This window comes from Oncorhynchus gorbuscha, linkage group LG19, assembly GCF_021184085.1.
Source record: "Oncorhynchus gorbuscha isolate QuinsamMale2020 ecotype Even-year linkage group LG19, OgorEven_v1.0, whole genome shotgun sequence".
NCBI classification, from domain to species: Eukaryota; Metazoa; Chordata; class Actinopteri; order Salmoniformes; family Salmonidae; genus Oncorhynchus; species Oncorhynchus gorbuscha.
In genome coordinates, this window is record NC_060191.1 from 50,255,955 (window position 1) to 50,400,133 (window position 144,179).

General features: G+C 43.3%; 3 protein-coding genes and 1 pseudogene across 16 annotated transcripts; 2 read left to right on the forward strand and 2 right to left on the reverse strand.

Annotated features, from left to right (window-relative positions):
• The first annotated feature begins 4,076 nt into the window (after positions 1-4,076).
• On the forward strand, positions 4,077-15,439 carry LOC124006386 (annotated as a pseudogene).
• Positions 15,440-27,400: 11,961 nt separating this feature from the next.
• On the forward strand, positions 27,401-36,504 carry dusp14 (dual specificity phosphatase 14). Of its 3 annotated transcripts, XM_046316603.1 has the most exons (4): positions 27,401-28,108; positions 31,314-31,517; positions 33,617-33,735; positions 34,536-36,504. In XM_046316603.1, exon 4 carries the CDS (start codon positions 34,647-34,649, stop codon positions 35,274-35,276), a length of 630 nt encoding a protein of 209 aa, XP_046172559.1. In that variant the 5' UTR covers positions 27,401-28,108; positions 31,314-31,517; positions 33,617-33,735; positions 34,536-34,646; the 3' UTR covers positions 35,277-36,504. The 3 variants fall into 3 exon arrangements, with proteins under 3 accessions (XP_046172559.1, XP_046172558.1, XP_046172556.1); XM_046316602.1 differs by lacking the exon at positions 31,314-31,517; XM_046316600.1 differs by lacking the exons at positions 31,314-31,517; positions 33,617-33,735.
• Positions 36,505-41,494: 4,990 nt separating this feature from the next.
• Positions 41,495-83,820, reverse strand: LOC124006292 (synergin gamma-like). Of its 10 annotated transcripts, none has more exons than XM_046316213.1 (25): positions 83,717-83,820; positions 76,290-76,330; positions 74,147-74,283; positions 73,300-73,427; positions 73,093-73,198; positions 72,827-72,941; positions 71,850-72,188; positions 68,575-68,853; positions 66,956-67,018; positions 66,586-66,782; positions 64,873-65,139; positions 64,553-64,689; positions 63,549-63,664; positions 63,266-63,331; positions 61,094-62,098; positions 53,118-53,693; positions 51,713-51,879; positions 51,421-51,474; positions 51,222-51,318; positions 49,176-49,324; positions 47,461-47,571; positions 47,127-47,165; positions 44,654-44,686; positions 43,060-43,226; positions 41,495-42,898 (listed from the first exon to the last, which is right to left on the reverse strand). In XM_046316213.1, the coding sequence occupies exons 1-24, from the start codon at positions 83,749-83,751 to the stop codon at positions 43,095-43,097; spliced, it is 4,389 nt and encodes a 1,462-aa protein (XP_046172169.1). In that variant the 5' UTR covers positions 83,752-83,820; the 3' UTR covers positions 41,495-42,898; positions 43,060-43,094. The 10 variants fall into 10 exon arrangements, with proteins under 10 accessions (XP_046172169.1, XP_046172168.1, XP_046172174.1 ...); XM_046316212.1 differs by having other exon boundaries at positions 66,956-67,021; XM_046316218.1 differs by lacking the exon at positions 68,575-68,853.
• Positions 83,821-92,678: 8,858 nt separating this feature from the next.
• Positions 92,679-112,323, reverse strand: LOC124006050 (hepatocyte nuclear factor 1-beta-A-like). 3 transcript variants are annotated; one of them, XM_046315709.1, is made up of 10 exons: positions 111,766-112,323; positions 108,921-109,120; positions 108,301-108,571; positions 107,668-107,915; positions 101,622-101,773; positions 98,505-98,631; positions 98,091-98,282; positions 97,658-97,776; positions 96,970-97,014; positions 92,679-95,047 (listed from the first exon to the last, which is right to left on the reverse strand). In XM_046315709.1, exons 1-10 carry the CDS (start codon positions 112,134-112,136, stop codon positions 95,027-95,029), a joined length of 1,746 nt encoding a protein of 581 aa, XP_046171665.1. In that variant the 5' UTR covers positions 112,137-112,323; the 3' UTR covers positions 92,679-95,026. The 3 variants fall into 3 exon arrangements, with proteins under 3 accessions (XP_046171665.1, XP_046171666.1, XP_046171668.1); XM_046315710.1 differs by having other exon boundaries at positions 107,680-107,915; positions 111,766-112,322; XM_046315712.1 differs by having other exon boundaries at positions 98,109-98,282; positions 111,766-112,322.
• Positions 112,324-144,179: the final 31,856 nt, after the last annotated feature.

The window sequence follows — 144,179 nt, forward strand, 5'->3', positions numbered from 1 at the left end:
CTTTTCATGTTCCAGTCAAAATCATAAAAACACCAAGAGTGTTTTGGTGATTCCACTCTGATTGCAGATAATATTTTTTTCTGATTAGTTAGCTTTCAAAATTCTTTACATATGAGCATGAACTAGCCATAATATTATCGCCTTGATCACACTGACAGCATCATTGTGCATTGTCTAGATATGTGTGCAACAAAAGTTCACCTTCTGCAACCATTTTTGTCAAGCCGTCTACACATACAGTTTGACTCATATGTACGTATGCACCACACAGAACGCACTGCAACTGCCTCTGCAACGCAATGCTGTAAGTCAAATACAACATTCCATTGGAAATGAATGTACTTCTGGTGTTGTACTAAAACGCAATGAAGCTGTTGGTGTGACTGAGGCATTTTAAGTTGGATTTATCGAAGATATGCGTCAAACTGTATGCATAGAGGGCTTGACAGAAAGGGCAGCAGAAGGTGAATGTTGAAGTTTTGTAGCACACATTTCAAGATGATGATGCGTACCATTTTGCTCAATAACACTGCAGGTGTGATCAAGGCATTATCCATCGAACTAGCTTACGGCTCAGCTCGTCTCACTACTTTAGCTAATTAACATAGATGCATAGCTAGCTAATGTTAGCTACCTGGGTCAATCTTACAATTTTCTGTCCCCAGGAAATATCAGTTCTTATTTAGTGTAAAATGTGGATTACAAAAAGGCATTAAATATAAGGTCATGTGTCCTTTACCGTAAAAACACCAGAATGTGGATCCTGAAAGGGATTTTTTTAAACACTTTTTGTCAGTGGATGTAGGTGTTGTTTGGAATGTCCTCAGGTGTTATTTATCAACCACGACAAGAAATATAAGCCATAAAATAATATAATCTTTAAAATCTTTCTTCACTATTTCATAGTCCTAGTTAAAGTATTTTGTTTTACTTTAGAAGGTGCCTATTCTGCTTAATGGACCCTGTATCACCTGATGTGTCTCCAGTATGATTATGTATACACATGGTTTTATCAAGGCTTCATGCCCAAAATGCAGTAAGCTCCACTGAAAAATGGAGGGTGGTACATCTAGGCATAGTAGTAACGAATTCTATGAGACTCTGCATTACTATAAATTATAAAGGTACCTGTATCCGGCTGTTAAGGGAGCTCCAAATTACGTAAGGCCTGGCCATTTGTTTGTTCTTGCACATGGTTTTACCAAACACACATCTGCATACACACACCACCCCTCTAACAAAAATATTTGTTTGTGGTGTTAAAACCGTGTCTTGTTTATTGTGAGTGTTTCTACTTTGTTTTAGTAGGTTCTTCACAGGTTAAAAAGGATGTACCTTAAAGTATCTATTGTCTGAATTTTGGATGAACACATGTAAGTTCTCCTGATGAGAAATGTACTGAAAAACCCAATGTAAACCTGCTATAGAGAATCTTTGAAATGTTTTACAATAATGAGTCTGAAGTAAAGGGAAAGAAAAGTTAAAGAACAGACTCAAAGAACAGGTTTTGAATGACCTCTGTTCTGACTTTCTGATCTGTTCACCCTCGCTAGAAAGATCAGGGACATTGGTTGAAATTTAAATGTATTATGTAAACACTGAGAATTATGAAGAAGTTTATAATTGATCAGTAGTTCTAATTGTGATTTGGATTGTGAGAAGGAGAGAGCGAGGGACCGCTGTCCCGAATGAGGGAAACCTGTCTCTAGTCTATTTGACTATTCCTTGAATTCCTGTATTATATAAAAGTATTCCCTTATGAGTTATCAAGGGTTGTAATTCAAATGTCATTTGTTGCTCAGATTTGTTTATTTTTATTTAACTGGCACTGTTGTGTTACCTTGGATGCATGAATCACAGTGTGGCTTGAAGCCTTCCCCACATTAAATAAGGAAGCAAAGACTGTGGCTTAATGCCTGCTACATGATATTGTTCCACGATTCAGTATACCACAAAGTCTAGTATACCCCCCCCCCCCCCCCCCCCCCTCCGTTTCAACCGGAAAATTCTGGACTTGTAGAACACAACAATGGCGTTCGGAAAAATAAACTGGCAAAAATATGTGCTCACCCAGGACTACCTGGGTGGATACACTACCCATAGCCTTGTTTTCAATGCGTTCCACCCCAGTCAGTAAAACTGGACTTAGTCCACATGCGGACCACAGCACCCAAATCTCCCTCACAAGCCCAACGGTGGTAAAGTGCTTAGGGAAAGACACCTGGATCCACGCCTCCCACTGTAAGCAGGTAGCAGAGCCAGAAGATGTTACTCCTGTTACTCCTACACCCCAGTAGAGGCACTCTGCTTACCCTGGGACCTCCTACAACCCAGTAGAGGCACTCTGCTTACCCTGGGACCTCCTACAACCCAGTAGAGGCACTTTGCTTACCCTGGGACCTCCTACAACCCTACAACCCAGTAGGGGCAGTAGCCCAGGAGTAGATGACCCCGCTGACCTGAACCTGGACTCTGATGACCCCACTGACCTGAAAAGAAGAAAAAGAGGACATGGACATTCCACAGGTCAAACACTTTCTTATAGTTAAGCTAGTAATGTCTCTGTACTCCAGAATGAATCAGATTGTTGCAGATTGTTGGGTTTGTTACCAGACAGTGCTAAGACTATGCCATTACTAGCTATACAGTGGGGCAAAAAAGTATTTAGTCAGCCACCAATTGTGCAAGTTCTCCCACTTAAAAAGATGAGAGGCCTGTAATTTTCATCATATGTACACTTCAACTATGACAGAAAAAAATGAGAAGAAAAAAAATCCAGAAAATCACATTGTAGGATTTTTAATGAATTTATTTGCAAATGATGGTGGAAAATAAGTATTTGGTCACCTACAAACAAGCAAGATTTCTGGCTCTCACAGACCTGTAACTTCTTCTTTAAGAGGCTCCTCTGTCCTCCAGTCGTTACATGTATTAATGGCACCTGTTTGAACTTGTTAACAGTATAAAAGACACCTGTCCACAACCTTAAACAGTCACACTCCAAACTCCACTATGGCCAAGACCAAAGAGCTGTCAAAGGACACCAGAAAAAAATTTGTAGACCTGCACCAGGCTGGGAAGACTGAATCTGCAATAGGTAAGCAGCTTGGTTTGAAGAAATCAACTGTGGGAGCAATTATTAGGAAATGGAAGACATACAAGACCACTGGTAATCTCCCTCGATCTGGGGCTCCACGCAAGATCTCACCCCGTGGGGTCAAAATGATCACAAGAACGGTGAGCAAAAATCCCAGAACCACACGGGGGGACCTAGTGAATGACCTGCAGAGAGCTGGGACCAAAGTAACAAAGCCTACCATCAGTAACACACTACGCTGCCAGGGACTCAAATCCTTTGGAGTGTGTATCAATACACCTAATCACTACAAAGGTATAGGCGTCCTTCCTAACTCAGTTGCTGGAGAGGAGGGAAAATGTTCAGGGATTTTTCTATGAGGCCAATGGTGACTTTAAAACAGTTAAGAGTTTAATGGCTGTGATAGGAGAACTGACATTTTAGTTACTCCACAATACTAACCTAAATGACAGAGTGAAAAGGAAGCCTGTACAGTATAAAATATTCCAAAAACATGTATCCTGTTTACAACAAGGCACTAAAGTAATACTGAAAAATGTGTTCATTAGTTTACTCCAATTAGAGGAGGGGTGGTAGAGTTAGAAGAAAAAGAATGTATATACATATAGTACCAGTCAAAAGTTTGACTATTTTCTACATTGTAGAATAATATTGAATACATCAAAACTATGAAAGAACATATATGGAATCATTCAGTAACTACAAAAAGTGTTAAACCAATCAAAAGATATGTTATATTCCAGATTCTTCAAAGTAGCCACCCATTGCTTTGATGAGAGCTTTGCACACTCTTGGCATTCTCTCAATGGGATGGTATTTTCATGTTCCACTCAAAATCATAAAAAACACATATTGCTGTCCAACTCTGGTTGCAGATAATCGGTGTTTTCCAATAGATTAGTTAACCTTAAAAAAATGCTTTACTTTTGAGCATGAACGGTGCAGCGTTTGCGCGAATGCATTGCATCCATCCAGCCTGAGGAAATCAACAAAGTTGCGCAAATGCTGCCTTTTCAGACACGCTGAATCGAACGCGAAGCAATACATTGGCAACAAACAACATATTCTGGCTTCAGCTGATTGGCTGACCTTATGGACCGCTTGGCATGTTTTGGAAGTAAGTGTTGACTAAATTGCACAGATAGAAACAGCGCACAAACACGGCTGAAAACGAGTTTGCACGAGATATGGTTTTCCATCTAACTATCTGCTCAGCTCGTCGCACTAACGCAACATTAGCTACATATAGCTAGATAGAAGGCTAGCCCAGCTAGCGAACAATTATCCATTTTAGCTAACTATGTATTTGCCCTCGGGTAGCTAATCGATTCAACCAGCTATTGTAGCTAGCTAACCAATGCATCTCTGTTAGCTACATAATTGTCAGCTAGCTTCCTACTTGAAGGGCCTACGCTAGCTTGCTAGTTAGTGTATTCAGACCCCTTGACTTTTCCCATATTTTGTTACGTTACAGCCTTATTCTAAAATTAAATTGTTTTCCTTCATCAATCAACACAAACAAATGAAATTGAGGTCTGGTGCATCCTGTCGAACTTGATCATCCTTGAGATGTTGCTACAGCTTGATTGGAGTCCACCTGCGGTAAATTGATTTGGAAAGGAACACACCTGTCTATATAATGTCCCACCGTTGACAGTGCATGTCAGGGCAAAAACCAAGCCGTGAGGTCGAAAATTGCTGTGTAGCGACGCGCCATCTTAACGGAGCTTGAGAGGATCTGCAGAGGAGAATGGGAGAAACTCCCCAAATTCAGGTGCGCCAAGCTTGTAGCATCATACCCAAGAAGACTTGAGGCTGTAATTGCTGCTATAGGTGCTTCAACTGAGTAAAGGGTCTGAATACTTGTAAATGTGATATTTCAGTTTATTGTTGATACATTTGCTAAAAATTCTAGACCTGTTTTTGCTTTGTCAATATGGTATATTGTGAGTAGATTGATGAAGGGGGGAAAAACAATTTAATGAATTTTACAATGGTGCTGTAACGTAACAATGTGGAAAAAGTCACTGACTACTTTCTGATTGCACGTTCTGTTAGCCAACGTTAGCTACTGCTAAACCTGTGATGCTTGCGTTAAATCTGACCAATAATACAGATTTTACCAGAAGATTTCTAGTTGCTAACGTCTGCATATAGTTACCAGTAGAATTGGCCAGTTTTGGACATTACTCTTGACTTCTTTTCAGATGACCCTTCTGACAAGCACCCATGTCGAGGTTGCTCATCTAACCTGGTGGAACCCTACATAAAATGTGCTGAGTGTGGACCCTCACCTTACCTTCTATGTCTCCAGGTGAGGGGTGCACATCCTCTGGCATGCGCATAAGACTGTTAATACATTAACTAGAACTCCACTGACACTACCCCCCCCACCCCCCCAAAAAAAATATGTTTCAGTGTTTTACCAGAGGGTTTGAGTTAAAGAAACATGAGTGATCACAAGTATGAAATAATGGTAAGATATTGGTGTTAATTGTGCTGTCATCCATTCTGAGTAATGCATATTATTATAATATTGACTCTTAAGTTATCCATTAAGTTATCCATTATTTACCAAAATTATGTTTCTGGCTAAACAATAGTGATAGTGTTGATAGTGCTATATTTGAATTGAAAGTAAATTCCAACCCTGCTTTCAATAGAGATTGGAAGTGTATGTTTATTGTACAAAATATTCTCATTGCTTTGTCTGACATGTTTCTGGTTCAATCTAGCGTTGAAGATGGCTGTTGTTGACATATACCATTCAAGGTTAAAGGAGAGAGGTAGAAGTAAGTTGAAATGTTTTAACTCTGTTGTTAGGGGCTTATTCAGCCACTAGATGGCCTCAAATATCTTAGAATCTTTGCCCTTCATCATATACCTATAACACTCTGCAAATGTTTCCACAAGAACATTTAATTGCTTTCCAAAATTGGAAATGTGATAGTAACACAACAGTCTACTGACACTAGCCTATTATCCCTTATCTCACCTCGCTCATCAACTTATCCCTGACCGCTGGCTACGTCCCTTCCGTCTTCAAGAGAGCGAGAGTTGCACCCCTTCTGAAAAAACCTACACTCGATCCCTCCGATGTCAACAACTACAGACCAGTATCCCTTCTTTCTTTTCTCTCCAAAACTCTTGAACGTGCCGTCCTTGGTCAGCTCTCCCGCTATCTCTCTCAGAATGACCTTCTTGATCCAAATCAGTCAGGTTTCAAGACTAGTCATTCAACTGAGACTGTTCTTCTCTGTATCACGGAGGCGCTCCGCACCGCTAAAGCTAACTCTCTCTCCTCTGCTCTCATCCTTCTAGACCTATCGGCTGCCTTCGATACTGTGAACCATCAGATCCTCCTCTCCACCCTCTCCGAGTTGGGCATCTCCGGCGCGGCCCACGCTTGGATTGCGTCCTACCTGACAGGTCGCTCCTACCAGGTGGCGTGGCGAGAATCTGTCTCCTCACCACGCGCTCTCACCACTGGTGTCCCCCAGGGCTCTGTTCTAGGCCCTCTCCTATTCTCGCTATACACCAAGTCACTTGGCTCTGTCATAACCTCACATGGTCTCTCCTATCATTGCTATGCAGACGACACACAATTAATCTTCTCCTTTCCCCCTTCTGATGACCAGGTGGTGAATCGCATCTCTGCATGTCTGGCAGACATATCAGTGTGGATGACGGATCACCACCTCAAGCTGAACTTCGGCAAGACGGAGCTGCTCTTCCTCCCGGGGAAGGACTGCCCGTTCCATGATCTCGCCATCACGGTTGACAACTCCATTGTGTCCTCCTCCCAGAGCGCTAAGAACCTTGGCGTGATCCTGGACAACACCCTGTCGTTCTCAACTAACATCAAGGCGGTGGCCCGTTCCTGTAGGTTCATGCTCTACAACATCCGCAGAGTACGACCCTGCCTCACACAGGAAGCGGCGCAGGTCCTAATCCAGGCACTTGTCATCTCCCGTCTGGATTATTGCAACTCGCTGTTGGCTGGGCTCCCTGCCTGTGCCATTAAACCCCTACAACTCATCCAGAACGCCGCAGCCCGTCTAGTGTTCAACCTTCCCAAGTTCTCTCACGTCACCCCGCTCCTCCGCTCTCTCCACTGGCTTCCAGTTGAAGCTCGCATCCGCTACAAGACCATGGTGCTTGCCTACGGAGCTGTGAGGGGAACGGCACCTCAGTACCTCCAGGCTCTGATCAGGCCCTACACCCAAATAAGGGCACTGCGTTCATCCACCTCTGGCCTGCTCGCCTCCCTACCACTGAGGAAGTACAGTTCCCGCTCAGCCCAGTCAAAACTGTTCGCTGCTCTGGCTCCCCAATGGTGGAACAAACTCCCTCACGACGCCAGGACAGCGGAGTCAATCACCACCTTCCGGAGACACCTGAAACCCCACCTCTTTGAGGAATACCTAGGATAGGATAAAGTAATCCTTCTCACCCCCCCCTCCCCCCCTTAACATATTTAGATGCACTATTGTAAAGTGGCTGTTCCACTGGATGTCATAAGGTGAATGCACCAATTTGTAAGTCGCTCTGTTTTTATTTTTTAGATTTGAGACGTTGATGAATTGTCAAACTCCGTCCTCAGCCCCCTTCAGTATGTGTCGGTACTGGTCTTGGCCACGGTGGTCAGTCCATTCATGTGGTAATACATCCATCACTAAATCAAACATAATGAGTTGCTACTCCCCTAACTCTGTGGTATGGCATGTGGGGTGTGTATTGTATGTTAGCTGGCCAGAGCGCCCAGGACCGTGCATGTTTGTCTCCTCTCAAATGGCCCCCTATTCTCTACATAGTGCGCTAATTTTGCTGGACCCTGGTCAAAAGTAGTGCACTATGTAGGGACTAGGGGGGCCATTTGGGATGTAACACTGCTAGTCTGCCCAATGACCCCCACCCCGAGGTGGTGACATGGCAGAGGCCCAAAGCAGTGACTCTTGACTTGCAGGCCACATAGTTCAAACTCTGTAAGCCCCACTGTCAGGTCCTGTTTCACAGCATAGGAATCCTACTTGTTGCAAAGCTGTTCTCACAACCATACCTTCAAGCTATACTATATATACAAAAGTATGTGGACACCCCTTTTAAATTAGTGGTTTTGGCTATTTCATCCACCTGTTGCTGACAGGTGTATAGAATTGAGCACACAGCCATGCGGGGCAGCAGGGTAGCCTAGTGGTTAGAGCGTTGGACTGTTAACCCACTGTTCCAAGGCCGTCATTGAAAATAAGAATTTGTTCTTAACTGACTTGCCTAGTTAAATAAAGGTGTAAAAAAATAAAATCTCCATAGACAAACATTGGCAGTAGAATGGCCTTACTGAAGACAGTGACTTTCAATGTGTCACTGTCATAGGATGCCACCTTTCAACAAGTCAGTTCGTCAAATTTCTGCCCTGCTAGAGCTGCCTCGGTCACTTGTGTTATTGTGAAGTGGAAACGTCTAGGAGCAACAAAGGCTCAGCTGCGAAGTGGTAGGGCACACAAGCTCACAGAACACGACTGTTGAGTGCTGAATCGCTTAGTGCTTAAAAATCGTCTGTTCTTGGTTGCCACACTAACGAGTTCCAAGCAACCTCTGCACAAGAACTGTCTGTCGGGACTCAGGAGCTTCATGAAATTTGTTTCCAGCTGCACACAAGCCTAAGATCACCATGCGCAATGCCAAGCATCTGCTGAGTGGTGTAAAGCTCACCACCATTGGACTCTGGAGCAGTGGTAATGCGTTCTCTGGAGTGATGAATCCCACTTCACCATCTGGCAGTCCGACATTCGAATCTGTGTGGCGGATGCCAGGAGAATGCTACCTGTCCACATGCATAAAGCCAACTAAAGTTTTTGGTGGAGGAGGAATAATGGTTTGGGGCTGTTTTCATGGTTCGGGCTAGGCCCCTTGGTTCCAGTGAAGGGAAATCTTAACGCTACAGCATACAATGACATTCTAGACTATTCTGCGCTTCCAACTTGGTAGCAACAGTTTGGGGAAGGCCCTTTCCTGTGTCGGCATGACAATGCCCCCGTGCACAAATGCTCTTCTGCTGCGGGGATTTGCTACCTTTGAGGCCAATGTTTCAACATCTAGTGGAAAACCTTCCCAGAAGAGTGGAGTCTGCTTTTAGCAGAAAAGGGGGGTGGAACAAATCCATATTAATGCCAATGATTTTGGAATGAGACGGTTATCGAGCAGGTGGCCACATACTTTTGGTCATGTAGTGTATGTGGTTCAGGTTTAGCAGATATAAGGTACCATCACTCATTCAATAAATGTCAGTCTAAACTCTCTGCTGCTTTCACTCTCTCTACCGGCCTGAGAATTGGCTGGTATTCACAGATGAACGTATCCATATATTTGACTTGGGTGTCTTAATGTTGTCTTACAGGATCATCAGGGACCATGGACTGATAAATCTGTGGAAGTTCCAGAGTAAGTACTAACAGATTAGAACTGGGCTGCAGAACAACCAGGAGTCCAGGCATTACTATAACACCCAGACTGAGTATACAACCATGGATACATAATGTATGTAAACAACTGTTGCAATAATGATCAACAGTAACCCGAGGGACCCTGGAGGCACTGCCTGTGCTTTTATTTATGCTGGAAGCTGAGAATAGCCCAGTGCAATGTGTGCCAGAGCATGTCGCAGCATAATTATTGCTCCACTATGAATAGATGCCTATGAAATGAACACTGCAGGTCTAATGACCAACTGTATTGGAAATTTGTGAGCTCTTATTGATCCCCTCTCCATGGGCAGTTTTTCATCTAGCTTGGTAATATAATACATTTTTGTGTCCCGCTTTTTATTCATGGGAGATGGGACTGCAAGAGACTCCCTGAATAGATTTATACAATTGGTTCCTCTTTTTCCATTACTGCCCAGTGCAGTGTTATCTCCAGGTGATGCTCTGGGAAATTGGCTGTAGTTTTAGGGGTAGAAAAGGACACCCTTATGTTTTATTTACCAGTCTCCAGTCACTACGGCCCTCCTCCCCATCTCTCCTCCGATCTCGTTAGTCTTTCAAGACAAAAGAGAACCCAGAGTTGCGGTAGAGCTGCAGCGTGGTTGTCATGGAGACTGTCAAAGTGTGTGTGTGTGTGTGTGTGTGTGTTGTGTGTGTGTGTTAGTCATAAGGTAATGGAAGCCGTGTCCAAGCCTGGGAGGCTCACAGTGTCGTGCCTAGGCTGATCATGCTGTTGCTCCAGGCAGTTTGAACAAACCGTCTCACTCTTCTTATAGGCATCAGTACCTCAGGACCACCAATCCAGCCCATTCCTGTTATGGAGTGTCTCAAATATTTGACTCCGCAGGACATTGACTCTACCTGTGTGTGCATGTCAGACACGTTTTCATCACTGTACAGCCACTAAATCAATGAGGAACTCTTGCTGCCAGCTTGCAGATAGACAAAGCTGTGCCAGCCTTGAGCTTGCTGTCATACTACCCCCACATTCACTGTGTACAGAATATATCATGTAGAAATCACCATGTCTGCAAAGTCACGAGAGTTCACTCAATAAATATATATATCTCAGAAGAAGAAAAAAAAGTCCCTTTTTTCAGGACCCTGTCTTTCAAAGATAATTTGTAAAAATCCAAATAACTTCAGAGCTCTTAATTGTAAAGGGTTTAATCATGGTTTCCCATGCTTGTTCAATGAACCATAAACAATTAACGAACATGCACCTGTGGAGCGGTCATTAAGACACTAACAGCTTACAGATGGCAATTAAGGTCACAGTTATGAAAACTTAGGACACTAAAGAGGCCTTTCTACTGACTCTGGAAAAACACCAAAAGAAAGATGTCCAGGGTCCCTGCTCATCTGCGTGAACGTGCCTTAGGCATGCTTTAAGGAGGCATGAGGACTGCAGATGTGGTAAGGGCAATAAATTGCAATGTCTGTACTGTGAGATGCCTAAGACGGTGCTACAGGGAGACCGGATGGACAGCTGATCGTCCTCGCAGTGACAGACCACGTGTTACTCCTGCACAGGAACAATACATCCGAACAACACACCTGCGGGACAGGTATAGGATGGCAACAACTGCCCGAGTTACACCAGGAACGCACAATCTCTCCATCAGTGCTCAGACTGTTCGCAATAGGCTGAGAGGCTGGACTGGGGGCTTGTAGACCTGTTGTAAGGCAGGTCCTCACCAGACATCACCGGCAATAACGTCGCCTATGTGCACAAACCCACCATCGCTGGACCAGACAGGACTGGCAAAAAGTGCTCTTCACTGATGAGTCGCGGTTTTGTCTCACCTGGGGTGATTGTCGGATTCGCGTTTATCGTCGAAGGAATGAGCGTGTACTCTGGAGCGGGATCGATTTGGAGGTGGAAGGTCCGTCATGGTCTGGGGCGGTGTGTAATAGCGTCATTGGACTGAGCTTGTTGTCATTGCAGGCAATCTCAACGCTGTGTGTTACAGGGAAGACATCCTCATGTGGTACCCTTCCTGCAGGCTCATCCTGACATGACCCTCCAGCATGACAATGCCACCAGTGACACTGCTTGTTCTGTGCGTGATTTCCTGTAAGATAGGAATGTCAGTTTTCTGCTATGGCCAGCGACGAGCCTGGATCTCAATCCCATTGAGCACGTCTGGGACCTGTTGGATCCGAGGGTGAGGGCTAGGGCTATTCCCCCTCAGAAATGTCCGGGAACTTGCAGGTGCCTTTGTGGAAGAGTGGGGTAACATCTCACAGCAAGAACTGGCAAATCTGGTGCAGTCCATTAGGAGATGCACTGCAGTACTTAATGCAGCTGGTGGCCACACCAGATACTGACTGTTACTTTTGATTTTAACCCCCCCCCCCCTCCCCCTTGTTCAAGGACACATTCCATTTATGTTGGTCATATGTCTGTGGAACTTGTTGAGTTTGTCTCCAGTTGTTGAATCTTGTTATGTTCAAATGCCCATCGGGGGAGCTTTTAAACCATTCATGGCCACAGCAGGTTATCTCAGTGATGCAAGAGGGTCACTCAATGTGCAATGTCTGGACATGTTCTCCTCTGGTGTTCCTCAAAAGCCTCTAATCTACCAAGATTGAATGTGATACAGATCACTGCTGTCATATCCTCTACAACAGGGCTTCCAGACCCTCTTCCTGGAGATCTACCAGGTTTACAGTCCAACTCTAATTTACCACCTCATTCTACTTATTAGCTGCTCACCAAGACCTTAACTGGCTGAGTTGGGTATGTAGTGTTAGACTGAACCTACAGGACGGTAGATCTCCAGGAAGAGGTTTGGGCAGTCCTGCTCTACAATTACAGCTACATCTCGTGACCATTGTGTTTTTATCTTCCAGTCCTGGAGCATCGCTACCCTAAGGAGGTACAGGATCTGTATGATGCTATGAGATGTTTCGCCAGGGTGGTGGGCCCTATCGAACATGACAAGTTCATAGAGAGTCATGCATGTGAGTATGACATTATAATGTGCACACACAGTAGTCATTTGATGTTCACACCTACAGAATTCAGTTTCTTCCAACCCTTCTCCCTCCACAGTCACACATCCTATAATCCCTTGTCTTTAATAAACTTGGTAACACTAAGTTCATCGCTGTGGTAATGAGCCTATCAGATTACCTCCTGTCCTTAAGCAGCAGATCTCAGCGGCTGGCCTGCTGGAGGTCACATGACTGGGGCTGAGACATCTAGTTCTGATTAAAGGGCTTGGGCTTCAGGATAGCATGGCACTACTCCTTTGTGTCAGAGAGAGCAGCAGTAGAGGTAGAGCCTGCCTGGGTTACAACTCTGATCTGATGTTCACCTCTGATGTTGGTAGGCACAGGTCTGAGGGATAAAGAGTTTCTCTCTCTGTCTGTCTGTCTGTCTCCGCCTGTCTGTCCCTGTCTGCAGTATAGACCGGTGAGGTGAGTGGACAGGTCTTTCTGACCTCATGTCATCCTTGTCGTTTAGTGGAGTTTGAGCTGAGGAGAGAGATTGGCAGGCTGCAGGAGTACAGGAGAGCATGCATCCAGTCTTTCTGCAGTGAGTCCAGTCTACCCATATAACCCTGTCCCCCCTACTGCCAGACAGTCCACCTCAGAATCTGTGTCCCAAATGGCACCCTATTCCCTATTTAGTGCATTACTTTTGACCAGAGCACATACAGCGCTGGTCAAAAATAATGCACTTTGTAAGAAAAGGGTACAATTTTGGACAGAGGCAGAGCCTAATTAGTGACTTCCTTGTGTCAGCCAGGACCCAGGGCTGACTGCACCAGTAACCCCCTCCCTTCTCTGTGTCCCCCTGCAGGTGCCAGGGTGTATGAGCGTGTGAAGCACATACGGGAGGAAGAGGACCATGCTAGTTGATGTGCTGCAGTACATTCAGGATGGACGGGCCTGCCAGCAGTGGCTCAGCAAACAGGCTTCCATGTGAGCCCTGTCCTCTTACCCTTTTGTCCAGTGTTTCACAAACCATTCCTCTGGACCATGTGGTTGTACGTTCATGTTTAAGTCCAACACTAGCCCACCTGATTCTACTAATCAATGGCTTGATGATTAGTTGACTATTTGAATCAGGGGTACTAGTGCCTGGCTGTAACTGAGAAACCACCCACTTCTGCAGTTTATTACTGTGCTTGGCTCTAACTGCAACAAGCAGTGCTTGATTGTTGATTTTTGTTTTTAATGTAGAGCTGTTCTTGTCATTTTGTTTATCCTAAGCACAGCTCTTGGGTGTTCTGATAATTATTCTTAATGAAAAGAAACAGAACTGCTAGTGATGAATTATCTCTGTGGACAACGATCCCGGAGAGTGAAGTGTGTGCATTGCCTGTAGTGACACTTCTCTTTCCACAGTGATGCTGGTATCACTCCTGTTGTCATCACCACATCAGGTAAGGACTCTCTTCCTTTCCCACTCCCTCCCTTCCTCTCCTTCCCCCGCTACCTCTCTTCTTGTCAATGTCCCAGGTGCAGTCACATTAATGTATTCTCAGAGATGCTCATCCAGAAATCCAGTCAACGTACAGGACTGTTATGCTTATTTGTCTGTTAGCTTTATCTTCCCTGTTTCCGTTGTGCACTGGAGGTCACTGAATGACAAGTAGGACACATCTATGTACTCAGTCATTTCCACAGCTATATTTATACTAATTTGCCTGTCATAAATATTTGTCTTTATTTTCCTCACAAAACTGATTTTGTCAACCCATCAGTTTGTCATGTATAACAATAAGAGAATAGTCTTTTTTTTATCTGTTAAACAGTGTTATTGTTCCACAGCAACAGGCAGGAGAAGCGCCCCTCTCAACCTGACCGGCCTGCCAGGGACAGAGAAGCTCAACGACAGGGAGAAAGAGGTACACACAGAATCCATTCCATTACATATGAATTCTAGGATCTCTATGGATGTAAGGCTCTCAGCCCCACCAGAGCAGGAAATGGAGGGCTAAACAGAGAGTGTGTCCTAAATCGTACCCTATTCCTCATAGGCCCTGGTAAAAAAAAAAAAGTAGTATACTCTATAGCAGTGCTCCAACTCTGTTCCTGGAGAGCTGTCCTCCTGTAGGTTTTTGCTCCAAAACCAGTTTGTAACTAACCTGATTCAGCTTATCAACAAGCTAATTATCAGAATCTGGTGTTGTAGCGAAAACCTACATGACAGCACCTCTACAGAAAACGGCTTGGAGAGTGCTGCTCTATGGGGAATACAGTGGTATTTGGGATGCAGTCACGACTGGCATTTTGTTAATGTAACATGGCGTGTCTCTCGCTCTCTCCTGTGGCTGGCTGCAGCTGTGCCAGGTGGTGCGTCTGGTGCCAGGTGCCTACCTGGAGTACAAGCAGGCCCTGCTGAATGAGTGCAGGCGGCAGGGTGGTCTACGGCTGGCACAGGCCCGGGCACTCATCAAGATTGATGTCAACAAGACACGCAAGATCTACGACTTCCTGATCAAGGAGGGCTACATCAACAAGGCCTAGGCCAGCCTGAGACCAAGGTTGTGTCATAAATGGAACCCGATTCCCTAAATAGTGCACTACTTTTGACCAGAGCCGGGTGCTATTTGGGACGCATCCAGAGTCAGAACTGTTCCAGCAGAGGTCATGGCTGGACTGGACACTAACTGATATGTTTTATTCTCATGTTGTCTTGGTGAAATGATTCTGTCATGTGCTGTGAGAACTACATTTCAATGCCCTTCCTTTGAAAGAAAAACAATGAATTGTACACTATATTTACAAAAGTATTTGGACACCCCTTAAAATTAGTTGATTCTGCTATTTCAGCCACACCTGTTACTGACAGGTGTTTTAAAATCGAGCACACAGCCATGCAATCTCCATAGACAAACATTTGCAGTAGAATGGCTTTACTGAAGAGCTCAGTGACTTAAGTCAGTTTGTCAAATGTCTGCCCTGCTAGAGCTGTCCCAGTTAACTGTAAGTGCTGTTATTGTGAAGTGGAAACGTCTAGGAGCAACAACGGCTCAGTCGCGAAGTGGTAGGCCACACAAGCTCACAAGTCCGGGGAGTGCTGAAGAAAATAGCGCTTAAGCATCATCTGTTCTCGGTTGCAACACTCACTACCAAGTTCCAAACTGCCTCTGGAAGCAACGTCAGGACAATAATTGTTCATTGGGGGGTTAATGAAATGGGTTTCCATGGCTGAGCAGCAGCACTCAAGTCTTAAGATCACCATGCGCAATGTTAAGCGTTGGCCGGAGTGGTGTAAAGCTCAACGCCATTGGACTCTGGAGTGATGAATCACACTTTACAATCTGGCAGACCGACGGACGAATCTCCTGGCCGATGCCAGGAGAACACTACCTGCCCGAATGCATAGTACTGACTGTAAAGTTTGGAGGAGGAATAATGGGGTTGTTTTCAGTGAAGGGAAATCTTAATGCTACAGCATACAATAACATTCTATATGATCCTGTGCTTCCAACTTGGTGGTAACAGTTTGGGGAAGACCCTTTCCTGTTTCAGCATGACACTGCCCCCGTGCTCAAAAAGAGGTCCATACAGAAATGGTTTGTCGGGCTCCCGGGTGGTGCAGTGGTCTAGGGCACTGCATCGCAGCGCTAGCTGTGCCACCAGAGACTCTGGGTTCCCAGGCTCTGTTGCAGCCTGCCGCAACAGGGAGGTCCGTGGGGGCGACGCACAATTGTCCTGATGTCGTCCGAGTTAGAGAGGGTTTGGCCAGTATGGATATCCTTGTCTCATCTCGCACCAGTGACTCCTGTGGCGGGCCGGGCGCAGTGCACGCTAACCAAGGTCGCCAGGTGCACAGTGTTTCCTCCAACACATTGGTGTGGCTGGCTTCCGGGTTGGATGCGCGCTTGGTTGGGTTGTGTTTCGGAGGACGCATGGCTTTCGACCTTCATCTCTCCCGAGCCCGTACGGGAGTTGTAGCGATGAGACAAGATAGTAATTACTGACAATTGGATACCACGAAAAGGGGTAAAAAAAAAATGTAATGGTTTGTTGAGATTGGTGTGGAAGAACTTGACTGGCCTGCATAGAGCCCTGACATAAACCCCATCGAAAACCTTTGGGATCAAATGAAAAGCTGACTGTGAGCCAGGCCTAATCACCCAACATCAGTGCCCGACCTCACTAATGCTCTTGTGGCTGAATGGAAGCATGTCCCCGCGGCAATGTTCCAACCACTCCCAGAAGAGTGGAGGCTGTTATAGCAGCGAAGGGAGGACGTTGAGATGTGAGATCTCAACGATCTCGATGAGATGTTTGACGAGCACATACTTTTGGTCATGTAGTGTATCTCTGAATTTGTTATCAACTTCAGGTCCTACATTTTGCATCAGTCTTGCCTTGTATATGTTCTAACCAAACTGACACAGTACCAGTCAAAAGTTTGGACACACCTACTCATTCAAGGGTTTTTCTTCATTTTACTATTTTCTACATTGTAGAATAATAGAGAAGACATCAAAACTATGAAATAAAACATGGAATCATGTAGGCTTGAAAACAAGTGTTTTTCAAAATTCGAAAATATATTTTAGGTTCTTCAAAGTAGCCACCCTTTGCCTTGATGACAGCTTTGCACACTCTTGGCATTCTCTTAACCAGCTTCACCTAGAATGCGTTTCCAACAGTCTTGAAGGAGTTCCTACATATGCTGAGCACTTGTTGGCTACTTTTCCTTCACTCTGTGATCCAACTCATCCCAAACCATCTCAATTGGGTTGAGGTCGGGTGATTGTGGAGGCCAGGTCATCTGATACAGCACTCCATTACTCTCCTTATTGGTCAAATAGCCCTTACACAGCATGGAGGTGTGTTGGGTCATTGTCCTGTTGTAAAACAAATGATAGTCCCACTAAGTGCAAACCAGATGGGATGGAGTATCGCCGCAGAATGCTGTGGTAGCCATGTTGGTTAAGTGGGCCTTAAATTCTAAATAAATCACTGACAGTGTCACCTGCATGTACCATCACACCACCTCCATGCTTCACAGTAGGAGCTACACATGCGGAAATCAAGCGTTCACCTACTCTGTGTCTCACAAAGCACAATCATCTCCAATTTGGACTCATCAGTCCAAAGGACAGATTTCCACCGATCTAATGTCCATTGCTCATGTTTCTTGGCCCAAGCAAGTCTCTTCTTATTATTGGTGTGCTTTTAGTAGTGATTTCTTTGCAGCAATTTGACCACAAAGGCCTGATTCAGTCTCCTCTGAACAGTTGTGTCTGTTACTTGAACTCTGTGAAGCATTTATTTGGGCTGTAATTTCTAAGGCTGGTAACTCTATTTAACTTATCTTCTGCAGCAGAGGTAACTCTGGGTCTTCCTTTCCTGTGGCGGTCCTCATAAGAGACAGTTTCATCATAGCACGTGATGGTTTTTGTGACTCCACTTGAATACATTTTCAAAGTTCTTGAAATGTTCCCGGATTGACTTCATGTCTTAATGTAATGATGGACTGTTGTTTCTCTTTGCTTATTTGAGCTGTTCTTGCCATAATATGGACTTGGTCTTTTACCAAATAATCTATCTTCTGCATACTGAATGGGTTAGGAAGGAAAGAAATTCCATAAATTAACTTTTTAACAAGGCACACCTGTTAATTGAAATGTATTCCAGCTGACTACCTGATTAAACTGGTTGAGAGAATGCCAAGAGTGCAAAGCTGTCATCAAAGCAAAGGGTGGCTACTTTGAAGAATCTCAAATATAAAATATATTTTGATTTGTTTAACACTTTTATTGTGTTATTTCATAGTTTTGATGTCATCACTATTATTCTACAATGTAGAAAATAGTACAAATAAAGAAAAACCTTGGAATCAGTAGGTGTCAACTTTTGACTGGTACTGTACCTTCCTATTTGTACAGTACTTTAATTGTCAGTGACACAGGAGCAGATAAGAAAATTGTGTATTTATTTCTCCTTGTAATGAAATGTTTTATGTCAAATGTATAACAGTACATGGTGTATTTTACTTATCATCAATGTGTAATAGAAGTTACCTGATACATGATAACCAACTTTCCATCATAGCATCGGTGCTTTATCTAAGCAGGTTGGTTCTGTTAGCAACGCCTCTCCCAGTTTGATAATGGGCTCCATCTTTGAATTGATTCCTTCTCTGCCAGTGGAGTGAGTCTGGGGCTGTAAATGTAAATGTAATGTAAATGTCTGTATTTCTACAACTTTTCAGAGTAGGATTGCTGACCTAGGATCAGGACTTCTTCACCCACACACTATCTGTTCAGATGCACTCACCATCAAATCAAATGTATTTAAATAGCCCTTCGTACATCAGCTGATATCTCAAAGTGCTGTACAGAAACCCAGCCTAAAACCCCAAACAGCAAGCAATGCAGGTGTAGAAGCACGGTGGCTAGGAAAAACTCCCTAGAAAGGCCAAAGCCTAGGAAGAAACCTAGAGAGGAACCAGGCTATGTGGGGTGGCCAGTCCTCTTCTGGCTGTGCCAGGTGGAGATTATAACAGAACATGGCCAAGATGTTCAAATGTTCATAAATGACCAGCATGGTCGAATAATAATGAAGTTCAAGATGGCTTGTGAGGTTGTAGGTGTATTGGAGAGTTTGAAAAAGTTGTCAGCATTGTTGGTATAAGTTCTGCCTCCCAGGTACAATGACTGGACTCTCAATCAATGTGGCTCAGTGGGGCCACGTGAACCCCTTATCTACATTTCAAATGGGCCCTGGTCAAAAGTAGTGCACTATATAGGGAACAGGGTGCCATTTGGGATACACACACTGCTCCTCTTGGTGAGAAGATGGAGGAGTGTGAAATAGGAAAGAGAGACTGTCCCAAAAGGTACAGTATTCCCTATAAAGTGTACTACTTTTGACCAGAGCCCATAGACCCTGCTCAAACGTAGTGCACTATAAAGGTACTAGGGTGTTGTTTGGGACATAGACAGAGTGCAGCTGTCAGCAGGTGTCATGGGAGGACATCGGGATGAGGTTCTGTGGGCGAGAGAACGTTTATCAGGCAGTAAGAAGCTCTGGGACATTCATTATGACACCAGTGTCTCATGGCCAGGTAAACAAGTTAATTTGCTGGGTCGTCTTGGAATAAGCGTGACATGGCAATGATCAATAAAATAACGAATCAGTAAGGTTAGTTGTTCAAATTACAAGAGCTGTTGATAACAAGAGCTGTTGCTTGTTATGGGGGGAGTGTCAAATTAAGCAGGTTAGGTTTAGCTACAGTGTAAGTCCAAGCATGCTGGGCTCAGCTGCACTGTAAAACCAAGCAGGCTGGGTTTAGCTACAGTGTACCGTTTCTCTCTTCACCCACACACTATCTGTTCAGATGCACTCACCATCAAATCAAATGTATTTAAATAGCCCTTCGTACATCAGCTGATATCTCAAAGTGCTGTACAGAAACCCAGCCTAAAACCCCAAACAGCAAGCAATGTGTTATTGACTTGTTAATTGTTTACTCCATGTGTAACTCTGTGTTGTCTGCTCACACTGCTATGCTTTATCTTGGCCAGGTCACTGTTGCAAATGAGAACTTGTTCTCAACTAGCCTACCTGGTTAAATAAAGGTGAAATAAAAAATAAATAAAAGTAGAAGCACGGTGGCTAGGAAAAACTCCCTAGAAAGGCCAAAGCCTAGGAAGAAAACTAGAGAGGAACCAGGCTATGTGGGGTGGCCAGTCCTCTTCTGGCTGTGCCAGGTGGAGATTATAACAGAACATGGCCAAGATGTTCAAATGTTCATAAATGACCAGCATGGTCGAATAATAATAAGGCAGAACAGTTGAAACTGGAGCAGCAGCACGGCCAGGTGGACTGGGGACAGCAAGGAGTCATCATGTCAGGTAGTTCTGGGGCATGGTCCTAGGGCTCAGGTCCTCCGAGAGAGAGAAAGAAAGAGAGAAGGAGAGAATTAGAGAATGCACACTTAGATTCACACAGGACACCGAATAGGACTCCAGATATAACAAACTGACCCTAGCCCCCCGACACATAAACTACTGCAGCATAAATACTGGAGGCTGAGACAGGAGGGGTCAGGAGACACTGTGGCCCATCCGAGGACAGGGCCAAACAGGAAGGATATAACCCCACCCATTTGCCAAAGCACAGCCCCCACACCACTAGAGGGATATTATGTTATCAATGTTCATAAACTGACCTTCAATTAAACGGCTCAGTCTGCAACCCAGAATTTGTAAGATTATGGTTGAATGAAACAGAGTCCCAGCTACGATAGCCAAAATGTTTATTCACGAGGAGTAGAGTGTTGGATGCTATTTTGTAAATGACATCGCCGAAGTCAAGGATCGGTAGGATGGTCAGTTAATATATGAGATGCATTGGATGGCATCAGTACCCTTTTTCTAGTACTCTCTACTCTGTGCCAAATCTGAAGCATTTCTAATGCACAGCTACCAGATCAATCAGTTCAATTATGTAGGCCTATGTTCAGACACCGAGGAGGTATGATCAATCGATAACCTACAATACATCTGACAAACATGTATTTGGATGAATAGTACTCACAGCTCTGTTGTGTACGCATACACAGTAAGGACAAGACACTGTATAATAAGATAAATGACCCTTCAGGGATCATGAACAGGAAATAATGTTAATTTGCTGCTTATTTGAGAAGGCATTGTTAAGTGCCTGCCAAGTCCCCCCTCACATGATCTCGTTCTGTGCCGTTCTCAGTGTTGAAGTGAGGATACATTTTACAGAGCCCTAAGTACAGTATTGTGTAAACTCTGAAGAGACCTTGGTTAGAAACACAGCTCTCCTAAAGAAATGGACATCTTGATTTTAAAGCATCCCTCGTCTTCCTCAGTATCGATTTTGAACTGCAGTATTATTTTGTGAAAATGGAAGAGAGATGTTTCCTTCCAGTTGGTTAAATAAACAAGCAGTCTTGGCTTTTTTTCCTGGTCAGTGGAGTCTTGGGCTGTGTGCTAAATGACACACTATTCCCTATATAGTGCATTACTTTTTGCCATGACCAATAGAGTCCTAAACCTTGTATAGTATCCCACTATTTGGGAAAAAGGGTGCCATTTGGGACATAACCCTGCTCCTACTGAAAGGACAAGCTCTAGCCGTTGCCCCGCCGCCCTTCTGCCTGGCCCCTTTCAGCCATTATTGCTAGGCAGTGATTAACACAGAGTGGAACCTGTCTACCATTGTCAACACACTTGGTTCCCTTGGCAACCAGTTCTCAGGCACTCTAGAGCTGAAGTCTGAAAAGAGGATTGGCTGGTGGAAGGAGGAGCAATGGGGGGAGATGTGTCAATAGCCACACACTCGCGCACGCACACACAAGCACACACACACTTTCTCTTGCCCTGTTGCTCACGCTCATCACTGATTGAATCACTGTAACGAAAGCCGAGAGCAAGCAGCTGCATTCCATTTAACACATAAAATAGTGTTTTTACACTCAATGAGGTACAGGTATTACAGACATTTACTCCAAGTAGAATTTTAATTCTCAGTCAGTCAAATCCTTCTCCTATCAGGACACAGAGCAACAGCGAAGAGTGCAACCTCTTTGACGCTCTGTTATCACAGGTTCTACATGGTTTTCTTTGCAGGAGCTAGCAGCAGCTTAATGTGTTGTTTGATGTGGGAGTAGTCCTGGTCACTGTGACAAAGACACCATGCTAAGCCCAGCCTCTCCTGCTGACATGTTGCCACTGCAAACACTTACGATCCCAGGTCTATTTACTGCAGTCACAGCTGGAGCGATGCAGGGAGGGAGGCACCTACGGGATCAATGGCAGCAGCCAGGGCTTAATATAGACCGCCAGCCAGGGTTTAATTTAGACCGCCAGCCAGGCCTTAATTTAGACCGCCATCCAGGTCTTAATTTAGACCGCCAGCCAGGGCTTAATTTAGACCGCCAGCCAGGGCTTATTTTAGACCGCCAGCCAGGGCTTAATTTAGACCGCCAGCCAGGGCTTAATTTAGACCGCCAGCCAGGGCTTAATTTAGACCGCCAGCCAGGGCTTAATTTAGACCGCCAGCCAGGTCTTAATTTAGACCGCCAGCCAGGGCTTAATTTAGACCGCCAGCCAGGTCTTAATTTAGACCGCCAGCCAGGGCTTAATTTGGACCGCCAGCCAGGTCCAGCACATCTACTCTCCATCACTGACCACAAAACACTTTCCACACACCTCATCTTACCAGCTCCCTGCCTAGGGGGAGAATGCATCAATGGCAGTCCCAAAATGAATGGCAGAGCAATCTGCAATGTGGCTCTTCCCTTTAGGTTGCAATAGTGTTGCAGCAAGGCTATGTGACAGAGCAGAGCAGAGGATTAGGGTGGATCAGACTGTGCATCTGTTGATTTAGTTTATTTTCTCCGGCATCATCATTAATCGTATTATCAGAGGAGAGTATCAGGTCCTGTCTGAACTTTGTCCAACTTAGCCGTTTTTACACAGGCCTTTAATTCCACTATAGAGACTGTACTGTACCGATATATAATTCATATAATCTCTGCTGTCCAGAGACATGCCCACCTAAACCATTGAAGCTCCCTCTCCTCTCACTCTAACCCCCTGGAAGTGGCCTCCTGGCATGGAAGGTGTGGAGGGTCCTGGGAGAGAGCAGTACACTCTTAGAAAAAAAGGTGCTATCTAGAACCTAAAAGGATTCTTCGGCTGTCCCCATTTGAAGAACGCTTTTTATTCCCAGGTAGAACCTTTTCCATTGAGATGTATACATGGAACCCAAAAGGGTTCTACCTGGAAACAAAAAGGGTGCTCCAATGGGGATGACCTAAGAATCCTTTTGTAACCATTTTTTTCTAAGAGTATACTAACATCTCTTATGGGGCAGGTCTCTCTCAGCTCCTGCCAATGCTTCTGGCGCAGCACTTCTATTTCTGCTGTAGGGCTCTCTCTAACTGGGACGCTAAAATGGGTTAGCTGTCACGTCCAGCATTCTTCCTAAATGATTTAATTAGAATCTGGCTCTCGTGCCACGTTTTTATGTTCTTGATTTATTAGTGGGATTCAAGGTTTTAGGCCCCATTGACACGCGATAGTACTTATACCCCACCAGTCTTCATCATTTACAAACTACATACTACAATATTATGTGGAAAGATGCCTGCGTGTGAAATGTTTGATACTCCAGTGGTAGGTGTGACAGATATGTGTGACAGTCACTATGCTTGCTTAACAGCTTTGCTTCCACAAGTCTGCTACAAACAAACTCTGTTATATAGGAAGCCTCAGTCAAGTCATTGTGGCCCTAGTGCACCCTGCACCATCATCTGAGCACCTCTCTGAGTAACGGGAAGTGGTACCGCCAACCCATTCGGACCAGACAGCTCTACTGGAATGAGGCTGCAGGTGCTTGTTGTTTTTGGGTGACAATGAGTGAATATTTTCAGCCTCCATCGCAGGAGGCTCTGGAACAATATTAAACCACCTCACCATCTCAGCGGAATGCCTGTGACTCATCTGACATTTCCGTCTCCCTCTCCCTGCAGCCTCCAGCACTCAAACACACTCTCTTCTCTGTGACGCCCTGTGTCCCAAATGGCACCCTATTCCTGATATAGTGCACTACATAAGGAATAGGGTGCCATTAGGGATGTATACCCTGTCGCTCTCCCTCAATCTTTTTTCAGTTTTGCCCTCACCCTCTGTCCGAACACTCCTTATTACATCTTATTGCTGGCTTTAATCTCCTTCACTCTATTGGCAGACCACTATTTGCTCTGCTTTTACAATTTGCTCCCCTCCCCACGTATTTCTCCTGTGGTTCTTTGATAAGCACTGACATGTAGCATGAGCTAATATCTGTCTCCTACACCTTGTCCTGTCCTGTAAAATATGACATGCCAATATAGAAAGAGGAACAATGTGTGACTAGCTGTCTACTCCCTGTGTATGTCCCAAATTGCACCATATTCCCTATATAGTGCAATACTTTTGACCAGGGCCCATAGGAAATAGAGCGCCATTTTATTTTATTTATTTTATTTCACCTTTATTTAACCAGGTAGGCAAGTTGAGAACAAGTTCTCATTTACAATTGCGACCTGGCCAAGATAAAGCAAAGCAGTTCGACAGATACAACGACACAGAGTTACACATGGAGTAAAACAAACATACAGTCAATAATACAGTATAAACAAGTCTATATACAATGTGAGCAAATGAGGTGAGAAGGGAGGTAAAGGAAAAAAAGGCCATGGTGGCAAAGTAAATACAATATAGCAAGTAAAACACTGGAATGGTAGTTTTGCAATGGAAGAATGTGCAAAGTAGAAATAAAAATAATGGGGTGCAAAGGAGCAAAATAAATAAATTAATTAAATACAGTTGGGAAAGAGGTAGTTGTTTGGGCAGGTTGCAATGGTGGGTAGTATATGGGGCTTTGGTGACAAAACGGATTGCACTGTGATAGACTGCATCCAATTTGTTGAGTAGGGTATTGGAGGCTATTTTGTAAATGACATCGCCAAAGTCGAGGATTGGTAGGATGGTCAGTTTTACAAGGGTATGTTTGGCAGCATGAGTGAAGGATGCTTTGTTGCGAAATAGGAAGCCAATTCTAGATTTAACTTTGGATTGGAGATGTTTGATATGGGTCTGGAAGGAGAGTTTACAGTCTAACCAGACACCTAAGTATTTGTAGTTGTCCACGTATTCTAAGTCAGAGCCGTCCAGAGTAGTGATGTTGGACAGGCGGGACACACAAAGCTTTTTGGTTTTCATTTACCCCTGTTTCTTTGCCTTCCTGCCCATCCGGCCAGGCAGCCAGCTCTATATCACCAGTGTTGTGTTGTATTGTGGCTGCACAGCCAGGTAGACAGACCGCTGTTTATTTGCCTTCCTGCCCATCCGGCCAGGCAGCCAGCTCTATATCACCAGTGTTGTGTTGTATTGTGGCTGCACAGCCAGGTAGACAGACCACTGTTTATTTGCCTTCCTGCCCATCCGGCCAGGAAGCCAGCTCTATATCACCAGTGTTGTGTTGTATTGTGGCTGCACAGCCAGGTAGACAGACCACTGTTTCTTTGCCTTCCTGCCCATCCGGCCAGGCAGCCAGCTCTATATCACCAGTGTTGTGTTGTATTGTGGCTGCACAGCCAGGTAGACATACCACTGTTTCTTTGCCTTCCTGCCCATCCGGCCAGGCAGCCAGCTCTATATCACCAGTGTTGTGTTGTATTGTGGCTGCACAGCCAGGTAGACAGACCACTGTTTCTTTGCCTTCCTGCCCATCCGGCCAGGCAGCCAGCTCTATATCACCAGTGTTGTGTGGTATTGTGGCTGCACAGCCAGGTACAGACCACTGTTCCTTTGCCTTCCTGCCCATCCGGCCAGGCAGCCAGCTCTATATCACCAGTGTTGTGTTGTATTGTGGCTGCACAGCCAGGTAGACAGACCACTGTTTATTTGCCTTCCTGCCCATCCGGCCAGGCAGCCAGCTCTATATCACCAGTGTTGTGTTGTATTGTGGCTGCACAGCCAGGTAGACAGACCACTGTTTATTTGCCTTCCTGCCCATCCGGCCAGGCAGCCAGCTCTATATCACCAGTGTTGTGTGGTATTGTGGCTGCACAGCCAGGTAGACAGACCACTGTTCCTTTGCCTTCCTGCCCATCCAGCCAGGCAGCCAGCTCTATATCACCAGTGTTGTGTGGTATTGTGGCTGCACAGCCAGGTAGACAGACCACTGTTTCTTTGCCTTCCTGCCCATCCAGCCAGGCAGCCAGCTCTATATCACCAGTGTTGTGTTGTATTGTGGCTGCACAGCCAGGTAGACAGACCACTGTTTCTTTCACAGTTGATTGAGTTTGGTGATTATCATCATGGAACGTAATTAGGAATGACTCAGAGCGGGGACCACGCTTGGGTTTATGGGTAGGAAAATACCCCCCTCAGGATCTCTTCAAATAACATTGACTTTGCCTGCATCCCAAATGGCACCCTATTCCCTACATAGTGCACTATTTCACCAATAGGACTCTGGTCAAACGTAGTGCACTTTATTTGAATTACGGTGCCACATGGGATGCAGACTTTGGCATGCAGCAGCCTTGATAATGGCTGTGTATGGATGTAGTGGAGACATTGTATATCACAGTGGCTTTATGGAAAGCTCTACTGGGGCAGCTGTTCTGCCTGGTCTCAGAGCTGTGACATAGTTGCCATGGGTCATGTACGGTCATCTCACCCAGCCAGCAGACTGCTTCAACACATTCACAGCTTGGGCTGCCTCCGTCTGCTCTGCTCTACAAGGAAATCAAAGAGATTACTCACAGGATAGGGACATGTGTATTATTAAACACGTTGGCCTATAGCAACAGGCGTATGTAGTCCAGTCTTTGTGAAATAAATGTACCTCATTGTTTGCATTTCTTTTGTGTTTGTTGTTACATTTCCTGAATCACATAATTCAAATGTAATGTGAAGAATGCAAGGATACCCAAAGGCAGAAAACGTTCAACCGGTACACTGTAGTGCATGGAATTCTCCATCCTGTGTTCTATCTCTGAGCCTAATGAGACAAGCCAGACCTTCACAGGGGCTTGGTAACTGGCCAACAGCATTCATAGAACTGGGATGTCTATTGTTGTGTCAGTCCCAAATGGCACCTGATTCCTAATGTAGTGCAGTACTTTTGATCAGGGCCCATAGGGCTCGGTATAGGGAATAGGGTGCCATTTGTGCCCCTTAATTGACATTCCAGATCTGATTCCTGCTAAAGGTATCAGGTTTTCATCTGACCTTTTCTCTCGTTGTTTTCTTTGACTCCTTTAATCTCTGACCATGAGCGCAGCTGGCTGTTCTAACAAGCAACAAACACTGGCATTGTGTCTTGATTCAGGAAATTTCAAGTTCAAGTATGCTTCCTTGCAGTTCTATTAGTAGACATCGGTCATCTATGACAGCCATGCTCTTTGTGACCCTGTATGGCAGAACATTTGATTGCTTTCTGTTGCCCTTACCGCAAGACCCTACTTTGACCTATGGCTGTGACATTTTTGAAGCGATGCAGATGTTCATGTCTATGTTTTCAAAGTACTGCCTTTTGGAGAGATGTCCCCCTGACCAGCTTTGTGAGGCAATGTAGTTGAAGTTCTGTAGAATACCTAGTAGCAAGTCAGATTTCACCATAATTACACAGGGGCTTGGTACTAACCTATTGTACCCTACCCACAGCTACTTCTACTGCGTTGTTCAGAGGGGAGGCGCTTCAATATACCACCTAGGTTCTTGCTTCAGTACCGAATGTTTTCCTGCGCGACACCGTTGCTGCGCGAACGTTGGAGAGCTGGCTGAAAACATTTCATTCGCATGGAGTTCTCTCTCTGCTGACTTTGACATTTTTTTTATTGTTACATACTTATTCTTTAATATTGTATTTTATTTCCCACAAGACTACGACTGTGCGAATTATCTGCTTTACCTAATGTTCAGAGTTTGAATCATCTGCAACCGCATGCCTGGAATCGTGCGTTAGCAACTCGCTTGGAAAATCATCGACTAAGGCAAAGTGAAGTGGTTTGGTAAGTTGGTTTATCCTCTACTGTATGTAGCCTAAAGATCAAATATCTAGATTTAGTTTTATTCTTGTGATGATAATAGTTTGTGTAAAACTCACATATTAGGCATAGCATAGCCTATGCATGTCTTTCTGAATGATTTTCTACAATATCTTATAGTAGGCAGAGAAGGTAGGATTTTCAGCTGGCCAAAGAGTGACAGTAGCGTATCAGTCAAGAGACCAAAACATGTCTAGCCTATATCGCTCTATATATATTCACAGTTCGTTTGCATAATTCGTAGTTATTTTATCATACCCTGCTAATTTGGTGTGTGATCCAGATGGGATAAAGCTAAAAGGGGAATAATGTGTTTGCACTACAATCACATAGACTACCATGTGATTTACAAGACCTTACAGAAATCACAAGTCCTTGTATTCTTGTAGTCTACTGGAATTATGTTCAACACATGGCATACACGCACACCTATTCACTTTGTACACACACAGTGTAACAGGTTGAGGTTTCCATTCTCATATCTATGACAGAAGCAGGGATGAAAAGGAGATGACTACTCAATAAGCAACAACATGCATCTCCAACCTCTTTTTTAATACTGTACAATGCTATGGTCTGATCATCACAGGTAATGCTATACCTGTGACATAAAAATAGTTGTAGACTGTACAACACTCACTCACTCACTCACTCACTCACTCACTCACTCACTCACTCACTCACTCACTCACTCACTCACTCACTCACTCACTCACTCACTCACTCACTCACTCACTCACTCACTCACTCACCCTCATCGTGCCAGCTGGCCATAGGGCAGCAACAAAGGCTCTCCATGTTAGTAAATGCATTATAAATACAGTGATACTCATCATATAATTTATACTGTGTATTCTGCCACAACAACCAATGAATGTGTTCAGTCTTTGTGTCTGTATCGACTAGAGAGAGAGAGATCAAATTACATACATTGAACAAATCAAACCCTTCAGACAGGATATTCTCAAACAATTAAACATAGCCTTATCTTATGCTTACTCTACCGCAATGTTCTGTCATTAAATTAGCTGGTGCTGCAGGTGGCTTGGGTCCACTTCTCTAACTGATAGAGAGGGACTTTAAAAAGGGGGCGGCAGGACTGTGTAGAGGGTTACATGGCAGCTTCCACAGACAGGAGACAAATTGCTGGTGTGAATGGGCAGCACCCAGTCGCCGGTGTCACAGGGAGGTGGTACTCTGCTCAGACAGGTGTCAAGACAGCCTAACCCTGGCCTCGTGTGAGGTGTCATCCCTGATATACTGGAAAACATACCAGACCAGATTCTCATCTAGCACTTCAAGTTAGGCTGAAGAGGTTCCCTAATCTATGAATGGCCCTGTAAAACAACCCATTTCACATCACCTAGCTGGTGTACGGTGCGTTCTGAAAATATTCAGACCTCTTGACTTTTTCCACATTTAGTTACGTTACTGTCTGATTCTAAAATGGATTAAATTCATGTTTTTCCTCATCAATCTACACACAATACCCTATAATGACAAATCGAAAAAATACGTAAGTATTCAGACGTAAGTATTCTGACCGTTTGCTACGAGACTCTAAATTGAGCTCAGGTGCATTCTGTTTCCATTGATCATCCTTGAGATGTTTCTACAACTTGATTGGAGTCCACCTGTGGTACATTCAATTGTTTGGACATGATTTGGAAAGGTACACACCTGTCTATATAAGGTTCAATAGTTGATAGTGCATGTCAGAGCAAAAACCAAGCCATGAGGTTGAAGGAATTGTCCGTAGAGGTCCGAAATACTACTGTGTCAAGGCACCAAAAAATGTCTACAGCATTGAAGGTCCGGAAGAATACAGCAGCCTCCAGCATTCTTAAATGGAAGTAGTTTGGAACTCTTCCTAGAGCTGGCTGCCTGGCCAAACTGAGCAATTGGGGGAGAAGGGCCTTGGTCAGGGAGGTGACCAAGAATCCAATGGTCACTTTTACAGAGCTCCAGAGTTCCGCTGTGGAGATGGGAGAACCTTCCAGAAGGACAACCATCTCTGCAGTTCTCCACCAATCAGGCCCTTCATGGTAGAGTGGCCAGACGGAAGCCACTCCCCAGTAAAAGGCACATGACAGCCCGCTTGGAGTTTGACAAAAAGGCACCTAAAGGACTCTCAGACCATGAGAAACAAGATTCTCTGGTCTAAAGAAACCAAGATTGAATGTTTTTCAGCGGCAGGGACTGGGAGACTAGTCAGGATCGAGGGAAAGATGACCGGAGCAAAGTACAGACAGATCTTTGATGAAAACCTGCTCCAGAGCACTCAGAACCTCAGACTGGGGCGAAGGTTCACCTTCCAACAGGACAACGACCCTGAGCACATAGCCAAGACAATGCAAGAGTGGCTTCAGGACAAGTCTCTGAATATCCTTGAGTGACCGAGCCAGAGCCTGGACTTGGCGAGACTTGAAATTAGCTGTGCAGCCACGCTCCCCATCCAACCTGACAGAGCTTGAGAGGATCTGCAGAGAAGAATGGGAGAAACCCCCCTAATACAGGTGTGCCAAGCTTGTAGTGTCATACCCAAGAAGACTCAAGGCTGTAATCGCTGCCAAAGGTGCTTCAACAAAGTACTGAGTAAATGGTCTGAATACTTATGTAAATGAAATATTTCAGTTTTGTATTTTTTTATCAATTTAATTTAATCCATTGTAGAATAAAGCTGTAACGTAACAAAATGAGGAAAAAGTCAATCGGTCTGAATACTTTCCGAATGCACTGTATGTGACAATACATAACCCCTCCAAAAAACGTATAGATGCAGAGCCCTTTATTGTACATAGAAGGCTCTGGGTAGGTGTACAGTTCCTCACAGCTCCCATTTAGCGATAGTGTTCTCGAATAAAGAGTCATTCTGTGGGAACACTGTCTATGAGGGTGAACTTCTATGAATTGTATTGTGAGAGAACAGTACACTACTGCTTACTTCCCTCTCTGTTCCAGTCAGACAGCCACTGGTTGATTCAGGAATTTTCTGTGTTTTCAAACATGTCTTGACCAGCGGGTGTGAGTGTCAATGAGCTGCTAAGTCAGCTGCACATGCCCAGTTCAAATCTGATTTCGAAGGTCCACATTTGGTGTGGGAGAAAAGCCAATTTATGAGGCTCCAGTTTTTCTGCAACGTGGCTCACGTTCCCCATTTGTGCTATAGGAGGTGGAACCGGACCAGAATCTCACCATGCAGAGAGAGAGAGTCGAGATGTGCATCAGGGAATCTGTGATGGGCCCTGTATTGACATGCCCTGAAACGAACACTGAGTGATGGGCTGTGTGTTTGCAATGCAGATGTAGGAGAATGCATTTCTGCCATGCCGAGTACAGCCAAGCACCAGCCAGATGGCTGGCCTCAAGTGTGGTGAGAACGTGCATGATGTGCCTTGAAGGCAGATCGACAGATGGATATTAATGTTAACCCTGTGGAAGGTGCTAAACACTTTTATAAGGGTCCTGTAAATGTGTCCCAAGCTGCTCCCTCTATCAGCTTCATTTTACATATTTATTTTGGAGAATTAATCCACAGAGAAAATTAAATTGACAGAGAGCCATCTCTTTGCCGGCAGACAATAGGTTCATCTCGATGATATCCCCTGCGTAGCCTCCTTCCCTCCTCCTCTACTCCTCTTCTCTACTCCCTGCCTCCTCAGCCCCTCTGCCCAGGCCAAGTCAGATATAAATAGCCATGTGGATGGAGGGAGCGAATGTCAGCAAAGCCAGGCAGTGGTTTTGTGCTTTGCTCCTGTTTCATTCCCTCCAGAAATCTGAGGGGGCACACCATATGTGAGCATGGCTAGGGCGTGGCTAGGGCGTGGCTAGGGCGTGGTCGGATCATTTATTCTCTTCAGACACATGAAACAGCCTTTTCCTGCAATCTAGAGCCATAATCATTATGCCTAATTCTATGTCAAAAATGAACGTTTCTGCTTATCTAAGCATACCTCTTGAGCTGTCTGTATCCTCCTGACTGGTGGTTATTTTAATACAGTAAATATGCTTCTCTGCATCTTTGCTCAAATCTGGAAAGAGATTTAAGGGAATGTGAGTCTTATTCAGTACATTTAGTGATTTAGTAAAAGTCTACCAACTTTACCCACAGGCATGCCCGGTAACTTGATTGATAACCTGAAAGGTTGGGAGATTGGGAACCTATCTGAGCTAGCTAAAGCCAACTTCATAAAATTGCTAGGTAGTATTACAGAGAAACATAAAATAAAATAGAAAACTGGACAAGTCCTGAGGGGACAACTGCCCATGTGCCTCCTATGGGCATGACACCTCTGGTACAGAATATCCTGTTCCCTTTCTCCCATTAAATGTCATTTTGAATCAGTCACTATCTGTATATACAGAGTCATAGACTGCTCCTAGTGTTGCTGTCACTGCAGGTATTTTTGGTTTATCACCAACGGCAACTATGAGAAAGATTGTGGAGTCAGCTGCACCTAAGTGTTCCATGGCAACCACTGCATGTGTGAGCAGGCAAGATGCAGGCCAGAGTGAAATGTAGCTCAGGAACAAGGGATTCCGTGGCCGGGCTGAGAGGATAGATTTCATTGAAGTTAGCATCGGAGGGGAATAGGATAGCAGGATGGTATCAGTGCTGGGGCAGGAGGGAGGGCAGGGAATAAGGGAGATAGACAACTTGCTCAAACTGGGCCATTGATGGGAATGCAGCCTCATCCCTCAGTGAATGGCATTCTTGTGACTGCCATTAAAACGAAGCTCTCTGGTAGAAAGCAGGCGCTATCTGTCCTGGTTAGTGGCTTTATGATATGTGTGTGTGTCATACAGAGAGCCTCAGAGAACAACCACATTGAGGTGGAGGGTGACATGGGGTGTGCAGGTGTTTTCAGCACAGACGGCAGATTGAATTCATATTTCATGTGTTTGATTTGATCTGTGTGGCTTGTTAACCAGACTGTGGCAGAGAGGGAGAGAGAGCTCCCCCGGCTATTGTGCAAGGTGTGGATGGGATGACGCACGGCCAGTGCAACAGTGTGGAAGGTAGTGCCTTAAAGTCTGTGATCCCCCCTCCAGATAACTAACTTCAATTTAGATTGCAGATGGATGAAGGGTCTTCCATATCAGAGACTGGAGCGATTTGATCTGTATGCAGGAGCTGTGGAGGAGCTGGTAGTGTGTACCTGCCTCCAGAGGACTGATGGTCCATATGGTAGAGGGAGGCAGGGGGAGAGAGAGAAAGATAGAGGGAGACAGAGAGAGGCTGAGAGAAACGGAAGGGGACAGGGTGAGTCAGAAAGGCAAAGGGAGGAAGAGGGAGACGGGGAGGGACAGCAGGAGTGACGCATTACTCAGAATGGAAGACAGTAGCTTCAGTAACAGTTGTTACTGTGCAGGGGACAGTGTTCTGGTTCCACGTACTGGAAGCTACTGTGTGACCTGTTACAGGAAAACATCCCCAGCCCAGTGTATTTGAATTGTTTTTGTGTTGTTCAGTTTGTTCTTATTAGCCTCTTCTATGCTGTGATGGGGCAACTGGCTCTCTGGCTCCCCTCCATAGATGCCTTAAAGGCATTTTACAGCCACTGAGCCACCACAATACCTTCCCTGAGGGGGTAAGTAGACCCTGCCTGGTACTGGCACTGCGGGCCACACACACATCTCTCTCTCCTGGCGAGGGATGACTTGTGGTAACATTTGCCAGACACAGAACTTTTCTGTCACAGCACAATGTCATCCAAAAAGATCCTAATACCTAATTTGATGAGTCATTGCAAATAGCTTTAATGGCACCCTGCTGATGTAGTTGTATAGGTAACTGCCAAAATAAAGGAAACACTTGAGTAAATGAGGGATACAACGTATATTGAAAGCAGGTGCTTCCACACAGGTGTGGTTCCAGAGATAATTAAGCAATTAACATCCTATCATACTTAGGGTCATGTATAAAAATACTGGGCAGGCCATTATATTGGCTACCATGGCTATGCCCCCATAGGATGACCATGCCTCCATCTGCAGGGCACGAGTGGTCACTGAATGGTTTGATGAGCATGAAAATTATGTAAACCATATGCCATGGCCATCTGTCACCAGATCTCAACCCAATTGAACACTTATGGGAGATTCTGGAGCGGCGCCTGAGACAGCGTTTTTCCACCACTAACAAAACACCAAATTATAGAATTTCTCATTCTCCAAAGAGTTCCAGACACTTGTAGAAATTATACCAAGGTGCGTGGAAGCGGTTCTGGCTCGTGGTGGCCCAGAGCCCTATTAAGACACTGTTGGTGTTTTCTTTATTTTGACACTTACCTGTATGTTTGCCAGTCTGAGAGTGGTCATCACAAATTGAATAAAAACACATTTAAAAAATGGAAAAAACTGAAATTGGGATGTGCCTTTGTTGTTTTAGGTGAATCTCCTGCTGTCTGGTTCTGCTGTTCAAACATGACCTCAGGCTACTGAAGACCTCCCTGTTATTCCTCCTGCTCTCTCTGTATCACTCCTAGTACTCTATTCTCCAATGGGTTCCCGCAGTCAAGGTGGCTTTTTCCACCATCACCACCACCACAGCTCAGTGGTGCCCACAGCCGTGCCCAGGCTTCTCACAGAGAACGGCAGTCTGCTAGGGGGCATTGCCCAGATCACCCCTAACCTCTTCCTGAGCCGGGGAAATGTGGCGTCCAACCGAAGCCTGCTGCTGTCCAAGGGCATCACCTGCGTGGTCAATGCCACTATTGAGCTGCCCAACTTCAACTGGCCCCATGTGGAGTATGTAAAGGTACCCCTGGCAGACATGCCCCACTCCCCCCTCTCCCTGTACTTCGACAGCATAGCTGATAAGATCCACAGTGTTGGGAGAAAGCGGGGAGCTGTGCTGGTGCACTGTGCTGCAGGGGTGAGCCGCTCAGCCTCCCTGTGCCTGGCCTACCTGATGAAGTACCACCGTGTGTCTCTGGCTGAGGCCCACGCTTGGGTCAAGGCCCGCCGGCCAGTCATCCGGCCCAACGGGGGCTTCTGGCGTCAGCTCATCGACTACGAAAGGAAGCTGTTTGGCAGGAACTCTGTGAAAATGGTGCAGACGCCCTACGGGGTGATACCTGACGTCTATGAGCGGGAGCGCAGGAATCTGGCACCCTACTGGGGCCTGTAGAGGAGGTCTGGGGCCTCGCCAAGGGGGGAGGGAAGGCGACGGAGAAGAGAGTCCTCCAGGGCTGCCGGTTCATGCATGTTCCCCCAGCCAGAGATGCAGAGTGAGATGAAGCGTGTGACTGTCTGTCTTTGTGAAGCTTAATTAATGAATGCATTGGGATGTATGGAGTCTTAGTAATCAGTCACTACACTGCAGACTGGTTACTGGTGGGTGATGCTACACTACACCGCATCAACCCCCGTCTGTCTGTCTCTGAGAGGAAGCAAGGCCTCCTCAAGTCTGGAATCCTCAGGACCAAAGGAGTAACAGAACCACGACCAAGCCAGACCCCAGATCAGCTGACATGGCCAGACCCAGACTGTGACTTTAGAGTCTAGCTTAATGCCCCAGACTCTGGGAAGGTGTAGGCGGTGCTTTAGACTCAGCAATTTTGACAGGCAGCGGTGTGACTCACTCAAGTCCTTCCCCGACGTAACGTCATGTGATGGTATTGTGCCAGTTTTGCTGTTGTCTTTAATGTGAGAACTAGCAGCAGTCCTGCTCTGTTTTGTTTGACAAATTGAATTATGTTCTTAAGAGAGAACTGAAATCAAGAAAAGATATGGGCTGTTAGTGTATACACAAAGTCCCTACTTACTATGGGGATGATTATGCAGAATATACTGTATTGGTACTAATATTGTACAATATTATGCTATTTTAGAATGTCACCACCCTCTGTTAATAGGAAGACAGTACTGTGTTAGGGGCTTGGGAGAATCACAGTTTCTATTTCCCTATTTTTGCCTCATATTGATGTTTAAGTGAAATGAGGTCCAAGGAAGAACACAACCAGAGAGTCCTGTGCTTAACCTGTGTACTGCCATTGATAAACCTTCCTAAGAATGCTATACCTTACACACGAAAAGATTTGAAATAAAATGTTCATATTACTGTAGCAAGTGAACAATGCCCGTGTCAAAGGTGTAAGCAGAAAGCCAAGCTTACATGAATTTAGTGCTCTATTCAATCTATCGCTGAAGCGTTACAGATTGTGCAATAGAAATGTAAAGGTAATTTCCGACTGAGCCAAATTTGTATCACGCTGTAACGCTGAACTTGACATGGATTGAATAGAGCCCTTAGGTTATAAAAACTAAGGCAATGAATGATTAACAAGCTAATGTAACGGGTTAGCTCATGCAACTGTTTGTGTGTTTGAAATGAATAATAAAATAAATGACTGATATGCATTATTGTCAGTTTATACTTTGCCCTGTAAATATGGAATAGTACTGAAGCAGAGTAACATAATGGATCCAGATGCAGTGTGACTACACTGAAAATCTATACATGGAGTATATCAAACATTAGGAACACCTCCACAAACCGGTACACGTGGCTGGCACCTACTACCATCCGCCGTTCAGAGGCACTTAAATCTTTTGTTTTGCCCATTCATTCAGAGAATGGCACACAAACACAATCCATGTCTCAATTGTCTCAAGGCTTAGAAATCCTTCTTTAACCTGTCTCCTGGATTTCACAAGTGACATCAATAAGGGATCATAGCTTTCACCTGGTCAGTCTATGTCATGGAAAGCGCTGGTCTTAATGTTTCGTATTCTCAGTATATATGGAACGTTTAGAAAAGTTAGGACTTTTATGAGGGATTTTCAAGACCCTCAGTCGAGCACCTGATTCCCTTTTTGTTTAAGCCGGGCTGAAGCGTGTTTTGGGTTCACACTTTTTATTTGATTGATAATGGTCAATATTCATCCATGGTGTTGTAAAGTCATCATCATTTTGATAGCCAATCAGTCAATTGTAACTGACCATGGGAATATTCATAGTAATTTTCATGGTGATACTCAAGTTCTTTATTCAGAACCAGTGGAAAATAAAGATGTAATGAGGTTAACAGTAAGTTTAGAATAATTGCAGAATTTTTCACTTTTGATAGATCCTGTTAAAGTCCTACTATCCAGCTGTGCCAACAATGAGGCTGGAATGATTATAACATGGTTCTCTATAGCAACAAGGACAATTCAGATTGAAAATGCACATTCTTACAAGTTAACCGTGTGCTCTCTGTTTCTTTGTGACTTTAAATGTCTTGATATAAAAGTGAACTCTGTACACCGGCTGCTTCAACAGAAGACCATGGATGCATCCCAAATGGCACCTTTTTCCCTATAGAGTGCACTTCGTTTGATCAGAGCCCTATGGTGTCTGGTCGCAAGTAGTGCTCTATAAAGGGAATAGGATTTCATTTGCTTTGGGACGCAGCTACTGATGTTGCTCACAACAATTTCCCTCCGAGAAGTCTTCAGATGTCACAGCAACATTCTATCATTCATTCTCATTTGGAATGGCCACGGAGAACCAGACAGACAGGGATGGGAACTATTTGTCTTGTGGCCTATTCTACTGAGGGATCTCCAGAATGGCCACGGAGAACCAGACAGACAGGGATGGGAACTATTTGTCTTGTGGCCTATTCTACTGAGGGATCTCCAGAATGGCCTACACAATAAACAGCATTAACCACACAGACACTGGCTCCATTAGATGACAGGCCAAGCGTGAGGAAGATGCAGGAGTGATGGGCCCAAATTATACCTTTCTTTATCAGCTTACTTCCCCCAATAGACTGACGATCTGTGTGTGTGTGTGTATGTCTCTCACTCACTGATTCTCAGGGAATACTTAGCCATCCTAGAGTAAAGACATCTTTCAGCAGCAGCAGAATATGACCGTCAATCAGGAAACCAGTAAGCAGAATGATCTACATTACCCTGAACATCACAGGCAGTAGACTGGGCAACAGTGCTGTGGTGCAGGCCATGCAGAACAAACTGCTGTGATGAACTGGATGAGATGTCGTTAGGCTGTATGTAGGAAGGAGATGTGTCTGGCAAAAGGGCTCACAACAAACTGCCTGCCTGACTGCAGCTTAATACACTTTGCAAAGCTTGGATGGTTGCACTCACATCAAGTTGGTCTCTTTAGAAGATCCTCCGTTTTAAATTGGAATATGATCAAATACAAATGATGTGAACAATCAAATAATATTTCTCAAGACACTACCATGGTAGTAATGTTATGATGCATCGCCTCATAAAGGAACGTGTTCCTATTCCAGTATTTTATTTAGCCTTTATTTAACTAGGCATGTCAGTTAAGAACAAATGCTTATTTACAATAATGGCCTACATCGGCCAAACCCTAACCCGGACAATGCTGGGCCAATTGTGTGCCGCCCTATGGGACTCCCAATCACAGCCGGTTGTGATACAGCCTGGAATTGAACCAGGGTCTGGTGTGACACCTCTAGCACTGAGATGCAGTGCCTTAGACCGCTGCGTCACTCGGAAGAGCAAACTTGAATTGATGCCCTGAACACTACAGATGTAGGATCTTAATTTGAGCCAGTTTGTTACAGCAGGAAAATAATAATGCAGCACCAGGAAATGTGAATTGCACTGAAAAAAATATATAAACACAAAATGTAAAATGTTGGTTCATGAGGTGAAATAAAAGTACCCAGAATTTTTCCATACACACAAAATGCTTATTTCTCTCAAATGTTATGCACAAATTAGTTTACATCCCTGTTAGTGAAAATGTATCATTTGCCAAGATAACCCATCCATCTGACAGGTTTGTCATATCAAGAAGCTGATTAAACAGCATGATCATTACACAGGTGCAACTTTTGCTGGGGATGATAAAAGGCCATTCTAAAATATTGTTTTGTCACACAACACAATACCACAGATGACTCAAGTTTTAAAGGGAGTGTGCAATTGGCATGTTGAATGTCCACCAGTTATTGCCAGAGAATTGAATGTTAATTATTCTACCAAAAGCCGATTCAAACATCATTTTAGAGAATTTGGCAGTACATTCAACCGGCCTCACAACCGCAGACCATGTGTAATCATGCCAGCCCAGGACCTCCACATCCAGCTTCTTCACCTGCGGGATCGTCTGAGACCAGCCACCCGGACAGCTGATGAAGCTGAGGAGTATTTATGTCTGTAATAAAGCCCTGTGTAGGCCTATGTCCTCCCACGCATAGGCCTGCGCTCCTGCCCAGTTATGTGAAATCCATAGATTAGGAACAAATTAATTAATTTCAATTGACTGATTTCCTTATATGAACTGTAACTCAAAGAAATTGTTAATTGTTGTGTTTATATTTTTGTTCAGTATAATTATGTGGATGGTAAATTAATGGATATTTTTTGTATAGGTTGATACATTATACATTAGGGCAAATGTGGAAATTGCAAACTTTAGAAGCCTTTTTAAACCTTGAATACACTACCTGCTGTGCAAGAAAATTCTCATCAACAAAAGAGTGATCAAATTAGATCCTACATCTGTAAGCTTACTTTGAATTAAAACAGCTCATACACTTTTTTCCTGGTATATATCATGCTTTTCTATTTAAAAACAGGGTACAGACAGAGAGCATAGTCAATATTCAGACAAATAATAATCACGCTTGTTACACCATTGATGGGATAAGAGAAGGCTGCTGAAAAGGGACATGATTTTCTAAAGCAATCAATCCTCATACAGGAGTGGGGAAATGCACTTTGTATGACAATACCTTGACAGCCAATGAAAACTACAGTAACCTTAGTAATGGTCACCAAGTGCAGTGGTGCTGTTAGTGATGAACATTAACACTGAATCAATGCCTGGGCACAGTAATCAATTGCTGTGGCAAGCAAGCGCTGTGGAGGAAAAATGGTGGGAGAAGGTGAGGAAGAGAGAGTATACTGTATGTATGAATGACAGACCGAGTTCATGTTCATTTGAAAGTTAAACTCAATAAAAATGGAGACAGAATGTGATGGGTTATGAATAGCCCAAGCATCATCAAAGCAGTTATATTTGTCCTCGTGTTCATTCCAAAATCATTTGGTACGACGACTTCTATTGAAACACAATCATGGATGTTTCAGAAAACGATCACAGAATTCTTGCTCCTTTTCCATAGTCATATAGTCAAAGATTGAAGTTCAATCGAGAAAGGGAGACTGACCTTGAAGTAATTCAATTTAAGCAGGGGTGGATGAAGTCATTCTTTCTCAGTGATCGGTTGACTGAGTGGGATTCTATCCTCTCTTCAAGCCTGCCTTTGACTCATCTATCCATTCCCCTTTAGAATGAACACTGATGAGCTCTAAATCCATGGCCCTACCTCACTGTGTTGTCTGGATCCGTTTATAGAAAGGTCATAGATGCTGAATGCTGTCATCTAATTGTAATAAATAATTAGTGATTAATACACAGTAAGGATTTCTAATAGTTTCATCTTGTCATTGTTAAACTGAACAATTGAAAGTGTCTGTAGGAGATATCTGACTAATCTTGTCAGTGCCTTCTTCAAAGACCCATATTTGACCAGACAGGAGTTTCAAATTCTCAATTTCAAAGTACAAGATCTTGGACACTCAAGTGAAAATCTTCACAGATCTCAAGTCATGTAAGCCTCAAGCCTTTTTAAATCAGCCAAACTACAGCTCAGTGTGAAATATCACCCAGATTAGGCTGTGAACACCAGCTTTCATGGCCGATTGGATGTTTGTATGAATTCTAAAGAAAAAAAGGAAAATATACATTTTTCTAGGGACATCAAAGTAATACAAATCTCCACTTGAGAATTGAGGGTAAAGGCATTACTTGCGAGTCAGGCGAGCAAAGAATCTGCCTTTAATCAATACTGTAACTGACAGTGGGCAGCCTGTGGCTGAAGAATAGCAGTCAATACAGTAGGGTAGCACTCCCTCCCATCTCTCCAGACCCATTCTCCTCGGGTGATCCTCCGAGGCACAGCCCTGCAGACAATACTAGGCATGAAGAAGACAGGACATGGGGACAGATGGATGGGTCTGCATTTCAAATTTACAAAGCCTTATTATTCAGTAATTTGAGCATTTGTAATTTTCTGTAATCTGGCAGCTCATGGTGAGAAGACATAGAGAGGAATTCATTTTCAGCAGGATGTTCAATTAGGGAATGGTGAGAGATAAAATGTATGTTGGAGAACACACACACCTATCCTGCACACATAAGGAGACAGAATGATAATGAGACTGGTTCCATGCATGGCGCTACTATAAGCATATTTTTCATTTGATTGTCTTAGCTCTCCATCCTCCAGCGATGGCCGAGGTTAATGTATTTCATTTGGTCACAAAGTGATAGAGATGAAGCCGCTCTGGTCTGAGAAATAGCATGTTATTGAGTGGAAAATAAAAGACAAGACAATCTCAAACCATTTGGCATTTTAGGAGAAGTACTGCTAATATGATATCGCTGCATTAGACTCTGAACCTGACTTTATTCCAGATGTCATCCAGATTAAACGACTCGTGCTATTGGGACAATAGAATGCCTACAGGATTCATGTTGACATTCAAGCCAACCTTCTCGATTATATTCAGAAAATATTGAAAACAAAAACAAATTCAGCAGAACTGTGCAATACTCTTAATTGACGTGCATGGCAATAGGCTTCCAGGTAATACATTAATTGGTTAATGACCATGAAAAGTATTTAATTTATGCATCAATGTATTATTTATGGAAATGTCATCACTTCACATTACAGTTAGTCATTGCAATTACAATACTATGATACTGTAATCCTCACAAAGAGCTGCTGCAATAGTCCATAATCACAGTTGACTTCATTCAAGACATAGATCTGCAAAAACATCCCCGTCAACAGCGCGAGTATATATACACTGGCACAGCAAGACAGAAAAACAAACCCCACAGCCAACAATCTTTAAGAATTAAGACTCCCTTTCAAGCCCCAATGTCACAAAAATGTTCAAACAGGACATGAACATTCATTTAGATAAAGCAGTCCTTATCAAACAATACAAAGACATTAAAAAGCAGTCAATGTCACACAATACTTAAAACGTTAAATATCAATTCAAACGTTAGCAACCATAGACTCTCCTTTTAGAGACCCGACCTTAAAATGGATTCAGTTCCAGCAGTGTGATGATACCACAACCCTGATTCGAGAAGAACAGAGAGGAGAAAATACTACTTTAAGACCCAAACACCAACAAAGTCCCTCTTTCTTTGCTGAGCTCAAGCATTAAAGAGTAACCAAGCAACAAGTGACAATCAAGGGAAATGACAGATAGCCTTACACTTCAGTTTGTCTCCAAGTTCCTTCATTAGTAGTATATTGCACAGTTTTAATAGTTTGTTATGGACTTATTGAGTCACAGAAAGAGTGCAGTTCAGAAAATGTTGAAACCCATTACCCCATTCATATAACTGTCCACATTTCCTCCTGCTCTGACATAGGGACTAGACCTCCTTTGGGTTACCGTAGCACAACATTGGTTAATTATCTGAAAAATGTTTGCCAAAATAAATCCTGCCAGGGAAGTCGCATAAGCATCGATGCTAAAAGGCCAACTTGCATTCTACTGTATATGAGACCAGACAATGGAAAAAAAAGAGAAAATGACACCATTTATAAAGTATAATTTTACAATACATTATGATACAGAATAGTCTTTACTGTGTCAAGCCTTGAATTTGTACAAACCAGCAGATTTGCACTTCTTCTCCGCCGCAAAGAGCACAGAGTACCTCTGAGAGAGAAAGAGAGAGAATAAAAGGCAAATAAATAAAGATGATTCCAGTGAATTCTGAGGTATCTCCCTCTGTGATTTCTGTATTCACAGCCCAAGGTGTGAGGCTGTGAGGTGTGTGGCGGAGAGCCCGGCTGTTGCACCTCGCCGGTGTTGATTACCTGGCGCCCGTTGCCATGGCAGCGGTGTCTGCAGTTCAGAGCAGGTCGGGCAGAATGAGGCCCGGCGGTTTGGGCTCCACGCAGTTAATCCAGAAATTGGCACAGCTGGCGTGGTACTGGTGGCCCCCGTACGGCAGCTTGAAGTTGTCCGTCTCTGAGTTGAAAGCCTGGTGGAAGGGTCAAATAAGAGCGAAACGAGGGGGGATGTTAGGACAACAAGGTTCTACTGAATAGTTAATAAACAGATGAACTTGGCAGTAGCTCAGGCTAACAAATAGAAAGCAGTGGTAAAGATAAATCAACGATCAACAGGAACTAAATAATTGATCTATGAGAGTAATGGTAGAAGCAGGGATTTGTAGGTAGCTTAACCTGCATACAGTATCTCCACTGTGGCATATAAACAAGGGGTCAATGAAAACTGGTCCTTTGAAAATATGACTCGTGTTTGGCACAATGATCTGTTTACTGATCAATAAGACTGCTGCTCATTGCCTGTCCTCTTGACTGTTAGTTGAATATATTGAGATAGCTGAATGGCACTCCCACATAACATCTGAATATAGCCGTTGAGAAAATAAACTGAGTGAACTGAGAGGGGCAGAGAGCTGTTATGCGAGCTTGCATTTAGCTGAGCCCAGCTGTAGCAGCAGGTTGGTGATGAGGAGGAGATGCTAATGTTTAAGAGTTTGCATCCCTGGTGAAATATCCGAACTGAAGCAAGAAAGAGAAATAAGTCATGTGTGGTGAATCATATCCTCCCACAGACAACAACCTAGAAACACACACATCATATAGTATACTCATACCTGTCCACCTGCTCACAAACCATTTATAGTATTTTTTTATTTACTATGCTGTGCACACCTGTTGTCTTTCTCACACACACTGACACACTCAGGTTTCACAGACACAATGTATTCTCCTTCCATCTTATACACGTCCTCCCACTTCTTTTGTCAAACCTGAATTTAGTCCGCCTGCCAAAGCCTGGAATGTTGGAGAGCGAGAAGAAAGGAGAGAACACAAAGGCATAACCCCTCGTCTCCCCGTCCTCCCTCACCCTCACCTCCACCTCCACCTCCACCTCCACCTCCACCCCCATCTCCACCCCCACCTCCACCCCCACCTCCACCTCCACCTCCCCCCCACCTCCACCTCCACCTCCACCTCCACCTCCACCCCCACCTCCACCCCCACCTCCACCCCCACCTCCACCTCCACCCCCACAGTCCCAGCCTGCAGAACTGTAATGATGTGCAGTTTACCCATCAAACATGATTGTGCCGACACATATAATGTGGTGAGACATAACAGAAGTAGAAAGTGCTGGAGAGAGGATATGCTTGGGAGTGTTAGACAATTTGAAAACCAAAATGAAAGGTCAGCATGATTAATCCTAGGTAACCTTTCTAACTGTAATCTAAAGGTTAATGACCCTCCATTAGGAAACCTAGACGACAGTGCTGCTCATGGTGCTACAGGGCTCCAGACTAGAAACACCACCTGTTAATGCAAGGGGCATCATGCCTAAAGAGGGAGGCTACAGTCTACTGCTGCTTAAGAGGTGGAAATAAGTGAAGCATACCCTTACCCTTAACCTCTTGTCATGGTCTTTAGCCAGTGCCTGTAAGTAGCACAAGAGGTGTCAGCATTTTCCTGGTTTCATGCATTGTCCTGAGTAAGCAAAGTGAAACTGTACAGTAACTGAGGATCAGTCCGTCAGTTTGCACAGAACGGAACGTTGGTACACCAAGGAGCTGAAAGAGCAACATTCCAAGAGCCCCAAAGTGAAAGAATCTAAAGTACCACCATGTGATCATCCATCTCATTTTCCAATAAACATCAAACAGGGATGGGCATCTTTCAAACAGGGATGAGCATCTTTCAAACAGGGATGGGCATCTTTCAAACAGGGATGGGCATCTTTCAAACAGGGATGGGCATCTTTCAAACAGGGATGGGCATCTTTCAAACAGGGATGAGCATCTTTCAAACAGGGATGGGTAGGATTCCAGACTCTGCAATTAGATTTGAGAGAAATACTGTGCAGTCTGCAAAGCCATGGCATCCACTGCCAAGTAAACTTATTTGAATGTTATTGGCCTATTTCCAGATAAAGTCATAACCAAATTAAACAAACTGAAAAATAACTTAAAATCCTGGAGGTACAGTATATTTCAGAATCTGACATTTATGAATACTAATGCATCATACTGCATAAATTATTGGGAAAAAAATCCAAACCAGTACTTTTGGGAATGATTGCACTCATTAGCATTTATCACTGACCAAAAATAGTAATACTTCATTAAACCCAAATGATCACTCAGAGAGTGTATAGCTTGTTGCAGTCGCCAAGTAATAAACTATGTTTAGATGCTACCTGTTGCTTAGCCTGACAGCAGATCTGTATGTGCTGTAACCAACTCCCTTGTCATTCGTTGTCATACCATACATGTTTGACATGACAACAAGCACATCAGAGGACTTGGCTGAAACCCAGGCTGATCTGCTACCAGGCTACATGGTGCTGCTGTTGCCCATCCCTGACTCAACATATGACGGTGATTGGATGAAGAACATTGAGAAAGGTCTCCATTGGATAGGTTAAAACCCAGAACCCAGTCAGCAGTATCAAAGACCAACAGCCTAGGACCAGTCTCTCAATGGCGCCCATCATAACATTATGCCAGTGATGCCATCAACACCACACCTTTACTTGTAGTTGGAAGACAGACAGAAACTACCTGCACTCTGAAAGATAATAGTATTATCCGCTTCTGTATGAAAACGCTTTCTGTGATTTCATTATTCTCTGAGGGGAATTTATGCTTTCTTACAAATGTTCCTCTGGACACAAGTTTAATTAAAAGGTGGCTTATTAATCTGATGTCAGGGGCAGGCTGAATGAAACTATTATTCAGCCTGACTCAGTTCACACGAAAGAGAGAGAGGAGAAAGAGCGAGAGAAAGATTGAGATGAACACAGAGAGAGTGTGAGAGAGAGATGGAGAAATACCCTAACCCTCAGCAGATTTCTTAGCACCTGCGCTCCCAGCTCCTGACTGATCTGATGCGTGAGCCACATCAGCTGCCTAAACTCAGCCATCCTCCCTCCGCCTCGCCTCATCAATCTATCTCTGGCTAAATGATGCAGGGGAACATCAAACAATCAAAGCAATCTTGTCCTGCAGACTGTCCAGTCAAACAATACTATTAATGGACCCCAATATGACAAATAGTTACTGATGATAAGGGTTTGACAAGTGGAAAAGAAAGGGTCACAAACACATTTTAAGCCATAGCAGAACTCAAATGATGAAACAAATGAACACACAGATATAGACTTGTTGTTAGTAGCTGGTAAGAGGTGAAGTGAGAGGTGGCTGTCAGATGAAGGTTGAGCTACAAGCCTGTTATTGTCAGAGTAAAGCTGCATGCTTCACTGACCCTCCAGAAACCTTCCCACAATTCCCTCAGCTCAACCAGAGGTGCCAAAAGAACAACTTCACTCCTCTCACGTCCTGTCTGTCTGTCTGTCTGTCTGTCTGTCTGTCTGTCTGTCTGTCTGTCTGTCTGTCTGTCTGTCTGTCTGTCTGTCTGTCTGTCTGTCTGTCTGTCTGTCTGTCTGTCTGTCTGTCTGTCTGTCTGTCTTTTTATCTTCCTCTTTTTCTCCATCTCTCCCTTCCTGAATTGTTATCATCTTAACAGGTGTCATTTTATCATCATTGTTTCATCACCTTCTCTTCTAAGACTCATTTTGGGGGGATATTTGGTGAAATCGGATTGTCTGGTCATTTCTACTGTGCATGAACACAGTGCTGCAGCAGTCGGCACTGGCAGTGTCTCAAATAGCACTCTATTCCCTCTATAGTGCACTAGTTTTGACCAGGGCCCATTTTGTCTTTTGGGATGCAGTCAGTGTGAAGGGAGGGAGCTGAGAGGAGAAGAGTGTGCTGTCATTTTGGCACCCCATCGCCTGTCTATCAGTGGAGAATTTGGCCCCCAGGCCCCCAGTAGCAGAGAGTGAAGTGAGATTCAGTTGACAGTTCACTGCCTCATACTCTTTTAAACAGACGTCCAATAGTTGTCTCTTCTTTGCTCTGCAAAATGTTCAAAGTCAAAGAAACAATCATTTAGTTATTATGCGTCAACCACTAGTTTAAAAACAACTCTCAAAAGGCTAAATGATTCATGGTTTATTCAGCTTGAGAAATCTGTTGGAACGGATTTATAATCAAATGTTTCAACAGTTGTTGGGTCCATCTGTTGAGGGATTGAGGGTGTGTTGGTTGGCAATCATGATTATGTGTTGACTGAGAATTACTGTATGCTTATTGTGTTGTGTGTCTGTATGTTTGCGTGTGTGTGCGTGTGTGTGTGTGTGTGTGTGCAGACCTTGCTGCGTGAGTCCACGTTGAGCAGGCACACCCCACAGGCCAGCTCCTTGGCGTTCTTGATGCCGTGTCTCAGGATACAGGAGGAAAAGTCCAGCGAGCTCTCATCAGGCTGTACAGAGAAACACACAACATTACACAAGGAGAAACACACACAGGCGAACGTACTCAAACACACACACACTTTATTTGAATCCACAAATTGCATTACATTCAAGAAGGATTCAAAACATTTCAAAGGTCTTTGTATGCATGGACACTTAAGGATACAGAAAGCCCCTTCTCATAACAGCAGAAACAGAGCAGTACCTAGCCAATTACTTTGCCTTAGGCTGGCCTGCAACCTGTAAGCCTATGTTTGTGACCGAGACACACACAGGGTGGTAGCTTGCCCCCCGTGTGGAGGTGCTGGCAGATTGGTCACCTGATCATAGGACTCCGCTGTGGGGCACACAATGTTGCTACGCCTCACATCAACAACTTCACAAAACACTGCATGAAACGAGGGATCTACAGTTCTGAAATTTGAGGAAATGTACCATATTTGCAAGGATTTTATAAGGGTGCCAGCCAATTTACATTTAAAAAATAAGTTGTATATTTAAGCAATAAGGCTCGGGGTGGTGTGGTATATGGCCAATATAACATGGCTAAGGGCTGTTCTTAGGCACGACACAATGCATTCAAAGCTCGAACAACCTGGATTACAATACCTAGATACAGACCACTGTAACTGTACATGTGTAGCAGCTTCCTCTCCAACACTGAGCTACAGAACAATAGCTCGAAGGGAGAGACATGTCTCTATTCATTAACCAGCTAAATGAACTGAAGTAGAAATATGTCTTTAATCTGGGAAATGAAAGTAAATACAGTCCATTAGTCTGTTGGCAGCAGAGCTGTGTGAACAAGTGAGTGTGCCCAGGCATACATATATATATACATATATATATATACATATATATACATATATATACATATATATACATACATATATATACATATATATATATATATATATATATATATATATATATATATATATATATATATATATATATATATATACAGTTCATTTAGCTGGTTAATGATATATATATATACATCTCTCTCTCTCTCTGAGGACGGAGACTGCAGAATCAAAAGGCAGCTGCAGGTCTACGGTCTGAGATAACATAGCGTTACTACTCACTCACTCACTCACTCACTGACTGACTGTCTCCCTCTACCTCCCTCTGTCCCTCTCCGCTAATTCTCTCTCTTTCTGTACTGACATTATCTCCAGTCAGGAGATGGCCAGCCTGTATTATCTGCTGGCATTTGAGAAGCAATGTTATTCATTGGGCTGGCTGCAGAGGATAAGGCCAGCACATCTCCTCTCTGCCTCTGTTCTCACCACATCACTACAGCCTACAACAGACATCTCTACACTCCCCGTCCCACAGCTACACACACTAAATACCAGCATAGGGTTTGGTTTCGTACACCGTCAAGGTTTCATTGATAATCGTACTAGGCAGTCCTTATCCACTCAACATTTCATCAGGAACATTTTCTAGATAAAGTTGTTACAATCAAGTGTCATTTTCTCAGGTCTGTGTGTAGCCTAACCAACTGCATTTTAGGAAGGGAGGTCTGTGAGTGTGTGTGTGTTGACTGTACTGTGTGCGTGGGTCTGTGTGTCTGTGTCTGTACTGTATCGTGTGTGTTTCTTACCGCCAGGTTGGCCAGGGACATGAAGCCCATGAGGTTGTTCCAGACGCGGCTGATGTCCTTCAGCAGCTGCTGCAGCTTCTCGGAACACACGGCTGTGGCCTTGATACCCAGCTCCACACGCTTGGTCACGCGGTACACCTCCACCACACCTGCCACATAAACACACTTAGACAATAAGACAACACCCCTGCTCCCAGTTCTCTCCCACAGCCAGCTCCAACATAAGCCAAAGATAGACAGTGAGAAGGACAATGAAAAACAGCTAACATTACTACACTCCCCTATGTTGAAACCTCCTCTGAAGTTGGATCATTAGACCAACCTGACATAATGTTGGCTGTAACACTACCCTCCCTGGGGATTGTAGGGTTAACATGTTGTTGTTCTCCGTTGAGAGGTCAAAGGTTTATAATGGTGCGTTTTTGGAAGAAGACTCATTGGTGGTACACTGTGTTCTGTTCTCAGCCCCTCACAACGGTATGGGTGCCTGTCCCACTCTCACCACTCATTAAAAAGACACCCTGCTGTCTGTCTGGTCAGATACACAACTCATGTGCATCCCAAATGGCACCCTATTCCTACTCTGCCTATGACCAGAGCCCTATAGGACAAAAGGAATAAGGTGACATTTGAGACACATCCACAGTCTGTCAGGCCGAGCGAAGACAAGCCCCCACTAGGATCCACAGTCTGTCAGGCCGAGCGAAGACAAGCCCCCACTAGGATCCACAGTCTGTCAGGCCGAGCGAAGACAAGCCCCCACTAGGATCCAGTCTGTCAGGCCGAGCGAAGACAAGCCCCCACTAGGATCCACAGTCTGTCAGGCCGAGCGAAGACAAGCCCCCACTAGGATCCACAGTCTGTCAGGCCGAGCGAAGACAAGCCCCCACTAGGATCCACAGTCTGTCAGGCCGAGCGAAGACAAGCCCCCACTAGGATCCACAGTCTGTCAGGCCGCCCCCACTAGGATCCACAGTCTGTCAAGACAAGCCCCCACTAGGATCCACAGTCTGTCAGGCCGAGCGAAGACAAGCCCCCACTAGGATCCACAGTCTGTCAGGCCGAGCAAAGACAAGCCCCCACTAGGATCCACAGTCTGTCAGGCCGAGCGAAGACAAGCCCCCACTAGGATCCACAGTCTGTCAGGCCGAGCGAAGACAAGCCCCCACTAGGATCCACAGTCTGTCAGGCCGAGCGAAGACAAGCCCCCACTAGGATCCACAGTCCGTCAGGCCGAGCGAAGACAAGCCCCCACTAGGATCCACAGTCTGTCAGGCCGAGCGAAGACAAGCCCCCACTAGGATCCACAGTCTGTCAGGCCGAGCGAAGACAAGCCCCCACTAGGATCCACAGTCTGTCAGGCCGAGCGAAGACAAGCCCCCACTAGGATCCACAGTCTGTCAGGCCGAGCGAAGACAAGCCCCCACTAGGATCCACAGTCTGTCAGGCCGAGCGAAGACAAGCCCCCACTAGGATCCACAGTCTGTCAGGCCGAGCGAAGACAAGCCCCCACTAGGATCCACAGTCTGTCAGGCCGAGCGAAGACAAGCCCCCACTAGGATCCACAGTCTGTCAGGCCGAGCGAAGACAAGCCCCCACTAGGATCACGTCTGTCAGGCCGAGCGAAGACAAGCCCCCACTAGGATCAGGTCTGTCAGGCCGAGCGAAGACAAGCCCCCACTAGGATCCACAGTCTGTCAGGCCGAGCGAAGACAAGCCCCCACTAGGATCCACAGTCCGTCAGGCCGAGCGAAGACAAGCCCCCACTAGGATCCACAGTCTGTCAGGCCGAGCAAGCCCCCACTAGGATCCAAGCCCCCACTAGGATCCACAGTCTGTCAGGCCGAGCGAAGACAAGCCCCCACTGGGATCCACAGTCTGTCAGGCCGAGCGAAGACAAGCCCCCACTAGGATCCACAGGCAACACTGGAGCGCTGAATAAATCTCTCAGAGGGGATCAGGCAGAGTTTGGGGTTCTAGCTGAAGACTGTTGGGCCTTGTTTAACAAGCTCAGGACCTCTGTCTGTGTCTGTGTGTGTCTCTCACCCAGTAGGTAATCCATGCCCTGAGCAGACTGGATGACCTCAGTGCAAACAGTAGAGCAGCTGATGCTGTTTAGGGTGTTGTTGGCTTTAATGATGACCTGGGGACAGAGACAGACAGCAGAATGGGTTAGGGTTACACACACACACACACAACAACACATGCTCAGATATGGCAAAACATATATGGCACACTATCTTACCTGTACAGCACTCTCCAGACACCTCTGCCACTCATATGCATAGCGCTCACTCTCCTGAAACAACATGCTATAGTTGTTAGAAAGAGTTCAGATATGAGAAGACATTTACACATTTCCATAAAGACACTTACATAAATACAAAAAAAAACCTAATAAACTTATTAAGGCCAAAGCCTCTGTGGTTTGCTATTGAAATCAATGTCTACTGAAATTCTAAACACTCTACAGAGCATCTGGATAATTGGCAAATGTAGTTAACATGTCTGGGATAGAGTGACTGTGTGTGTCTCACCTCCACCTCCCCAGTCAGGTCCTTGTACTTGTCTCTGATGACGGGCAGGGCAAGCTTCTTCTCACTCAGGGTGCTGGAGCGGTCTCTGAAGGGCTGCTCCGGGGCCGGGGAGGGGGGCGAGCGTCCAATCTCCTTCTCCCCCAAACTGTGGCTACGCTTGTGGGAGCCTGAGGCATGGAGAAGAGGAGAGAGTGTCTTGATACGTACATAAATAATATATACAGGCAATGTCTGGCATACATACAGTACATTCAAATGCCCTTTTAATGGCCACTTTTTCCAACCCAGAGATGTTGGCTAATTCATGCACCTGTTTGTTTACTATGGCATAATTGGGACTTTTTACTGAGCTCATTTTCTGTTGTGGCTAATTCCTTCCGGACAAGGACACAGACGTCAAAACACTTCATTTACAACAAATGATAATTATGTACAAAATAGCGACCACGGCAACCAATGCAAGTATGAATAATTCATGATGGCTCACTCACTCACTTACACAGACAGACACACACAGAAAAAAACAGACAGACACATGAAAAAAGACACACAGTCACATGCCACAGGGGCTCTCTCTCTGTTTATGTGTGTGTGTGTGTGTGTGTGTGTGTGTGTGTGTGTGTGTGTGTGTGTGTGTGTGTGTGTGTGTGTGTGTGTGTGTGTGTGTGTGTGTGTGTGTGTGTGTGTGTGTGTGTGTGTGTGTGTGTGTGTGTGTGTGTGTGTGTGTGTGTGTGTGTGTGTGTGTGTGAGAGAACAAGGTAATCACCCCCTGCGGAGACATGCATCATCCTCCCCACAGCATGACAGCACTAATACATTCCCCCATTACCTCACACTGATCAGATTACCATTCAATAAGTACAGAAGAATAACAAGTAAAAAGTAATTAGGGTTAACACTGGGAGAGAAATCATTGAGGCAAATGAGCCTTTATCACTTTGGAGGTAGGAATCGCTAATTAACTATGCATGAAACATAACACTGGAAAACAGCAGTAAAAAAATGAACACACAAGGAGTGAATACGGTTAATTTCGTCTGGGCATGGATTTTCTGGGCTGTGCTGTTAATTAATCTCATTTGCCTGTGTTGTGTACCAAGGATGTGTTTTACAGTCTCTGGGCTGTAGTCACAACACTGCCATCTATTGTCTGACAGCGGAACTGCACTGAGCTGCCGGAGTAGCCACAGAGCTCCAATACGAGGTGATGAAAGTCCTGCTATGTCACATCACAGCCAGCTGATCTGATGCACACCACTACATCAGAACTAGAAGGCATGGAGTAACTGGACACAATAAACCACCATCTACTTACTGAGGATCAGAAAATGTACGTATATCTACTATCTACAGAAAATAAAACAACAAGAGGAAAGAGAGACAGAGTACAGGTCAGATAACTCACCTTGTACAGAGAGGTCAAAGGTGGCCAGTTCGCTCTTGATCATCTCTTCACTGGACTTGACCTTGGTTTGAGAGCTGGCCTTCAAAAAGTCAGATTTCCCAAACTTGGCCTTGTCCCCCTGAAAGGCCCTGAACTCATCCGAGGCCTCGTTCAGGTTCCCCTCGGAGCCCGGCTCGGCCACTGCCGCGGGGAAGTCTGACTTCGCTGACACCGTGCTGGCAAAGTCCCCAAAGTCATCATTCTCATCCCCACCCAAACCTTCCGGCTCACATGAGCCAAAGTCAGCGAAGGCCTCAAACTTGCTGTCGGTCGACACACTATCCTCTGTTGAGAAGGTGGTGATCTTAGTCTGGGCGATGTGTGTGATGGGGATGTTCTCTGTGCTGCCGAACGACGTCTCCTTCCTGTGGACTACGTCTGAGGGGAGAGAGGAGGAAACACCAACACCGTCCAGGCCCAGATGCTTCTTGGTCTGATCCTGAGCGCACAGGCATTCCTCTCTTTCTGACCAATCATAGCTGGCCACGCTGCTGACTGCTGGCGTTCCGAAGGGGTTAAACTTTACGTTGTCTCCTTCTGTAATGACAACAAAAAATACACACTGGTACCTCTAAGTGGGAAAAGCATAAGGTGCTGAAGTGATAGCTACTACTCAGTCAGCCATGATAAAGTGAAAAGGCATTTGGGCAAGCTATGATATGTTATATGAAAAATACTTACTGTGGAAGCCATATTATGTGTCTGACGCTGAATGTGTGTTGACTTACAACAAGCAGCTTTACTTTGCTCAGAGTACCACCGAATCTACCCTACATTGTAACAGTGAGATCAAATGCACTGCATTTAATCTTGTGCTACACTATAGTGTGTGTAAGGGTTCACTTACTAGGATGTGATCACCAGCTTAAAGAGGGATAAAATGCCGAAATTGATTGGGTTCTAAAAATATGTTTTTTCACCAGTCCACATCCAATTGGTGACATAGATGACAGATAATATAGGGGTACAACATACGTTCGTTGCTCCCATACAGATACAGTGAAATATTAGTTTGGATAATACCAATAGGTTGAAAACTTCTACAGGATCCCCCCGCGGGATGGTTGAGCTAACGTAGGCTAATTAGCGTGAGGTTATAAGTAACAACAACATTTACCAGGACATATCTGATGTGGCCCTAAAGCTTAAATTCATTGTTAATCTAACTGCACTGTTCAATTTACAGTAGATATTACAATGAAACAATACCATTCTATTGTTTGAGGAGAATGCACAGTAATGACCTTGAAAATGTATTAAATAAACCAATTAGGCACTTTTGGGTAGTCTTACAACATTTCGAACAGAAATACAAGGGTTCATTGAATCAGTCTAAAACTTTGCACATACACTACTGTCATCTAGTGGCCCAAATCTAAACTGCGCCTAACCTGGAATAGTACATTATGGCCTTTCTCTTGCATTTCAAAGATTTCAAAAAACACTATTTTTTCCTTTGTATTATCCTTTACCAGATCTAGTTTGTTATATTCTCCCACATTAATTTCACATTTCCACAAACGTTTCAAATGGTATCAAGAATATGCATATCCTTGCTTCAGGTCCTGAGCTACAGGCAGTTAGATTTGGGTATGTCATTTTAGGCGAAAATTTAAAAAAAGGGTCCGATCCTTAAATTAAAGGGATACTTTGGGATTTTGGCAATGAGGCCCTTTATATACTTCCCCAGAATCAGATGAACTTGTATGTGTCAGTGTCCAGTATGAAGGAAGTTAGAGGTAGTTTTGTGAGCCAATACTAACTAGCGTTAGCACGTCTGGAAGTCTATGGGTATCTGCTAGCATAAATTAGCCCAGGATTGTGTTAGCTGTCCTCTGATCCAAAGGAAATAGATGTCCTGTCAGGGTTGGCTGCTGGGGTTGTGAGGTAGATTGGAGATCTGACAGTTCTGAGGCAGATAAGACAGGATAGGACGAGGCCCTGATGTAGAACACCTCTCTAGTGTTTTCTATTAGGAGCAGGCAGTTCTGCTAACATGATGATACAAAATGACATCCGTTTCATGACAGATTGCCATGGCAACCTCAGTAGTGGAGTGGAGCCGGTCTGTCTCTGTATTGATTGTCTACCCCACAAACTGTGTTGTACAAGCAGAACACTGTTCAATTCATAATATATCGGGCAGGAATTGTATAACTACCGGTAACATAAACAAGCACATATTCTTACAAGTGCTCACACAGTCACACACTCAAACACTCAGAGATACACACTCCTCCTAAGATACAGTATAACCTGCAGGAATGTGTGGACCCCAGTCAGCGTTGCCTCATGCGTGACAGAACCCTTGCACGCAAAAAAGCAATTTGTGAAATTGACAAGGAGCTAGTGTAGTAGTAAGCCTAATGTAGCTAAACATTATCTGGCCTCTGAGGATAGGGAAGGGAGAAAATAAGACGGTACGCATTTCAGCAATACCAATGGTAATATTTATTACGACAACATGGGTTAAGAGAGCGAGAAAGATCACAAAAGACTCTGAGAGAGGTCTATTGTTACAAGAGGTTTGCCAAACTAACACTTGTAAAAGTATATTTGAATCATTTAGAACACAAGGGCATGCAGTCAGAAAAGAAGAAAAACAAACAGAGAAAACGGTAAAAGAAAGAAACCCCCCAGGAGAATATAGCTGCAGAAAGCAGAATGAGAAGGCACAGTCACAGACTAAAATGAGTAAATCTCGGTAGAAGAAGACACACTGTAGTTGTACTAACAGGGTGGAAAGCAACAGGTTGATTGATAGAAAGAGAATTGAATACAGAACACTTGAAAAGCCAAGGTGATTTAAAGGACAGGTTCAAGGCAGGAGAGTGATTAACCCTTTGAGGACCTGAACGCTTCTCTACTATTCTCGCCATGATAGAAACTCAAATGTCAACGGCAGACTTTAGAGATAAAATAAATAAGGGTTTTGTCATTTTTAAATCAAAACTTTGTGTCCTACTACATAATGACAACATCATATAAATAGGATACATTTCGACAGTCTACTACATCCAATAGGACTCAAGAAGCATTACGTTGCCTCACATTCTATTTCTGAGAAGATGGAGGAGAGGTATGGATGACCAAATCCATTGTTTAGCACATGTACATTACCATTCACAAGTTTTGGGTCACTTAGAAATGTCCTTGTTTTTAAAGAAGAGCACATTTTTTGTCCATTTAAAATAACATCAAATTGATCAAAAATACAGTGTAGACATTGTTAATGTTGTAAATGACTATTGTAGCTGGAAACAGCAGACTTTTTATGGAATATCTGCATTGGCGTACAGAGGCCCATTATCAGCAACCATCACTCCTGTGTTCCAATGGCACGTTGTGTTAGCTTATCCAAGATTTATCCTTTTAAAAGGCTAATTGATCATTAGAAAACCCTTTTGCAATTATGTTAGCTGTGCTAACATAATTGCAAAAGGGTTTTCTAATGATCAATTAGCCTTTTAAAATGCTAAACTTGGATTACTTAACACAACGTGCCATTGGAACACAGGAGTGATGGTTGCTGATTATGGGCTTCTGTACGCCTATGTAGATATTCCATTTTTTTTTTTAAATCAGCCGTTTCCAGCTACAATAGTCATTTACAACATTAACTATGTCTACACTGTATTTCTGATCAGTTTGATGTTATTTTAAATGGACAAAAAAATAGCCTTTTCTTTCAAAAACAAGGACATTTCTAAGTTACCCCAAACTTTTGAACGGTGGTGTGTGTAAACTTGTCAAGTGATCCAACTACATTTTTCTCCATTATGATTCTCCATAAAACCATTCTGCTCAAGCTCTCAAAGGGTTAAAGAAACAAAGCAGGCTATCTTACCACAAGACCTCAGAGAGGTTTTTCATCTTGTCCAATCATAGGTGACAAAATAGATTTAAAGAGACAGTATCATTTTTCTCTTGCTACCTATTAGTTCAACACTCCTGTGTACAAGCTCTTAATAAGACTCATTCAATAACTAACAGCAAGACAGGGTTTCTCAAGATAATAATCCATCTTTGATTCTGAACCAATCTAAAATATTTTCCATAACTAGGCTATCCTCATAAATACATTTCATCTTCAAATAGTTTACACAACACAGTTTAAAACAATATCAGGAAGTCTATCTAGTTTGAAAATAAATAAGAATTCATTTTCCTGTAATAAAAATACACTATTAAATCTGTATACATTTAGTATAATTTTTTTTTCTTTAATAAAAACAACTAGTAACACTGTTAAGCAGAAAAATGGCATCCTATAATATGTTCTTGTCAATTTCACAAATTGAACAGGCAGGCACACTGCAGCAAAAAAGCAAGGCAGGGAGGGTATCACTAACTTCAGTGTGTTCTCAAGGAGCCTGTTCGTAGACCAACACATAACAAAACAGACCTGAATATCAAAGACAAATGAAAAGGCTTCCCTTTGAGCTGCTCTGACCCAAAGGAGCCCCGGGCAGGGGAAATAAATACTGTCTCTTTAAGGTTGGTTACATTTTCTCCAGGATTGAACACAGTGCAAGCATGTTGAGGCTTTCACACTCCAAGGCCTGCTACTGTACGCTTTGTTAAAGATGAGAATTGATTGGTGCTGTCCAGAAACAAAAATACTGATTGGAAGAACGTGGGCCAGAATAAAAGAGAGCAGCAATTAACAGGTTCTGAGGAATGTTTTCAACGCTCCACTACACTATCTCCATCATGTTAACGGCAGCCATTTTGCTGCAGTTCCGGGATCCGTTGCCATTGTCTTACTCTCTCCTTCGAGAGTAGCCTAACTATTTCAGTTCAACTGAAAGTTGATTTATTCTCATGTGCAATAAAACTTCAACAAAAAAAATGGGTGTCGTTACATTGATCATTTCCCGATTCAGAATAACTAAAATGGTGAATTCCTAGACGGAACATGATTGTGATGTCTATTTGCCTGAACTGCTAAAACCAATAAACTGATATGTTGGTTAGTGTTGAAATATTATAGGCTATAAGGACATCTCACTGCACACTTATGCCAATAGATAAGCACATGGGTGTTAAAAGGAGTGTGCTGCTCACACACAGGGGATGTAAGGAGAGACCTTGAATGTACTCAGAGGAATATGAGACGTGACATGGAAGATGAGATGCTTGGTAAATTAATTACGATCATGAGAGGGGAGAAGGGTGCTGATATGGACAATGCCTGGACATTAAGGCTAATTCGATTCCATGAGAGTGTTTCCATTTAGAGGTTCAGTACCCTGGTCAGCTAACCTCTGATCTCTTTGTAGTGATGTGGGCTTTGTGGGGTCAGGGCCAAGAGACCACTTAGGTTTAGGGAGATGGAGCAAAAGCACTATGGGAGACTGATACCCAACACTGGGAGTGTCAAGGAATACTATATGGGTACTCTCTCACACACAGTAGGAAAACTCACTCGTATACATACAAAACACAACCAAGCAATCACACTCACACATACAACGAGCAATCAAAACAATTTACTCAATGCAATAAGATAAACTGTGTGATATGATCAACTCTAGGTGATTTCTGCCATTCATAAATACTTTTTGCCTTTTCATAAATACTTTCTTTTCACATAATACTTAAATACAGTGCATTCGGGGAGTAATCAGACCCCTTCCCTTTTACACGTTCTGTTACGTTGTTGCATTATTCTAAAAGTTATTAAATACATTTTTTTCCTCATCAATCTAGATACCCCACAATGACAAATAAAAAAATTGATTTTTAGAAATGATTGCAAATAAAAAACAGAATAAAAAAAGAATACCTTATAGACATAGGTATTCAGACCCTTTCCTATTAGACTCGAAATTGAGCTCAGGTGAATCCTGTTTCCATTGGTCATCCTTGAGATGTTTCTACAACTTGATTGGATTCCACCTGTGGTAAATTCAATTGATTGGACATGATTTGGAACGGCACACACCTGTCTATATAAGGTCCCACAGAAGACAGTGCATGTCAGAGCAAAAACCAAGCCATGAGGTCGAAGGAATTGTCCAAGACAGGATTGTGTGGAGGCTGGGGAAGGGTACCAAAATAATTCTGCGACATTGAAGATCGCCAAGAACAGTGGCCTCCATCATTCTTAAACGGAAGAAGTTTGGAACCACCAATACTCTTCCTAAAGCTGGCCGCCCAGCCAAGCTGAGCAATCAGGGGAGAAGGGCCTTGGTTATGGAGTTGACCAAAAGCCCGATGGTCACTCTGACAGAGCTCCAGAGTTCCTCTGTGGAGATGGGAAAAACTTCCAGAAGGACAACAATCTCTGCAACACTCCATCAATCAGGCCTTTATGGTAAAGTGGCCAGACGGAAGCCATTCCTCAGTAAAAGACACATGACAGCCCGCTTGGAGTTACCAAAAAGACACCTAAAGGACTTTCAGACCATGAGCAACAAGATGCTCTGGTCTGATGAAACCAAGATTGAACTCTGGCCTGAATGCCAACCATCACATCAGGAGGAAATCTGGCACCATCCCTACGGTGACGCATGGTGGTGGCAGCATCATGCTGTGGGGATGTTTTTCAGCGACAGGGTCTCGGAGACTAGTCAGGATCGAGGGGAAGATTAACGGAGTAAAGTACAGAGAGATTCTTGATGAAAACCTGCTCCAGAGCGCTCAGGACCTCAGACTGGGAGGACGGTTCACCTTCCAACAGGACAATGACCCTAAGCACACAGCCAAGACAACGCAGGCGTGGCTTTGGGACAAGTCATTGAATATCTTTAAGTGGCCCAGCCAGAGCCTGGACTTGAACCCGAACAAACCTCTCTGGTGAGACGCCATCCAACTTGACAGAGCGTGAGAGGATCTGGAGAGAATCATTTAAGAAACAGGTGTGCCAAGCCTGTAGCGTCATACCCAACTAGATTTGAGGCTGTAATTGCTGACAAAGGTGCTTCAACAAAGTATTGAGTAAACGGTCTGCATACTTAAGTAAATGTGATATTTCATTTAATTTAAATTTATTTTTGCAAAAAAATCTGTTTTTGCCTTGTCATTATGATTATGATTGATGAGGACAAAAAACAATTACATCAATTTTAGAATAATGTTGTAATGTAACAAAATGTGGAAAAAGTCAAGGGGTCTGAATACTTTCCGAATGCAGTGTATGTCCACGCTCAAGGAACATCTTTACAAATGTTCCTTGTGTGCCTCTTATTATCATCATGTTTTGATTTGATAACTGAGCATGAAGCATCAATATAATACATCTGAGGAAGAATTTGGCTTGCTGTGAGTAAAGGTAAAGCATATTGCAGCATACAGTAACTGGGCATTCTGAAAGTGATCAATAAAATCCATCTCCTGGTACAGAGGCCCATCACCATTACATGGCTCTGCGTTAATCTGCATTCAGCCATTTTAGTTGCATCACTCAACACACAACCAAGGCTGGGGAGACAAAAGGTGCATTGAGGAGATGAGCGATGTGTGCTATGAGAGCACAGACAGGGAATGAAGGCCAGTGGTCTCATAGAGTAGCGTGACTGCATCACATCAACCCGACTGTCTCTCATCAGAGGAGGCGAGGAGGCCTGTGCTTTTTGACTGTGCTACAAATTCTAAACAAATTAGTAATAAATAATAAATTAATCAAAAGTATCTTAATAAGTTTAATAAATAAATAAATATTAGGTGAATAAAAATGCTGAATTGAATACCAGGTAATGATGGGTTTGGGAATGAATGACTAGTGGGTGTGATGAGATGACTGTCTCATCATGATTTAGCAGTAATGTGGTTGAGCTAGCTCACTGCTTTGCGCTCTAGTCTAAACCCTAGTTTAATTGGCGCTAAGGGGCACTGAGGGGGGTGGAGACAGAGAGGCCACCGCCAGGCCTACAATTGGTTCTCTATGTGTGACTGGACGGGGCCTCACCAGAGGAGGCGCACTAGTTCCTCACCTGAGGCGGGGGGTTGGTGGGCCGAGAGACCCGGCAGGTCCAGAGAGCTGTCTGACATCACGTGCTTCAGGTCTCCACCCATGTCCGACAGCTTCATGTCCAGCTGCACTGACAGAGCGTCCTCAGAGTCCTCTTTGCCCACGCTGCTGCCCCCGATGGATGGGAGGTCTAGGGACTTAACTGAAGCCGAGTCCTCCTTGCCGCCGTGATTGAAGGCTGACACCTTATCCACCAGGCTCTTCTCCGAGGCCCCCAGCGCCGTGCAGAACTTGGATGACTGGAAGTCGGCAAAGTCGTCTGCTTCGCTCCTGAGTGACGAGAACGAGCCGCCGGCACTCTCCTTGTTGTCGTCGTACGCCGAGCCTCCCTCCAGAGACAGCTGCTTGAACACGTCGTACTTGTCAGAGCCCTGCTGGGGCAGCTGTGGAGCGATGGTGGTCTCTCCTCTCCCCTCTGCCCTGCCCTCTCCAGACCTCAACCCCTCACCCTTGGCCTCCCCTCCAGAACTGCCGAAAGCCATGAAGTCTGCAAAGTCATCCTGAGATGCTGCCACGCCCCCTCCCAGAGCAGTGCCAATAGGAACAGCCTCAGAAGACGAGGCGGGGCCAAAGAGGGCAAAGTTGCCAAAGTCCTCAGCCCCTCCCCCAGGGGGCTTAGCCCCACCTGGTGGGAGCACTAGGGAGGGGGGCACAGAGGGGAAGGGACTGGGCTTGGTCTCAGCAGGGGTGGGGGCTGAAGGAGCCATAGAGGAGAAGAGATCCAGGTCAGCCATGTTGAGAGGGTTTTTAGGCTGAGAGAGAGAGACTGCTGGTTGTTGTTGTTGATGTAGATGTAGCTGATTTTGTAGTTGCGGTAGAGACTGAGAGTTAGGGAAAGCAGGAGGGAAGGCTGGCTGAAACATCTTGGCCTGGTCTGGAGGGTCTAGTGGAGAGATGCTGTCGGAGGTTTTAAAGTCTGTGAAGCCATCATCCACGCTGACAGACTTGAAATCGGCAAATCCTTCCCCTGCGAAACAAATAGAACAATTGAAGAGGATTGCAAAAGCATTTAACACAGCAGCCAGACAGGAAGGACATTGGCATGACACAGAGTAACATCAGTCGCCTCAGTTCCAGATTTTTTTTATAATTTCACAATCCTACAAGAAAGAGAGAGGCGGATTAGTTACGCCTCTGTAACATAACAGAGACGCGTGGTGAATTTCAAGCAGTGGAGAGACCTGCGCTGGGCTGTAGTCCAGAGACACACTGCTATGAAAGAACAGCAGCAGCACACAGCAGTACACAAACCAGGCTGGGCTCTCTACAGAGACACACACAACACCACAACATGCAACAGTCGTCTGTCAGTCCCTAACCGTGGGAAAGAACTCCCTACAATCTACAGACTTCCTCCCAAGTCTCAGTAGTGTTTTTGATTTTTAGAACAGCATCTTATTCCCAAACCACACATTTTACTTCAATCATGACAGGAGGGCCCTAGAAAAGCACAGCAGAAAAGTGGGTAGAGTTGTGGTTGTAGTGGCTGCTACACCTCTGCCGTAATAGAAGCAGGAAATGGTGTTCACACCACTGCTGTTTTGTGGGAGAGAGAGAACTAATGTGCTCATTATGGAGAATGAGCCTGGCAGGCAGCACACAGGAAAGGTCACTGCAATCAGACTCAGGCAGGACTTACTGGAGTCGTGAGAGCTGCTGTCCCCATCGGAAACTGTTCTAGTGAAACAGGGAACAGCAGGAAACAGACCTACATCAGGGAGACTTCTGAATGTACTGAACACTCTGGAAATGTGCGCAAGATAAAAGGACACGCACTACAGAGCAAACACAGCACTCAGAAATAGTATTCTTCTTGGTACTCAGTCTCTAACCCCTTCCCATTTACACAGCTCTACATTGGTCTAAATCTAGGTAGAACACATGGCTATTTCGGTCTACCTTCAAAAACAAGTCATCAAACATATTTTCTCCTCCAAGGCTACTGTGACTTTGTGTTTGAAGGTCTGTCAGTTTCTTCCTCTAGCCATCTGTTGAGTACAGGGACCATCTCAGAGCCCAGTCCCCACTATGCACTCTCTGAGAGAAGGCTTGGGAGCTGTAGGGGTTGGCTTGGGAACTCTGTGTGTGTGTGTGACCCAGCCCAGAGCCAGGGAGGAGGGAGAGCTCTACTTACCTACTGGCTTCCTGTCACCTGGTGGCTCTAGCTGTCGGAACACACTGTATTTGTCTCCGCCAAAATCTGGGTCAAACGAGATAAACAAAACAGCTGAATGATAAATGACAGCATATCTGTCAGGCAAGAAATGTACTGTACTACAATACCACACAAAGACTATTAGGTAAGTATTCTATGACAAACAACATGAACAATGTCTATTTCCTACACATCTGTTAGTTGTGGTGGAGGATGAGCAGTGAATAGTTGAGGTGTGATGTAGGGCCAGGAGGGTGTGTACCTGAGGCAGGCTGAGAGGGCTCTGGAGGCTGCTCCACCGAGAGCTGCTTGAAGACAGCATACTTATCAGAAGATGACGAGGAGGAGCCAGAGACCGGAGTCAGAATGGCAGGAGCACTGCAGACAGACAGACAATACATCATGCTCAGTCCACAGGGGAGTCTGGGGCTGTCTCCCAAGTTGCACCCTATTGCCTATATAGTGCACTACTTATGACCAGAGTGCGCTATGTATGTAGGAAATGTATGTAGGGAATAGTAGTAGACTATGAATGTAGGGATTTTTGGACACAGTCTGGGGGTCAATGCTGCACCCATCTCTCCTACCTTAATCCCTTTAAGCTGCCTGAGTCGATTGGACACTTACAATGGTGAGATCTCATGGCAGTTTTACACCATACAGTCCCACAGATAAGACACAGGGAATCAAAAGCCTGGAGGGAATGAGGGATCTCTCCTTATGCCTAGCCTTCAACTGACCATCATCTTGTTAAGAGCCATTCTACAGCTTCTGTGAGAGCCAACGGTCTATCCTGACGATTCAGCGTGGGGTTTTTCAGTCTCCCTTTCAATTAGACAGTGATCTGATACCGGGGTGGGGGGGTACGCAGGAGTAAACAATTCAGCTTTTGTTTTTGGGGAGAGAGGAAGGGGATTGTAAAGGACTATGTCACCATGCCACTCAGACATGAGAACCTTTATTTCCACATTCTCTTTGTTCTTTGTCTTGTAAGATAACTGGCTTTGGGCTGCCTCTTCCTGAGGGACACTCCCCACGCAGGGTTTGGAAAGTAATATAAAGAAAGTCATTAAGAGATGGTGAGGTGCAATTGTTAGGCTGGAGAGACTATTACAAGCAACTAAGAGACCATGTACTTGTTACCCACAATACCTGTATAAGATGTAGCATTCAGCTTTACTTCCATACAGAACGCATCATCTTATTTAAAGTCATATCAAACACTGATCCAGACACTGAACTGAAGTCAGTCAGTCTGTACTGTACCTGTTCTGGTGCAGAGAAGGTGTGTTGGTGGGGAAGGTTTGCCCTGACTCCCCCTGGAATTCAGTGAAGGACTGGTCCCCTCCTCCTGCCCTGGGGGCCTCCTGGAAGTCCTGGAAGTCATCCTCGTCTGCTTTCCCCTAAACACACCACCAAGACGATGGACACATGAGTGAGTAAACACAGAATGAATGAACACACTTTGGATAAAAGTGTCTACTAAATGGCATAAATTATATAATTATACATAATGTGAAATGAAACCACATGTATCTGTATATACTATGGAGAAGCTTGGTTGGCTCATTGGCTGGATGTGATACCTGCAAATGTGGGAAGTTGGTGATGAAGTTGGTGGGAAGTTGGGCAGAGGGTAGAGGAGCTCCAGGAGGAGCCCTGCCCATGACCGCTGGTGCTGGGGTAGGCATGGCCATGGACACGGGGACGGGGGTCTGAGTCATCATGGGCTGCTGGTGTTGGTGCTGCTGGGGCATGACAGGGGCCATGGCCATAGCCAGGGCAGGCAGGTTGGGCACCGGGGGAGAGGGGAACTGGCTCAGGATCTCCACATTCATGGCTGGAAGACCACTCTGCAGGGGAGGGATGAACAGGGATCAGTGGTCAGGTTCAGATAAGGCTGTGTCTCCTGAATGATGATATATTTATTTTAAATGGTATTTATGCCCCGTTTTACTCCCAAATTTCGATCTTGTCTCATCGCTGCAACTCCCCAACGAGCTCGGGAGGCAAAAGTTGAGTCATGAGTCCTCCGAAACATGGTCCACCAAACCGCGCTGCTTAACACCCGCCCGCTTAACCCGGAAGCCAGCCACACCAGTGTTTCGGAGGAAACACCATTCAACTGACGACTGAGGTCAGCCTGCAGGCGCCCGGCCCGCCACAAGGAGTCGCTAGAGTGTGATGAACCAAGTAAAACCTCCCCAGCCAAACCCTCCCCTAACTCGGACGACGCTGGGCCAATTGTGTGCCGCCTTGTGGGACTCCCGATCACGGCCGGTTGTGATACAGCCCAGGATCGAAACCGGGTCTGTAGTGACGCCTCTAGCACTGCAATGTAGTGTCTTAGACCGCTGCCCCACTCGGGAGGCCATGAATGATGGACTTTTAGCGTGACATCACTTAAAGTCACAGTAACTGCTTAAAGCGTTAATGTCGATTTTCACATGTTAGACTTTTAGAAAGTTACACAGACAGGGGCATTAAACTTTGCAAAGACACCCGTCATCATATAGTGAATAGGCAGTGCTGTCTGTAAGTGCATCATCATTTTAAAGCAGTGACACTGGAAAATTGTGCTTTTCCTTTCATCCAACCCAATCATCTATTATAATTGTATTCCATCCAGCAGGAGCCAGACAGATGTTTTGCTGAAATAAATCATTCATTAGTCAAGTTCCATTTTAACAGCCATCACTGGCGGTGGCTTCCCAATCTTTTTCATCATCGTACAAAGGATGCAACTCATGCCGGCGCTCCCTCAAGACTCTTACATAACAGAATAAGTGATATTATTCTCGCTGTGGCAGGTGGCGGTGGCGTGCAGAGTGAGTTGTGCAGTGCAAAGGATTGTCAGTCTCTTAGGGGTGCTGGTGAGCGACAGGGCCAGGCCGGGGGAGATAAGAGGTCTGCTGTCACACTAGGCTGAGAAGAGACTCAGTCACTTTCACCTGGCTGCCTGAGCTCAGTCATACCACCACCACCACCCTCCCAGAGCTGAGATTCAGCACAGTCACTCACTATCAGTCTCCCTTTCACATGTCTGGGGTGACTGACTGTAAGACCGTTCTTAGAAGATCAACTGCACACATAATAATATGCAGTAGGCCTAACTACAGAAGGTCGGTAAGGTGCTATTAAACATAATATTAGGGACTGTCCTTTACTTCACGTGAAGAAAAGATCACAGTGAAGGTGAAGGATGGCTGTGTGTCCCCAATGACAGAACAGATCCTCAAATATTTCTGTTGTTAATAACTCTGACCCTTTAAAAAATGTAAGGTGATGCAAATGCCTACCTGTGCCACACCAATCAGAGCCAGGACCGTGTAGAGCTCCTCCTTGGTCAGCATGCCAGGTGTGGTGCGATTGGCTGAGGCCCAGATCTGGCCCAGTGCTTCCCTGGGCAGGCCTGAGGACATCAGGATGGGGTACAGCTTGGCTGTGTCGATGCCCCCCGGAGTCATGGTGAACTGCAGGACCTTTTTGAACATCTCTGGAAGGGAGAAAGAGAAGGCATAGCAACAGGTCAAACATATTACATAAAGACTGGGTAGAACTAGGAAGTTCTCTCTGACTCAATGGAGAAGGCGTTGGACAGGATCTGAGTAGACACCATAGACATAATGCGTCATTGGTAGAAACCTGTTCCAAAATGTAGGTGTTTACCTGGGATGAGGCTGTCGTTGTAGAGCCAGCCTGGTACCATGGGCTGAGGGTACCCACCAACACCTGCTGTCAGCAACACAGGGACAGTTAGGTTAGGAGCTGAAGCAGATACTTAGGGCTGGGTGTACTACCTGCTCTGCATCTCACCAGACCAGAGCCTGCCTGTATAGTATTCTCCACCTTCTGGAGATCTGAGTGGAAATGTAATGCTGCTCTGCACTGATTCACTAAGGACACATCCAAAATGGCACTCTGATGCACTACCTTTAACCCATATGGATCTGGTCAAAAGGAGTGCACTATAACGGGAAGAGGGTGCCATTTGGGATTCCACACCCTAAGCTTCATACAACTATTCATGTGTCCTTGTACCAGAACCAACTACTCCGACAGCTCCTGAGGGGGAAGAGAGGGTTGGATTTGGGTTATCAAACAAATAAATGAGCCTCTCTCTTTAATTCATAGTGACATTGAGCTAAATATTCTGTGTAACCATGAGGTCATTTTTTCATGAATGTACTAAGGTGGAGTTACTGATTCAGCAGGTGTAAAAGCAGCTCCTAAAACACACTGAATAAGGTGCATTCAGAGATGAAGATGCCTTAATGGATGCATTAGACTAGTACGTCAAAATGACAAATGTTGACTCAAGCAGCTACTTGGCTACATCATCCCCTCATCAGACCAGCTCAATCATCTCAGACACTTAAATAACTCTATCACAGTTCACCCAGTCTCTGATGAGGAGCCTCTACATTGCCTTGAATGACAGACAGCAAGCGACTGAGGAAAAAGACCAACAAACAAACCAAATAGACAGCAGCAGTAGCAGAGTGGCATGCAGAATAAGAATGAAGCCCCAGGTCTAAACCCAGGGGACCCCAGTAGGAACGGGTCAATCCAAGCGTAGCATCTCATCCGTGTTAAACCTGGTGCAGCATGCACCAGTCTCTCTATGACTGCATCAAATGACACCCATTACCTACAGGGCCCTATGGTCAAAAGTAGTACACTATATAGAAAACAGGGGGCCATTTGGGACACAGCCAGAGCAAGAGAGGTTCATCTTTAGGAAAGTGATCCCCAGTAGAAGAACAGACAGAGAATTATTTAGTCAGCAGGCAGGTATTCCTCCAGGGGATCTCCACATTGTGCAGGCTAGCGTGAGACAGGCCTAATGAGATCTGGATGGAGAAAAGACCCAGCAGAACGATTCCTCAGCTATATAGGAGTCCCGAAGCAGTTACCCAAGGAGGCAGAGATGGGACACTCTAGTCCCTATGAGTGACTCATACAAAACAGGATAAATGACATCAAAAGCTTTCAGGCTTTGCCAAACCAATCTGTGAGCCCAGAGGTGGTTAGTATGATTTCCATTACAGATTGAAAAATCAAGAGAAGTATCGGGGTTAGAAACAGTAAAATCACATTTTCTGAAGTCTTATCAGTCAACGTTGAAGTGTTTGCTGAAAAATAAGAGAGGAATCGGGGGCATTCGGCCATAAGCTTGAGTGGAGAGTGAAAAAATAGATAGGCCCCATGCTCTGCGTTGACTGTGTTAATACTGCAGTGAACGAAGGCAGAGAGAGAGACTGTTAAGAAATGGTTTCTTTTCTCACCACCGTCACTACTGGTTTGGGGAGGAGGGATGTCGGCTTGCGGTGAGGGGGCTGTGGGCCCCTGTGCTGGTGCCTCTGGTTGTGGTGTTTCTATAGTGAAGGCAGAACTCAGGTCCCCAGGAGCCTCAGCCCAGTTCCGGGCCTTGGTGCTGGAGTGAAACTGGGCCGAGACTGTAGCTCTGTAAGGGGCCAGGGTCCTCTGGGACTTAAAGCTAACCTGGGCCTTCTTTTCAGCCGTTAAATCACACGAGGAGAACAGTTTCTCTTCCAGGGACGGGCCTAGAGGAGTGGGTGAGGAGGAACATAGCTGCTTGATATCCCAACCATTCGTACTGCCTGTTTCTTAGTTATATTGAATTTAGATTTCACAGAAACTGACCATCATTGCTTTACAGCTGTCATTCAATGTGCCAATTTAAACTCAGGGACACTGTAAGAGTGTAGAACTGTAGTGCATCAGCAGCTTCACACATTACATGACAAATATGTTCAACTTTTGCAACTAGGTGGAGCTTCTGGCCGCTTACTGAATGCTACAGATAGCCTAGCCTATCAGTTTCTAGGTCGATGGCACTAGCAGTATATCAAAGAGCTAGAGTAGGGGAGTCAAATTAATTTTGCCCGGGGGTCCGCATTCGGTCTTCAGCGAGGTCCACAGGGTTACACTGAAAATGTAGGATAATTTGAAAAAAAATAGTCCTCTATCCATTGTTTTTTGAATTTTCGATGCTCCCTGACAGTCTGGCTTTCATTTTGGTGATTATTAGCGAGCAGGACACAGACAAGAAACTGTATGAATGTAGGTTCATTATCATTTCTACAGTGTTTCAATTTGGTTTCAGTCATTTTAAAATATGTTTTATAATAACCACCTGCGGGCCGGATTGGACCCCTTGCGGGCCGGATTGGACCCCTTGCGGGCGGGATTGGACCCCTTGCGGGCCGGATTGGACCCCTTGCGGGCCGGATTGGACCCCTTGCAGGCCGGATCCGGCTGTATGTTTGACCATTTTTAGCTACAGTATGTACAGTGCCTTGCGAAAGTATTCGGCCCCCTTGAACTTTGCGACCTTTTGCCACATTTCAGGCTTCAAACATAAGGATATAAAATTGTATTTTTTTGTGAAGAATCAACAACAAGTGGGACACAATCATGAAGTGGAACGACATTTATTGGATATTTCAAACTTTTTTAACAAATCAAAAACTGAAAAATTGGGCGTGCAAAATTATTCAGCCCCCTTAAGTTAATACTTTGTAGCGCCACCTTTTGCTGCGATTACAGCTGTAAGTCGCTTGGGGTATGTCTCTATCAGTTTTGCACATCGAGAGACTGAATTTTTTTCCCATTCCTCCTTGCAAAACAGCTCGAGCTCAGTGAGGTTGGATGGAGAGCATTTGTGAACAGCAGTTTTCAGTTCTTTCCACAGATTCTCGATTGGATTCAGGTCTGGACTTTGACTTGGCCATTCTAACACCTGGATATGTTTATTTTTTTAACCATTCCATTGTAGATTTTGCTTTATGTTTTGGATCATTGTCTTGTTGGAAGACAAATCTCCGTCCAAGTCTCTGACTCCATCAGGTTTTCTTCCAGAATGATCCTGTATTTGGCTCCATCCATCTTCCCATCAATTTTAACCATCTTCCCTGTCCCTGCTGAAGAAAAGCAGGCCCAAACCATGATGCTGCCACCACCATGTTTGACAGTGGGGATGGTGTGTTCAGGGTGATGAGCTGTGTTGCTTTTACGCCAAACATAACGTTTTGCATTGTTGCCAAAAAGTTCAATTTTGGTTTCATCTGACCAGAGCACCTTCTTCCACATGTTTGGTGTGTCTCCCAGGTGGCTTGTGGCAAACTTTAAACAACACTTTTTATGTATATCTTTAAGAAATGGCTTTCTTCTTGCCACTCTTCCATAAAGGTCAGATTTGTGCAATATACGACTGATTGTTGTCCTATGGACAGAGTCTCCCACCTCAGCTGTAGATCTCTGCAGTTCATCCAGAGTGATCATGGGCCTCTTGGCTGCATCTCTGATCAGTCTTCTCCTTGTATGAGCTGAACGCTTGCACAGTGCTCCTTGGGATGTTTAAAGCTTGGGAAATCTTTTTGTATCCAAATCCGGCTTTAAACTTCTTCACAACAGTATATCGGACCTGCCTGGTGTGTTCCTTGTTCTTCATGATGCTCTCTGCGCTTTTAACGGACCTCTGAGACTATCACAGTGCAGGTGCATTTATACGGAGACTTGATTACACACAGGTGGATTGTATTTATCATCATTAGTCATTTAGGTCAACATTGGATCATTCAGAGATCCTCACTGAACTTCTGGAGAGAGTTTGCTGCACTGAAAGTAAAGGGGCTGAATAATTTTGCACGCCCAATTTTTCAGTTTTTGATTTGTTGAAAAAGTTTGAAATATCCAATAAATGTCGTTCCACTTCATGATTGTGTCCCACTTGTTGTTGATTCTTCACAACAAATACAGTTTTATGTCTTTATGTTTGAAGCCTGAAATGTGGCAAAAGGTTGCAAAGTTCAAGGGGGCCGAATACTTTCGCAAGGCACTGTATTTACCACCTAATTGGCTTATTATAGATGGGAGACAAGTAGGTCATTAACTCCTTAAAGGATTGGAGACAGATGTGTGCGTACCAGCTCTCAGCTGGCATGTGTCCTTAGTTCCCTCCTCCGTACAGAGAACACAGGGAATGATCGAGGAGATTACAAGAGAGGGGACACAAAGAGCCCGGCAGCGTCTCAAAGAGCACCCTCTTCCGCTGCCTATTCCACTAGGGAATAGGGTGCCATTTGGGATGCTGCCTAAGTCTCCTGTCCTCCTGGTGTGTTTACTGTCTGTCGGAGTCTTCCATCTCTTCCTCACTGGCTTATCAGGGCCACTACCAGCCAGAGTGAGCACTAACAGTCCCAGCCCATACTGGATGGTACAAATACATGTGCCACTGGGATTATTTTACTAAATGTCAGTAACACAGAACTGGTTGTTGGGTACGGCACTCACATGGTTTACTTTCTATTGTGCGTTAACTTAAAGGCTTAAGTAATCTGACCATCTGTCGTACCGTCTGTATGCTTACACACAGTAAACTGACTACAAGCCGAGTCTGACGCTAGAGGGTTTTCAACACCACGATGCGGTATGGCCTATCGTCGCATCAGCAGCACTGGTGATAACTTCCAAACTGTGTTATTGGTTGATTATGAACACTGATTTATGAGGTTGATGCAAACAAAAAAATGGTTACCTTGAAATGCAGATTGAGAGCTGGAGTTTCCAGTAGAGTGTTGGGTGGCAGTAGGAATGGACACAGAGGCAGGGAGGGACTGGGAGGAGGATCTCTGACCAGGACCTGGGTCTAAAGACTGGGGATGGGCCTGGGAGGAGGGGGGGAAGGAGGGTCTCTGACTACGACCTGGGTCTAAAGACTGGGGATGGACCTGGGAGGAGGAGGGGAAGAGGGAGGAGGAGGAAGGGAAGGAGGAAGAGGCATCTACGGGCCCCTGCATAAAGTCACTAAACTCGTCATCATCAAAAGCAGGGGGGGGAGAGTGAGAGGTGACAGAAGAGTGAGATGGCGATGAGTCTGTAAAAATGGAGGAAGACAACACAGGCTACGATGACGGGAGGTGGACACAGTGCACAGTGCTATAGCAGTGACACAAAGGCTAGTTGGTGCAGGATCAGAAAACGTACCATGGATTCTTAAGCAAATTATTGTTGAATATGTTCATCATATGAATGAATAAATATGATCATGTCCATAGTTAATATGAACTAAGGATGTCAGATCAATTAATACTAAATAAATACGGTGGTTAGTTTGATGTTTGCTAAAAGACATCTTTCTGTAATGCACAAGATAATGACAGTGAGACACACAGTAGGTCAAGTTGAAGATCTAAAACAAAGTGAAAGGTGACAGAGAAACAGAAGATTATGTTGCTCTCTTAGTATGCTAGAATCTTTGGGAGACACAGAGGCAGATACAAGCTGCTCTGTCCTTTGCAACAGCTGCTGTCACATAGGTTGATAGCCAGCCTGTTTGTCTGTCTGCCTGTCTCATCTGTCTGTCTGCCTGCCTACACCCCAGAGGCAGCCTTATCAATCTCGGGGGAGGCTGTTCAGTCAGGCAGCAGGGGAGTGGAGCTGTGTCCTGACTTCTGGAAGACAGATAAGGAGGAAACACAGAGTGAAGGACAATGACTGTACTGATGAGTGTACCTGGCTTCTTGGGGTGTGAGGATGGCGTGGGGTGCATCTTGGCATCTCTGCTGAACCCGTCCAGGTTGCCTTTGATGGCCTCCAGCGCGTCGTCCCGACTCGCCCCCATCTGTCCCTGTGGATGGGGAAAAGCAGGGCTCAGGAGGGGAGTGTATCTAGAATGACAGCATTGAAGCGTCCTAAATTGCGCCCCATGTGTCTTTATCACACTGTGGGAACTAGGCAGGACTGAGGCAGCAGCCAGGCATGATGATGATGTGGCTCACCTTGGGTTTGACGCTGCTCAGCAGCCTCAGCTTCTGTTTCTGCTCCTCAAACTGCCTCCTCTTCCTGTCCTCCTCCAGCATCCGCTGCTGCTGCTCCAGACGCTTCCTACACAACATAACACACAGAGAGCATACAGCTAACACACACACTGACCACATAGACAGACAGAACAACATGTAGAGAGAAAGAGAGAGAGAGAGACTTACTGGTGTTCCTCAGCCATCTGTTTCTGCATGTCGGCAGTGTACTGGGGCCCGGGGCCCCTCATGCCCATGAACTGCGGCTGGCCCATGAACTGCATCCCAGGGGCCTGCATCCCCATGGTCATCCCACCCTGCACAGAACACACACGCACGCACACAAAGCGGAGGTCTCGTTAGCATTCATAGCATTCCTTTCATGCATTATTATCACAGCGCAATGTCAGGAAACCAATGCATTTCTAAGTTGTTCTAACACAGAAATCACTACATAAGTACAATCAGACTGGAAATAATGTGTGCTATTAACACTATGCAACACAGAGCGGTCCTAACATTTCAGCAGTGAATGGAGGAAAAGTTGTCATTTGATAAAAGAAAGAGCAAAGAGACAGAAATAAAGGCATGGGATTTGGTGAGGATGAGGCAATGCCCTGCAAAGTGCTCCTTCTTCTAAATGTCTAGCCTGAATGAAAGAGAGATAAAGGCAGAGGATTTGGTGAGGATGAGGCAATGCCCTGCAAAGTGCTCCTTCTTCTAAATGTCTAGCCTGAATGAAAGAGAGATAAAGGCAGAGGAATTGGTGAGGATGAGGCAATGCCCTGCAAAGTGCTCCTTCTTCTAAATGTCTAGCCTGAATGAGAGCGGTAGCTTGAGGCAGTCTGCTCTCTTATAAAGAGCAGCATTACAGGAGAGATTGTCTTGCCCTTCTTCTTTTGGCTTATTTAATACCTCAGAGGACCAAAGAGACAGTAATGTAAAACAGAATACCTTTCACTCTAGGGTAATGAAAGGAATATGTTGTGGCCATTGCATTCAAATACACACACCCGTGCACGCACACACAACACACCTGCATAGGCATGGCACCAGGAGGCATCTGGACTCCGAAGTTCATTCCCATCATCCCTTGCATGTTGGGCTGCATTTGGACTTGGACCATACCAGGGAAACCCTGCTGTTGTTGCTGCTGCTGTATGGGCATCATGCCTGGACGAAAACACATGTACAGTCAACCACAAGCACTACAAAAGGCTACACTGACAAAGGTTTGTTGCAAACCATAAAGATGACATGTAGTAACTAAAGCGTGACCATGTACTGTCAAGGAGGACAATATAAGTAGAGTTGGCCCAACTGGACTGGAGTGTGTTATTGGACATAGACGAGATGTACATTGTGCAGTGAATTATTATTGCAAACACATTTCCTGGACAGGGAAGAGTAAACAGAAGCTCAGCAACAACCCAATCTGTTTTGCCTGTGTGAGTAGAGTGCTGTAACAGCTCAGAGCAAAACAGAGGAGTATTAGGGAATAGAACTAGAGAGAGTGTGTTTGTTTGCACAGATGCTCTGGCTGACAGTCCTCCTGGAGCCTCCACATGATTTACCATATAACGCCCCAACCAGGCTGAATAATGGGTTATGGCTCATCCAAACAAAGTGCTGCATGCATTCTGATGCCTATTGAAACATCTAAGGACCCCTAACACTGCCACAAGTGTGTGTGTGTGTTTTATGTTTTTGCACGATATTCCAAATGCCTGTATCGCAAGAATCGAGGTTCTATGATTTTTCGTGTTTATAAGCTTGTTCTCATGTTGTATATTTAGTCTCCTCTCTTTCACTCCTCTGTGCTGTGTGCACCTTCCCCATTTACACCAGAGATCTGTATAGCTTTTCAAATTCTATGCTTTTTATGTCTCAACTACTCAAATTGTGCGATGAGCAGACACTACTAAAACGAGATGATCAATGAAAATTGATTCTGGAAAATGAATGCTCAGGTTGTCGCAACGCGGCATTGGTACCACGTACCGGTAGCAGCATTATAGCCAACGACAGTTATACTATCTGTCTAGTCTGTGTTTTATAGATGTGCAATAAGCATAACACAGAAATAAGGTAGACCAGTTGATTTCAACATCTGAACAAAGTGGACAGGCTAGCATGCTGTTCAAACAGTTGGAGACAGACAGAAGGGTGAGTTAATAACAATTCCACTGTTCAACTTTGTTAGCTAGCAAATAGATTCGAGTTGTCTAAACTTGAAATCTAAAGATTAGCTGGCTCATCACTAGCACGAGGGCTTGAGAGGTTGTTGATGAGACCTGTGTTCATTCTCTATAGCCTAATACCTGCTACAAGAAGTCAGTCATTATTGGTCAATACGCATTGTGTATATTGCAGTTAAATTTATAACCAAAAATTGCATTTTCATAGACAGACTTGAAAGCCAGAAAAGTGATTATTGCAACAAAAAGCAAGTTAAACTATTTCAATCAAATAAACGTAATTATTAGAGGGTCTTATGGTTGTGGAAGGATTATATTTAGTCCTGAATTCATTAGATTATTGCTGACTGTTTTAAATGCAGTTTATTTTACCTTTAATTGTACAACAATGCTTATTTAGAGACAAAAATGATTTTGTAAATCAAGATATATCTTGTGAATTGCCCAGCCCTAGTTTGTTTATGAAGAGTGTCATTGTAAACTCAACAAACACCCTATACATAAAACAGCTACAACATAAGCTACATGATACCAGAGAGTTGTCATGGGTAATGACCAACGCTTAGTATTGTTAAGTCATCAAGGTCAATTCCAGAGCTTACTATCACATTGTGAGATGATCAAATATCCCAATTACCTAATAAACTATTACAAACAGATAGGACATAAACCTAGGGCCTATGTATTGTATTTGACTGATGTTGTTGTTGATAGCGCAGACTGCACCTCTGAACTGACTTTACTCTGATAAACATCATTATGAGTTATTGGTTAGGCCTATTTACTGAATCCAAAAACGTCTCAAGAAACCAGGGCACATAAGAGAGTGAAGTGCCCGGGGAGATTTGGAAAAGTAGCGCTGACTGACAGGACACGTCACAAATGGCACACTATTCCCTATATAGTGCACAACTGGTCAAAAGTACTGCACTAAATAGGGAATAGGGTGCCATGTGGGACATAGCCTGCAGGATGACTCACCTTGTGGCGGTCCCAGGCCCCCTCCAATAGGATAAATAAAACTGCAGGAGAGAAGGAAAAACACAGGTCAATAACACAGCTAGAGACTAGCCTAAAGGCAAGACTAATGGAGAACATCTAGGCTGAAATCATTCAACTCTCTCACAATAGGCTATCACATAAAAGTAGGAAAGTTTGGACTATTCATCGAAAACCATTCAGCAAATGGATCATTATAAGTTCACACCAATAATTTGTCAGACTTTAAACAATGTGACACAATAGCTATCATTTTAACAAAGGAGACATCATTCACATCACAAAGAATTATCAAAACTGGAGATTGGATATGATTTCCTTACAATGGCACGGAGAGAAAGTAAAACAATAAGCATGCTGTATGGTGATGTGGCAATACCTAGCCTCCCTTTGTCTGTTCGGCTAGGCAAGCCTGGACTTGAATCCAGTGTGGCCCTTATTGTTCTAGCTCACTGCTTTCCAGGGAATGCATGAATAAATATTGCATTGACCGCAAACACTAAACCTGACAGGCAGGAAGAAAAATCTATCCAATAACCCTTTGCTGTGGCTCAGAAGAACATTTATCGATCAGGGAATGAGCTCGTCTGAAAACAGTCGTTCTGGAATGCTTCTCCAAGCATATCCATGCTCTGTAATGTTCCATAGTGGTAAAGTAATAACAGCTAGACAAAGATTTTAATGGAATGCACGTCAGTGGTCGTTTCATGTGCTGTAATTGATGGAGAATCTGTCTAGATCGGGACACGGCAGGGAAATGGAGACGAGCAGGAATCTATAGAAACGTATATATCTATAGAAACACAAAAGATAGACTAGATTCTAAAAACAGACCGTGTCAGAGAACTAGGTAAGAGAGAGGGATAACGAGTCAACAAGGCCAGCTTGGAACGTTGATGCAGTCTGCTTCTTGTCTGACTCCTCCTCTCACTAGCTCTATGGACCTACTGATGCTGGAGGAGAAAAGAGATGGATGAGGATGCAAGCAGACAGCTTTAGTCTACCTGCTGCCCATCATAACACCTGAAAATCCAGAGAGACTACTAATACCCAGGTAAGCCCACTAGCCCAGTCCATCCTACAGAGCAGTACACTGGACCTTAGAGCTTCACTTTACAACTGCCATTTCAAATCCATGAATCCATCCAGATAGCACTTGCAAGCTGTTTTTTCTCCATCTTGTCAAAATAATCCTTTCCCAGAGGTACCAAAATGCCAAACGAGACAAAAAACTGTTTTTCTATTTTAGGATGCCAGAATCATATAATTATATTTTGAAAAGAGAAGAAAACAGTATTCCTTTGTTTACAAATTGAATAATACAATGCATTAACAATACCAGGATCCTTTCCCATAACCTGGGCTTGATGTGGAATGAGACATTCTGGCTCACATCTGTTCTCCCTCAGATTTAGCATGTAGCTTTACAGAGCTTTCATAGCAGCGCTATGCTACGCAACCACAGCAAATGAAACCCCCTGGAACAACAGTGCAGATTAACCCAGAGTGAGATCAGCAGTGCCAGTGATACCAGCTGTGGACTCTGTATAGGCCATTGCATTGTACAAGGCCTGTGTTCATTGATACAACCAACATTGTTGGGCTAATATAAGGCTTGGGCCGTGTCACATGCATAAAGGTGCTTCTACCACAGTAACTAGCCTACCAGAGCCATGTGTATCATTAGACCTAACGTGCTTTCTCCTTTTCACTCTGGTAATGAATTTAAACAAAAGTACTGATCTTTCAACATCAATGAACTCCTCATATGAGCCTTAAACGCTAACAACAAGTGGCTATTTGGACATAAATGATGGAACTTCATGGAACAGATCAGTCATTTATTGTCGAACTGGGATTCCTGGGAGTGCCTTCTGATGAAGATCATCAAAGGTAAGTGAATATTTATGGTGTTGTTTCTAACTTTGTTGATTCCAAAATGGCTGCTTTTACTCTGGCTGTTTTGGGTTCTGAGCGCCGTTCTCAGATTCTAAAGTTTTTTTACAAATCTGACACAGCGGTTGCATTAAGGAGAAGTCTTTAATTATGTGAATAACACTAGTATCTTTTACCAATGTTTATTATGAGTATTTCTGCTAAAATCACTGGATGTTTTGGAATCAAAACGTTACTGCACATAACACGCCAATGTAAAAGGAGATTTTGGGATATAAATATGCACGTTATTGAACAAAACATACATGTATTGTGTAACATGATGTCCTATGACTGTCATCTGATGAAGATCATCAAAGGCTAGTGATGAATTTTATCTATATTTCTGCTTTTTGTGACTCATATCTTTGGCTGGGAAAATGGCTGTGTGTTTTTGTGACTTGCCTCTGACCTAACATAATCATTTGTTGTGCATTAGCTGAAAAGCATTTTTTTAAATCGGACACGCTGGGTAGATTAACAAGATGTTTATCTTTCATTTGCTGTATAGGACTTCAAAGTTACATATTTCTAAAACATATTTTTGAATTTCGCACACTGCCTTTTCAGTGGAATGTTGTTGAGCGCTAGAAAGGTTAATTAACCTTTATTTAAACTAGGCAAGTCAGTTAACCTGTTACTCCTACCCCCTACTTTTTCGAACATTCTGTTAAAAATCGCGCAACATTTCAGCACCCTGCTGCTCATGCCAGGAATATAGTATATGCATATGATTAGTATGTGTGGATAGAAAACACTCAGACGTTTATAAAACTGGTTAAATCACGGCTGTGACTATAACAGAACGTGTGTTTCATCGAAAAGCGCAGGAAAATCTGATCACTGAAAATTGAAATATATATCCATCCGCCACTTCAACCCATTGATAAAGGCGAACCACAATAAATGGGGCTGAGGTTGCAATACCTACAGCTTCCACACGATGTCAACAGTCTTGTCATTTGCCTAGGCTTTGTTTCTTGGTCAAACGAAGAAGAGACAAGCCATTTGTTCAAGTCTCCGACCGGATATTTTGGTTGAGATTTACCCGGACATTATTTCCAGACGGACAGCTAAAGAATATACTTCGCCTCGTGATCAATTTGATCGCTTATTAACGTTTACTAATACCTAAAGTTGCATTATAAAAGTATTTCGAAGTGTTTTGTGAAAGTTTATCGTCGACTTTTTTAATTTAAAAAAATGACGTTACAAGACGCTATTTTTTTCCGTTTATCACACAGTCTTCATAGATCGATATCTAGGCTATATTTGGACCGATTTAATCGAAAAAAAAGACCCAATAGTGATTATGGGACATCTAGGAGTGCCAACAAAGAAGATGGTCAAAGGTAATGAATGTTTTATATTTTATTTGTGCGGTTTGTGTAGCGACGACTATGCTAATTATTTTGTTTACGTCCCCTGCGGGTCTTTTGGGGTGTTACATGCTATCAGATAATAGCTTCTCATACTTTCGCCGAAAAGCATTTAAAAAATCTGACTTGTTTCCTGGATTCACAACGAGTGTAGCTTTAATTCAATACCCTGCATGTGTATTTTAATGAACGTTTGAGTTTTAACTAGTACTATTAGCATTTAGCGTAGCGCATTTGCATTTCCAGATGTCTAGATGGGACGCCTGCGTGTCAGGTAGGAGCAAGAGGTTAAGAACAAATTCTTATTTACAATGACGGCTTACCCCAGCCAAACCCGGGCCAATTGTACGCCACCCTATGGGACTCCAAATCATGGCCAGTTGTTACTGGATTAGAACCAGGAACCAGTCTGTCGTGACGCCTCTAGCACTGAGATGCAGTGCCTTAGACAGCTGCGCCACTCGGGAGCCCAAAGCGGAGTGCTAGTCCCATGATGTGAGACTTTCTGGTCAAAAGTAGTGCATTACATAAGTAATAGGGTGCCATTTGTGACACATCCTCAGAGTGCTATGCCAGGCAGCAGGGCCAGTGAAGAGTAGACTCACGCCTCTGGCTACTGTTGACAGCCTGGGATCAGGATGTTTCTCATTCATTTCAGGCTAGGTTGCCAGCACAGCGCCTGCCTGCTCCCCGTCCCTGGTTCAGTGTGTAACATTGTCATCAAGTAGTATGTCCACCACATCGCAGAGCCTTCACCACACACTAACACAGTCACACATACCCAGCAGGGCTATGCATAGCTAGCCCCGATCACGTTCGCTGATCTGAGACCACTAGCCAGCCCGTTGGGTGTAGACAGCTTATTAACAGAGAAGGGGGAGAGGCCTGAAATATACCAACAGAACCAGAAAAACATTATTCTCTACAGATCTTAGCTTTCAATATAGATGAGTTCAGTTGGGAGTTTGTACAGCTGCTCAGCACTCTAAATCAGCACTTCACCTATATCTGACCCCCACCAATGGTCTTAAAGTACACCAATGCCAGGACAAGAAATTTCTCCAGAACGTTTGTTAGTCAGAGACAAACATCACCTGTTATTTTCAATGAGACCATATATGAGATAGGCTACTCTTGCCAATCTAATCTGTAGGCCCAGCCTAATCTAAAGATATTTGGTTTCCCCAGCATCAGTATCCGTATCTGGTCGGGTCCATAGGCACGTTGCAGGCAGACATTCATTATTCACACTGCTCAGCTCAGGCCCAAGCTGCTGATGAAAAAGTAATGAGGATAGCCTTTTCAAGTCCAATGTAGGACGAGCTGCTGCTTCACCAATATCAACAGGCTCATGCAGGACTCACGACTTTACTAAATATTCACCATTTCTCATAGACCTTTACATCAATCGCTAAAAACTGAGAGGAGATTTAAAGCAAAGGCTTTATTTCACTACAGCAGCTCAGGTTTAACACGATAACCGCCTGGCCTTTCAGCCTATAAGTACCCACTAGAGAAAGTTGAGAACGTTGCCGGCCATCCGCTTTAGCATAATCATCAGATTCACATCAACCCGCAAGGTGCGCAAACATAAGCACCTAGACTTGATAAACAGCGCATAAACAATTGTAAAGCATGAATTGCATTAATAAATATTTGTGTAAATATATCCATGTAAAAATATAACAATAAAAAAAAACATGAGCCTAAAGTACATTTTCGACACATTAATATTCTAACATTCTAATAAATACATTTCATATAATGTTATCGGAAGAATAACAATTTGGTTGTTCATAAAGGTTTTAGGTCACATTAGAAAACTAAAAAACAATTATTTCAAAAGAACATAATAGCATTTTCATTCGTTTGTGTTACTTTAGGCTCTAAGAAAAAAACGAAAAGCCACTAGTTCAAGTCCATCACAAAGGACTCCATTATACATGGACTCCATTATATATGGACTCCATTATACATGAACGCATGGACAGCGCAAATATTATTGGAAAAAGTCAAATTTGTAAATAGTGCTGTATCTCTTGAATTGAGAGTAATTTGACAAAGGTAAGTATAGATATAGACATCAAAACATGTTACCTGCATGTGACTCTGAATGAGGATTTGATAGTGATCCTCCTTTCCTTGCATCTGGCTGACTGGCATCGTTTGTTTCACTTTGCTCATCCACTTGGATAGTCAATTATATGTTTTGCATTATTCTAAAGGCCTGATGTTTTCGTTTCCAGTACAATAAATGTGATTAGTAATAGAGTTATAGTAAATAAAACAGTCAGTTGACAGCTTGTTTTTACAAATTAAAACGTAAAAGAGAATGGTATGAATCCGCAAGGCGTGCGGTCAAATGATTAACGGTGATAAAAAGGCATAACAAACTCATCATTATACTATTGTTGTTCTAAATGAAATCAGCCTCTTCACCCTCATCATTCAGTTGGGCCGAATTTACATTTGATTGTTAAGTAACTTGCACAAGTATATCCCATTCATCCATTTGGCATTCATTCAGTGGGTTGGCATTCATTCAGTGGGTTGGCATTCATTCAGTGGGTTGGCATTGTTTGCTTCCCTTTGCTCATCAACTCACGAGTCAAGGATATGTTTTTCATTATTCTAAAGGCCAGCTGCAACGACGTAGCATGTTTAGTAATAGAGTTGTAGTAAATAAAACAGTCCTGTAACAGCTTATTTTTACAAAGTAAATGTAAAAGAAAATAATATCAACCCGCAAGGAGTCTGGTCAAGTGTTTTGCTATAAACATAAGCGTCAACGCTGATTTAAATTCAATAGTGAAGTAATGTGCACAATTGCCATTCATTCAGTGAGAGAGAGACTCATTAGCGCCTGGCTGGGTAACAACGTTCTACAGCGCATTGTCGCGTGGGTTAAGTTGGAAATAGGTGGAGGATAAAACGGGGGAAAAGTCTCTAAATACTTGTCTGTTTGTGATTTTAAAATCCTAACAAATGAGCAATGTAAAATATAAACATTTAGGAAAAGTTAGGGAAGGCTCAGGACCTTGCATTCCTTTTGGGCCAATTTGTTTCACTTACAAAATCAAACGTCAGTGGCCGTTGGCCTATAGCGGTTCTATTGTTAAGACATGACTGATAGATCTGACTGACTGAACTACAATAGTTGTATTATAATGACATCAGACCAGAAGCAAAAGTACTTTTAGTCTAAGCAGAGAGGATCTTTCATGGGGGCAAAAACGAGATCTAGGTTATATGCATGTGTGTTGAGATCATGATCAAGCCTAGATTTGGCCACTGAAAGAATGAGGGCATGGCAGCTTGCTTCATGATGTCATCCAACACCTGATCAGACATCAGCTTTGTCCAGGAAGATTCACCATGGCAGCACAGGTTAGCTGCTTTAGTGCTTGAATGTTTAGGGGATAACATCTTATGGGATATTAGCATGATTTGACCTCAGTTTTTTACAAGTTCCCAGTTGTCTTGAAAGCACCAACACCATTGAAGGAGGTTGGGGAGAATGTGTGCAGTGTGGATACTCTGACGTAACGTTAGTTGCTACCGTCCTTATTAGCTCGGGCTATGTTAGCTCGCTAGCTAGTCAGCTCAATCCAACAACCTAAAGATGACAGTGTGTTGAAGTATCGAATCCTCTTAGCCTGCCAATCCATACCTGGGCTGTTCGCACAAGCAACTAGCGTTAGCTAGCAAACAACATCTGACAACTCAGCTGATCTAGCTACTCGCTAACGTTAGCTGGATGGCTAGTCAGCTAACTACATTACTGTGCTGCAAATACGCTTTATATAAACTATAACACATTATTTGTTATTATTATTCGACAACCAGCAAAGATGTGACAATACATCTAACCGTTAGCACTTCACTAAAAAGCTGCATTCCTATGATATCTAGCTAACTTAGGCATCTAGCATTATTAGCTGTATGGCTAGCCTGCCTCGCCTAACGTATTGCAACGCTCATTCTTCACTCGCTATTCCGTGTGTAGTTTTTAAACCGCAGCTGTCAAGTGCAGAATATCGTGAGACAAATAATTGACTCGTTTCTTATATATTTATACAGACAGAAAATAAGTACCTGCCACCTCCCCCAGATCCTGGCCGTAACGCCATCTTGATAACATTGGTCTGTGACAGAAAGAAGTCGTCGGCAGTGACCGTGTGTGACGGATCTTCCGGGTCACTGTTGTTTCTCCTCCACAAGATGTCGCTGTGGTGCTTCTGTCAAACTCACTCAAATGTTTGGCATTGCGTCCATGGAAGATGATGCCAAGGCTCTTGGAAAGTTTACAGTAAATATGTAAATTGTGTACCTGTCTTGATTATATGGTGAAGATGCTTCTCATATCACAAGATAAACCTTTCAAATAGTCCCACATTTCTATGGTATTTTTGATTTTAGTCAAATAAAAGATTAATTAACGTCACTAAGTCAATGCTGATGATTAATTTCCCTGGGTCTTCCATATCACTGACATTAAAACCCTATCCTGGGCTGGATAGAATTAAACCTGCCTCTGCAAGGTTTGCAATATGTGTGTTTTACATAAATACTGTCAGTTCAACACATGCATCGATCATGGTGTTTTTTCAGTCCCTCAAACACTGATTTTATTTGATGACATGGGACAAGTTATCTTCGTGGATAGGCCTACTGCAACATGGGGTCAATTGACTTACTAATTGATCAAATTAGATTTCCCTAATACAGATGTAGGATCTTCATTTGATCACCCTTTTGCAGAAATTTCCTACAATTCCTGCAACTTGTAGTGTATTTGAGGTTTTAAAAGCCTTCTGAAGTTTGTCATTTCCACTTTGACATTTCAAATAACCTGATATTTTTACAGCTTGTTGTATTTCATGGCACCTGCATTTGGCCCCTGAGGGATTTGTCCAACATTTATACTGGCTGAATGAGGTATTGAGGCTATTGTGTGGCCCCTCACATTAACGTTGTCAGCAAGCATCTTCATTGTTGCACCAGTGACAAGGTGGAGTTACAAGGATGAACCCTTCTCCCACTGTTCTGTGGATGTTATTGTGAAAGATTTACAGCTTAATGAGGGTAGCCACCAGCTAGGATTGACCACATTTATATCATTTTTACTCTGAATGCATCTGATGCTTTCAATAGATCACAGACAGGGTATATCCTGATTGTGTAGAATAATACCCACATATGCAAAGGAGGATATTACATACTTATACCTTTGAGTATACCATTGTGCATCCACATTAGTATACTGAACTTTCTGACAGAGACTGCAATTTCCAGGTTACAAATTGCTACAAATAAATGACTGCACTACAAATAGAAGCACATGACTTGACCCATTAGTCCATATTGCGTCCATATTGATACACTGACACATGGCTACAGACACAAATTTAACTGATGCTTGGTGCTATACATTCTTTGAAAGAAACTACTAACTACTCATTACTAAACTATCATTACAGATACACTGATTAGCAGTTGTCCTATCCTGTGATTTGTTTCAGTGTGAAGTGCTGATTTATACAATATCTTCTGAAGGAATTTAATTTGTTTGCTACTTTTTGCTACTTGTGAAACTCCTCACCAGCCCCTCATCAGTCTCCTCAGTCCCTCCTACACAGCTCTTTGAATCCATTCACAGGCCTTGAAGAGAGCATGGGTCTCCTACCCTGCTGGGAGCATAGAGTTTAGCTGGAGGCCGGCAGAGTCAGGCAGGTCCCCCTATGGTGGAGCTGCTTGGGCAGGCTGTGGGCAGGCAGACCCCAGAGGTGGCCCTGTGAGAGAGTCGAACATTAACCCAGGCCCACTCTGGGCATCCCACCATTCTCCATAAATCATCAACCTCTTCAGTACCAGGCCAGTGACAGCATCAGCATGACAACTGCAATCTGTCAGGATCCTTCTGTACTGTATATGATCTGTCTCTGACGGTAGAAGACAAGATGAGACACATCTCATTTACTATCCATTTAGAAACAATGGGCCAAAAAGAGCTTTCATTCTTATTCTGACCTATTCCTCTGATGGCCTGCTAGTAAGATTGATTCCCTCGGGCTGTAAAAGGACTCCCCATTCGACTTATTTAACTTTTAACAATGTAATGTATCACATCTGAGGGTTTATGGCCTACTGGATAAAACACATTTGTTTATATTTGTAGTGCAGTAATTTACTTGTAGCAGTTTGTGTCCTGGGAATGGTTGTTTCTGACAGAAAGTACAGTATAGTGTACTGTGACAACAACTCTCAGAAGTATAGCACTTTGTTCTATTGACTGTTTGTTTCTCTACTTCAGTCGTGTTGTCTCCTGTGTTTATGATACACAACTGTCAGACTCTCAGCTAAATTATGGCTTGTAATAGATAGAACATCTTCCAGGAGGATTTGTCCTACTTTTTACATGTTAATTGAGCCCTTTGTGTTGGCCTGGACAACTACTTTTCATTTAGTATGGCATAAGGGTTTATATACTTGCACACTGAAGGCAATAAAGTAATCCCACAACAATGACCAGGTTACATCAATTTACAGTCATTTTTACTTGACATTGCAATTTCTGCCAGTTACTGCAGATTAATTATATGCTGAGAAAAAAGGGGATGAAATGTTTTTTTAAATAAACGCAAAAGAAAAAGAGTTTTCAAATGTAATCAGGACCTACAACAACAAAGAATTGCATTGAAATGCGTATGTAAGAAAGAACCATAGGCCACCTATACTGTCTATATTTGTCAAACTGCATCACTGTAGGTGGTAGTGAGGGAGATGTACAGTGAAGGGCTAAGATTGTTCTAACTCAGTCCTGTCTGAGAACAGAAGCACAACAGAGGGGCTCTCTCTCAGTCAGATCAAGGGCTTTGATGGAAGACGCCTCTATCAAAGCTGCTGTATACATGTGTATGTACTTCTCCATGGAGGGCCGGCCGGTGGGCCTGAACTCTGTTCGCTGTGGCCAATTAGCCCTGGTAGAGAGTGGCCTCCTGACCCCTGACCCCTGCTGGGCAGTCTTATCCATTAACCCCTTGGGCCCCAGCTGGAGTTGATGTAGTACCCATTCTTTTGAGACTGCTAAACACACGGCCACATTCACCCTGCCGCTTCCCCTTTCCATCCCTGTGTCCCTTCCTTCTGCTCCCCACGTGTCCACATCTCTCCTTGCGTTGACCTCTGGGTCCCCACTGGACCTGAAGATTCTCTCCTCTGTCTTGGCAATACACTAGTGAACAAATGTCAAACTCTCTGGTCAGTGAAACCTATCCTTACATGTTCTACTCTCTTATTACAATTTAGCTATGCTGTAATCGGTATCTGCATGACTTTTCTCTTTCCGGCTTAACTTTCTCCTCTCCCTCCCTTTATCACCAACTCCACATCTTCCTTTTTATGTCCTCTTTGTTTTTCACAATGTGGTCGATGACATGAATGATGACAATACCATGTCGGTCATTAACCTGAGCTCTCTGGCTAGAGATTCCATAACAGAGACCGACTGGATGACAAATGGGGGCAGAATTCAGGGAAGAGACTGTAGGTTCATTTGTTTAACAATGGTTGATGGATCAACATCACATCAAATACTATTGAAACAAAAGGCAATGATGTAAGACTAAAATAAATGCACAAATAGAATCACTAGATTCTAAGTTCAGATATGGAGATATTAGAAGCTGCCTGGCAGTTAAATTTCCCACCAATTTTAGTTAGACTATAATATTTAAAGATAAGACAGTCAAATATTTCCTCTCACAGAGCCAAAATGCAAACGTAGCCAAAGTTATGCAATAAAACACACAATGATAATGTACAATATTAAATATTCAGTGCAATGCTATTGTCAATATGTGCTCACATGAACAAACATAATCTGTGATTTCAGTTATAAATGACTCTTAAATTATAACACACAAAAAATCAGATTAGCCCCAGAAAACTGCAACAATATATTGAATTATAATTTAATTGAAATACCATAGTTGTGTTAAGTTTTCACACAGCAATTTTGATGGAGATTATGTAAGCTATTGGGTGACTTTAATGCTGTATCGTATAGCATTGTAAATTCCCTTTTCCAAAAGGATGCAAATGAGTATAGTACTCTTTCTTCTATAACCTGTGTTTCTTTCAGTGAAAAGTAGTTAAAGAGCAGTAGTCAGATCTTTAGTGGCTCCCTGGGCCTAAAATCAAAGGGCTCATTGATAACCAAACAGAGCAACATCATTGGATTACAAGGGCTTTCCCAGCGTGACTCCTCCTCTTAGAACTATGGAGGACAGTCTCTTTCAGGGTCTTTCAGTTCTCTTTAAACTCAGGATAGAATAGCTCAGCCAGAGTATTACTACAGTAATTTGCCATCACATTACATTAACTCTTACAATAAATATCCATTCACCCTCCTGTATATTGCGGTCTCTCATTGTGTATTCAGGTTTTCTTGGACAACACACAATAAAGTGCATTCTAACACTTTGTAAGGTAACATGCTCACTGACTCACAGATGAATTTACCAAAGTTGTCCCCTTCCAGAGAGAAAAAAACCCAGGGGCTAATCTTGAACGTTGCTTTTTGTATGGCTGAGATCCTGTCATAAACACATGATATGCAAAACACTCACTTGTGTCAGTGGGGGAGAGCCGACCTTAAGAGTTGGACACTATAAACTGGATGAATGCAGTTCTAAAACCATATCATATTACTCCACAGAGGATGCAGTTTACGTTCAGATTTGAGACACTGTATGTTTGTTGTAGTTTTGAGAGAATGTTGTAGTGTTGTACAGCTGAATTAGTATTGCCGAACTGACTCCCGCTATAACTGTGCATTCAAAACAGTTTCCACATTTGAATATAAAGTTTGCATGAAGGAAAGACCCTTGAGTATTCAAGCAGAAAAACGTTCAGCTAACTTGTGGATGATTCATTCGTTTGAAGTGCAATACATTTCTCAATCACTTCTTTCTCAGCCATAGCGAGTAAAATGTAAATATTACTTTGATAATGAAATAGTGTATACCAATTGGTTTTATATTTGTAAGTACAGTTGAAGTCCGAAGTTTACATACACTTATTTTGGAGTCAATAAAACTCATTTTTCAACCACTCCACAAATTTCTTGTTAACAAATTATAGTTTTGGCAAGACGGTTAGGACATCTACTTTGTGGATGACACAAGTCATTTTTCCAACAATTGTTTACAGACAGATTATTTCACTTATAATTCACTGTATCACAATTCCAGTGGGTCAGAAGTTTACATTCACTAAATTGACTGTGCCTTTCAACAGCTTGGAAAATTCCAGAAAATTCTGATAGGCTAATTGACAATTGGAGGTGTACCTGTGGATGTATTTCAAGGCCTACCTTCAAACTCATTGCCTCTTTGCTTGACATCATGGGAAAATCAAAAGAAATCAGCCAAGACATCAGAAAGAAAAATTGTAGACCTCCACAAGTCTGGTTCATCATTGGGAGCAATTTCCAAACACCTGAAGGTACCACATTCATTTGTTCAAACAACAGTACGCAAGTATAAACACCATGGGGCCACACAGCCGTCATACCGCTCAGGAAGGAGACGCATTCTGTCTCCTAGAGATGAACGTACTTTGGTGCGAAAAGTGCAAATCAATCCCAGAACAACAACAAAGGACCTTGTGAAGATGCTGGAGGAAACAGGTACAAAAGTATCTATATCCACAGTCGGCATAACTCTGAAAGGCAGCAAGGAAGAAGCTATTGCTCCAAACCTGTTATGCAGGTGAATGAGGACCCAAAAAGCGACTTGTGCCTCAAACAAAAGGCATAATACTACTCGAACAATAGATAACACCTGGAGCATCTGAGGGAAACACACAGTTAAACGAGTCCTATATCGGCATAACCTGAAAGGCCACTCAGCAAGGAAGAAGCCATTGCTCCAAAACCGCCATAAAAAAGCCAGACTATGGTTTGCAACTGCACATGGGGACAAAGATCGTACTTTTTGGAGAAATGTCCTCTGGTCTGATGAAACAGAAATAGAACTGTTTGGCCATAATGACCATCGTTATGTTTGGAGGAAAAAGGGGGAGGCTTGCAAGCCGAAAAACACCATCCCAACCGTGAAGCACAGGGGTGGCAGCATCATGTTGTGGGGGTGCTTTGCAGTAGGAGGGACTGGTGCACTTCACAAAAGGAAGGGAAATTATGAGGGAGGAAAATGATGTGAATATATTGAAGCAACATCTCAAGACATCAGTCAGGAAGTTAAAGCTTGGTCACAAATGGGTCTTTCAAATGGACAATGACCCCAAGCATACTTGCAAAGTTGTGACAAAATGTTGTAAGAAATCACAAACTGGAAAAACAACGCGCTGGGATAGAGATGTACTCCAGCTCCCACGCCTACCTCTGAAGCGTTCAACCTCGACAATGAAAAAATTGTCTAGTGACGTCAGAGTAACGAGGATAGGGAGTGGACGAAACGTTCTTTTAGAAGATCAAAAGCTCCCTGGGCGGAACCGGACCACCCAAACACGTATGCCACAGACAATGCCTTCAGCGGAAATAACGGAACCGAGAAAAGTTGAAAAAGAGCACTTCTCATCTCAAAAGGCGCTGTAGAACACGTCGAACGTGCTGAACATGAATCTCGAGTGACGGTGAAAATCAGGACTTAGACAAAAACAAAGTCAATCATTAACTAATGCCTGAAAAACAGCTGGCGCATTGGCGAGACCAAACGGTATTGGCTCCCTGCAGAATCTCGAAGGCTGATGACATAAGGGGAAGCGCCATTCTTAACCGTTATGTCATTCAGCCCTACCAACTGAACAAAAAGAACTACACAAGGACAAGATAAATAATCAAAGTCAAGGTATTGGGAGTGGCCATCACAAAGCCCTGACCTCAATCTTATAGTAAATTTGTGGGCAGAACTGAAAAAGCGTGAGCGAGCAAGGAGGCCTACAAACCTGACTCAGTTACACCAGCTCTGTCAGGAGGAATGGGACAAAATTCACCCAGCTTATTGTGGGAAGATTTTGGAAGCTTGTGGAAGCCTCTCAAATAGCCTCTCACATAGACTCTCACATAGCCTTTCACATAGCCTCTCACATACCCTCACACATAGCCTCTTACATAGCCTCTCACATACCCTCACACATAGCCTCTTACATAGCAACACAATCATGCTTAACCTCAGCTGAGCCATGTGAGAGACAGTGAAGGGCCAGAAAACGAGCCTGGCCTTAGGCCAGGGTCCATGTCAGCCCTTGCCTCCCAGATAGCTGTGCCCCACTCTCGAGCCCGGCCAGTAAGGACTGAAATGACGTAAGCATGAATTGCACATCATACATGTTGTTAGCAGTGGCCTCCCCTCTGTGTGCCCTCTAAAGACCTAGCCCATCCATAATAACAATGTGAGACTCCCGATACTGTGCTTACCGAGACACCAGATTGGCCCTTTCAAGTTGTTCTTCCTGGGGGATATTTCGGTTGTTGTTCCAGACAAGTGGGAAAGGTCTTCCACTGACTCCCTGTACTATTGGTCTTTCTGTCACACAGGGAAGGAAGGAAAATAATCCTCTGCGTTGAAAATATTATGATTGAATATGGGGACATGTTCATGGGTTTGCTCAGATCACAAGAAACATACCGATGATGCTTATACACACTAAAGTTTAGAACACACCATGGTAGTTGAAATGAACTTGCTAGATTGCTTGGTGTAGGTGCTTTCCTGTTGGAAATTGAACACGCACTTTAGATTTACAAACTTCAAAGACACCGTTGTCTTATCACATAGAAATACAACAGATCTTTGTAGAGGGTGCTGTCGTCTTATCACATAGAAATACAACAGATCTTTGTAGAGGGTGCTGTCGTCTTATCACATAGAAATACAACAGATCTTGGTAGAGGGTGCTGTCGTCTTATCACATAGAAATACAACAGATCTTTGTAGAGAAATACAACAGATCTTTGTAATACAACATCACATAGATCTTTTGTAGAGGGTGCTGTTTATCTGTCGTCTTATCACATAGAAATACAACAGATCTTTGTAGAGGGTGCTGTCGTCTTATCACATAGAAATACAACAGATCTTTGTAGAGGGTGCTGTCGTCTTATCACATAGAAATACAACAGATCTTTGGTAGAGGGTGCTGTCGTCTTATCACATAGAAATACAACAGATCTTTGTAGAGGGTGCTGTCGTCTTATCACATAGAAATACAACAGATCTTTGTAGAGGGCGCTGTCATCTTATCACATAGAAATACAACCAATCTTTGTAGAGGGCCAATAAACACAGAAATTGACCAACAGGGCTCATTGCTCCAAGGGTTATGTGCATTGTGTTACACATTGCTCCTACTGACAAGGAACACACACACAGACACACACACAGGGACAATGTATACACCTGGGGATTCAGTGTGTCGATCAGATAGCTTGAATAAACATGATTTGCAAAGGCATGAGGGGTGTGGGGTCATCTAGTCGATAGGAATACATTCCTTTCACACTTCTCATAAGGAAACAGTCAGGTGAAAAGGTAACACTCAGGACGTTAATGTTGTAAAATGCCAGGAAATGTTGTGCTTAGGTTAGGGTGATAACCATTTACCTCAAGGTCCCTCATGAGTCATGATTAAGTATACATGTTGCAAGGGAGGATGAATCAATCTATTGCTAAATCTGTCAACCACTCTTTCCACTGGGCAAAAACTTGTTGAATCAACATTGTTTCCACGTCATTTGAACAAGAAAATTCAATGACATTGAATCAATGTGGAAAACTGATTGGATTCGAGAAAAGTCGTTAACTTAAGGGAATTTCGTTTTTTTTCACCCAACTTTTATGCTAAATCCAATGACATCGGTGAAATTGTTTGGGGATTTCACGTTGAATTGAAGTTAGTTGACAACTCAACCAAATGTAAATCAAAACTAGACATTGAACTGACGTTTGTGCCCAGTGGCTTATTATGTCATCAATAAATATAACCTTTCTGTTAAGACACACAAAAACAGAAAACACTGACCAACACTAATTCATTCATTTTGAAAAGCTTTACTTGAATATCAACATTTTCTCAGAAAGTATAAATAATGATTTTAAAAGATTGATTTCCATTTTTATACAAAAATACATCAAAGAGAAAATAACTTGTCTTTGCCTGTCATCTACAGTTAAAAGTGGACCTGCATGCCCTCTGATTAGATGGCAGTGGGTATGTTTAGATTGAAACAAGGTAGTACAAGTAATAACAAGATAGTGACCTATTGAAAGGAAGTCTGTACAGTATGTGCCAACCAAAATATGGAGGTGGAGAGGGTATGACTTCAATTTAGAAAATATGAAGTAAAATAATTATTCAGAAAGCACGCAAATGCAGACTATACAAATGTTCATTATAAAAACCTGATTGTTTGGCACCTGTGCTTGTTTTTCTGGAACTCTCTGGTGGATTAGGATTTCAGAAGTAACTAAGTGCGGCTGAGTATCCAACTCTCCATAACATTTCTCAACCTCTGTGGAATCCAGCCTGATTATATTGGTTGCTGTCACAACAATAGATGCTTTTATCTTCCACCCATTCACAAATTACAAGACTCATATCACTGTTTTGCTTGCAAATACCTGTAAATATTGTCATTGTCACTTGGGCTGTTATGATTTATAAAGGAGAATAATAAAAAAGGGTCCAATACCATATGTGTCGTTAAATTAGGAAACGTTGGGAATGAGGAAGTGGGAGGAGAGGGGAGGGAGCCTGGGAGGGCTAAAGTCCCATTCCTGAAATTCACCTGAACCCTATGAGCAAACATCAGTCAGAGAGAGGTCTCCTAGGCAGGCAGGCAGGCATGGGCCACCCTAGGATTGGGACAATGTGTGCATGCTAAATGGCACCCTATTCCCTATATAGTGCACTACGTTTTAACCAAGGGTAGTGTACTATATAGGGAATAGGGTGCCATTTGGGAAAAATCCTATAAATGGGTTTGAAGGAATACAGTGAATATGTGAGTCAACACACCCACAGGGCAGACTTTGTTTATGATATCATGGCACACTGACTCTGTCTTCAGAACAAAACATGGGAAATGGGTGAAAGAAAAACACCCAAAGTGTCCAACTGAATTTCTGACTACTTTATATACAGTATCTACTGTACACATATATATTTTTTAAATAAGTTAAAACTTTGGTTTATTGTTTTGTGTCGTGTTGCGGGCAGCTCTGACAACAGAAACAACATGAGGGACACTAAGTTCATAGAGTAATGGTGCATCTCAGAAATCCCTCTGTCTTCTGTTTGTGGAGTACTGTACACGATTCAGTCTTCTGAGGCTTCATATGCACTTCATATGCACTTCTATGCACATTGCATAGTCCTTTAGTTCTAAAGATTGTCATATCTTTCAATCACAGTTTACAATTGGAACCAAATAAAAAATACAAATATATTGTCTATTATATTTCCCCCGTGTTTGGGAATGACAAATGTTGAAATCCTTTAGACACATGAACAAAGTTATAATTATCTGCACTATTGACTGTTCAGTACAGAAAATCACATAATGAAAAGCAAACATGGAAGACTCCTTCAAACAGAACAGGTATGTACATATAGGAAATATCTATCTACAAGAACCTATACAGTTGCTCAGGACAAAGTTAATATGATTGTCATCCAGTAGTTCTGATGGTTGTGCATTGCCGTTGATAATATACAGTATAGTGGGGATCAGATTATTCAGATCTGCCCATCATGAGTCCGGGCCCCATGCCAGAGGGAATCACCCAGTCCCCCATACAGTCCATCCCCACCACAGCCCAACGTAGCTGGGCCGACTGAGGTAGATTGTGTCCTCTCACCCCAGCCTCCATACGCCTTCATCCTTCCACATCAGATCACAGTAACATGTTAGTTCTTCATGGACATCCACTCCACCAGGCCTATTCTTACATACCACAGCATGTAAGGCATAATGTGAAGATCCATTTGTTTTGTTCCTTGACAATGTCACAAATGAGTGGCCACATAGAAGCGATCACTTGTCATTTGCACACATTTTCAATGAAAAGATAGAGAAATTAATTATGTTTTCTCAAGATTGTGTTTGTAGTGAAAAATCATACATCCTTGTTGTATGTCAGGGGAAATCCAGTTTCTCCTCCCTTCATTTAGGTGTCTATTAACGCAAAACCTGCAATGTGCATTTCTCTCCCCTTCTTTCACTCCTCCTCTCGCCCTCCGTCACCGCCGCTCTGGATTTATTGACTGACTCATCGTCCAGTGCGCTGTTGCCAGTTATTAGGAGTTGTCATGGTTACCACAGTGAGTGGGTGGAAAAATGTGCTCCTGTTGCTAGGCACCAAGGAAGTCAGGTGTGTACTCTCACCAGGCTTGAAGAGGACACTGCAAAAAGAGAGACCGAGAGAGAGGGAAAAAAACGTCAGAGTGAGTATATCACACAAACAAATTAAGAAAACCTATTCAATAACACAAGAAACAGTTTCTGGTGAGGATGTATTTAATATGTATTGTCATGATAATAGGTCCCATTTCCCCATGGTGTCAGATTCAGATTGGATGTAAACGGCTACAGCAGATTTATCAGCCCTGTGGCCTACTGCCTACCTACACCTGACCAAATACATTCCACATCCTTCTTCCACTTCACTGAAAAGCCTTGCTTCCATTGAAATGGCCTTTTGGAGATTGTTTGTGGAATTCAAGTTTTCCTTTCGCTCAAGGGGTGGAGGCAGTTGACCCTGGCGTGACCCTCTGGCCAGCAAACAGCTGGCCTCCACCTGATAAAGGTGGAGGCCAGCTGCTCAGACCACAGTCTAACCCTAAGTGGAGGTGAGTTTAACATGGGGTGGGAGGGGTGTCCTCAGCAAACAAGAGAGTTATAAAGTCTGAACATGTTGGTCATGTCATGAGAAGAGCCCACTGGCCTCTCTGCACCACCCAGTCCAAATAAAGACCCGAGAGGCAGCCTGGAGGAGCCTGCTGTCCAAATGCTGGCCCGTTTAAATGCTGCTCCACCTATAAAGCTACACATATGCCATGATCTCATCAGAGCATAGCTCAAAACTAGACACTAATATGTTTAGGTTTATTTTCAATGCTTATGACTGTCTTAGGTCTCATTACTCAACACTGTAGAGCGATGGGTTCTACATACATATCAAACCAAAAGCCCCCGGTCAGTATCTTTCCAAAACCACTCTAATAAGGGGACAGTTTGCTTTCAAGCCAATCGGAGCATCTGCCAGAATGTTGCTCTGAGCGAGACATCTCAGCACTTCAGCCTGCCACCCAATGAGCAGTGACAGTGCTGCGGCCGGGCAGCATAGAGTGCTCTGTCTCAGGCAGCGTGGGAAATTGAGCGTGTGAAAGCAAAGCACAGAGGAAGGCATTTCAGGCTAGAGCGATCACTGGGACCAGGGAGATGTAGGAAAGGGGAAGAGCTGTAATTACAACAAAAAACACCCCCACCCTCACCCTATACTCCCCCACCATCAACCCCCATAGCAGGGAAGTAAGTAGCAGGACACAAGCCTCCTGAACTTTGATTAACAGTGGGGTTCATTTCCTGATCAGGGCACTAGGTCTTGCCAGGCCAGGGAGCGACCAGCCCTCTTTCTCCCCAATGGAGAGGAAAGCGAAAGGAAGCATCATTAATCAAATGCCGTTCAGGATGAGGGCACGGGTGATTGATTGGTCCGGCCTTTCAAAGGAAATAGGAATTCTGAGGAGTATCCATACACCCGACTCCTTGGGCCAATGATTGAGATTTGTGGTCCACATGCTCAGACAAAAGCAGAGTGAACTGAGGACTAGGGTCAAACCCAGCATCAAAGCCAGAGCCTCACAAAAACATTAGCTGTGAAACCATTATGTGAATAAATAAAGATTGCATTATTCAATATCTCATAAGTCTGATCTCATATTGCCATTCATTGACTTTAGATGCATAAGATGATGGATTACATGAATTAAGGTTCCTGTATCAGTCTGTATAAACATTTATTTATGCCTATATAGTAATCTAAAGCGCAGACATTTATAACGCAAAATATGGTATATTGCACACAAATATTCAGTTGAATGACCTTGGCTTTGGGACAACAACACATCACATTGGGGTGAATTCACTGAGCCAGTGCAGTTAAACTAAGTTTGTCTGGTATCAGATCGGTTTGTGTTCTTGCCAACTCCATTGCTGTCATTTTCAAGACAAATAGATTTGGCATGATGGCACAAACAGACTGGCACTCAGGCTAAAACTAAGGGACTTTATTAAGTGACCGTACTAAGAAAATAGTATTTACCCAGGAGAGACCCCCCAGTTGCACCATCTTGTTTACGGTAGAATCCTAATGTAAGAGGGATTAAACAAGTCAACACACAATCACAACACACAGACCTAGTGTGCAATCTAAAGGGCACCCTATTCCCTACATAGTGCACTACTTTTATCCAGAGCCCTATGGTGCACTATATAGGCAATAAGGTGCCATATGAGACACAGCCCTACTGTATCTATTCTAGTCTATCAGCCTACTGTTAGTGAGTGCTCAGTTCGGGGAGGGGGTGTCAGTGTCGGCTGTGAGGAAGATTTGGTGTGTTAGTAGATAAAGAAATTAATCAAGCCGATCTCTAATGGGAGGTTTGCACAAGATACAGTACATAGCCTAACCTCTGCAAGCTCGGAATTGATTTTCAAGCTTTACAACTTACATTTCCAACCACCTATATTTCACAAACATTTTAGTTGAAATACAGTAACTTGTGCAAACATATCTCAGAGAGCAGCAAAAGGGATTATTCCTCACATTATATATGTACATGCTCTAATACACAGAGAGGTCAAATATCAGAGACTGAGGACAAACACTGAGCACAGACACTGAGGACAGACAGAGAGAGGAGACTGTATTGACTGAGTAGGGCCAGGGTAGAGGGGGGGGGCTGATTGTGGCCTGTGTCAGGTGAGACTGAAGCATGTTAGTGACTGACTTGTTTGCTGGATGACATGGAGCTGAGAGTACTGAGGCTGTTGGCGTCTGTCACCACCATGGCTGAGGGAAACCGTGACTGGTGGGAATATTGCGTGGGCTCCTGCTTGTGAGGGTACACTGCCATAGACAAAGACATAGAGAGAACGTCTCATTGTTCATTTTAACCCAATAGATTTGCCTTTATTAATGGGTTAGCATTAGGGTTAGGATTAGGTTTAGGATTAGGCTACTTCTGTACATACTGAAATTGAGTTTCAAGCCAATTGCATATTAGCAGTAGCCTGGATGGCAGTTTCTGCACTCTTGTCAACTCCTTATGGAATTGTCATGCTAAACAAAGCATGTCAATGAGTGAAAAGGTCTCTGGGACCAGGCTAAATCTCCATCATATCCCATCTATGACATGGCATTAACAATCGTTTAGTGCTTACTAAGAGGCAGGTACTGACTGTGTGAGTGAGTCACGGTGGCCATGAAAGGCTGCTGGCTGGGGGACTGCTGCATCAGGCCATGCTGGTGGGGACTGTGGAGCTGCTGGGAGAACTGCACCGGCTGCAGAGCTGCAAGGCTCCCCGCCACGCTGTTGATCACTGGCACCGACTGGGACTGCGACGTGTTCAGACCTACAACAAATAGAACCTCAGTGATTTGGCTCATGTCAAAAACATGACAATAAAAGCATGACTATATTCCCTATATAGTGCATTATTTTGACCCCTATTGGGCGCCATTGGAGCTCAACCATTGTGTTCATACGAACGCACAAGAAAATAATACAAGAATGTAAACAGAGGAGAATATGGGAAATGCAAAGCGCTGGCTGGTTGGTTGATTGGTTGACTCACTCTGTGCAATGGTCATGACTCCAGAGAGAGGCATGATGAGGTTTTGTGTCTGCTGGTGTGTATGGTGGGAGCTGTGGATGTTGGTCAGCGTGCTCACAGGTGGCAGGCCTCCACCTGACGCAGACATCTAGAGAGAGAGACACACTAAGAAACTTAGTGATACCATTCTGGACCAAGAATGAAGTCATGTACTGACAATATGCTAAATCTAACATGCTAACTGATATAAGGATGGTTAAATCAGGGTATAGAGTATAGTAATATAATAATAATATAATACAAGAATTTAGCAGACGCTTTTATCCAAAGCGACTTACAGTCATGTGTGCATACATTCTACGTATGGGTGGTCGCGGGGATCGAACCCACTACCCTGGCGTTACAAGCGCCATGCTCTACCAACTGAGCTACAGAAGGACCCACAAGTAAATCACTTTAGAAGTGAAACCAGATCTCAGCAATGCAGCTCACACAGATAAATGTTGCGTTAGTTCTGCTGTGTTTGTGTAATACTGTGTTTGTGTAACACTGTGTTTGTGTGACACTGTGTTTGTGTGACACTGTGTTTGTGTGACACTGTGTTTGTGTAACACTGTGTTTGTGTGACACTGTGTTTGTGTGACACTGTGTTTGTGTAACTCTGTGTTTGTCTAACACTGTGTTTGTGTAACACTGTGAGGGGATGTGACACTGTGTTTGTGTGACACTGTGTTTGTGTAGCACTGTGTTTGTGTAACTCTGTGTTTTTGTGACACTGTGTTTGTGTAACACTGTGTTTGTGTGACACTGTGTTTGTGTAACTCTGTGTTTGTGTAACACTGTGTTTGTGTAACACTGTGAGGGGATGTGACACTGTGTTTGTGTGAGAATGTGTTTGTGTGACACTGTGTTTGTGTAACACTGTGTTTGTGTAACTCTGTGTTTGTGTAACACTGTGTTTGTGTGACACTGTGTTTGTGTGACACTGTGTTTGTGTGACACTGTGTTTGTGTGACACTGTGTTTGTGTGACACTGTGTTTGTGTAACACTGTGTTTGTGTGACACTGTGTATGTGTGACACTGTGTTTGTGTGACACTGTGTTTGTGTGACACTGTGTTTGTGTAACACTGTGTTTGTGTGACACTGTGTTTGTGTGACACTGTGTTTGTGTGACACTGTGTTTGTGTGACACTGTGTTTGTGTGACACTGTGTTTGTGTAACTCTGTGTTTGTGTAACACTGTGTTTGTGTAACACTGTGTTTGTGTGACACTGTGTTTGTGTAACACTGTGTTTGTGTGACACTGTGTTTGTGTAACACTGTGTTTGTGTAACACTGTGAGGGGATGTGACACTGTTTTTGTGTAACACTGTGTTTTGTAACACTGTGTTTGTGTAACTCTGTGTTTGTGTAACACTGTGTTTGTGTGACACTGTGTTTGTGTGACACTGTGTTTGTGTGACACTGTGTTTTGTAACACTGTGTTTGGGTAACACTGTGTTTGTGTAACACTGTGTTTTGTAACACTGTGTTTGTGTAACACTGTGTTTTGTAACACTGTGTTTGTGTAACACTGTGTTTGTGTGACACTGTGTTTGTGTAACACTGTGTTTGTGTGACACTGTGTTTGTGTAACACTGTGTTTGTGTGACACTGTGTTTTGTAACACTGTGTTTGTGTGACACTGTGTTTGTGTAACACTGTGTTTGTGTGACACTGTGTTTGTGTAACACTTTGTTTGTGTAACACTGTGTTTGTGTGACACTGTGTTTGTGTAACACTGTGTTTGTGTAACACTGTGTTTTGTAACACTGTGTTTGTGTAACACTGTGTTTTGTAACACTGTGTTTTGTAACACTGTGTTTTGTAACACTGTGTTTGTGTAACTCTGTGTTTGTGTAACTCTGTGTTTGTGTAACTCTGTGTTTGTGTAACTCCAGTCATCTACACCGAGCAAATCCTGAGAAGGAAGACAATAAAAAAGAAGAAATCTGATGATAAAGTGTAAAAGCACAGACTGAAAGTAGTAGTGTGTATGCATGTGTGTGCACGTGGGTGTGTGTGTGTTCACGCACGCGAATATGTTTTCATATTCCCTGCCAGCTACTCTGAGAGGAGGGGATGGTTAGACTGTGGATGTATCTCAAATGACACTCTGTTCCCTATATAGTGCACTATGGGCCCTGGGCAAAAGTAGTGCACTATAGAGGGAATAGGGTTCCATTTGGGACTCAGACAGTCATCTGTACGGTACCCATAGATAACAACCTGTCTGCTCTGACCTGTTCCACACTATACTGACCTGCCCTCCCTACGGAAAACTAACATCCTACTGACAGGAGAGGATGACAAATGTACTATGAATCATCAGGGATCTTCTCACTAAATAAAAAGGTTGATTTTCAACTTTGTTAGATTTAAACATGGCAAATCTGGTTAGTGTCATAAACTCGTTATTATTCTGATACTAAGAATACAATATAATTGTTTTTTTGGCACCAGCGTTCAAGAGTTAATGTCTGCATGTACTGTACTGTCAAGTTTCATTTTCACCAATCAAATATTGGACTAGGGCAGAGGGCTGAGTTTCTCCCCTCGCGCTCCCTTTTCTGAAGGTAGAAAAAACATTGAACATAATCAAGCGCTGTCGTCATTTCCCTGGCAGAGCAAGCAGTGCTGAGCGCTCCAATCTCCGCTTCTTTTTACAGGGCATTTAATCAATAAGCGCATAATGCAGAATGTTTCTTTGTCAGGTTTATCGGCTCAGCTCTGGACCTACCCGGTTCACTTTAGTGGTGAAGGCGTTCTGTATGGCCTGAGCCAAGGCCTGCCGCCTGCCTGCCTATCTGCATTTTCCACAGAGAGAAGCACAATGCTCTAACTGTTGTTCCCTACAGACTGTTCCATGGCAGTCTGGCTCCGGGACCTGCTTTATATGTCTATGGTTGCGTACCAAATTATACCCTATTGCCTTATATAGTGCACTACCTTTGCCCAGAGCACTATGGTACACTATATAGCGCATAAGTAATGCAGTACAGAGGGAATAGGGTTCCATTTGGAATGTACCTCATGTTAAACGCAGCCCTGGTCCTTATCTAATCAGAGGCCAGGAGGGCCCAGGTGTGTTACTCACCATCTTGGCATCAGGTGACAGCAGACTGTGGCTGGGGTCCAAGCCACCCGGAGACACCTGCTGTAACACCGACTGGCTGGTCGACATGCTGCCATGGTGGTTGATGGTCGTCGAGGAGCTGACCTCACTGGGTCCCTGTTGGCTGTACCGCACTGGAGGGAGGGAGGTAAAGAGTGAGAGAAATTGACAGATTGTTAGATTGAGAGTTTATTTCTTGACCTAACAACATCTGTGTTACACAGGATAACAGTATATAGGGTAGAGAGACGGTAGCAGGCCTCTCAGTATGACTAAGTGTTCTATGTCAGCAGGTGCTCCAACCCATCAGACTCACCTGCTCTTTGACTCAAACAGGGAGAGCAAACAAACACACTGACCCCTCCACTGGTGCTATCAGCCCAGCTCTGCCAAGGCCATTTAGTGAGTACAATACACCGTACACCAGCCCCCCACAACCCCAGTCCTAGACTTTATGAACTCAAGCACCATTGTTTTTTAGAAAATCAACACTACAGCTTCAAACACCACAAATACAATTATTTACATTCAATCCAAACATTTGTAATTCTCATTACATTCATTCAACATTAAAGTCCTAAACTGCCATAGAGGCACCAGAGAGTCAAAATTCAGGGAGTTTTGTAGGTTATTCCAACAATGGGGGGCACAAAACCTGAAGGCAGATTTACCTAGATCAGTACATAACCATCCCAGTGAACCGGTTTGGTGTCTCATATTTTGTTATTTTAACAGGGAAGTGAGGAAGGTCGGAAGCTTGTGTAGTTGATCTTTGTAAACAAAAAGGGAGTAATGAAGTGGTCTACAGGACTTTAGTAAGAACCAGCCAACCTTTTGATACAGGATGCAGTGATGCGTATTAAAACTGTCACCTGTGATAAGGCAAAGGGCGCTATGATAGACGCCATCCAAAGGTTTAAGAGTAGTGGCTGCGACATTCCGGTAAATGGTGTCACCATAGTCAAGGACGGGCATGTGAAGTTGACTGTACAATCTGCTTCCTGCTGTTTAGAGAGAGACATGATCTATTTCTATAAAACAAGCCTACTTTAAATCTCAACTTTATAACTCGCTCATCCGTATGTTTTTTGAACGTAAAATGATTGTCAATCCAAAAGGCCATATATTTATAGGCGAGAATCTGCTTGATGAAAGAATCATCCATTGCATAAATGTGTAAGCATCTGAAATATTTCTATGAGAATTATAAAGCAGCAAACATTCAGTTTTTCCCGCACTACGTACCAATCTTAAATCAAAGCATTGCAGCTCCAACATAGCCTGGTCAGCCGTAGGGGCAATAGTGTCATCTGCATACAGATCGATGCTACAGGCTTTTTCAGATAGACCAATATTATTCATACAAATAGAAAAGAGGACAGGTCAACAAATAGACTCCTGCCGGACACCTTCTGTAATATCCAGGTAACTTGACACCATCAGAAAGCACACATTGTGTCTTGTCTCACAGATAGTTCCCAAACCACTTGTAATACGCCTGGTCGAGACCCATTTTAGACAACCTTTGAATGAGTAGGGGAGGGTCGACAGTATCAAAGGCCTTGGATAGGTCTATAAATATGGCAGCACAGTGATTCCTACCCAGCATGGAAAGGATCCCTCTGTGCCTAGGTAAAGGTATGGAAGTGAAGAAATGCCTTCTACGTACAGTATGTCATCAATAGGGAACCCTGTCATGTTCTCACCTATCCTTCCACTCTCCAAACACTTAGTCACTGAATTCTGTGACATCATTGAATGACCCATCTCTTAATCCCCGTGTCTAGACCCCTTGTTGTCTCCCACCGCCATTGGCCACCGGGGGCCAAAGGAATGCTGCTCTCCTCCTATCAAATAGATGTTTGCCTGGCCCCCTTTGATACCAACAAAGCAAACATTACACATTTACAACCAATGTCAAACACATTCTTATCCTGTAGTCTCAGTCTCACACAGAGTCTCCCTCCCTCCCCCCTGCAGAGCAGAGCAGTGGGTTGTGACACTGGGCCAGTCCTAAATGGCACCCTATTCCCTATATAGTGCCCTACTTTAGATCAGGGCATATAGTAGTGCACTATGTAGGGAATAGGGTGCCATTTGGGACAAAACCACTGTGACAGTGTTTACTCTCAGATCCCAGATCTTCCCTGTGCCCTCTGTCCCTGACCCACGCATGTCACACTGAGTGCCCTGTCTGTCACAGTCCCAGATAGTCACAGACAGTCCCAGACAGCCAGACAGTCCCAAACAGCCACAGACAGTCCCAGACAGCCACCGACAGTCCCAAACAGCTACAGACAGTCACAGACAGGAGACACCAAGCATCATATGTCTGCCATAAAAGAATGGGAGACCGTATCTCACTCAAAATGAAGTTTACCTTAGTAAAAACATACTTTACTGCCTGGGAAATACAACTAAATCAGACCAGAGAATTTACCATTTTCATCTTGACTGTATTTCATCCACTAACAACAAACATGTTGTCCAGTCTGTCCAGGCAGACCACAAGAGAACCACAGATAGACCTCATATTGTCTAGAACATCACACTAGCAACCCCACAGCACTTGTTAACACCGCTACAGAACAATAACACACTCCATCAGGCCCATGACCCCCATACCCTCACAATGGTAGAGGACTCATAAACAGGCATTTATCTCCAAGCTGGACATCCTGTAAAGTGTCAAGGGGAGAGAGGTGCTATTCAGGCCAGCTTTGTTTTCCTGTGTCAGGCAGTAATTCTGGCTGCAGGGAACCCCAATCCCAGTCAGGAAAGCTTCCGTTGTCTAGTCTGTCTGAAGCAATTGGTCATTTGGAAGGAGGAGGAGGGCTCCATTTCTGGGACACCAGTGGGGCGGCCAGTGGTGTCCACATACCAACCTATGCACCCCCAGTTTGTTATTGGGATATTATAAAGATGCTGTCAATATAGCTTGAGATTAAGAAATCTTTCTTCCTCAAGATAACGTTATATTAGAGACAAAAACAACCCAAAATTTAAACAACTACTGTACTTTCTAGCTGCATGACATTTGGCCAGTTTCAGACTGTATCCTACATCCACTCTTATTTACATCCTAAAAAAAGTTCGCTAGCTCCTCTCTATCACCAAATAATTCTCAGCTGAAATATGGCTTGAGCTAAATCAACCACAATACCAAGCACACTGAGCACTGAACCAGGGGAGACTAGAAGTAGACCAAGGGGAGGGGGAGAACCCTGTGAAGGGGAGTGATAGAGTAGGCAGCAGGGAGTTTCGACCGGTTTAAAAGGCTTCAGTGCTCTGTGTGACCCATGTAATATCAAAGCCCCTCTTCCCATCCCCATGCACTTGTCATTGAAGCTTCGGTGCATATGAGAGACCTCCCAGGTCTCTGTAGGACGTAGCAGGCCTTGGTACCTCTATGACCAGGTTGGGGCTCCCAGTGGTCAGAGCAGGGCCAGGCAGTAGGCAGGCCTTGCCTCTCTATCCCTTGGCCAGGCAAACTCCCACATAGCCTTGGGTGACACAAGGCATTGAGGCAACACAACCTGCTCACCATTTTTCCCTCCTATAATATGGTGTTTTACTCTCACTGTTACTAAATTAAATAACACTGTTTTCAGAGGATTACCAAATGAATAGAACGTGCCCATTACACCAGTCTACCAGGTATTGAACCACACTCCCCTCACTGCCGTCTTAATCTTACAGCTAAAACCTTTCCAATGTGTCAGATTAGCTGGGAGATACCTGAATCAGCAGGCTTTGCCGTGTGAGACGAGGGAATATGCTAAAAAATGAAATATCAGCAGGTTATCAGGGGTTCAGTTCAATCTCTTAGCACATTCTGGTGAAAAAGATGCTACTGTTGCTGAATTATCTGGGTTGATTGGCACGTCAACGTCTTTATCTTAGCTTTGATGCAGGTCAACATAAAGGGAGGGCCTATTTAGAACTCTAGACAACACATTCAATATTATTGACACAGAAGTAGCAGCAAAAAAGAAAAGCCGCCCACCTCTATACTTTGCTGAGAGATGTATGAAACTGCTCCCTTGCCTATTCTCAATACAAAACGTAGGTTGTATGTTTAAATGAATGATCCAAGGGGAAACTATGGCCCTAAAAGTGTTATGGCCTCAGACACAAGGATCATTCAGCTGATGAAACAGTTTGATTAGACCAACAGTGTATGTGAATCACCTATTACATGTATGTATTAACACGTGACTAGTAACAGAAGATATCTATTTATACATTTGTTTTGGTTTGGTCTTTTACCAAACACTGACTGTAGAATAACCTCATCTTTCCCCAAAAAATACTATTTGACTGTTTCTCCCATTGTGACCAATCAAGTTAACTCACCCTTATCAACAGAAGTAAGAGAATCAATGAAAACTCCAGGAGTAAGAGGTTTTCTTTGATGTGACCTGATAGTGACCTCCCTCACATAACTGTTGTAGTGGCGCTGAAGGAGGGGGCTACCCACATCTCACTATAGGCTGGAGCACAAGGGGTCATCAGTCCTGTCTGGCCAGAAAAGAGCCAATACCCCAGAGGACAGCTCCTGCTGCTCTGGTCTGCAGAGCGCCCAGCCCCAGCCTCCCTCGGCCACTATACTGACGCCCTATAAAGGTGAGGGGGGATGCTTTAAAATAGCCCCTCCCCAAGGCCCAGCAGTGATAAATGAACCTAGGTTACAGTCACTGCAGTCTTCCAATACGCCACAGACAATAGGGACCCCTGCCAGGCTGGGGTATAGAGAGGAGAAGTCAGGGGAGCCACTTATCAAAGGACTGGGAGATGTAGTAGCCAATGATTTTAACTGTCCATTAAGCATGCATAACACAGGCCGTGGCCTAGCAACGCGATGAGGCAACCTGCTGGGGTGCTATTGTCAGGCCAGTGGCTGACACTGAAAAACAGCTGATGCTGTTGGCAGCACACCGGCAGGACACCTTGTAAGCAGGCAACCGAGGGCTAAGGGGAGCAAAGTACCATCCGCTTCTGACCCTTAACCTATCCCTCTACAACCAGCCCCTTCTCTCTCCCCTCCACACAAGCCTATCATTGAACCTAGCTCCTCAATTTGAAACCTGAGGTCAATGCTTGGTCAGGTGTGCTGGTAAAAACCACAAGCAAACAGAGCATGGGCTAATGGGCCCAGTATAACCAAAGGTAAAAGAGCAACCCGAGGCAAACGGTTTGTTTTTCTAGAGAGTTGACCTCGTGTTCTAACTTGAAAGAACGACAAGAGGCTTTGATTGAGTCTCTCCAATCATTGCTTTTATGGAGGTGAGCGATGGCACTGAGGATAATGCAGTGCCAAGATATCAGCTCCATTGTATCTCTTATAGATGCCGGTAGATGGCTAAATTGCACTGAGTGCAAACAACATTATGATGTTTAACGGTCAGTTTGTTGGATTTCCTCTTTACAACTTCAGGAACTTTGTTGATTCCCCAAAAAGCACCATTGACCGACCGACCTTATGCTTATAGAGTGAATGTGGAAGTAGTGGTTATAGGTTCAACTAGCGTTGAATCCCTACGTGACCCTGCCCTGACCCTGGCCTGTCACAGGACTGCTGCTCTTTGTGCCACTCTCCTGCTCCTGCCTGCCTGCTGACTTTGGAGTGGAGATTGCAGGTACAATGTGGATTGTTCTCAGTGTGTTGTCAAATATCAGAATAACAATGACATTTGCTCAGCTCCATCAGTGACTCTTATTGATCACTTGCCCTCTCTCTTCTCTCTCCCTGATCTCATCAACCATTTTTCTCTCCCTCTTTTCACTCTTGCTTGGGGATGAAAATAAAATAATCCAATTATTTTGCCAACCATTGTTCTTCTAACTGTCAAAGACATGTCCCTGATCAGGATACCATAGTGATTAAATGCACTCAGATCATGGCTGGGACAGGTACAGAAAGAGGAAAGCCCACATGTTTTAATGATTCCATGATTGTGTGTAGTATTATATTAGATATAATAGCAGAGTAATGTACTGTGGTATGCATGTGGTGTGGAGACGCTACCTGGCATCTTACTAGGGGGGGATGCGCTGGTCTGGGAGCTGTGGTGGTGTGGGGAGTTGTGGCTGTGAGACAGGAGAGGGTTCATGCTGTGGATGGGTATGGGGTAGGCGTCCATCGCCAGCTTCTGACGGAAGGCCTCCTCCTTACGCCGGTTGGCAAACCAGTTATAGACCCGTACCTCAGTGACCAGGTTAGAGCCCAGCCCATGAGCTTTAGACGGGGACACCCCTCTCTGGAGACACTCAGCCCTATAGGAGGTGAGATTTAAATAGTATCAATGGAATTCAATGGAAAAGAACAAAGGGGAAATATAATGGTAGTTGCATTGGAATGATAGTTGGATACAGTAAACAACGAGAGACATTCAACCCTGTCAAGATCATTCTAAGCTAGGGCCATATGCTGCTGTAATAATGGAGTTAGTATCAAATAAGATGTGCCAAACATTCAATTATTGAAAGGAAGAACAAAGTTGTGTCACTTTTTCCCAAATGGCACCCTATTCCCTATATAGTGCATTACTTTTGACCAGATCCATATTGGCACCAGTGCACTAAATAGGAAATAGGGTGGCATTTGGGACGCGAGCCAAAAGGTGTAACTTTCTCATTCTCCAAAGCATCCTCCGCTCACCTGTTGCACTCCTCCACCAGAGCCTCTCGCTCCTCTTTGCTGGGGTTCTTCTGTCTTTCATAGGCCTGGTAGAGGATCTGTTGGGATGCAGGCCCCCATTTGAAACGGTTCCGTCTCATTTTTTTGCAGGAGGGTTCAGAGCCCACCTCCTCCCCTTGCTGCCCCATACCCTGACCAGGAGGGTTAAACTCTGGGAAGAAAAACAGCACCTGATCCTGACTGCCTTTGTCAGTCATGTTGTTGACAGAACCTTGCACTGCCTGGTTGAATTCTGGAAAAAAAGAACAAGGTACATTTGATGCATCTCATGTCACATAAAAACATTGTATTGGCTGGAATGGAGACAAAACAAATCAATAAGACAATAAGAAGAAATCAGGCATAATTTAATGAGGGACAATTTCGCAATATGTAGCCTAGGTCCTAATGATAAATCAGGCACATTTGAGGCATAGGCTTACTAGAATATGATACTGACCATATTTAGAGCCGAAATATGACATTTATTTTCACGCAAATTGTGTTGTGGGTGGCCATTAGTATTATGACGCCCAGGCCAACACACCTCTGTGACTCGAACTGTATCAAAGGCTGTGTGAGAAACTCAAATATTAACTTACGTCTTAGAACTTCCCGCTGTTTCCTGACATACCAGGTGTAGAGCGCCGCTCGCTTCTGAGTTTTCATGGGCGTGCCTTTGTTGAGGTGCTGTGAGAGGTGAGACTGATTTAGTCCGGTTACGTCCACCACCTCGCGCTGTGGGATGTTGTGCTGTTGCATGTAGCCTTTAATTATGCGGGCGGCACGCCACGGGTCCTCACTGTGGTTACATAAAACACACATAAAACAATATTCGAATCACCTTGCTAAATACATGTTATTCGTTCTATTAGTAGGCTAATAGTGTTATGTGTATAATGGCCTATAGGTGTTGGTGCTAAATTAGCACCGACTCCTAGGCTATAGACCAGTATACACCATAACACTCATACTAATAGCCCTGCTAATCTAATGTATTATTCATTGGCCAAATACATTCCTAACCTTGCTTCAGCACCAAGATACAGCACGAACATTTAATTCCCTTGGTTTATTCTATTCGTATTTCTCTCGGACTTCCTCGCCTGACGTTATCCCTGTTTTGCAAGGGCCCAATTTTTGGGGGGTTGGGACAATTGTTAAGTACCCTAATAAACGACCATTAATCATTGTATTCAATAGTATGTAAATATTTCCAAAGGTTACGGATTTTACTGAGCTAGTGTAAATCGCCTGGATGACTTCAAGTGGTGTATTACTTAACTAAAAATACTTTAAAGTACTACTTTAGTCGTTTTGGGGGGTATCTGTACATTACTATTTAGTTTTACTACATTCATAAAGGAAATAATGTACTTTTTACTCCATACATTTTCCCTGACAACTAAAAGTACTCGTTACATTTTGAATGCTTAGCAGGGCAGAAAAATGGTCAATTTCACGATCTTATCAAGAGAACATCCCTAGTCATCCCTATGCTGCCTATGATCTGGCGGACTCACTAATCACACATGCTTGTGTGTAAATTATGTCTGAGTGTTGGAGTGTACTTGAGTAATTTTCTATTAAGGTATCTTTACTTTTACTCAAGAATGACAATTGGGTACTGTTTCCACCACCGGTGAACTCATAATACGTTCAGAAACCTGAAAATACTCCGAATCAGGCCTATTTTCAATTCAGTGTTATGACTGTAGCTGAGGCGACACTGATGCATTTGAAAATCAAAATCCTAGACCTTGGTTTATACATTTTCCACTGTTTTTGAAATGTCAATATTTCATACCAGATGTGAGATACTAAGGATATATGATACAGAAATATATTACAAATGCTACTAAATTAGGCTATCAAATAATCTAAACTAAGCACCAATAGGATAGGCCTAGGGTACATTGGTTTAGAAGCACAGTATTTTATGTCATCTGTGTCTGACACACACTGACGTGATAGTCTACACATTTTCCCATTTGGACAATAGGCCCATAGGCCTAATCAAATCCAGACTAAATAATCCCAGAATCGAGTATGAATCAAATAAATAAATAGGTGATTTGGTTGAATAAGATCATGTTGTTTGCTTAAACATAGGAAATTGATAATACATTGATAATAAATTGAATGTATCAATTCAAGGCTTCCATCCAAAATTGCATTCAATTATCGAAGAATATACTTGCACGTGGGCTAAAATCCTCGGAATTATTCCAATGTTTCAATATTATCAACTATAAACAATTGCACAATTGCACCCAAGGATGACAGCTCAATAGGAGGCTTTATGTCGATAAAAAAATCTATATCTCAAAACAACTTAAAAGGCCTAGAATATATGCGCAGCGTGCTTTAAAATATTACAGTAAAATAACACTTAAATGTATCCTACCTTCACAGTCATCTCAGATTAAGTATTGACTTCACATGGGTCATTTTTGCAAATCTACACACAACTGTTTGTTTTGGAGAGTTAAGTCTGCGGGTTAATATATTGGTTTAGATGTTGGTTTATAACATTCGAGAATGAATAACCAGATCTCCATTCACTCTAATCATACGACACTGTGTATCTTTCAGTTGATGATTTATAGAATACAATTAATAATAACTTAACTACACGTGGGTTAGTTTTGATTTTCTGCCGGCCACTTGATCATGTTACTAGCGTAATGAATGAACATTTATAAATGTATTTTAGAAGATAAATTAAGACAATAACAACATATACAAAGATTAAGTCCTTTATAGACTACATTCATAAAACAAAATAATATTTGCTTCAAGAAGTGTTGCAATATTTCACCAGAATATTCTTCTTATTATTATTATTATTATTAGAGACTATATCTAGTGCAACATTTAATCCTGCATAATAAACACATGCGTGGGTGTGAATTCACGTTCTCTTCTTGCACTGCCATATATAATCTAAGTGAGAGAGATCGAGTAAGTTAATAATAAATAGATCTCGTTTAGTTGACATGTTGCTAAGGTAAATAAATAATAACCCGTGTGGATAATTAGTAACTAGAACGTGAAAGTACTACTGGCGCATTATTTTACATTTGTAAACACGGGGAACATATTGCCTTGCGCTTTACATTTAAATGAAAATATGTTTTTACAGGAGTTTTGTCAGCATTCTAAAATACAGACACGATGCAGATACACTTCTTGGACGGAAGGTAGCGGTTAGAGTGGTTAGAGCGTTGTAACAGTATCTGACAAAGTAACAATCTGTCGTTCTTAACAGTTAACCCACTGTTCCCCGTTAGGCAGTCATTGTAAATATAAATAAATATATAAACGTTTTAAAGACACTGAAATTACAGCAAAATCTAAAATAAGTAAGCATATCCATAATAACATATTTTTTGTTGAACAGTCCTAAATGTATGCAATTAAACATTTAAAGTTGTATCCACTTACGCTAATATTCGGTCAACTTCTGCCCTCTGCTCCGCTGCTTCCTCCGTGTTAAGCGACTGGAGTTCTTTCAGTATCGGTGGGGTATCGAAATCATCTCCGTCCTCGGACCCCTCGTCTCCCGACAGTTTGCCCTTACCGTGTCCGTTGCTCAACGTTAGAAATACCGGCTTCGAATCCGAATCATTTCCGTTGATTTTAGAACTTGGAGGAGACATGTGTAGATTCTCCAACTTAACTCCAAAGCCATTCGGGCTAGGATCCATATCGTCCAACGCTTGGATCAGAACATCTTTGGTAACTCCGGAATCTAACAAGGCGCTCAAGAGTTCCTGTTGGAGAGATGTCAACTTGGACACCATTTTCGAGAACATTAAAACAAAGTTAAATTCTGAACTAAAAGGGAGGCTGGGGAGAATAAAAACTAGAAAGTACCAAAAAAAAGTTCGATCTCTCTTCCTCTCGTGCTCCAGTGTTAATGTGAATTTCCTACTCCTGACACCTGCTCAGAGAAGCTGGTTCACTTCCCATTTGAGGAGAGTGATATAATTTGCCATGATGCTTTCAGAGGGCAGGGAATATAAAACATGGTAATTAGTGGGCTGGCTGATGGGGCCTTTATGCAAATCGTCAGAAGAGGGCTGCACTGACGAACTGAAGCAGGTAGACCTGACAGTGTTTACACTGGAGCGCTGTTGCTTTTATTGGCTCTGCCTTATCAGCAACAAAACTTTCATGAACTTTGGACTCTGTTGTATAAAGACTCTGGTGAAAGAGGAGGGATGGTATGCTTGTGATAATAATTACACTACTACTACTACTAATAATAATTATAATAATAATAACACATTGTAATTATAATAATATTGTATAGTCAATATCATATATTATTCATTACAGCATTTATCGTATCAACTGTGTTTACTGTTGTGGTTGTCATTAAATTAAACAGAAAAACTTGCAAGCTACATAACATGTATGTCACACAACGTGACACATTCTTCATTATTCACCTACTGTCATAACAAAGTACTCACACAAGCTCGATTATTTTATTATACAAAAGAATCTGATTGTAATATATGCCATTTAGAGGACGCTTTTATCCAAAGCGACTTACAGTCATGTGTGCATACATTCTGGGTGGTCTCGGGAATCGAACCCACTACCCTGGCGTTACAAGCACCATGCTCTACCAACTGAGCTACAGAAGGACCACCATTGTGATATGTATATATATATATATATACAGACGCAGAATGATTGACCAGGCCAACAAGCAGGTGCTGCTGAATATCATTTTTATTTATTTATTTTATTTAACCTTTTTTTAACTAGTCAAGTCAGTTAAGAACAAATTCTTATTTACAATGACGGCCTACACATCATTGTAAGCCTACATCATCGGGTAGGTTCGGTGACCTGTAGAACCGGGAGAACTAAACAAATGAACCAGGCTAATATGGAAGAGTTGGTTGGTATAGTCATAAGAGCAAAATGTGGCCTGATATTTTGATAATTTTGTATCCATATGAAAATATATTAATATTTCTTAGCATATTGGTTAACAAGATGTTGATTATATCATATCTGTGGTACAAGTGGTATTGGCTGCCAATAATTATACCGCCCTTACTGTCAGTGTAGTATCAATACTCGTGGTTGATCATTATATGACCAGAGGACAGAGCAAACCTACTATAATTGGTCTGCAAATAACGTTTACATTATGCCTATGTTACGCCCCACTTCGTGTCAGTAGGATAATGTTTATAAACTAGGACTGCATTGAATTACTTAGACAATTCCTAATTGTATACACGTTTTCTTTATAAGTATGCATTAATCCAAGCAAATAAATTATTGTAGGCCTATATGTCATCCACAAGGCTGTATGACAACCGGCAGTGATTGGGAGTCCCATACAGCCTCGCACAATTAAGAACCTAGTTAAATAAAGGTTTAAATAAAACAAATAAAAAAACAAGGCTGATCAAAAATAACTATAATAAAATAACTAACTAATAACTATTCTATTGTAACTTTACATAATGTCGGTTTCTTTTCCAGCCTTGTATTAGACAGCTGATTTCAACTAAAATTCCTATATCTATCTAACTATTGCATCAAACTATCTTTTTACATTTGTTTTATTTAAATGTCCTATGCCAAAAATATGTTGATTTCAACCATTTCTAAAAGCTAATGTTAAGAGGGCTTTGACCCCAAAAGGCGTTGTGTTGGTCATGACACGTGTGTCATTTGGTGTCATTACCCAACGCCTTTTGGGGGTCATTTGGTGTCATCGCTGCTATTTTTCTCCGTGTCTCTCTGTCTTGTAAATTTTTCCTGAGGCTAACACACAACTTTACCTGCACTTCGAACTGGTGTAAATTTCCATCGATCCGTTCTTTGCAGCCCGGGTGGAGTTGATAGCAAGAACCGTAACATTTACAGATAAATCCCAGTCTGTCTACATACAATACTGTCTCCTCCAATGACAAGTTTATGTGATGATGATAATGTTTTTTTAAACTTTCCAGACAGAATTGAGGGAAATTATTTAATTTCAAAATGATGGGATCGAATTACTCGTTTAAGTCATATCCACTTCATATCCAGCCATATATATCATTGTAGGTCTATATATCATCGACAAGACTGTTCAAAAATACATATATTTATATTGTAACTTTGAACAATGTCGGTTTCTTTTCCAGCCCTGTATTAGATAGCGGATTGCAACTAACTGTCCTCTATCGATCTAACTATTGTATCAAACTATCGTATTTTTTTTCATCTTTTTTATGTCCTAAGTCAAAAAGTTGTTGATTTTAACTTTTTCTCAAAGCACATGTTAAGAGGGCTATAACCCCCCAAAAGGCGTTGTGTGGGTCATGACTCGTATAATGGTCTTGAGAATTGTGTGTAATTTGGTGTCATTACACAGGATAATGTAATGCAATCAATCTGCTTCTTATCGCTGCTATTTTTCTCTGTGTCGCTGTCTTGTGAAGTTTTCCTGAGGCTAACACACACCTTTACCTGCACTTCGAACTGGTGTAAATTTCCATCGATCCGTTTCTTTGCATCCCGGGTGGAGTTGATAGCAGAACCGTAACATTTACAGCTAAATTACGGTCCGTCTACATAGGAATGTTTGTTTTTTACTTTCCAGACAGAATTGATGGTAATTCATTCATTTCGAAATGATGGGATCGAAAAACGTGTTTTCGTCATATCAACTTCTCTCATAATTAATTAGACAAGGGTGGCTTACTCGGGAAAGTCATAATCTGAGGTTTGGTGGAATTAGCACTCGGCAGAGTTCCATGAAATTAAAAATCTGAATAGACGAAGTAATTCGGATTTGACAACAAGACCTATGGTTCATATGAATAATTAATAAGTAGAGCTGTACTCAACATTGTCTGTCATGTCTCTCTCTAAACATTATGTCTCGTACGCCTCTTAACGGTATGTCTCTAATGAATATGCCTGAGCACCTACAGTACACTGTTAAAAGAAAGTGCTTTGTAACCCCAAACCTAGTGACAGCTGAGCTGCCACCAATTTGAAGGAGATGAAACCGTAACTTTGCTGGAGTATTGAAATACATCAACCTGAGACATTTTTTGGGATGCTGCACTTGCCCTTTCCTTTGATAATATTGAATGTGAGAATGGGTGCTGTCCTCATTGAAGGTCAATTTGTCTGTTTTTGATATCCGTTCATCACGATCCATTACACCACATGGCACAACAGCTTAATACTAATATGGAAATGTACTTTTCTTTCTTTAAACATGCATACAACATTGTGTGAAAGAATTATAAAGTATAAACATTTTGAATTACCAACAATACAAGTCAAGTGGCAAGAGTCAAGTGGCAAGATATGAAACGCAAGGTGATTAAAACCAGGCTTTCAATTAGTTCAATCACTCTATTGCCTCTCATTGCAACACAATCTCACACACATTTCGTGCAAATATGTACAAAAAGTATTTCAGCAGATTTTGTGCGTTTCTGAGCGTTTTATGTAGATCAATTCCTGTGAAAAGACAGATTTTTGTGCGACTTCATTCATAGGAAAATACATTTTTCGGGGCAAACTTCGGAACAATCTTTTGAAAGTTATTAGAGCAGTGCATGACGGGCAATGGTGTTTAACTCTGCTATTTTTGTATCCCCCATTTATTTATCTATATAAAAGTACTGCGTTAACAACCCAATATTGTAAATCAACCAGGTTGTCACCGAAACAATTAGAATATAATAGTAGTATAATCGTTTTTAAATTATTTTTTATTAACGCCAATACTGTTTCTATGCTTGTTTTAGCTTAACACATTGGGACACTGCATTTGTAGTGAGAAAGGCCCTTTTTTCATGTAGGTAACAGTAGGCCTACACAATTCTCTTCATAACGCATTTCATATTTAAACCAGTTAAAGATAATGAGTACAGTACATGACAACTAGATCCAAATATTCTATTAAAAATCATTAATACAAAAGTCAAAAGTGGGCTATTACTTGAGTACCAACAAAGTGAGTGTGTGTATAAGTGTTTGTGTGCCTGTGTGTGCATTACAATTTCGCATTATAAAAATGTATCCCCATTCCCCAATGTATCCCCATTCCCCAATCAAATACCTTCATCGATACCACAAACAAAAATCTGTATTTCTTCTCAAATCTGGCAACCTTCATAAAATTCGACATAGCTTTGTATAAAATTAATTATGAAATAAATTGTGTAATGTACATGAGAAAGTGGAGTCTTGTATTGAATGAATAATGAAGAAAATTGTGTAATTTAGGCTCCATTAAATGTTTGTAGTTTGCACGTTTCAGCAATTATTAACATGGTTAAATAGTTGTAAATCTCTGATTCATTTAACTTTTGGTATATTTGGCATTTTTATACATATTCTGCATTTCCACTGAAAGCAATAATTAACCAACCCACTACTGTAAATAAATGAACAGTACCTGTTATAAAACAAACATTTCTCTCCGTAAATAAGTATGAGAAATGCTAAGTCTGAAGCCATCTGGCTTTGGGTTTCACAGTCCTTTAATGATGATACACGTTATATCAGCTTAAAACGGGTTTATTTCCAACCTCTGGGGCATAACATGTTGGGCAGTGGTATAGGAGAGTCTGACACATAACCCTTAACTTGAGTTCAGTCTTCTCCAATGAGGACCAAGAGAGGCCTAGCTTCATCCTTCATGACTGGGAAAGGCCTTGATTCTAGGCCGTAAGAAATCCTACAACCATCTCATTAGATCAGAACAGGATGGATCAACAGTGATTCATATTACTGGTTTGCATCCTTTAAAAAAAATATAGTTGTGTTTTTCTGCATAACACACATACCCATATGATGTGGATCAATGTATATGCTTCAGTAACAAAAAAAACACCATGGTTGTAATAACACTTAAAACAAGTTGTTTGTAAAATTGTAGAATGTGCTTGTTTTGGGTCCACACTGGTAAGTTAACCTATGGAAATGTCTGGTCACAGAGGATTTTCTTCCTGAATAACTGGTCAGGGAAAAGCACTTTCCATTCAGATTTAGGCAACTTTAATGTAAGGCTTGATCACACCTGTAGTGACTAGTTATATCCATCACTCCCATTGTTGCTTATCTATTGTTCACTAGATATATTCATGTAATTACGCCCAACACGACATTGGAAAAACAGAACGCTTACTACTAGATCACATAACTAGACATGAGCGGGACGTGATCCCAACGCTGCCACCAGTGTAGCGGAAGAAAGTGACAACTGCAACAGGGAATCTAACCAGGGCTCATACGTGGCAAAGTGAGCTCTAACGGCGTTGCCATGAAAGCCCAGTAGGCCTCTGGGCAAAGGCAGTAGTCCTACAATGCTGGCAGATGCCTTCTTACAACAGCCTAATTATATAACATGTTTGATAGGACCTTAATAATCATCATGAAGTGCCATGAGTGTAACCCAACATAATTCATTATTTTACATTAACCTGTTTAACTGCATTGATATGGCTTAATTGATCATAGTCCAGACTAGTTATCGATGAAAATACCATGCAGTTGCACCATGGGAATTTAAACCAAACAAAATGTTTCTCCACATTTCCCATCATGAAAATGTATCCCCCTTCCCCAATCAAATACTTTCATCGATACTACAAAACAAACATTACAAATATAGCTTTTTACTCCAATCTGGCAACCCTCATAAAATCTGAAATAGCACCAGTATCCAAAAGTATTAAGCGAAAACAAGCATAGAAAACAGCATAAATAAATAAAAAATAAGGCTACTGTTATATTATAAGTATTCTGGTGACAACCTGGTTGATTAACAATATTGGGTTGTTAACATGTTTTTTACATTTTTATATATATAAATAAATGTGGGACACAAAAAAGGCCGTGTGGAACACCATTGCCCAAAATGCATTGCTCCAATAACGTTCATAAGATTGTTCTGAAGTTTGTCTCCCAAATTTTTTTTTCCTACGAGTTAAGTCACACAAACATTTTTGTTTTTTTCACAACGAATTAAGCCACACAAAAACGCACAAAATCTGCTGAAATAATTTTTGTAATATTTTCACAAACCCTCTTTGGTTATCCTTATCATTTTTAAAGTATTTTTTTATTTAAACTTTATTTAACTTTATTTGATAAAATATGCATTTTGATTAACATATTTATTTGGATTTATTCTTAGATTATTTTGGTAAAATGAAATTAACAAATCATTAAAACAATTTGAATACATTTAAAAAAATATATATTTTGGGGATATCTTCACCCTTTATTGAGACAATGATGAAATGACAAAGGAGATACAGATAGGTGGAAGAAACAGACTGAAGGGTTGGAGCGGGAATTTGGTGGGGAGAGGAGTGACATGTCTAAACTGGGTGCGTTATCACTAGACCATGGGCTCTGCACAACTTGCATGCATTTTTATTAATGATATGTTAAATGTATTTTTTTGTCAATTTCAATTAACCCCAGAATAATTTCTTACAGTGTGGTTGAGTGGGTAAAATTCCAACAAAATTTATCATTTTTTATTCATTTTACTAGGCAAGTCAGTTAAGAACAAATTCTTATTTTGAATGACGGCCTAGGAACAGTGGGTTAACTGCCTTTTCAGGGGCAGAACGACAGATTGTCAGCTCGGGGATTTAAACTTGCAACCTTCCGGTTACTAGTCCAACGCTCTAACCACTAGGCTACCCTGCCGCCCCATTTTACTGCCCCTCCTATTTTTAAACTGTCTAAATAAAGCATTTAAAAGATTCTCCATAGGCCCCTATCATGAATCAATATTTAGGCTATAAACCATTTGCATTTCTAAACCATTGATTGAATGAGAAACACAGCTTTTGTGTTTTGATGCTGCCTTTTACATGAACTGAAACCCTCAAAAAGTGTTTTCAGAACACTCTTAAAAACATCAATATGAAGGTTGAAGAACCACTTTGGGTGTTTCAGAGTACTTATTCATTCCTGTTTCAAAAAACATTCTGTGCATTAAAACACTTACATTAGGCTTTCCTTCAAACACCCTTCAAAACACCAAATCTCAGTTTAGGTGCACTATTCATGGTTCATTTCACAATCACGATATTCTGAGACTTTTTACAGTGTAGTCCATTAATGATTTGTCTTTGTTTCTCAAAATTGCTTGCATTTTTTCTGCTCTTATGGATCCGCCCCTTTTTCTCAATTTTCGCCTAAAATGACATACCCAAATCTAACTGCCTGTAGCTCAGGCCCTAAAGCAAGGATATGCATATTCTTGGTACCATTTGAAAGGAACCACTTTGAAGTTTGTGTAAATATGAAAGGAATGTAGGAAAATATAGCACAATGGATCTGGTAAAAGATAATACAAAGAAAAAAAACAACCTTTTGTATTTTTTCTGTACCATAACCTTTGAAATGTAAGAGAAAGGCCATAATGTGTTATTCCAGCCCAGGTGAAATTTAGATTTAGGCCACAGCAGTGTATGTGCAAAGTTTTAGACTGATCAAATGAATCATTGCATTTCTGCTCAAAATGTTGTGTCAAGACTGGCCAAATGTGCCAATAACTTTTCATGTTCAAAATTGTGCACTCTCCTCAAACAATAGCATGGTATTCTTTCATTATAATAGCTACTGTAAATTGGACAGTGCAGTTCGATTAACAAGAATTTAAGCTTTCTGCCAATATCAGATATGTCTTTTTCCTGGGAAATGTTCTTGTTACTTACAACCTCATGGTAATCGCATTAGCCTACGTTAGCTCAACAGTCCCGTGGACGGAACACCTATTCCGAAGAAGTTTTAAAGCTCTTTATGAAATGAAAACACTATAAAAGTTGAATACAGTTTTATTAGTGTATAAAATAACTCAGTAGGAAAATAAAAACAGGTATGATTGCAACATTTCCTGAAGGTCATTATTTGTAGAAAATGTAAATGACTAAGGAGCAAGGCTCCTGTCATTTTCACATACCTCCAAAAGATTTGTCAACTATTAACAAGAAATAATAGCAAACAGCAAAAACTGTTTATCCAAAATGCAGTGCATCATCGGGCTTGGCTGTTGTGAAAGAAGCAAACTGTGTGTTGGAGCGTAGCGGATAACACTGACGGACACAGGATTCTCACATGAGTTAGTGACACAGGCAAGGACAGTTAGGCAACAGAGTCTGTTTCCCAAATGGCACCGTATTCCCAATATAGTGCACTACCTTTGACTACACTGCACTACTATGAGGCCGGGTCAAAAGTAGTGCACTGTACAGGGAATAGGGTGTCATTTGGGATGAAGACCATCAGAGGAGATCAGCCATAGTCCTATTACAACCTCAGTCATATGCAGTGCAGTGGCCTCTGAGTTTGGTCTTCAAACCACTTCAGTATAACTATCTATATTTGGTTGTACTTTGGACTGTTATGGACTGTACCACTGACCACTGTTACAGTATTCATTAGAATATTGAAATCAGATTCAGTTGAAATACAAGGACCACCACACTGAAGGACTTGCAAATCATTATCCAAAATAGCTATCAATGGAGCCTAACAAACGGATGCAAATTGAAAACAGTGAGATTATTCAGGAGGACTGCTTCAATTACTGTTGGGAGTTGTATAAATAACATAGAAAGAACAACAGTAGCACATTCATCCACGTAGTTTTGACATGACAACACATACCAACACTTTAATGAACCCATAAGAGAGAGTCTACATCGATAGGCATGACGTCTCCATATTGTTCCGACAGTTGAGAGGATGGGATTGACTGTTGAGAGGATTGGATAAGACCACTGAATCACTCAACATGGGCTGATAAGAAAATGATCCCCAAAGCTGGAACAACAATACAACTGACAAATCACAGACATTCTTAATGAGATATACTCAATTTCCAAAAACAATTGGCCAATCGGATAAATCTCATCCCTAAAGTTCTGTGTTCCCTTCAGAAACTAACAAGATCATAAAATGGATGAACACCTGGTGTAGAAGTGGGACTGAGTATGAAAGGGCCAAGCCAGGATGTGACAGTCAGTGTGGGATCTGGATCCATCTGGTCTAGGCAAGTTTGCTGTCGACAGTTTTAATGGAAGTGTGATGAGTCCACAGGTTCTGGGATGAACTGTGAGTTCAGGTGGTGAACAAAACTACGCTTGGCTGCCATTTCAGTCTTCAGTGACCTCTTCCCCCCCTTAACCCTCCTCCCCCTGACTTTACGATGGGTTTGGGGCAGACAGCGGAACGTTTGGAAACTCAAACTGAAAAGGGCAAACGCTTCATGTCATGTGCGTGAGATTCAGGAACCAGAGACCATGTCCCGTTCCACAGACTAATCTGGACCTTACCCTCCTCACATTTCACTCCCTGACCGCTCCCCGCTCACCTCTCCATCCTGAAGAAGGCTGGAGTCTATTGTCATTTTTTCACTGCCTCTCCCTTTTGCAATATTATTCTATAAACACTCAGCACTGGTCTTACATTATATTTTCTAATTACTTTCCGCATTAAGCATTATTACAAAATTCACACAGATTTTTTGTTGTTGTTGTTGTGTGTTTTACGAATACATTGACTGGGTTTTATTTATGACCAACTGTTCTTACCCGTGCCCTTTGTATAATGATATGTGGAGATAGATGTTGTGTTACCTTGGCATGGGACAGATCGAAGGGGCAATCATCCACACCTACATAACAAAGAGCCTGTTTCAGTAGCATACGGTGTGTTTTGCTTTGGCGCAGTGTGATAGGATCTATGTCTGTCACGTAAAAATATCACTGTCTTATCGCACGATTAACAAAAATCTTACCTCAATTGACCTAATTTAAACTAGGATGATCCTGTTGAGATAGGTAATCACCTTTCCAAGATAGTGAGAGGAGTTGTGTCATTATAACACAATTATCATACAATTAACACTTCCATTACACCAGTTTTCCTAAAGTTGGAACCAGATAAAACAACAAATGCAATTCATCAATCAAACCCTGGGACACTCACATGCTAATAAAATGATAAATCCATCAGTTATTTGATTTATTAGAGCGGCAGAGGGGCTTTGATTGCAAAACATTGAGTTTCCATTGGAAACATTAGCAGCTTTGATCTCTGAGAGAGGAATGGGATTTCATCACTGTCCCTGTAAATCACAGGGAGAGTTCAGCCAGTGATGTGGCTGATACCAACACACACCAGCATAGCTTACTTCTCATTGACATCCTGATAAGGTGATACAGGAGGATACTGAAGAGGAAAGTGATGAAAAATGCTGCTGGTATCTAGGCACGACCTCCTCCCTATTGTTAAACATGACCTGTGGATGATCCCGGCCTGACTGAGGCCCTGACTGTCTGACAGCTAGGGACAGTGTTAGCTCTGTCAACACACATTGGAGAGGGTGTGCACTTCTGTGGACTTTTCTTGAATCAGGCCCAAGACATGAAAGTCTCTATGCCATGTTTGCTCTTATGGAGTGTAACTGAGTTTTTCCTCCTTTCTTTCTCTCTGTAACATCCTGTCAGATCATAGAAGCTTTGAGGTCACACCGTCATTCATCAGTGAGCTGCAGGGAAAACTGTCATTCCTCTTTCCTTCTATTATTCCCTCACCTCCTTTTACTCTCTCTCTCTCTCTCTCTCTCTCTCTCTCTCTCTCTCTCTCTCTCTCTCTCTCTCTCTCTCTCTCTCTCTCTCTCTCTCTCTCTCTCTCTCTCTCTCTCTCTCTCTCTCTCTCTCTCTCTCTCTCTCTCAACTAGAGAGTCATCTTCAATCATCTGACTGACAAGCCAGACTAGAACATGAGTTAAAGGGTTGTGCAGTAACATTAGCTTGCCCATCGGGGCAGTGCGACCCCTTGCATCATTCGATACGCCCCCTCTTCCCAACAGTCAGGAGCAGGCTGCTCCCGGCACCAGCTGAGACAGGCTGCTGCATACTACAGTACAACACACCACCACAACACCACACCACTGATTCATCCTGCTGTCAGACTGGGCCTGGCAGCCCTGCTCAAACTTGGCCCCTCACACTGAATCTCAGGGGAGCTGGTGCTATTGTTTGGGCAGGAGGCTACACAGCATAATCTATAATCTATTGCTCAGTTTTAATGGTACCCTTACTACTTTCTAAAGGAGTTTACATCAGCACAGTACATAATGGTTTACCTTATAATAGCATTTTACAACACGTAACACAAAACAGATTTGAGTAGATGATAACATCTTAAATTCACCCTACACGGTGAGGGGGTGCTTTTGAGGAACACCTCTGTCTGTCTGTATGTAACATACATAGTACACTCAGTAGAAACTACAGAGCCTACAGCACCGTCCTATTCCCTGCATCCATTGCATCCATCCTCTCTAGCCTCCAGCTGCAATCAACTTGCTGCTGTTTTTCTGGCAAGCGGGCCGGTCGGCTGGTGGTCAATATTGACTCAGGGATTGAAGCAACAGCCACTTTGTCAGAGTATAGGGGGCCGGAGACGGTATCTCTATGACTCCCCAGGTGTAAACATGACATGGCTGGCCTTCTTACTGCTGGAAGTCAGGGATGGCAACAAGGTGAACATGCAATACAATCTAAAACACACACAATGTTACCCCCTTCCAGACACCTGCAACAATTTCATCCCATAGATAGGCATCAGGCTCAAGTGAACTGACTCCTTTGGGGTTAGCATGGCAGTGAACTGACTCCTTTGGGGTTAGCATGGCAGTGAACTGACTCCTTTGGGGTTAGCATGGCAGTGAACTGACTCCTTTGGGGTTAGCATGGCAGTGAACTGACTCCTTTGGGTTGTGAACTGACTCATTTGGGGTTAGCATGGTAGTGAATTAAGTCCTTTGGGTAGTGAACTGACTCCTTTGGGTAGTGAACTGACTCCTTTGGGTAGTGAACTGACTCATTTGGGGTTAGCATGGTAGTGAATTAAGTCCTTTGGGTAGTGAACTGACTCCTTTGGGTAGTGAACTGACTCCTTTGGGTAGTGAACTGACTCCTTTGGGGTTAGCATGGTAGTGAACTGACTCCTTTGGGGTTAGCATGGTAGTGAACTGACTCCATTGGGTAGTGAACTGACTCCTTTGGGTAGTGAACTGACTCCTTTGGGGTTAGCATGGTAGTGAACTGACTCCTTTGGGTAGTGAACTGACTCCATTGGGTAGTGAACTGACTCCTTTGGGTAGTGAACTGACTCCTTTGGCATGGTATAAGGTAGTGAGATGATAACTTACACAACTTACAAAGAGATCAATTAGATTCCATGACCTTTTACTGAGACTGAGACCAAGCTCATGTACTTAGCGGGTTCTTTAGATGATGGCTGGATGACTTTCTGGCCCAATCCCAAATGGACCCCTAAGCCCTACACCCTGTGGTCTTGTGGAGATCTAAGAGGATTTGACAGTTGTAAGTAATATGGCAATAGCTCCACCTTGTCCTCTGATAGCCTAGGTAGAAGTTTCACCATATTACTTCTACCAATCAAATCCTCTCAGATCTCTATAAGTGCATAGGGAGTAGGGCTTAGGGGCCCATTTGGGATTGGACCTTCATGTAGACAAACTGGACAGAAAATGATTACTCTTTTGCATATTTACTGATGAACTGACCACAGTTACAGCCATGCATCAACCATAGAGATAAATAGAGGACTTGTCTTTGTATCTGTGCCATTATAGTGTCTGCGACAGCATGGGCAGCGCCATTGATGCTTTCTCCATTTTGAAGTAGTCTATTTTCTTCTTCACGATTCGCTGATCCAATTTGTTTGAACGTATGTTGCAGAATAGTTTGTACTGAATGACACATTTCACCAAAACGTTCTTGTATGTTCTTGAACAGACTCCCATTTGGTGGGTGTGGCGAGATCTGTCTTGAAGCAATATGTGACGTATTTAAATGGCAGTGGACATACTGACAGCGTTCCCCAACCCACAACTCAACCCTTCCCCGATTTTGAACTGGTCACCACGTACAGCACCGTTTCCGTTCAATTGAACGTCCCAGAATGTAAAAATGTACTGAACGCAGCCCTGTTCCCTACAATTACAAACATCTGACCAATCAGAATAGAGAAAGTAGTTGCTAGGTAGGTAATCAATTAGCATTATAATTCCAAACAACTGATTCACCATATTTTAGAACTCATCAACAATAACTAAGAAAGGAATATGTCCCATAAAATGAGACCAAGACCAAGCTTTTAATTCCAAAGATTGTACGCACATTTCACAGAAAGGACTTTCACACGTTTGATACATTTACACAAAGGTTATCATACCTCAACTGTAATTATATTACACTTGGTGTTGTGTTAACACTTTCAGGTCTGCAGAAAGAAATACCTTCAACTAATGCTTCCCAATTCATCTGGGTCCTGGCAGAGAAGTTAATAACAGAGTCAGGTTTCATCCCAAATGGCACCCCTTTCCCTATAGTGCACTTCTTTTGACCAGAGCTGTAGGAGCCCTGGTAGTGCACTATATAGGGTGCCATTTGAGACGCCATCCTCCCTCTCCAACAGTGTGACTCAGGGAAAACAAATGAGACCAAAAACACACACAGGCACATTGAGCCATGAGAAAAAAGGTAAAGGTGTGTGTGTGGCCCACCACCATCCAGGACCACCAAAGCTGTTTTTTTTTTCTTCAGGTGAAACAAGAGGTGTTTGTTCACCAACATTTAGTGAAAGGTCACAGTAGATAAATGTGTCAGTTTGGCTCTTGTCCACTGTTTGCCATGGATGACTTGTGCAGACAGCCATAGAGACCACATCACACTTCTCCTGGTGCCAACTCCTACTCAAGGCCTGCCTACGCTTTTCACCTTCCTCATCCATCAAAGCAGAAATCACCCACTACAAGACTACAGTACAGCCTCAGGCCGATCCAAACGGCACACTCCACATTTCTCTTTGTTTCAGAACAGTTCCTATCCATCTCGGCCTAAGGCCCCAATTACACAATGGACCTCCATTATTCCTAAAGGACACATGGTCTATAAGGTTGTCAGGTCTACATTCTTTGAGAGCAAAATTATGCTATGGTAGTTATTATGGTAATTATTAGTCTGCTCCTGTGTCCTGCAGCGAGCTGTGCAGTGCTCACACACCATGCAAAGAATGAGGAAGACCCACGTCCCTGAGCCTGTGGAAGAAAAGGTAACCTTTGTTTTTTTATTGTGAGTTAGCCATTGGTGACGCTGAACTAGTCAACTCTGAAGGCATTTGCATGATTATGCGTGTGATTCAAATCAAAGGCCAATTCCTGATAGGTCTCTTGAACAGCTGTACTGTAGAAGGACTCTTTTGTATTACATGTGATGTCACAAAGGGTCTGATACCAGAGTACTACTGAAACTACACATGGCCTCACTGCTGCCATCTGCTGAGGAATGAGCCAAATAGCTGCACTAAAACCAGACATGTAAGGACTCAGCTAAATCAAATCAAACCAATCAAACCAAATTTTATTTGTCACATACACATGGTTAGCAGATGTTAATGCGAGTGTAGCGAAATGCTTGTGCTTCTAGTTCCGACAATGCAGTAATAACCAACAAGTAATCTAGCTAACAATTCCAAAACGACTACCTTATAGACACAAGTGTAAGGGGATAAAGAATATGTACATAAAGATATATGAGTGAGTGATGGTACAGAGCGGCATAGGCAAGATACAGTAGATGGCATTGAGTGCAGTATATACATATGAGATGAGTATGTAAACAAAGTGGCATAGTTAAAGTGACTAGTGATACATGTATTACATAAAGATCAAATCAAATCAAAATCAAATCAAATTTATTTATATAGCCCTTCGTACATCAGCTGATATCTCAAAGTGCTGTACAGAAACCCAGCCTAAAACCCCAAACAGCAAACAATGCAGGTGTAAAAGCACTGTAAAGATGCAGTAGATGATATAGAGTACAGTATATACATATACATATGAGATGAATAATGTAGGGTATGTAAACATTATATTAGGTAGCATTGTTTAAAGTGGCTAGTGATATATTTTACATAATTTCCCATCAATTCCCATTATTAAAGTGACTGGAGTTGAGTCAGTGTGTTGGCAGCAGCCACTCAATGTTAGTGGTGGCTGTTTAACAGTCTGATGGCCTTGAGATAGAAGCTGTTTTTCAGTCTCTCGGTCCCAGCTTTGATGCACCTGTACTGACCTTGCCTTCTGGATGATAGCGGGGTGAACAGGCAGTGGCTCGGGTGGTTGTTGTCCTTGATGATCTTTATGGCCTTCCTGTGACATCGGGTGGTGTAGGTGTCCTGGAGGGCAGGTAGTTTGCCCCCGGTGATGCGTTGTGCAGACCTCACTACCCTCTGGAGAGCCTTACGGTTGTGGGCGGAGCAGTTGCCGTACCAGGCGGTGATACAGCCCGACAGGATGCTCTCGATTGTGCATCTGTAGAAGTTTGTGAGTGCTTTTGGTGACAAGCCGAATTTCTTCAGCCTCCTGAGGTTGAAGAGGCGCTGCTGCGCCTTCTTCACGATGCTGTTTGTGTGGGTGGACCAATTCAGTTTGTCTGTGATGTGTACGCCGAGGAACATAAAACTTTACTACCCTCTCCACTACTGTTCCATCAATGTGGATAGGGGGGTGTTCCCTCTGCTGTTTCCTGAAGTCCACAATCATCTCCTTAGTTTTGTTGATGTTGAGTGTGAGGTTATTTTCCTGACACCACACTCCGAGGGCCCTCACCTCCTCCCTGTAGGCCGTCTCGTCGTTGTTGGTAATCAAGCCTACCACTGTTGTGTCGTCCGCAAACTTGATGATTGTGTTGGAGGCGTGCGTGGCCACGCAGTCGTGGGTGAACAGGGAGTACAGGAGAGGGCTCAGAACGCACCCTTGTGGGGCCCCAGTGTTGAGGATTAGCGGGGTGGAAATGTTGTTGCCTATCCTCACCACCTGTGGGCGGCCCGTCAGGAAGTCCAGTACCCAGTTGCACAGGGCGGGGTCGAGACCCAGGGTCTCGAGCTTGATGACGAGCTTGGAGGGCACTATGGTGTTAAATGCCGAGCTGTAGTCGATGAACAGCATTCTCACATAGGTATTCCTCTTGTCCAGATGGGTTAGGGCAGTGTGCAGTGTGGTTGAGATTGCATTGTCTGTGGACCTATTTGGGCGGTAAGCAAATTGGAGTGGGTCTAGGGTGTCAGGTAGGGTGGAAGTGATATGGTCCTTGACTAGTCTCTCAAAGCACTTCATGATGATGGAAGTGAGTGCTACGGGGTGGTAGTCGTTTAGCTCAGTTACCTTAGCTTTCTTGGGAACAGGAACAATGGTGGCCCTCTTGAAGCATGTGGGAACAACAGACTGGAATAGGGATTGATTGAATATGTCCGTAAACACACCAGCCAGCTGGTCTGCGCATGCTCTGAGGGCGCGGCTGGGGATGCCGTCTGGGCCTGCAGCCTTGCGAGGGTTGACACGTTTAAATATTTTCCTCACGTTGGCTGCAGTGAAGGAGAGTACGCATGTTTTAGTTGCGGGCCGTGTCAGTGGCACTGTACTGTCCTCAAAGCGGGCAAAAAAGTTATTTAGTCTGCCTGGGAGCAAGACATCCTGGTCCGTGACTGGGCAGGTTTTCTTTTTGTAATCCGTGATTGACTGTAGACCCTGCCACATACCTCTTGTGTCTGAGCCGTTGAATTGAGATTCTACTTTGTCTCTATACTGAGGCTTAGCTTGTTTGATTGCCTTCGGTCATGTTTCCGGTCACCTTGTCCTGATTAAAAGCAGAGGTTCGGGCTTTCATTTTCACGCGAATGCTGCCATCAATCCACGGTTTCTGGTTTGGGAATGTTTTAATCGTTGCTATGGGAACGACATCTTCAACGCACGTTCTAATGAACTTGCTCACCGAATCAGCGTATTCGTCAATGTTGTTGTCTGACGCAATACGAAACATATCCCAGTCCACGTGATGGAAGCAGTCTTGGAGTTTGGAATCAGATTGGTCGGACCAGCGTTGAACAGATCTCAGCGCGGGAGCTTCTTGTTTTAGTTTCTGTCTGTAGGCAGGGATCAACAAAATGGAGCCGTGGTCAGCTTTTCCGAAAGGAGGGCGGGGCAGGACCTTATATGCGTCGCGGAAGTTAGAATAGCAGTGATCCAAGGTTTTTCCAGCCCTGGTTGCGCAATCAATATGCTGATACAATTTAGGGAGTCTTGTTTTCAGATTAGCCTTGTTAAAATCCCCCAGCCACAATGAATGCAGCCTCTGGATAAATGTATTCCAGTTTGCAAAGTATCACACAAGCAAATTCAAACCCTGAGAAGAAAAACAATCAATTTTCACTCTTTGTCTGTTTCACACACACACACACACACACACACACACACACACACACACACACACACACACACACACACACACACACACACACACACACACACACACACACACACACACACACACACACACACACACACACACGAGTATGCACAAGGCACGCACACACACACACACACACACACACACACACACACACACACACACACACACACACACACACACACACACACACACACACACACACACACACACACACACACACACACACACACACACACACACACACACACACACACACACACACACACACACACACACACACACACACACACACACACACACACACACACACACACACACACACGAGTATGCACAAGGCACACACACACACACAAACACTCATATATACATATAGTATCTCCATTGACCTCATTCAGATTAGACTGAAAGCAGAGTGTGCCAAGAAAAAGCTAGGTGTGGCGGTTGGTTGCTATAAATCTGCTGAGAGAAAACCGATGAAATTCTGACTTGACTTGTTAGATGAAAGGAATTCAAATCAGATACAATCCATTAGCTCCTGTTCTCAATGGTTAGGCATACATGACCTCAAATCCTGGAACAGCCTGTTACAAAATGTATAGCACGTTACAGTTTTTCCCAATTGCTAAAACACAATTTTGCAAACTAGGCTGGTTTTATCAAAATACTTAACACATCTCACAAAACCACACCCTCAAACTGCAAAATACCTCATATATCCTACAAAATGAAGCACTGCAACCAAAACTACATATAGCATTATCGAAATCAAACGTTTGCACGAAATGGCACACACTTCATTCCTATTACCAGATTTTTGTCTAACCAACTACACACTGTTGGGCATAATGAAAAGCACTCTCATCTTTAGTATGCTTTGCCATAATACTAAAATAGTTCAAATTGTCGAAAATTCTTCAGATGCACAGAAATATTTGCAGATACACACACATGCTGTTGAAAAATGTATTTCTTTATTTTTCACCAAACAAGTCAGTGCAACATATGCACAGCAGATATATTTACATTGGACTGAACAAAAATATGCTCACAAAAAAACAGTAAACTGAAAAAGAAAATTGCAGAAAAAATATATAGAAAGAAATAAGCAAGAAAAATAATAAGGCAGCATCTTGCCGCACAGCTGGGTCTGGCCACAACGCCTCGTCCACATCATAGGCAATATCTTCCCTTGCCAGACATCGAGGGAAGAAGCGCCTTGAGTGCCTTATCCATCCCTGAATCGCGCCCACATCAATCTCATCACATGCCTCTTCCATAGCCTGCACAAGAGGCCTGCGCACAATGGGCTGCCGGTCGTATACCTTCCACCGCCATGCCGAAAATAACTCTTCTATGGGGTTCAGAAATGGTGAGTATGGAGGGCGACAGCTCTCACAGTCTGGACAAAGGCAGCCGGTAGTGAAGCCTAAGGCGATGTGAGACCATGGTCAGAAGGAATGGGGAGCGGTCTGGAGACTGCCGGCAGGAGGAGAGTTACCCGAATAGTCTGCGTTGTCCGAACAAGCAGCCACGAAACGGCGCGTGTATTGCACAAGAAATGGTGGGTAGTCAGCAAACCAGTTTTGGACTGGGGCTGCACGATGAAAGCTCATATTGTCCCATACTACAACGTACCGGGTTCTTTGAGAATCTGCATCATTCATACGCTCTGGTGGTATGAGAATGTTGTGGAGTCTGTCCAGAGAATATGGGCTGTGTTGTATGGTCCAAGGTTGGCATGACGGTGGAGGACACCATGCGTATTGGAGATGGCAGCGCACATTGTGATGTTCCCACCACGTCGGCCAGGAACATCTGAATGGCTCTGTGGCCAATGACGTTTCTCCCCCTTCTTCTGGTCTTTGCTAGGTTGAACCCAGCCTCATCTATAAAGATGAACTCATGTGGAATTGCATGAGCATCCATTTCTAGTACTCCCTGAAAACAAAGAACAAAAGCAGTACAAAAGCAATATGGTGTTGTCCAGTACACTGGGAAACAATGTTGTGTGTAGTGTACTGCAGTCAATATGGTGTTGTCCAGTACACTGGGAAACAATGTTGTGTGTAGTGTACTGCAGTCAATATGGTGTTGTCCAGTACACTGGGAAACAATGTTGTGTGTAGTGTACTGCAGTCAATATGGTGTTGTCCAGTACACTGGGAAACAATGTTGTGTGTAGTGTACTGCAGTCAATATGGTGTTGTCCAGTACACTGGGAAACAATGTTGTGTGTAGTGTACTGCAGTCAATATGGTGTTGTCCAGAACACTGGGAAACAATGTTGTGTGTAGTGTACTGCAGTCAATATGGTGTTGTCCAGTACACTGGGAAACAATGTTGTGTGTAGTGTACTGCAGTCAATATGGTGTTGTCCAGAACACTGGGAAACAATGTTGTGTGTAGTGTACTGCAGTCAATATGGTGTTGTCCAGTACACTGGGAAACAATGTTGCATGTAGTGTACTGCAGTCAATATGGTGTCCAGTACACTGGCAATGTTGAGTGTAGTGTACTGCAGTCAATATGGTGTTGTCCAGTACACTGGGAAACAATGTTGCGTGTAGTGTACTGCAGTCAATATGGTGTTCAATATGGTCAATATGGTGTGTTCCGTTCCCTCTCCTTAGTCGAGATCCAGTCTCAAAGCCAGAGAGGGAGATGGTTGCGATGCGGAGCCAGAGAGATAAGCCAGGGCCCGAAGCCTCCTACCAAAAACTGAACGGTCAAAAACCGAATCCTCCTCTTTATTCTGGAACTTGGCCCTCCCCACCAGTACACTGGGAAACAATGTTGCGTGTAGTGTACTGCAGTCAATATGGTGTTGTCCAGTACACTGGGAAACAATGTTGCGTGTAGTGTACTGCAGTCAATATGGTGTTGTCCAGTACACTGGGAAACAATGTTGCGTGTAGTGTACTGCAGTCAATATGGTGTTGTCCAGTACACTGGGAAACAATGTTGCGTGTAGTGTACTGCAGTCAATATGGTGTTGTCCAGTATACTGGGAAACAAGGAACCGCAGTCAATATGGTGTTGTCCAGTACACTGGGAAACAATGTTGCGTAGTAGTGTACTGCAGTCAATATGGTGTTGTCCAGTACACTGGGAAACAATGTTGCGTGTAGTGTACTGCAGTCAATATGGTGTTGTCCAGTACACTGGGAAACAATGTTGCGTGTAGTGTACTGCAGTCAATATGGTGTTGTCCAGTACACTGGGAAACAATGTTGCGTGTAGTGTACTGCAGTCAATATGGTGTTATCCAGTACACTGGGAAACAATGTTGCGTGTAGTGTACTGCAGTCAATATGGTGTTATCCAGTACACTGGGAAACAATGTTGCGTGTAGTGTACTGCAGTCAATATGGTGTTGTCCAGTACACTGGGAAACAATGTTGCGTGTAGTGTACTGCAGTCAATATGGTGTTATCCAGTACACTGGGAAACAATGTTGCGTGTAGTGTACTGCAGTCAATATTGTACTTACATCCACATATGCTCATCTGACCTCTTTGTTTCTTTGAGAGATTCTCTCAAACGGCACCTTATAAAGTTGTTTCATTCTGATTTGGTTTGGCGTGAGAATGCGAACCAATGTGGACAGACTGACTCGTTGAATGTTGTTGAATATGGTGTTGTCTTGGATGATGTGGCTTTGAATTTCTCGTCATCTGATTTCATTATTTTCCAAAACCAAGTTTACAATGGCAGCTTCCTGTACCCCGGTGAACATTTGGCCCCTTCCTCCACCATGGTTGCCTCTCTCAGGCCTTTATAAAAACAAAAAACAAAAAATATAGGGCTTGGACAATGCAGCCTAAAGATATTTCCCCCACAGTAGAGTCAATTCTACAGGACATTTGTGCAGTTAGTATATGACATCAACCATTCATGAAGTAAACAGGTGTCACCCAACTGATACACTATGACATGGGGTGTACTACACAGTGTGAAAGAAATGTTGGTTACATACCTGTACTCCAGTCTAAATGTCCGGAGGACACAGGCGATAGTAAAACGGCTCAAGTTGGGCTGCTTTCTGTCCAGCCTCTCGCATTGTCAGCCCATGGTTGATGACATGATCAACTAAGGTTGCTCTGATTTCATTTGAAAGTTGTTGTCTTCTTTGGCCATGAACTACCAGCTCTACCCCTACCTCTCACTCTTCCTCCCCCTCTCATTCTCACCCTCCCTCTTCCTCTTCCTCTTCCTCTCTCTGCAACGGCTTCCATTGTTGTTGTAAAACAAAAGGTGCTCACCTGTGGTCTTTTCATAGTGCTTACTTCCTGATTAAAGTGGTAACAATTAACCATTGAAGTTTTTGGCCAGATAAGACATGTATTGGCCAATTAGCTCATGTAGTGTCATTTTGAATGGCAGTGTTTTGAAATGGCAAACATGTGACTTTATGTCAGATTGCTGTGTCTTATGCAGAGAACCGTGTGCAGTGCATTTAAAAAGTGCCATTTTGAATTGCAAAATGAGTGTAAAGCAGAAAATGTGTTTAGACTTTTGGAGACTTGAGGAGAGGTTTTGCTCTCTGTGTGTCAGTTTAAATAATTGTGCTGTGCATGTCATTTTAGTGTGTTAGCAATTGAAAAAAAAACTGTAAAAGCCCTCTTTATTTAATGATACATTTAAAGTAGTTGCAGTGTTACGTTATAATCCATCCACTCCAAGTTGACACAATGGACACAAAGAAAATGGCAGATAAATGTTCCCGAAAATATATCTCATTGTGAAACTTGTGTAAAATCTATCTGGTTGATTGTTGAGACAGTTAAGTGAAAACTTTTCTTGCTTTCTTGAGAAATAGTCTCAGTAATCTTTATTCCAATGTAATCCAATTTCCTGTTGTTGTGGATTTGCATAATGCAATCAGAGGAAGAGGTGGGAGAGAGTGGAAGATAAATGGGACAAGGCAGAGTTTACTCTCCCAGAACTGATTCTAACAGGTGGATTTACTGAGGCAGAATCCTCCCGCATCTCCATGCATCACAAACACACACACACACACACACACACACGCACGCGCACACACAGACACACTCACACTCTCATTGGTTGGTCGATGCCCGGGCTTGTTGGTCGATACCCGGGCTTGTTTCAGTGACCCACAATGCTCTTGACCAGAGCACTGATGCATGTTGGGGTGAGGTCTGGCTAGGAGTCAGGAGTGCATGTGATTTTGGCCACCCTCCTCCTCCTATGCCTCCCCTCCCCCCCTCTTTTCCCTCCCTCCCTCCCTCCCGCCCAATGTTTCCCTTTCTCCTCCTCCTCTCCACAATGAAAGATTCAGAGGTTATTAACTGCTTGGCTTCCTCTGTGATTAGAGCCGGGTTCACTGCCCCCTTATTAATGCAGAGGCACACACCACTGCCATTAGCAGCCATGAGAAGTGGAATGTTCTGACTGAGACCCTGCGGAGCAAACATCGGCACACAAACACACTCTGTGACACGTGCATGTACACACACACACACACACACACACACACACACACACACACACACACACACACACACACACACACACACACTGCACAAACTTAGCATATTTACCACAGAGGGCACATTCTTTGGCACATAGGAGTAAGAGAGACTTATTTCAGTAGGCTATCATTTAGACCATAAGAGGTCAACCACAAGGGGTAGACCACAAGGGGTAGACCATAAGGGGTAGACCATAAGGGGTAGACCATAAGGGGTAAACCACAAGAGGTAAACCACAAGAGGTAAACCACAAGGGGTAGAGGGAAAAAGCACCTGAGTGAATACTGGTACTAGTAGGTAGGCCACAGGTTGCATCCCAAATGGCACCCTATTCCCTAGCCTAGCCTATATAGTGCACAACTTTTGACCAGACCCAAATGGGCCCTAGTGCATTACTTTTCACGAGACCCCAATGGGCCCTAGTGCACTACTCAATGTTAGGAAGGTGTTCCTAATGTTTGGTATACTCACCGTATAGGGAAATATGATGCATTTCAGAAGCAGCCACAGATTCACCATTCCCTAGAACAGCCAACATTTGCCTACAGTGGGGCGAACAAGTATTTGATACACTGCCCATTTTGCAGGTTTCCCTACTTACAAAGCATGTAGAGGTCTGTCATTTTTTATCATAGGTACACTTCAACTGTGAGAGTCGGAATCTAAAACAAAAATCCAGAAAATCACATTGTTTGATTTTTAAGTAATTAATTTGCATTTTATTGCATGTAATAGGTATTTGACCACCTACCAACCAGTAAGAATTCCGGCTCTCACAGACCTGTTAGTTTTTATTTAAGAATCCCTCCTGTTCTCCACTCATTACCTGTATTAACTGCACCTGTTTGAACTCGTTACCTGTATAAAAGACACCTGGCCACACACTCAATCAAACAGACTCCAACCTCTCCACAATGACCAAGACCAGACAGCAGTTTAAGGACATCAGGGATAAAATTGTAGACCTACACAGGGCTGGGATGGGCTACAGGACAATAGGCAAGCAGCTTGGTGAGAAGGCAACAAACTGTTGGCGCAATTATTCGAAAATGGAAGAAGTTCAAGATGATGGTCAATCATCCTCGGTCTGGGGCTCCATGCAAGATCTCACCTCGTGGGGCATCAATGATCATGAGGAAGGTGAGGGATCAGCCCAGAACTACACGGCAGGACCTGGTCTATGACCTGAAGAGAGCTGGGACCACAGTCTCAAAGAAAACCATTAGTAAGACACTACGCCGTCATGGATTAAAATCTTGCAGCGCACGCAAGGTCCCCCTGCTCAAGCCAGCGCATGTCCAGGCCCGTCTGAAGTTTGCCAATGACCATCTGGATGATCCAGAGGAGGAATGGGAGAAGGTTGTGTGGTCTGATGAGACAAAAATAGAGCTTTTTGGTCTGAACTCCATTCGCCGTGTTTGGAGGAAGAAGAAGGATGAATACAACCACAAGAACACCATCCCAACCGTGAAGCATGGAGGTGGAAACATCATTCTTTGGGGATGCTTTTCTGCAAAGGGGCCAGGATGACTGCACCGTATTGAGGGGAGGATGGATGGGGTCATGTATTGCGAGATCTTGGCCAACAACCTCCTTCCCCCCGGTTAGAGCATTGAAGATGGGTCGTGGCTGGGTCTTTCAGCATGACAACGACCCGAAACACACAGCCAGGGCAACTAAGGAGTGGCTCCGTAAGAAGCATCTCAAGGTCCTGGAGTGGCCTAGCCAGTCTCCAGACCTGAACCCAAAAGAAAATCTTTGGAGGGAGCTGAAAGTCCATATTGCCCAGCGACAGCCCCAAAACCTGAAGGATCTGGAGAAGGTCTGTATGGAGGAGTGGGCCAAAATACCTGCTGCAGTGTGTGCAAACCTGGTCTAGAACTACAGGAAACGTATGATCTTTGTAATTGCAAACAAAGGTTTCTGTACCAAATATTAAGTTCTGCTTTTCTGATGTATCAAATACTTATGTCATGCAATAAAATGCAAATTAATTACTTAAAAATCATACAATGTGATTTTCTGGATTTTTGTTTTAGATTCTGTCTCTCACAGTTGAAGTGTACCTATGATCAAAAATTACAGACCTCTACATGCTTTGTAAGTAGGAAAACCTGCAAAATCGGAAGTGTATCAAATACTTGTTCTCCCCACTGTATATGTTATAGGATAGAGGGTAGGTACTATTATACACTGAGTGTAAAAACCCCATTAAGAACACCTTCCTAATATTGAGTTGCAACCCCACTGGCAGAACGGGTGTTGTATGTGGAGGATGAGGGCTGCAGTAGATATCTCAGATAGGGGGAGTGAGGCCTAAGAGGGTTTTATAAATAATCATCAACCACTGGGTCTTGCGACAGGTATACAGAGATGACCAGTTTACAGAGGAGTATAGAGTGCAGTGATGTGTCCTATAAGGAGCATTGGTGGCAAAGCTGATGGCCGAATGGTAAAGAATATCTAGCCACTCGAGAGCACCCTTACCTGCTGATCTATAAATTACATCTCCGTAATCTATTAGGATGGTTATCTGAATCAGGGTTAGTTTGGCAGCTGGGGTGAAATAGGAGTGATTACGATAGAGGCAACCAAGTCTAGATTTAACCTTAGCCTGCAGCTTTGATCTGTTCTGAGAGAAGGACAGTGTACTGTCTAGCCATACTCCCAAGTACTTGTATGAGGTGACAACCTCAAGCTCTAAATCCTCAGAGGTAGTAATCACACAGGTGGGGAGAGGGGCATTCTTCTTACCAAACCACATGACCTTTGTTTTGGAGGTGTTCAGAACAAGGTGAAGGCAGAGGAAGCTTGTTGGACACTAAGAAAGCTTTGTTGTAGAGGATTTACCACAAAATCCGGGGAGGGGCCAGCTGAGTATATGACTGTATCTGCATATAAATGGATGAGAGAGCTTCCTACTACCTGAGCTATGTTGTTGAAACTCTACAGCCTTAAAAATGAGCTTTGTATTTTGGTTATAAACAGGGACAATATAAGCTGAAAACATGACAGTAGCAAGGATGACCTTTGGGTTCAAGTTCTTTTTCTGTCAGCAATTTATTTGTCTTGTCTGACAGCCACAGTAGCAGGTTATCGATCCCTGTCTATGAGCTCTTTTTATTTCGGCTCAATGTTAATAGATCACTAAATGTGTGAGGAATCAGCACATTTCCTTTTACCTCAGAAACCAATCAATGCTGGTGTGGCCCCACAGAGAGAGGAGGACTAAATGGGAGCATTGTTGAGCTCACTTACTGTACAGTTACCTCATCCTCATCCAGATATAGAAGACCACAATCACCTTCGGTGCAATAAATACTTAAGAAAATGAATGCAAAAGATTGCATCTCACCTAAAGAAGAATGATTTACAGTTGAAGTCGGAGGTTTGCATTCACCTTAGCCAACTACTTTTAAACTCAGTTTTTCACAATTCCTGACATTTAATCTTATTAAGAATTTCCTGTTTTAGGTCAGTTAGGATCACCACTTTATTTTAAGAATGTGAAATGTCAGAATAATAGTAGAGAGAATTATTTATTTCAGCTTATATTTCTTTCATCACATCCCCAGTGGGTCATAAGTTTACGTACACTCAATTAGTATTTGGTAGCATTGCCTTTAAATTGTTTAACATGGGTCAAACGTTTCAGGTAGCTTTCCACAAGCTTCCCACAATAAGTTGGGTGAATTTTGACCCATTCCTCCTGACAGAGCTGGTGTAACTGAGTCAGGTTTGTAGACCTCCTTGCTCGCAAAAGCTTTTTCAGTTCTGCCCACATATTTACTATAGGTTTGAGGTCAGGGCTTTGTGATGGCCACTCCAATACCTTGACTTTGTTGTCATTAGGATATTTTACCACAACTTTGGAAGCATGCTTGGGGTCATTGTCCATTTGGAAGACCCATTTGCGACCAAGCTTTAACTTCCTGACTGATGTCTTGAGATGTTACTTCAATATATTCACATCATCCATCTTCCTTTTGTGAAGTGCACCAGTCCCTCCTGCAGCAAAGCACACCCACAACATGATGCTGCCACCCCTGTGCTTCACGGTTGGGACGATGTTCTTCGGGTTGCAAGCCTCCCCCTTTTTCCTCCAAACATAATGATGGTTATTATGGCCAAACAGTTCTATTTCTGTTTCATCAGAGCAGAGGACATTTCTCCAAAAAGTATGATCATTGTCCCCATGTGCAGTTGCAAACCGTAGTCTGGCTTTTTTATGGCGGTATTGGAGCAGTGGCTTCTTCCTTGCTGAGCAGTCTTTCAGGTTATGTCAATATGGGACTCGTTTGACTGTGGATATAGATACTTTTGTACCTGTTTCCTCCAGCACCTTCACAAGATCCTTTGCTGTTGTTCTGGGACTGATTTGCACTTTTCACACCAAAGTACGTTCATCTCTAGGAGACAGAATGCGTCTCCTTCTTGAACGGTATGAAGGCTGCGTGGTCCCATGGTGTTTATACTTGAGTACTATTGTTTATACAGATGAACGTGGTACCTTCAGGCATTTGGAAATTGCTCCCAAGGATGAACCTTGAGGTCTTCGCTGATTTCTTTTGATTTTCCCATGATGTCAAGCAACGACGCACTGAGTTTGAAGGTAGGCCTTGAAATACATCAACAGGTACACCTCCAATTGACTCAAATTATGTCAATTAGCCTGTCAGAAGCCATGACATCATTTTCTGGAATTTTTCAAGTTGTTTAAAGGCACAGTCATCTTAGTGTATTTACACTTTTGACCCACTGGAATTGTGATACAGTGAATTATAAGTGAAATACTCTGTCTGTAAACAATTGTTGGAAAAATGACTTGTGTCATGCAGAAAGTAGATGTCCTAACTAACTTGCCAAAACTATAGTTTGTTAACAAGACATAGGTGGAGTGGTTGAAAAATGAGTTTTAATGACTCCAACCTAAGTGTATGTAAACTTCTGACTTCAACTGTACATTTATATGTATTCATATGTATACAACAGTGGAGGCTGGTGAGAGGAGCTATAGGAGGACAGGGTCATTTTAATGGCTGGAATGGAATAAATGGAACGGTATCAAACACAACAAACCAATATAAACATTTGACTCCATTCCATTTACTGTTTCCTGCCTACCATCCAAGTGATAACTCCAGATGGAATAAGGACAGGTCTGATAAATGTGTTGTTCCAATCAGAAGATAAACAGAGGACCACATGGAACAGGTCTACTGTACACTACAACAGCAGACATCGGCTATGTAATTATCTAAAGCCTACAGTACATATCCATAACCCCTCCTATGGAAATAATGGAAATGTGTAGCTACTGTTCTCTATACATTTAGGATACTATAGGCCTACTACTTACAAAGCTCTAATGTTGATCACAAGTAACAAATACTTCAAGAGCCCCCATTGGGTCTACTTTGCTTGTTTAAATTGGTTTAGAACTTGAACAAATACTAGTCTGGCCCTTTGCCACCTAATGTGAAACCTAAGTTATCTATTAAAATATGAGTAAAGAGAAAAGCTTCACACTCAATCAACCATGGTGTCTGTCTTGTCCCTCTCTGACAGCTTGAAGCAGCTACAGTCACCTTCCACTCTGAGTGTGTGTTGTCACCAGACATGACTCTTACCTCGTGACAAATGACGATGATCTTCACAAGAGGAAATCAAGGTTATTTCTTGATTTCTAATAAGACACACAATAATATCATTAAATATTGACTGAAGATTTGTTTGAATAATAGCAGTACTGAAGTATTTCCACAGTCACTTATGAAAACAACTGTTGTCACAACCGACAGTTGACCGTAACAAACACCTGATTTGGTCAACCGACAGTTGACTGTAACAAACACCAGATTAGGTCAACAGACCTAATTGTAACAAACACCAGATTAGGTCAACAGACAGTTGACAGTAACAAACACCAGATTAGGTCAACAGACAGTTGACAGTAACAAACACCAGATTAGGTCAACAGACAGTTGACAGTAACAAACACCAGATTAGGTCAACAGACAGTTGACAGTAACAAACACCAGATTAGGTCAACCGACAGTAGACTGTAACAAACACCAGATTAGGTCAACAGACAGTTGACAGTAACAAACAGCAGATTAGGTCAACTGACAATTGACAGTAATAAACACCAGATTAGGTCAACCGACAGTTGACTGTAACAAACACCAGATTAGGTCAACAGACAGTTGACAGTAACAAACACCAGATTAGGTCAACAGACAGTTGACAGTAACAAACACCAGATTAGGTCAACCAACAATTGACTGTAACAAACACCAGATTAGGTCAACAGACAGTTGACAGTAACAAACACCAGATTAGGTCAACCGACAGTTGACAGTAACAAACACCAGATTAGGTCAACAGACAGTTGACTGTAACAAACACCAGATTAGGTCAACAGACAGTTGACAGTAACAAACACCAGATTAGGTCAACCGACAGTTGACAGTAACAAACACCAGATTAGGTCAACAGACAGTTGACTGTAACAAACACCAGATTAGGTCAACAGACAGTTGACTGTAACAAACACCAGATTAGGTCAACCGACAGTTGACTGTAACAAACACCAGATTAGGTCAACCGACAGTTGACTATAACAAACACCAGATTAGGTCAACCGACAGTTGACTGTAACAAACACCAGATTTGGTCAACGACAGTCTCTATCAATGGGAAAGCATCTTAAAGGTCTTGGCCGGTGGTCCTTTGGCCTGGTGAAAACAGTTTATGATATTCTTTATCATGTAGGATAATGTGTACCCATCTCTGACACTTTTCTGTTGGTAACTGACTCATTTTAATGGGTATGTTTTTGTGTGTTATCGTTGGCATCACTATTGTACCAAGTGAAGCGTGTAGTGCCATGATGATCATTGGCGGTCAGGGAGCATGTAGGCAGATCCACCTGACAGTGATCAGGATGAGGATGAGTGCCAATGGAAGTGCCCAGATCAGCCCCCTCCCATTACCACCCCCTAACCCCCCTCTGCTCCTCCCACCTCCATGGACTCTGCCCGCTCTGTCTCCACGCTCCTCTGCTCATCCCTTAAATTAATTCATCTGCACATCTCTGTCCCTTTAACACCACATTAACCCCGGCCACGGGAGACATCCTGTTGGAAATAAATGTCCCTATGTGACTCAACAGTGCAACATCAGTTTGACCTTTCCAACTCTACCCCTGAGCACCCCCTGGCTTTAGGCATGTTTCATCTGAATTTCTACACAGGGCCAATGCGTAACATACCCAACCGCCTGCTCATCGCTCCCTGCTCTCTGACATTTCACAGGGTCCAGGTGTATGGGGAATGGGGAACAGGGGTTTTGAGATGGGGGCTTTGTGTCACTGTGCACCATCATTTCAACTCCCCTAGTTCAAGAAAATACATTCACAAAACCTTGCTAAACATGTGCTGTTGTGTAATGATAAAATATCTCTATTATTTCCATGGAGAGGGATGTCATTGAGCTGGGTCATGCTACATCGGCTGCTATCTGGAGGACAGAGAGGGTGTATTAGCGATGACTCCGGACAAGTCATACAGTATAGATTGAGACTTGGTGACTGCACAGCTGCATCAGTATCGCATACCTGTGTGACTCCCCAGCCCCCTGGCTCCCCCGAACCCCCACATGATCCCCTCAGTCACACACACACACACACACACACACACACACACACACACACACACACACACACACACACACACACACACACACACACACACACACACACACACACACACACACACACACACACACACACATACACACACACACACACACACTGTCATACAAACATTGAGAACAATATGGGTAAGTAACAACTAAATGAGATAAAATATCACTTTTATAACACCTTTACAATTGTAGCAGAGCAATCTAGACCCCACACATTATCTCTGACACAACTTGTATTTTCTTGTAACTAAACATGCAGTATATTACCTTTGTCAGTATTTCTGTCCAAGCACACTGTACCTCACCACTGTTTAAATGCTTTGAACCATTTCCCTCAAGAGGCATACAGTACATGTTAGATTCCAACGCTATAGGGAAATGTACTGTGTATTTGAGGATGTTTCCTATTCAGGAATCATTTACATAAATCTTCAATCTTGGAAACTTTTACCAGGAAAGAAAGGGCTGCCAAATGAGCTGAGGGTGAACAGCACTGATGACCTGGCTGGCGGACTGTTTCAGTGCCTCTGCCTCCACTTCAGAGCAGTGCAGTGTAGGCCCTGCAGCCTGGGAGGCAGAGGCACTGATGACCTGGCTGGCGGACTGCTTCAGTGCCTCTGCCTCCACTTCAGAGCAGTGCAGTGTAGGCCCTGCAGCCTGGGAGGCAGGGGACATCGAGCGGAGCCACACTTTAACAGTCTGTCCCACTCATAAAGAGTTGCATGGTTTTATGACCCCGTTGCTCAACATCATATGTCTCCACTGCCTGGATGTAGCCTGAGATAAGGCTGAGGAGAGAATGAGCCATGTGCTGAGCTCTCTGGCTACTCTCTCACTACTCACAGTTACACTACTCACAGTCACACTACTCACAGTCATACAACAGTGGAGGCTGGTGAGAGGAGCTATAGGAGGACAGGGTCATTTTAATGGCTGGAATGGAATAAATGGAACGGTATCAAACACAACAAACCAATATAAACAACATTTGACTCCATTCCATTTACTGTTTCCTGCCTACCATCCAAGTGATAACTCCAGATGGAATAAGGACAGGTCTGATAAATGTGTTGTTCCAATCAGAAGATAAACAGAGGACCACATGGAACAGGTCTACTGTACACTACATCAGCAGACGTCGGCTATGTAATTATCTAAAGCCTACAGTACATATCCATAACCCCTCCTATGGAAATAATGGAAATGTGTAGCTACTGTTCTCTATACATTTAGGATACTATAGGCCTACTACTTACAACGCTCTAATGTTGATCACAAGTAACAAATACTTCAAGAGCCC

Excerpts from the sequence above, each read along its gene's own strand:
- dusp14 (XM_046316603.1), top strand. The coding sequence starts at position 34,647 with ATGGGTTCCCGCAGTCAAGGTGGCTTTTTCCACCATCACCACCACCAC.
- LOC124006292 (XM_046316212.1), bottom strand. The coding sequence starts at position 83,751 with ATGGCGTTACGGCCAGGATCTGGGGGAGGTGGCAG. Across the intron at positions 73,199-73,299 it reads CAGATGGCTGAGGAACACCA|GAAGCGTCTGGAGCAGCAGC; the intron begins GTAAGTCTCTCT and ends TATGTTGTGTAG. Across the intron at positions 47,166-47,460 it reads ACGTGGACTCACGCAGCAAG|AGCAAAGAAGAGACAACTAT; the intron begins GTCTGCACACAC and ends AACATTTTGCAG.
- LOC124006050 (XM_046315709.1), bottom strand. The coding sequence starts at position 112,136 with ATGTTCTCGAAAATGGTGTCCAAGTTGACATCTCTCCAACAGGAACTC. Across the intron at positions 109,121-111,765 it reads GAAGTTGACCGAATATTAGC|TGAGGACCCGTGGCGTGCCG; the intron begins GTAAGTGGATAC and ends ATGTAACCACAG. Across the intron at positions 97,777-98,090 it reads CAGTCAGTACCTGCCTCTTA|TGTACCCTCACAAGCAGGAG; the intron begins GTAAGCACTAAA and ends TGTCTATGGCAG.